This window comes from Chelonia mydas, chromosome 1 (assembly GCF_015237465.2).
Source record: "Chelonia mydas isolate rCheMyd1 chromosome 1, rCheMyd1.pri.v2, whole genome shotgun sequence".
Taxonomy (NCBI): Eukaryota; Metazoa; Chordata; order Testudines; family Cheloniidae; genus Chelonia; species Chelonia mydas.
The window spans coordinates 270269138-270413316 of NC_057849.1; the positions used below are offsets into that span (position 1 = coordinate 270269138).

The window sequence follows — 144179 nt, forward strand, 5'->3', positions numbered from 1 at the left end:
CCCCTTCTGTTTTCAGTTTGAGCCCCTCAGTTCTCAGCTGCAGCAATATGATACCAGGAGAGAGGCAGTCTTTCAAGTAGATAGATAAACCATCTAGAGATTGTATAGGTCAATACCAGCACTGTAAACTCAACCTGGAAATTCATAGGCAGGTAGTATAGATCCTGCAGCAGGGATGCTGGAACAATTTGTATAGTGGGGATGTTGAGGAGCCATTGAACCAAACTGTAAACCCTGTATTGATGAAAAGCACTCCTACTTCCAACACCTATGTCCTAGAGCAGGGGTGGGCACATACGGCCCGTGGGACCGTCCTGCCTAGCCCTTGTGCTCCCGACTGGGGAGGCTAGCCCCGGCCCCTCCCCTGCTATCCCCCCTCCCCCGCAGCCTCAGCTCGCCGTGCCGCCAGCGCTCTGGGCGGTGGGGCTGCAAGCTCCTGCCAGGCAGCACGGCTGCGAGAGCCGCCAGCCTGCCCAGTGCTCTAGACTGCGCGGCGGTGTGGCTAAGGACATTCCATACCCTGTCCCCGCAAGGGACAACCGGTTCTAAAAGGGCTTCTAAATTTAACAACTGGCCAAAAATGGCACCATAGCACTGACTCTTTGGGTGCTCTGGGGCTGGAGCACCCATGGGGAAAATTTGGTGGGTGCAGAGCACCCATCGGCAGCTCCCCGCCCCACGCCCGGCCCCAGCTCACCTCTGCTCCGCCTCTGCTTCCTCCCCTGAACATGCTGCCCCGCTCTGCTTCCCCCCCTCCCCCCTCCCAGGTTTCCTGCAAATCAGCTGTTCGTGCGGGAAGCCTGGGAGGGCTGAGAAGCAAGCTGCGGCTTCGCACTCAGGCCCAGGGAGGAGGAGGAGGAGCAGAGGTGAGCTCGGGCCGGGCGCGGGGTGGGGAGCTGCCGGTGGGTGCTCTGCACCCACCAAATTTTCCCTGTCAGTGCTCCGGGGCTTGAGTACTCACAGAGTCAGCACCTAAGGCGCCACTTTTGATGTGATCAGTGGAGGGAGCAGCCGCTCCCCCTGCTCCCCCGCTAGCTATGCTACCCCGCCCCTAGGAGCCAGAGGAACCTGCCGGATGCTTCCTGGGAGCTGCCCCAGGTAAGCACCACCGGGACTCCCCACCTCGCCCCCCGGCAGGTCCCTCTGGCTCTTAGGGTAAGGGTGGGCACCCACTACGGTGGCCCACGAGACCCTCCTGCCCAGTTCTGGGGGCAGTCAGGGGACAGGGGAGGGGGATGGATGGGGCAGGGGTCCCGGGGGGGGCGTCTAGGAACGCGGGGGGTTGGATGGGGCAGGAGTCCCGAGGGGCGGGGGTGGGCCACGACCCCCTCGTGGGGTGAGGAGGGAACCGGTTGTTAAGATTTTGGCAGCTCATCACTGTCCAAATGAGTAAGGCCCTGAAAGACCTGATGGCTCTCAAAGTGGGTGGTAGTTAGCAAAGGCACTGCCTGGGGCCTTACATACTCTGAGGTCCCCTCTCAGGCTCTACCATCTGTCTGGCTTCCCAGGAAAGATTCTTCTCTTCTGAAACTTGTCCACCACCCCTTTCCTGGGTGTCTGATCTCCTTTTAACTGGCTCCTCTAGTCGGAGCATGCACAACAGGACTGGGGCTGGGAGCAAGGGGAGTACCTGGACCTAGTATTGCCTTTTAAACCCTTCAGGCCCAGTATGAAGTTTGTGTATCCCATCACACTCCCCACCCTTGAGACCTCAGACCACCAGGGACTGCTGTTTTATCAACAATGCCTGATGGCCAATGATATCAAAGGCAATTGAAAGACTCATCATAATCAGTCACGGTAGTTTTTTATTATCCATTAGTATATGGAGATCAATCACTACATTAAGGCTGTTTCAGTATCATGAGACAGTCTAAAGACTGACTGAAATGTGTCAGAATAAACTGATAAGTCCAGAGCCATAGGATTGTTTTGTGACTATCAATCATAGATATTCAAAAGTATTCATAGATTCACAGGCCAGAAGAGATCATGGTTATCATCTGGTCTGACCTCCTTTATAACATAGTCCACAGAACTTCCTCAAAATAATTCCTGGAGCATATCTTTTTAGAAAACTATCCAATCTTGTATAATAATAGTCAGTGATGGAGAATCCACTGTGAAGCTTGGTAAGTAGTCTCAATGCTTAATTACTCTCACTGCTAAAAGTTTTCACCTTATTTACAGTCTGAATTTGTCTAGCTTCAACTTCCAGCCATTGGGTCATGTTATACCTTTTTCTGCTAGACTGAAGAATATAGGTTCCTATATAGGTACTTAGAGATTATAAGGTCACCCCTTAACCTTCTCTATCTTAAGCTAAATAGACTGGTTTCTTGAGTCTATCACTATAAGGCAGGTTTTCTAATACTTTAAGCATTATAGTGGCTCTTCTCTGAATCTTCTCCTATTTTTCAACATCCTTCTTGAATTGTGGTCACCAGAACTGGACACAGTATTCCAGGAGTGGTTGCACCAGTGCCAAATACAGAGGCAAAATAACCTCTCTACTCAAACTCAAGATTCTCCTGTTTTTGTAACGAAGGATTGCATTAGTTCTTTGGGGCACACCATCACACTGCAAGGTCATGGTCAGCTGATGATCCACCATGACCCCCAAATCCTTTTCAGAGTCACTGCTTCCCAGGATAATGTCCCCCGTAGTGCAAGGGCTTGTCTACATTTACAGTGCTGTAGCTCCATCGGTGTGGCTGCTCCACTGTAGCGCTTAGTGAAGACATTACCTACGCTAATGTGAAAGCTTCTCCCATTGGCATAGACACTCCACCTCCCGAAGAGGCAGCAGTTATGTTGATGGGAGAAACCTTCCTGTCGACATAGCTCTGCCTACACCAGGGTGATTGGGGGAGGAGGGGGTTAACCTGATATGATTATGTTGCTCAGGGGTGTGGATTTCAAAACCCCTCAGTGACATAGTTATACCAACATAAGATTATAGTGTAGCCTAAGGCTCAGTATGGCCTACACTCTTTGTTCCTAGATATAGAGATTAATCTACTCAACAGATATAGACATTAGATCTACTCAACAGAAGAAAGGCTTCAGATTTTGAAGAGTGGTTTTTTTTCAAGACTTTTCACACCATGGTATCATTCTGGAACATTCAACTTCTTCAGTGATTTCCAGTTTCTTAGTATAGCCCTTTGGCCACTTCAGTTTGTTTTTTTATCAGATAGCATGACATGAACTATTAGCAATGTGTTCACTGAAAAATTTTGCTTTATCTCTCCACTTTTGCCTTCACAAAACAAGAAGAAAAATGACATTACTTTACATTGTCTTTAGTACTGATTTTCCCCCAGGGAGATCTGAATAAAGCGTGAATAGACAATTATAGTGACTCTTACAATTATTATAATGGTTAAGTGAAAATTAAATATCAAAATGGAAAAGTGTAGACTGCTGCACTTCAGCTGCCAAGGTGCCTGGCTACCTAGCCAAACAAATATTAGCATATATGTTATTTTACAAACACTTAAGGATTACAATCCTAAATACCCACAGCTTGCCACAACCTTAAAACTACTGCACTGACAATCCCAGGATTTCAAGATGAAAAAAATCCTATATTCCTGGTCCCCAAATCTGCAATCCCACAATGAGAGTAATGAATTTCAGATAGTTGAACTGGGGATCCAGAAATTGTGAGGCTGAAGAATTGTTCAGGGGTTGCTTACCTTAACCCAGATGGTGTTCATGTATGCTATGTCCATTAAGAGTCTGTTCTGAAAAACGAGTTCCGCAGGGGACAAAAGAACAAGATTGAAATCTGATAACATGTTATAAGGTAATCATTATGGTTAACCTACCCAGCTTTAATGAGGAGTATCATGCTGTTCACTCACAAATAGATGACAGTTAGTATCACATTTCATTTTTCCTACACAGTGGAGGTCTGGGTCAAAGAAAACACAGCTGATTTTAGTTTTTTCTTATAGTTTCATAATGTAAATGCATTCATAGGTTCATAGAGTTTAAGGACAGAAGGGGCCATGACATCATCTAGTCTGCCCGGCAGTATGTCACAGTCCTTTAAATTTCACCCAGTTACAACTGTATTGAACCCAGTAACTTGTTTTTGACTAAATATATCTTTCTAAAAGGTAGAAGGGATGGAGTGGTGAGAAGTGACAAGGACAGGAGGGCAACAGTGCAAGGGGAGAGGCCCTAGGACCACCAGGTCCTCACTACCCCCTGTCTAAATCTAGAATCCCATTCCCCCCCGCCCCCAGTGCACAAAATCAATGTTGTTATAGAGCTGTATAGCTGGTGTGGAAGCAAAGTTTGGCCAGTTGTCTCCAAACGGCAAGGTCTGAATTTACACCCATAGAAAATTTGGCCCACAAAAATTCTAAGTGGGAAAGATCTGCCCTTCTCCCTGTGGGCGGGATTGGTCTTTACACATATTGTCAACTGCTTCTCTTGGGCTGCTTTTGAAATGACTTCCTGACAGAGCTGAGTAGCCCCAATTTTCATAGCTCTATCTGGGTACTTATATAGCTCCCGTCACCACAGTGCTCAGGGAAGCTGCACGAACATTAATGAATGTATCCTTGCAATACTTTTCAGATGGGAAACAAAAGTTACACAGGGAGTTTGTGGAATAGATAGAGTTCTCCTGAGTTCCAGACCAGTGCCTGAACCACAAGATGCGGAAGGCAGACAAAATAAATACAGTACAGCAGAACATGTTTTTCCTAACCTTGTCAGCTCCGAATCACCTGGGAGCATGTGGATGACTCCACTGCAACATGGTAGTTCATGGTTTCTCCTCCTTTAGTAGCTCTATCTAGGTACTGACAAGGTCCCCATCATCATAGACTCATACATTCCAAGGCTAGAAGAGACCATTGTGATAACACAGGCCATAGAACTTCCCCGAAATAATTCCTAGAGCATCTCTTTTTGAAAAACCTCTAATCTTGATCTAAAAATGGTCAGTGATGGAAAATCCACCATGATGTGTGGCAAACTGTTCTTACCGTTGAAATACTTTCTCTGTTAAAAAATGTACGCCTTACTTCCACTCCGAACTTGTCTAGCTTCAGCTTTCAGCCAGTGGATCATATTATACCTTCTCTGCTAGATTAATGAGCCCATTATTAAATATTTGTTCCCATGTAGATACTTATAGATTGTAATCGAGTCACCCCTTACCCTTCTCTTCATTATGTTTAATAGACTGGGCAACTTGAGTTTATCACTGTAAGGCAGGTAACACCATACTATCCCAGTGCCTCCCAGGTATTTTGAAACAACCCTGCCAGGTAAGAGAAACATCTTGATTAATTTAGAAGGGAGGAGGTGTTATATGTTTTGTGTGAGAGATCTATGTTGTTTACACTGAAATCTTGGAGAGTGGTGTCTTCACCACACTTTTGTTTTTTAATCCCAACCTCTTGTTCTAAAAACTAAATTATGCCCTCTGATATACTGATGGAGCTTTCATTGGTTTCAATGGGAGCAACATCTGAGTAAATCTCTCCTGAAACATTTCCTGCACAGTCACACACACATTCTCTCTCTCTCTCTCTTTCCTTGGGTATGTCTACATTTTGAGCTGAGGGTGTAACCATGACAGCATGAGTGGCGAGATGAGCTAGCTACCCCGCGTACATGTCTAGGGTCTCAGATGGGCTAGCCCATCCCTCTACTCATGGTGCCACAGCTACACACTATTTTTAGCGTACTAGGTTGATCAGAGCTAGTATGGGTATGTCTCCTCAAGCTGGGACTTACATCCCCAACTCAAAGTGTAGACATACCCTTAAAAACTGAAATCCTGCCCACATGGAAGTTAATGGCAAAACTCCTGTCAACTTCAATGGAGCCAGAATTTCTCCCTAAGTGTTTCAAAAAGAACAAAACTACTATAGCAAGAGCTAATCTAACACTCAAAGGTCATTCAGGTCATCTTAATTACTCCCTTTCTTCTGTCCTAAGTCTGTGAAATACAGTAATTTTCCTGCCTTCCACTCTTCCAACTTCCCGGCTTGCAACATGCACTTCTAGGTTGTTTGTTCCTCTCACCATGTCACTCTGGTCAATCTTAGCTCATTCACCTGTCTGCTGTGCATCTGGTACAATACCATAGCTGAAGCTCACAAACTCGCCATTTCCAGAAGTGACAGCTAAGGATCTTATAGCCTTTGTTTCTCTCCTTCTCTGGCTTCTGGAACTCCACATACAAGAATTGTTTTTTCCTGTGTAGAAATACAGGAACACCACAATCCAAAAGTTTGTCCTTTCTAATTATTTTTTCTTTGCAGTTCTCTACAAGGTCTTAGTGCTAGATTTAAATCTGTACCAAATCCACAGGGTTTTTAATTCTTTTTTTAATTTTTTACAAGTGTGTAGTTCATGGGTTTTAAGGTTACATGCTATGCTATGACCTTAAGGAAGAAGCACTGGCAACTATTTCTCAAGATGCAGGTATATTATTTTCCCCTTCTTTTGCCTGACCCCTTGGCTGAAATGGAACTCTTCTTAGCACCACTGAGGTAAGGGAGGAAAGAGGGCAACTATGACTATAAGCGATCTTTGCACTCCCTCACTCCTCAGAGCTGCCTGGGGCTGCTTCAGCCGACAGCATGATTTAAAGGAGCCTTAGGGTTGCTCTAATTTATACTAACTTGTAACAGCTTCTCAGCACCAATAAGCCACATGGCGACTGCCAGAGTGTAGTAAAGACCCTGTTTATCGTTGCCCCCAAACCCTGTGTGCAAAAGTGGACGTAAAAGGCTCCCACTCTGATCTGTCAGCACCCTGCACTGACTTTGGTCTGCACCAAGCACAGCACAACAGTACACACCCACTGCTGGAACATAGGGGCTGAAACAATTTGGATAGTGGGGGTGCTGAGAGCCACTGAACCAAACTATAAACCCTGAACAGGATGGAAAGCATGTTGGATCATATTAAAGAAGTTCTATACTAAAATCACAAATGAGTTTGATTCCCCATAGTTTAAATTCCAGGGTATTACTATTTAAGAGGTCTCTTGGTTTTTGGTACTGTTTCTCTCCCTCTCTGTGTGAAACCTGCAAGCTGCTAATTCTAAGACAGAGTCTGCTCTCAGACCAATTCTTTGTAACAACAACTACTCACACAGAGAGAGACTCAAAGCAATACTCTGTAACAATAGAAACAGCACCTAGAGACTCCCTGCCCTTTTGTTGTATTCATCTCGCTTTGTTAACAATTGTGATTAAAATAGAGATAGAAGATGTATGTGGATGGATGCTTGGTGTGGCTAACAACTGAATGATCAGGGAGGTGCCAGCCTAAGAATCCAGTGTCCATTGGCTGAAAAAGGCATCAAGTGGAAATAACCAGAGGACCCCTGGAGGGCAGACTGGAATCCACCCAACAGCCTCAAGAATGGGAGAATCAAAGAACAAGATAACATCTGGCAGCACAGAGCCATCAGAAATGTGCCATCTGCTGATTGATTCAGCAACAGCATGATGAAGCAATTCCCATAGACTGGCTTAGGAAGAAATTCCTATAAAAATGGACTCTAGAAAGTGAGAACTTTGGGGTCGGATTCTGCAAACCAACTTCCAGGAGAATCAGATGAGCATCTGACAAGGCCCTGCTCCCTCCTCATGTCCAGGCCACCGGGCCAGTGGCTTGGCATGAGCAACTCTAAGGCTGGTAACTATGATAACAACCTTGCAGAACCTGTGTGTGTGTTTGTATGAATGAATGTGTGAATAAATATGAGATTGAATGGAATGTTATAGCCATAACTAACTGCTTACTATGATTCTTTCTGTATTCGCCATAAATGTGGCATTTTGCCTTTTCCTCTTTAATAAGATCCTGCTGGTTTTTATTTTATTGGTATAACAAGCACATCAAGCCAGCACCTAGGTCTGGGAATTAAACCCAACCCCCACTCCCCTTGCCCCATATGCTTGAGTCTCTCTCTTACTTGGCCTGCGCCAGCACCGTGGTGGGGCTTCGGGCGGGCGACAGCTCAGGGGAGGGCAGGACGAGCCGCCGCCCCCAGCTTTGCTTCCCGAGGTGCTGCTTCCAGAGGCTTGGCACACGCTCCCCAGGGGGCAGCCTGCGAGCGGGCCCAGCTCTCCCCAGGGCACGGAGCAGCAGGGTCGGCTGCCCCCCAGGGGAGGTCGGATTTCCCGCCCGTGGTGGGAGCGGGCAAGCCCGGCTTGTTAACGTGTTAAACTTCGCTCCCTGTTGGCGCTGCCTCTGCTCCCCATTCCCGGAGGCTGTGGGAGGAGAGGGAGGGGAAAGGCGTGTCTCGCCCCGGCTCAGAGGCTGCCGCGGCTCTTACTGCGCCTGCTGCCGGAGACACGGCGGCGCTATAAAAGAGCTGGCCCCGCGCCGGCTCCGGCCTCAGTCAGCGGCTCTCCTCACGCCGTGGAGACAGCGAGCAGCGCGGCTTGCGAGCCAAGGGGACGGGGAGAGAGTGGGCGCTCGCTCTGGGCAACCCCAATGCGTGGACTATCCGCCGCTGCACTATGCTGGAGCCACAGTGCCGCTGAACGGAGACTGCACGCGGCCGGCTGGGCTGGATTGCAGCGCTGTCTTTCCTTATGAAGAAGACACAAGTGAGTACATAGACCCCGCGCACGTCAGGAGGCAGGGAGCGTCCGAGGTGCTGGGGGGATGCAGAGCTGAAGGAGGCGCACCGCTCAGTGGGAACTTTTCTAAAAATCATCATAATCATGTTGCATGCTGGGGACGAATCTGTTCACTGGCCAGATGCACGCAAAGAAAAGCGTTCAAGATGCAGGGGCTAGAGGTGGTTTGGGAGCCAGCTTGCCTTACCTGCCTGTGTAAATGGCTTTAGGTTAGACCAGCTGCTGTCCGATAAGATCCGCTTCAGGCTCTGGAGTATTAAAGGGCGTAGTTTATTAAAGTCTGGGTAATTGGAGAGACTAGCCAATTACCTAGCTTCTGACACATGGATTTGGGTGGAATAGAAATGTAAACCCCTTTTCCACCACCTAAGCCTCAGCAGGTTGGCTGCTTCAGTTTCAGCTGTCACTAACGCGAGACAGCGCTAGCATAGGAGGCGGGAGGTTCTGGACGCCTTGCAAGGGCAGATCGGTTCCAATGATTAATAATAACTTTGCTATTTTACTGGGGTCGGGGGCTTGAAGAATTCCTTCCTACTAGCATTGTCCCATATACCAAGCAATTTGTGGAAAAGTTCCAAGAAAGGTCTGAAGTAAAGATCTAATCATAACAGTTCTCAAAAGTCAGCTGGGAAAATGACGGCAATAAATAAGTTACATATGGTCACTAGCTTCATTCAAGTAGCTTGTACTATATAGCATGTCAGATACATTTTAGATGGCTATTTGGCATTCTTCCCCTTGCCCTTTCCCACCCCAGTAATAAAGAATTGCTCTGTACATTTGGTGGATTATGTGCCATTATTTCTCCAAATTCTATGTGAGATTACAATTACTGTACTGTTTACATTTTTAAAAGGGGATGAGGGAAGGCACGGTTGGTCAGAAGGCAGCAGGAAAATGATCTAATTTAAAAATCACCAGAAACTGTTTGTTAAAGGCAGGAGTTTAGGGCCGGATCCTGCAAGGTGCTGAGTACCCTCAACTCCCACTGACATCAGAGAGAGCCAAGGGTACCTCAGAAGATCCTGCTGTTGGAGAGGGGGAAGGAATAGTGGAACTCATGCCCTACTCTCACTGCTCTCTTTGGCAAGCAGCTGCTACCCTTCTGGTGACTGCTGGTTCCCCTTTCTCCTTTTCTGGAGTCTCCCCACCCACTTTGCTACTCTCTTCTCTCTCGGTGACTGCTGCATACATGTGGTCCCTTTCCCTGATAGATCATTTAGAGTCTTGGTGTACATCTAGGACTAATGGGCTACACTTAAAATAAAAATTAAAAAATTCTCGCTGAAAAAAATCAGGAAAAATTTCCTACCTGTGATCTACTAAGCGGCTAATAGTCTCCCAAGAGAAGTGGTGGAACAGGAAACCCCCATCACTTGGAATGTTTAAAACTGGCCCGGAGATGGCCGTAGAAAATATATTGTGTAGGGAACTTCCCTGCAGTAGCTCTAGGTGTCAGCACTAATTAATCTTTTCCATCTTTAATTTCAGTGAAATCTAACCACGTTTATACTAAAATGATCAACTTTGTAAATTGTCATGTCCAACATTCACTTGAGCTGAATGGCGGTGGCTGACACCTCCAAACTATTGTTTCAAAGCTTGTGAGCAAACAATGCAGCAGTGAACATATTATTCACTAGTGTTGCTTTGCTATAATCTTTGTTTATACTTTCGTTTAAAATGGGTTGGATGCCAGAAGAGAGCCAGCATGTTGTGCTAACCCATACCAGCTTACTTTTAAACTTGTTTATGCGGAAGAGAATGAAATTGTTCAGGAAGTAGTTAAGAATTATGGTAAAGTAACTTACAGTCCTAGTGAAAGGAAATGTTCAACTTTTTAAAATATCAAAACATTTTTCCAAATTCACAAATAGAGAGCAAAGCAGGCATAATGGATCCCACCCATTCAGCTAGGAAAAGAAGGAAGGCATAGCATATGGTTTAGCTGCGGGGTTTTCAAATTGTGGTTTAATTTTGTGGAACTGCTTCTGTCACTGCTGTGCAGCAACTTGTTAGCCTTCAAGCAGTTGTGCTCCCCCTCCCCCTAACAAGCCACCAAACCACACAATAATTTGCATCCTGCATAGCTTTTGTGTGTTCTTTTCTGAATTCAACCTGTTATCTAAGGTGATAGGTTAGCAAACAGACAGGAGGACAAAAGCAAACCAATAATCATCCTGAAGAGATCAAAGCAGAGGGAACTGTAAGCGGAAAGATTTGTTCACTACAAATATCCATTTCTACATGCAGAGAAAGAAAACTAATAACAGATACAAAAATGGGATGTTTAACCAAATAGTGGAATTGCATAGAAGTGAGTTAGTGTTGCCTTGTTACTCCTTTTTTACATAAACATCCCTTATGATTGCTGCAGAGAAAAGGAGGGGGATTGGAAGGCTGAGAAGGAAGTTGTTCGCTAGATCTGTGTTAAGAAAGGTCAAGCTGGGTAGGATCAAACTGCCTTGAAAAACTACTTTAATAGAAAAAAAAATCTCGGTTTCTTACGTTTACGATAATGTTATACAAGATAAGGTGTTTAACTATTTCAGATAAGGGGCTAGTTGAGGGATACGACTACAAGTAAAGTGCTGATGGACAGTGGAAAAAAATGTGCTGTTAAAAACTAAACTTGGTACAACAGAACATGATCAAGTTTATCATTTTATTTGCAGCAGTCTTATAGCCTGTGACCTGACAGAATTAGAGATATTGCAAAGAATTGGTTCATCAATAATTTAAATGCTGAAACTACTTCTTCAAAAACTCTGCATTTTGGTTAAAAAAAAAATCTTTTTTAAACGCACCAACAGCTCCTGGCTATGTCAAAAAATGATGATAGTAATTCTCTTTTTAACATATGATTTAACATTTAGGGTCCAATCCTGCAAATTTTTACTATGTGAATAGTCCTATTGAAGTAATCTAATTGAAGGATTACTCTCTTGAGAGGATTTGCAGGATTATGCCCTTAGTAATTAAACATTAATACTGGAAGTGAGTCTATATTCTATTGCATACTAATATTAAAACAAACAAAATATCACTTATAGCAAGACAACCTTTTAAATGTGAGGAAATATGGTGAGTAATGATGCTATAATACAGTTTACTAAAATATTTAGTAAATCTCTTGACTTTCTTATTCTTTGTTTAATTAAAGGATAATCTAAATTGGTTCAAATTCATTTGAGAAACAGTACAGAAAGGGATCATCACACAGAGCTAACTAGAAAAACTGGAGCTAGTGATAGTGGCACCACTACTGAAATGGCTAAATGTTTCAGAATTTTGACCTGCAGCATCAGGCTAGACACAACCTCTTGGAGACCTTAGTAGTGGAAAAGAGCTTAAGGCAAAATGAAGCTTTTCACTGTTGAATGGGTGCATTCATTGCCAGTGGTTACATGACCTTCTGGGCTCCGTTCAAGGGACAGTCCTAGCTTTACTACATTCTTTGCCACTGGAGAGGAAGCCTGTGTATTAGTATGAAGTACAATCAAACTGTATAAGAAGGAAGCTGGCAGAAAGCGGAGAAGCAAATTATATATTTCTATCCTGCATAATAGCATGCTAAAAAGCAAAAACGAAAAAAAGGAAAATATGGATCCAGTGCAAAACAGTGCATTGTGAGAGCATTCAGAGGCATTCCCAACAAACAAAGGCTGAACTTCTGCTCAGTCTCTCCTGCCCTGCACAGTTGTTCAAGAGGAGAAAGAGAGCTATACACTGCAGGCCATTTGAGGTCCACAGAAGTAAAGTATGGATCTCCACAAGTTCTTCTTGGGAGACAGAACAAGAATGTCTAGGAGCTAGGAGGATGCCATACCATAACCAGTCCTTAAAGAACTGAGCTGATAGTCCAGATAGGGTTCCCTCCCCATCCAGTTTTTATTCTGTCTCTAGAAGACCAGTTTACCTAGTTTGTTGTGAACAACGCACTATGAACACTCTGAAGGAAGGTTGATGAAGAAACATCTGTGGGATGGTCTAAAAGACTGCTGTCTTTTTGGGGGTGCTTTTGGATATTAATATGATGATTTGCTCTGCCTGCTTGCATTTCATGTCCATGGGTTTGTGTGCCTGTAATATGTGATCCAGCATAGGGGGCAATTTCTTGTATAATATGAAATATGTCCCAATAATCTACTTCTGACATGTTAAGTCTGACTTTATTACTGAAATTCATGTTGTCCTCTTGTTCAACAAATTAAAATTTAGATGCTAGCTAAAGTTACCGCTGTCCTATCAGTTTGATGTTATGTGGCTTAATGGTACACTGGCTCATGTAATCACTGTATGGTGCGAAAGTTCAGTGTTGGCAAAATGTTCACTTTGGCTTAGAGAGGGCAATGCTAAGTATGTAGCATGTAAACATAGCACCCATTTATTTAAAGCAAAGCATGAAAAATATCCCTCTACGCAATTCCATTTGAGTGGTGTGGGAGCTGACAGATGAAAATGGAAGAGTTTATTCTATATTTGGTCTTTGGTATGCCAAACACCAGATTAGTTAACCTTCCAAATACACTGCAAACCGATCTGTTTTTCCTGGGATTTGGGATGTGGGAGATGGAAGAATATAACATGAATGGAGAGAGGAAGGTTCACTTTTTTGACTTTTATTTGCTGGTAATTATCTGAGCTGCGGCAGTGTATTTAATTGTATTCATGAATTTTAATTTTGTGAGTTTTTAATATATGAACACACATTTAATGTAGTAAATAAATTCTTTTATACAGCATATATTGATTGTGGTGGGAGGTTTTAATTATTATTACCAGACATAAGTGTAAATATTATCAGATGTTTATCTGTTTAAGAATGCACATGGAAAACATAATACACTTAGGAGCTGCCAGGAAAAAATAAAATTCTGAGTCAAGTGTTTTAATCAAAAATATTTGACCCAGAATTTTATTTTTCCTGGCAGCTCCTAAGTGTTTCCTCACAGTTTCTGGACATGCAAGAACTATAAGATTTGGCCCCTTCTCTCTGACCCCATCTACTTTTCAGAAGCTACTTGAGTCTCCTGACATAATTAAAGCAAAGTTCATACTTGGAAATGCATACAGAGGGGAGAGGGGGAGGGATAGCTCAGTGGTTTGAGCATTGGCCTGTTAAACCAAGGGTTGTGAGTTCAATCCTTGAGGGGGCCATTTAGGGATCTGGGCCAAAAATTGGGGATTGGTCCTGCTTTGAGCAGGGGGTTGGACTAGGTGACCTCCTGAGGTCCCTTCCAACTCTGATATTCTATGATTCTATGACTAAACTGTGTTGCGAGATCATTCTACCTGCTGAAGTCAAGACTCTGTAGCATAGATCAGGCATGTGGTTTTTGTTCTATCAACAGTGCAAGACTGACCAGATTTTAACCCTGTTAATGAGCAATCATCACTGTAGTATCTGAGCACTTTATAATCTTTTACTGTATGGATCCTCACAAGGTCCTGTGAGGGATGGAAATACTATTATTATATTACACATGGGAAACTGAGTTACAGAGAGACTAAGGCCCAGAATTGTAAAGGCATTGCAAGACCTAAGTGACTTAGAGTGTAATCCCATTTTCAGTAGTGACTTAGGCACTTAGGCTCTTAAGTGTCATTGAAAGTCAATTACTTATCTCTAAAATGGGAGCCTAAGTGAATCACACAGGGTATGCAGTGGAGCAGGGAATTAAACCCTTATCTCCTGGATTACAGGCTAGCGCCCCAAACATTGAACCATCTTTCCCCACTATTGAGGAAACTCCTGTAGTTTCTTCAGTATGAAAAAGCCTCTTACTTATTAAGTTAATGTTGCATACACTGGAATGGTTAAAATGTTGTATTTTTTAACTTGATTCAAATTAAGGGCCTGATTTTGCCACCCTTACTCACATCTAGTAGTACTTCACTCCAAGAGTAGTCTCATTGATTTTTAGTAAGATATTGCACATTGTGAGTAAGGGTAGCAGAATCTGTCTCTAATAATTTAGATATGTTAGACCTATGACTTATTTTTTTAATTTGAGAGTTTTCTGTTACAATTTAATCGAACAGTAATTTAAATGTGTTGCCTAAAGAACATACTGTTTCTTCCAAATATAATTTTAATTGTTTTTAAATAATGTGACCTAACATAGTAACTTCCCCAGATATATATTTAATTGAAATGTATATAACTGGTGTTAATGATGGATATCTCTAAAGGTTTGGAAACTTGTAATAGATGCTTATCTAATTATCTGATTAGTTTGTGAATTTTTCTAGCTCCCTTTATTTTACAATCTCACCTCTTGCCTCCAACATTCCTTACTTGTTATATTGCTCTCTTATTAGGAGAATGGACCCAGATCAATACCCAGTGTCCTCTCCAGAAATTATTCTTCCAATTGTGGGCTTATAGATCTCGCTGTTTGTGAAAGTTTGAAGTTCTCTACAACTTATATCCTTATAAAAATTAGGGCTGTCAAGTGATTTAAAAAATTAACTGTGATTAATTGCGCAATTTAAAAAATTAATCTCGAAATTAAAAAAATTAATCACGATTAATCACGCCATTAAACGCACTGTTAAACAATAACAGAATACCATTTATTTAAATATTTTTGGATGTTTTCTACATTTTCAAATATATTGATTTCAATTATAACACGGAATACAAAGTGTACAATGCTCACTTTATGTTTATTTTTTATTACAAATATTTGCACTGTAAAAATCAAAAGAAATAGTATTTTTCAATTCACCTAATACAAGTACTATAGTGCAATCACTTTATCACGAAAGTTGAACTTATAAATGTAGAATTAAGTACAAAAAAATAACGACATTCAAAAATAAAACAATATAAAACTTTAGACAAGTGGTGGGCAACCTGTGGCCCATGGGTCTCATGAATTTCATCAGGGTAATCCACTGGCGGGCCACGGGACAGTTTCTTTACATTGACTGTCTGCGGTGACCGTGATTCGCCATTCTCGGCCAATTGAAGCTGCGGGCGGCCGTGTCTGCGGACGGTCAATGTAAACAAACTGCCTCATGGCCCTCCAGGAGATTACCCTGACAGGCCGTGTGTGGCCAGTGGGCCGCAGGTTGCCCACCACTGCTTTAGATGCTACAATTCCACTCAGTCCTATTTCTTGTTCAGCCAGTTGCTCAGACAAACAGGTTTGTTTACATTTGCAGGAGATAATGCTGCCCACTTCTTGTTTACAATGTCACCTGAAAGTGAGAATGGGTGTTCACATGGCACGGTTGTAGCCGGCGTCGCAAGATATTTACGTGCAAGTTGCGCTAAAGATTCATATGTCCCTTCATGCTTCAACCACCATTCCAGAGGACATGCGTCCATGCCAATTACAGGTTCTGCTCGATAACGATCCAAAGCAGAGCGGACGAACGCATGTTCATTTTCATCATCTGAGTCAGATGCCACCAGCAGAAGGTTGATTTTCTTTTTTGGTGGTTCAGGTTCTGTAGTTTCCATATCAGAGTGTTGCTCTTTTAAGACTTCTGAAAGCATGCTTCACACCTCATCCCTCTCAGATTTTGGAAGGCACTTCAGATTCTTAAATCTTGGGTCGAGTGCTGTAGCTATCTTTAGAAAATCTCACATTGGTGCCTTCTTTGTGTTTTGTCAAATCTGCAGTGAAAGTGCTCTTAAAATGAACATGTGCTGAGTCCTCATCTGAGACTACTATAACATGAAATATATGGCAGAATGCGGGTAAAATAGAGCCAGAGCCATACAATTCTCCCTCAAGGAGTTCAGTCACAAATTTAATTAACACTTTTTTTTTTAACAAGCATCATCAGCATGGAAGCATGTCCTCTGGAATGGTGTCCGAAACATGAAGGGACATATGAATGTTGAGCATATCTGGCACATACATACCTTGCAATGCCAGCTACAAAAGTCCCATTCGAATGCCTGTTCTCACTTTCTGGTGACGTTGTAAATAAAAAGTGGGCAGCATTATCTCCCGTAAATGTAAACAAACTTGTTTGTCTTAGCGTTTGGCTGAATGAGAAGCAGGACTGAGTGGACTTGTGGACTCTAAAGTTTTGCATTGTTTTGTTTTTGAGTGCAGTTATGTAACAAAAAATCTACATTTGTAAGTTGCACTTTCAGGATAAAGAGACTGCACTACAGTACTTGTATGAGGTGAACTGAAAAGTACTGTTTCTCTTGTTTATCATTTTTACAGTGCAAATGTTTGTAATAAAAATAATATAAAGTGAGCACTGTACACTTTATATTCTGTGTTGTAATTGAAATCAATATATTTGAAAATGTAGAAAAACATCCAAATATTTAATAAATTTCAATTGGTATTCTGTTGTTTAACAGTGTGATTAAAACTGAAAATAATTTTTTTGAGTTAATCATATGCGTTAACTGTGATTAATTGACAGCCCTAATAAAAATTTCAAAGGGTGTTAGATCACTGCCTTCACGTGAACCATTTTTTGAGGTATGAAGAAAGGATCTCCATACCCTTGAATTTTACAATCCTGTGGCTCAGTGAAGAGCCTTTTAAAGTATATGAGATAAGCCTGTCTGACAGAGATTTTCCTGCAATGGGTCATCCCTAAAGAGACTCTCACATGGAGAAACACAAGAAAGCAGGATGCTGGGCCATTATTTATTGCCTGCCTTTACATTACTGTTCAGTAGCAATATCTTTCACTTCTGAAGATGTCATTGTCAAAGAACTGATACCGATTTTATTTTTGGCATATACTTCAGGTAATCTTTCTTGCTTCTCCACTTATGATTTTTCCAACTATTCTGAATTAAGGAGTGCTTGCTGCATTGGAAAGAAGCGTCGCAACGCTTCTCAGCAGCATTTTGGCGGCGGGGTGTCCTGCGGGTGCACACAAATGCTCCTGCAGGCACCATGACACCCATGGGTACCGCATTGGGGACACCTGCATTACAAACTCTACACAAATTGTGTCACAAACCACTTTGTGACAGTAGTTCAAGTACAAATAGGAGGGAATTACACTAGTGTAAAACAGGAATAATGCACTGGTGCATCAGGCCCAATGTTTCAAACTGTAGGTGCCATGAGTATGGAGATTTCCGTGTGTGTGTGTGTGTATGTTTGTGACTTGTGCAGAGCTCATGTTTATGTTTAAAATAGGACTAAGATGTCATGATAACTAACACTGACTTTTATCGCCTAACTTTAATGGACTGTGGTAACATTGATGGGTCAGGTTTGGTCTATTTAAATTAATAATGTGCTGCATATCTTCAAGGTAATTCAACAGGTGAAGAGAGGTGCTTGGAAACTCACAGGAGCTAAAATTGAAACATGTGAATGGTTTATTTTTTCTATGCCTTAAATTCCATTCCCCAGTCACTAATTGTAAAGTAAAGGATGGTTTGTGTCATGCATTCAGTTATGCCATTATTTAATGCAAGTTTATTCACCAATCCTTTTTAAACAGTTACAGATCTGGATGTCCACTCCCATTTGAACTGAAGTGCAAGCGGACAGATTTTTTTTTTTTTAAATTCAAGTTTGAGTCATGTGGGATTATAAACAATAGGCAACCAATTTAATTTAGAAAACTTGTATAATGCTACTTGGCACTCTCCTCTGGGTAATATCTAAGCTTCCAATACGTAATACTGGACAGAATTCCTAGGTTTGGACAATTTTAGAGAGACAAATAGTATCCCTAACCTTCAGAATTGCTACCTATTTCAAATGATTAAATTTGAGTGATATATAGCAGTCCTTTCTCCAGCACAAAAACTGCCAGCACAAATTAGACCCAAATCTAATGGAGTCATAAAAATAGTGTTTTCTTGTATATGCATGCTTGGCTCTTTTATGGTCAAGGATATATGGGCCAAAGCCCGTCTATGCTTTTAAACAGAGCATATTTATATTTGGTTTGGTCCTGTCCTAATCACAATAAAATAACATGCCCCAGGTTTGACTTCTAGCCATTAAAGCTCAGAGGTTTTTAACCTGGCTATACCATGATTAGTCCCAAACATTGTTGACTGGCTGTTTCCAAATTGATATAATGCTGGACACTGAAGCTCCAATCTTGATTCAATTAGCCCATGAAACTCTTGCAGTTGTCTTCAATGAGAGCAGGACTGGGCCCTCCAATCATAGTTAATCTTGTATTTAGCAACTGCTAGCAATTCTCTTCTTTTCCCAGCATATCTTGTCTATTACTAGCTCCTTTTGCTTTTTTCTTTTATAATATCACTAAAATTCCTTCATTCTCGTCTATCCCCATGGTGTAAGCCTTTGTCTCAGATTGATCATCTCTCATTCAATTGCTAGAACATTCTTCTTCCTGCCATCTCCCTATCCATTTATACAAAAAAGCCATTACAAAAATTATTTTCCTCTCTTGCTGTTCCTACGCTATCACCCCCAGCTTTCTTGAATCCTTTCTCTGGCTTCTACCACATCCAGTACAAGTTTCTTATCTTCACTTGCATCTCTGCACCTCTTCTGGCAAATACTCTTTATTATTCTCTTCACTTCCTCTCACTCTTAGCTGTATGCCTGTATTTGTGCTGCCTACTATACTTGCAGTAGTCTGCCAATGACTTTCTCTCCTTCAAATTCCTCCTTTCAATCCCAATTCCATGAATTGCTCCTATGCTGATTTCCTTATCTATGAACTCTCAATATGTACATCAACAGAATTGTTGTCTTTCCTGTGTAAAATTAAGCTCTTCAGGGCAGGAATGATTCCTATGTTTTGTAGAACACTGCACATTACAGAACCATGTGCGTAATAAATAATGTATTATTTAGTGCACTTATATTGTGCTCATTACATAGTATCTGGATGCTATTTCAGTAGCTGACTTATTTCTTATCTTTATTTTTTACATAATACTGCATACTACATTCCAAAGAGTCAATCATTTGCTAATGAAACACAAAAGTCTTCTAAGAGTATTGTATCATCCTGCTGTATGTTATACAGTGAAGCTCAGAGATTCTACGAACGATGGATTCATTTTTTTTTTCACACTATGGTTGAATCTATTAGACTTAATTGCTTATTTTCCCAAGGCTAACTTTTCCTCACCATATTCTTTAAAATCTCTTCTCACAAACTAGCTCTAGTGATGTCTTGGAAACTTACCAGTAGTAACCAGACTGCAGCCTATACTTCTGAACATTTCTGACTATGCACAGGACACAGAGGTGAATAAAAGACAGACACTGGAATGGATTTTAAGTGACAGGCTGCAACTTTATTATCATTAGGTAGGGGCGATATACCCACCCCATCACACATATCAGGCATTTAACTGAGTCCAATTTGGGATTACAGGGCTCCGAATTTATAACTGATAACTCAGAGTAAAACCCTCAGCCTACCCCCAGGATTCAGCTCAATTCAAAGTCCTCTCCTCCTCTCCCCCCCCCCCCCCCTTCAAAGTAGGTAGAGAGAACCAGTGGGGGAGCTCAATCTGCAAAGACTTCAGGCCTTTCCTATAGGCTCCCAGACCGTCAGCAAAAATCTTGCGTTTTATTTACCTCTGGGAGCTGGCCTTTTTAGCCTTTATCCACATTGGACACTGGCTGCAAGTAATGACAAACTATACATTCCTATGTTATCTCTTAATATCAGACTTCTAAATCATATCCTTCCTTACCCCAGCTGCACCTCCACAATGCAGTGAGAAAGGTGAAAACCCACCGGATCACCAGTAACTTGGTCCAATGGGAAAAAATCCTCTCTGATCCCAAAAAACATGCTTGTCTATAGATCAGATCCGAAGCATCTTGGAAATGCAACTCTCTCCCTACACTACAGGGAGGGAAGGCAGGGCAGCTGAAGAGGCAAGAGGCTTAAGTGGCTTCCCCACCTCCACCACCAATTTAAACTAATCAGCTATCCCCTCTGGTTGGCCAGCCAATCAGTTGCGTAGAAGCTGAGGAGGGGGAGGGAGCATGGCCAGGCTCTGGCATGTGCTCTTCTCCCTTCCCTCTGGGAGCGACTTAACCCCTTTTTTGGTCCAACCAGCAACATGCCCCTGATCCAAAGAGGCTGGGAGGAGGCATTTTCTGGGCATGGGCTCTTCCTTCCACTTCCTTTCTGGAGACCGTGCTTTCTCCTCGCAGTCCAAATAAATGTCCTCCCCACTAAAACAGGGTTGGGGGACAGGATTTTTACAAATGGTCCTGACACGTATGTAAACTTAATCCAATTCATAGCTTACCGATTTATTTCTATTACTGCAGGGATCCAAACACTCCTAACTTGGTATGCCACCATCCAAGAACAATATCCCACCTAAAGCTGAATGCTCTATATGTTTAAAAAGAACAAGAGTACTTGTGGCACCTTAGAGACTAACATTTATTAGAGCATAAGCTTTCGTGGGCTACAGCCCACTTCATCGGATGCATAGAATAGAACATATAGTAAGAAGATAGATAGATATATACACACACATACAGAGAAGGTGGAAGTTGCCATACAAACTGTAAGAGGCTAATTAAGATGAGCTATTATCAGCAGGAGAAAAAAACTTTTGTAGTGATAATCAAGATGGCCCATGTAGACAGTTGACAAGAAGGTGTGAGGTTACTTAACATGGGGAAATAGATTCAATCCATTCTATGCATCCGATGAAGTGGGCTGTAGCCCACGAAAGCTTATGCTCTAATAAATTTGTTAGTCTCTAAGGTGCCACAAGTACTCCTGTTCTTTTTGTGTTCTAACACGGCTGCTACTCTGAAACCTGTCTATATACTTAAATTACTAAACTGTGCTAAGTAAATGTCACAGTGTGAAACTTCACATTAGCACTGAACAGGTTGACTCACTGTAACCTCTTCTTAACACAAAGGTTTCCAATGCAGCAAGCACTCCTTAATTCAGAATAGTTGGAAAAATCATAAGTTTAGAACCAGGAAAATTATTTTTTCTTATGGCATTTACCATCTTGCAGCTGAGTAAATGCAACTAGAAATTATTTCCTAATGAAAATATCTTAGTATCAGCTTTTGAAATCTTACAGCATGTACATTGAAAAGTGCATTACATTCATATATTCAATGCATCTCAGCAGGTTTGCACCAGCCTTTTATACTACAGCATAGGCTCTCTCTAAGGCTATTCATGGGAGCCAAGGAAACTGCATGTTTTTGCAAGGCACTTGTTCTAAAAAGGCAATTATAGTTGAATTGTGGGAACCAGGGCTCAATAGTCCCATGGTAGGCCACCTTACAACATGGAAAGGTACTGTTAAAACAAGATTTCTAGCCTGGGTTTTACACCAGTGGGTCTGTAACAAGGGTAGGTCAGAGAACTGACTTCAGTACATCTGGTAGCTGTTCTTTCAAGGTGTGATATGAATACATCCGATTAGATGGAAACCTTATAAGAAGTTAGATCAGTAAAAGTTAGATCAGTATCTCTGTTACCTTCTGTGTATACAGAACAAGTAAAAAACATTGGTAAAATTTGAAGAAAAATGCCAATTTTTGCAGGTTTTTTTTACTCTTGATAAAAATTGTGATGACCATGCACCTCCTTTCTTAGTTACTTACCAAACTCAAGTTGTTGTTGTGTTAATACTCTAGAATGGCATAAAGGTAGATGCACTAAAAACAAGGAACTGAGAAAAGAAGCAGCTACATGTTTCTGTAGCCACATCAAGCAACAAAGTGAGAGACTCGGACTTGGAGCTGAACTCCTATTTCAGTATGTCTGCTCTACAATTCTTATCCTTAGCTTTACTCAAAATTATTGTCTTTACTGCAGAGTTAACTCAAGCTATCTATACTCAGATTGCTTTTGTCAAGTTTGCCTAGCTCAAGGAAGAAAAACCAGACTGCGAAATAACACTTGAGCTGCAGTGTCTGCACTGGTGCTGTACTCACTTCTGTTTGGCACTAAAACATTTGGGGTCTTCCCCGGGGTTCTTTCCATGAATTCTTTCCAAATTAATTGTTGGAGAACTTGTCTGTCCTTTCTAGGCATGTGAAGGGAATTGTAGGAAGGCACTGGATAACTAACTACCTTTAGTGGAAGTAGCCTGTGGCCACACTACAGAGTGATCGTATTGGCAACTGAGGAGTTGTGCTAGCTCCAGGTTTAGCCTAAGCCTCCTGACGAGTCACCCAACTCCAAGTTAAATGTACCACCACGCTTGGATTAATGGATTTCATGTGTGGACAGTACTTGAGTAAGGAGCATCACTTGAGTTATAACTTGAGTTAACCTTGCAGTGAAGACAAGCCGTTAGTAAAAATGGGTTATCTTGGTTTGTGACCCCATTCATGGTTTGTTAAACAATTTAATAATCTTCATGATAATGATCCTTGTCTATAGATTCATGGAATATGGGCTATGCTTTTTTAAAAATGTTATACTTTTTTTGCTGTTGTTGTATTACCAATAAATCTTGCTCAATTTATATCACAGTTAATGGAAGGAACATGGGAGAGAGTACAATAAGAATCAATTATGGAAATAAACAAGCACAGCTTCTTGAAAAGAAAATAATGTGTCCCTAATGTACTAGAATTATTTAAGTATATCAAGAAAATAGTTAATAAGGAGAAACTGCTGAAAACTAATTTGGATTTTTCAAAAGACTTTGGTAAAGTCCTTCAGAAGAATCTAGTAAGGTAACTAAGTAGTGAAATTATAGAATAGAAGTAGACAAAAGCAATACATTGAGTGTAAATTGGCCATTCTGTTTATACAAGAACAATCTGTTTTAATCCAATAACAAAAGAACATTCAAAGAAAGTGAAAGATAGCAAATTTAAAATAGTTAATACTTTTCTTATTGTTTTGTGGTTTCTGGATAAATGCACCACAAAACCAAAGATATACCTGAGATACATCAATGATATTTTCATCATCTGGACAGACAACATAAACTCCCTCATAGATTTCCATCACAATTTCAACAACCATCACCTATCCATTAAACTCTCTCTGGAACACACTCACACTCGCATCAACTTTCTGGACACCACAATCAGCTTCAGCAATGGAACTCTACAGACAACTATATACAAGAAATCAATGGAGCACCACACCTATCTTTATAGATCCAGTAACTACCACAAACACACCAAGAAATCTGTTATCTACAGCCAGGCACTCAGATACCCCAGAACATGCTCCGAAGAGAGAGTCTCAGATATACACCGTAACACTTAAAACCGCTTTCACCGAACAAGGACACTCCAAAAGAGAAATAGATTGCATTGTGGAGTGGGACGCTCAAATACCTTGAGACAATCTGATTCAATAAAACCCCTTCCAACCGCACATCCCTAGGTGTTACCTACTAACCCACACTGAAACCCATGAGGGGTACCATTAAACAACTACAACCTATATTTGATGGGGACCCTATCCTGAAAAAAATCTTTCTTGAACCCCCTCTTCTGGCCTTCAAACAGTCCCACAACCTCTCCAAGCTCATCATCAGAAGCAGGCTCCCCACAGACCAGGACACACCAACTCAAAGAGCCATCAGACCCTGCCAGAACAACAGATGCAAAACCTGAAGACACATCTCCACTGCTGCAATGATTAACACACCCAACAACACATCTTTCGAGATCCGTGGGTCCAACACATGCCTATCACAACACTAAATGCTCCAATAACAACTTTGTGGGTGGAACCAGACAATCACTACACTCTTGAATGAACTCGCACAGGAAAATCAGTCAAAAACACCGTATCACTTGTGGGTGAATATTTTTCACAAAAGGTCAGAAATAGCGTGATCAATCTGTCCTCTTACTCAAAGGAAACCTGCACAACACTTTCAAAAGACAAGCCTGTATGCTCAAAGTCATAACTTTGCTAGACACTAAGGCCTTGTCTACAACTACACATTTTTTTTGTCTGCAAAAGGCAGCTTTTATGGATAAAACAGTGGAGGGGTACACACTCCAGTGCTCCTGCTGCCAACAAAACTCTTCTGCTTTGCCAACAAAATAAAACCATCTTGACGAGGGGTAGAGCAAAGTTAGATCGACAAAGCATCAGTGTAGACACTGCGTTCATTACGTCGCTGTAACTGGGCTACAAGAGTTATCCCACAATTCCCCCTGTGACCACTCGCTCCACTCACTGTTCTGAACTCCACTGGCCTGCATCCAGCTACACAGCTACGCATGCACACCTCCTCTTTCAAAGACCCAGGAAGTTTTTGAAATTGCTCAGCTGAGGATGGCAAGTCCCGACAACAAATGCACTCCTGGCTGGACTACGGAAGGAGGAGGAGGTGATCTCCTTGGTCTGTGGGGAGGGGAAGCTGTGGGAGAACTCGGAGGGAATCGCAAAATCAAAACATTAACAAGGAATCTTGCTCTCCCAGGCACTAGGAATACAACAGCAGGCAGGGCAGGCTGCTGCTGGGTGGGTTGGGGTAGGGGAAAGAGACTGGTGCTGTACTGTGCTATGCAGAACCAGGGAGGGAGGTGGGAGCTGATGTCGGGCTGTCCCCCTCTCCCTGCTTGTGTACTGGTCAGCTTCTGCCTCAGGATTGGTTGCTTCCAGCTGCATGCAACAGAGATTTAATTATAGCAGTGGCTTTTTGTCAGAGTAACTTGCATTGACAAAACTCTGTAGTGTAGACAAGGCCTACAAATCGGAGACTGAACAGACACTGGATTTACAGCTTATTACAACGAACTGATCTGTAACCCACTATTCCTCCTTTTTGCCCTATGACTACAGGGGTGTTAATAAGCCATTTCACCTGGAATGTTCCCTTAGAATATGTGCTAGCTACTTATACTAAACTATCTGTTCATTTTTGTATTTAGCTGTGACACTCTTAGTACCTTTCCCAGACCTGAGGAAGAGCTCTGTGTAGCTCAGAAGCTTGTCTCTCTCACCAACAGAAGTTGGTCCAATAAAAGATATTGTGTCACCCACCTTGTCTCTCTAATATCCTGGGACTGACATGGCTATAATACTGCATAGTTCTCCTATGACATTCAGCTTGGAAGAAATCTAAAAATAATTGGATGTTTATTAGATAATGAAAATATCGATAGTTACGTTAGATATCTCTCTTTCTTTCTTTCTTTTTTTTTTTTTTAATAGAAGGAATCTAATCCTTCATTTTTCAGGACATAAGGTAACCTCTAACTCATGGAGTCAGGATGAAATTTTCCCCTATGGGCAGGTTAGTCTATAACTGTCAGTTACTGGGTTTCTTGCACCTTTCTCTGAAGCAAAGGATACCAACCAGGAGCAGACTGGTAATGGGTATAGCAATTCTTATGTTCCTGATCCTACTTGCCTTAATTGCATAAATGAGATTTGTCCTATAATTCTAAGATCAGTTTCATATACTACCCTCTTCAAAAATTACCATCAGTAGCAATTCAGTGTTTGGTGTGAGGCAGGGAAAACCCTTACAATAACATTTCAGTCTGATCTATTAAACTTTAAAATAAATCTGAGGTTTGACAGTGAAAGTTCAATTTAAAGTGTGTGTAAAATAAATAAATAAAACCCCACAGTATAGCTCCCACACTTCTAACAGGACACTGACAGCTTGTTTAGGGTCAACCATTTAAAGAAAAGGAAATACTTCATGGTACATCCCTGGGAAATGTTCACACATACAACTCTTTAAAATAACATTTGGGGGAAATACAATTTTTAAAAAATCTTTTGAAAAAAGATATGTATTCTCCTTCTGGGATACTGAATGGGCAATTGAGCTAAATGGGCTGCCCTCTATCTAATGAAATAAAACAGTAAGTGGCTTCTCATGTAACAGGGACTTTTTCTGATTTGTCCCATCCCCACCCATTTCCTATTGTCCTTTTTAAATTTACCATTCTGTGCCAATTTGCACAATGTTTTAAATTCCCCCAAAGAGCTGTTCTACCAGTTTGCTTTCTTCAGGAGGAAAAGAATTGATACTTCTTTGAAAAGTAATCTTTTCTATAAAGGTCTTAAACAGTTTAGTCCAGTCTGCTGAAATACAGAATGGTATGGTACAAATTAGTAAATTTCCCCTGAACAAAAGTGTTTATTTCTTTCTTTGTGTGGTGTGGTAGTATAAATAGTTGGCATGGCTGGGGAGTAGGTTTTGTTCTGAAAGAAAATATAATTTTTAGACAGGAAACTTTTTTAAAAATTGCAGTTGAGCCATTCTTCCTAACATACAAGCTAAACTGCGGTAAAACATGGCATAATTTATTGGCAGCTCCAGGCACTGAGATAAGGGGCTTACTGCCAGTCCAGCACTTGTATTCTTGCTAGTAAGATTTGACGATTAGCCTTACCTTCAAGTGCCAATTACCTGGATTTCTGTGCTTGTCTGCATGCTCTAGCTTTATGGCATCTGAGATTACTCTCATCTATCACTTCAGCTAAATACTCGTTTCCCAGACTGTTAAAGGCAAGCACATTATAATATCAATAAAAATGGAAACTCATTTATACTTCTATCTTCATACTGTTACCCTAATAAACCATAAACAGACTAAATTGTCTCCTGTAGCTCTCCCTCTTCATAGGAACATTGACCTAAATTATACAACACATAAAAGGCTATTTGAGAACTAAAGTTACGTACAGCAAGTACAACTATTGCCTAATTTTCTTCTATCAAATATGTAATATTAATAATTAATTCAAAATCTGAAATAATTAAAAGGATCTGTCTGTTCAGCCAGAAAATTAAGTTACAAATCCTATTTTGCTTTCATTTGTTTCATCTGGAAGCAGCTGAGCTTAATTTTGCATGAAACACTATTACTTAGTGCACACCTGGCATGTAGTGTAAATGGTTGGATATTATGAAACGAAAAAAGGAAAGAATCAAAATACATTGAAGTCTTAAAGGTTAGTAGTCCATCTTCTCCATAGTGCGATGTAAAACTTGGCAGTATCACTTCTCAGAGGCTCATTCAAACATTTCCTTTGGTTTTGAAACATTGTGGGTTGGTACACTCCCAAGTCTTGGGTTTAAACAACCCCGAAAAATCTGAGTAAAACTCTGTCAAACCTGCTGAGTTTCACTTGACTAGCTATAGTTCTATAGAAAGTTGCAGAGTATAACTGAGAACGTAAGTTTTGCATTATTTTGACTAAATTGCAAATCAGTTCAACTTGATTGAAATTTTCATCGTCTTTCCCACATCTTTTAACTATATAGTATCTCTGGCTTTCAAGTGAGTACCAAAACTCGAAGCCAGAAGAGTTCCATGTGGCTTTAGATTTTTGTTGCAAACATCCATAACTTCAGTTATCCATAATGTGCTTGTTTTTTAAATTGGCTGGCTTCAGGGTACTTAGCCTCCTGTCCAACAGGTTTCACGAAGGGAATTGTGTAGCAAGTGGCTATAAATAATGACCTTGAATGGCTGAACACAAGACATTCTACTTTGCAAGCTCAATGCTGTCTAATCAGGGTTCTTTTACAAAGCTTTTTTGCCATCTTAGACTGGCTATGGAAGACTAGAATCATTGTCCTGTAAAACTTTTCCTCTTCACATTCACAGCTGGCAAAGGTTGGGCATTTTTTTGCTTACTAAGATTTGAATGTTTGAGCTATTAGGTAAACAAAGGCTTAAGCAGGAAAGCAATTCTAGTTACACAAGATGATGCAAATGCTCTTGCACTAGCTGTGTCTTCACTAGCAAATTTCATCGCAGTAATTTATCACCAGTGCAGCTCCACTGGTGGCAATAATGGGAAACAGGAGGTGGGCATTTTTCATTTTCAGGAGAAACGGCGATGAAAGTCTGTAGAGATGACACACTACAACTTCTGTGATTCTATGAGGTGAATCATGGTTACAGAGTTTTTTAGCATAGGCAATGTTTTGGGCCACAGTGGTAAAAACATAGGCACCAAGGGAACTTTTGCTGCAAAAATTTAGGGTCAAATGAGTTTAGGGGCCTACAGAGTGAGGCAGCAGCTGAGCGGAGGTTTTATGGATCGCAGTGGTGCCTAAAAATGGGACTTGGGTGCCTAAAACTGGAGGTTAGGTGCTTAGGTACCTTTGTGGATCCAAGCCTAGTGTTTACATCACTGGGTGATGCCTAGCATCTTATCCATTGCTTTTTGTAAAGTTACAACTACAGTTGATATAGCCAGAGGGCATCCATGTTCTATTATTACCTAACCAAAAAAGTCAGTGTGTTGTTAGATAATATAGTGCTTTGCAAATTAGGTACTGTAGTTGGCTCCAGTCAGTTGTCCGGATCCTTAGGGTCTCTATCTGGTACTGGTTCCAATGACCATAATAGTTTTGGTGCCAGATCAGAGGATTTGGCTACTGGAAGCTCAGTTGTCTTAGAACTGGAGCTTTGTGCCAAGGCCAGAGTTTTCATAACTGATACTTTCTTGACAGGTTTCAGAGTAGCAGCCGTGTTAGTCTGTATCCGCAAAAAGAAAAGGAGTACTTGTGGCACCTTAGAGACTAACAAATTTATTTGAGCATAAGCTTTCGTGAGCTACAGCTCACTTCATCGGGTGAAATGAGCTGTAGCTCATGAAAGCTTATGCTCAAATAAATTTGTTAGTCTCTAAGGTGCCACAAGTGATACATTCTTGGATCCACAAGTGCCCGGAGCCAATTCAGGTCTCCTGTCCTTCCTTTTGCATCTATTAAAATTATTGCATCACAGAGACTTGACTGACGAGGCCTCTTGTAACAGAAGGGTCTGAAGTCTGTTCTGTCTCTCCTTCCGGGCTGGAGGAGTACATGTGCTGCAGATAGAACAACATGCCAGAGAATGAGTCTCATTTAGGCCTTTCAAGCAGTGAACATGGACCTCAGATGCTGGGAACACACCTGGGCACAACATGCATCCCTTAAACCCATGCTGCTTTGTGCCATGTCGGTACCGGTAAGTATTCCTACTTAAAGCTAAAATGCTAATCTGAACTATCCTAAAAACGAACTATAAAACTTCCTAATGATAACTAGTCTAAAAGGTAAAATGGCACTCTAGCTATGGAGCTGGGAGATCCGGAGAGGTTCACATCCTTTCACTGCTGCATTTGGAAGGAACTGAGGGGACAACAGACACAAGCCCCCTTCTAATGCCTTGCCCTCAGAATGTGATCGTATACTGGGCATAGGGATGGGAAGGATGTGTGAGCACTCTAACAGGCCCTGCTACCAGAAGATTCCACAGTCATTGCTGCACTGGTTGGTGCATCCCAAGAGTAGGAATGTGCAGAGGAGACTCAAAGAACTCTTAGTTCCTAACAGAATCAGAATGCTATTTGATGGATTAAAATCAGTAAATATTTAAATGGATATAGTTAACATGACCTCAAGAGACCAGCATCCAGGCCGAAGCACCTGTTTCTTGGTAACTAAGTTTCCCAGTGTTTGAAAGCTAAGCTTACTGGCTGTCATCCAAAGCACATTAAGGGACACAAGGAAACTGCCTGCATCACAGATTGGCATGCAAGATTAAAGAGCGGACAGAGTGTTTTTGGCAACAGTGTTTTTGTAGAGGACAGTCTAATATTTTGTATTCGTATCCCTACAGAAAAATGACAAATTAAACTGAGCAAAAACATTGTATTGTAATAAATTTAATGAAAAATTACTAGACTATTGAAAATTCTCTCTATTTCAAGCTAAACTCAATCTTGTGCATGATGTATTATAATAGTAAATCTTATATGCCACTAGAGACACATACACTGTGCTGCAGTGCACAGGTACAATTCTGTATATTACTAAGTGCAGCAGTAACAGATTGGCTGGTGCTGTCCACTGCTGCTGCATCTGTCAAGGGGAGCAGAAAGTGTAGCATGCCGCAGCAGTTCTACTGAGGCAGCATGACGTGAACCTGGAAGTGCAGAAGAGCACAGTGATTATCCTGAGATCCTGAACTATGTGGAGAAGATGAAAGGTGCAATACAGTGTTGTTCCACTGACAGAGCGATGTGTCGCTATGATGCCCGTTATGGGGAAAGGTCAGGGTGGGAGGGGGGATGTCTCTATCTGTATAGACGTAGAGAAGCAAATTGGAGCAGTGAAGAGGGAAAGGTATTCCACAATGGAATATGTCATTTTCTATTTCCACTTAACTATTTTTAGACTATTGTAATGCATTGACTTGAAATTCGTTACTCCTGATTTACTACAAGTGTAATTGAGAGGAGACTAAGCCCCATAATCACCAAGTTCATTGGGGCAACAGTATTTTCCTCACTACGTTCAGCTAGTGGATTCTGGCAAGTTCCACTCCAACATTACATTGCCAAACAGATAAACCATTCAAAATACACTGCTTTTGTCCTCTCCCATTAACCCTCCTAAGCACCTCAGAAATCTTCCAAAGGAAAATGAGTGAGATTCGACAAGGATAGAGGAAACAGTTTATGTGGATGTGAAGTTTATGGGAAGTCCGAGGAAGAAAGCTACATAAGGCTAAAACAACTAGTATAGGCGAAAGAGCCTTCTGAACTAAAATTAGATACAGATTAGTTGCACCCCTCCCACTCTTAAATTTGTAACATTAGTTGACTAATTCCCACCACCACCACACACAAACATTAAATATAGTTGTGTGTTAACTATTTTAGATATCACCCAAAGATACTATGGATATAAAAGTAACTTGTGAAATATTTACGTGTGTTTGTTTACAGAATGCATGTGAGTACCATAACAAGATGACACAGCTTAATGAATACTTCTGTAGTCCTGCTATTTGTCAGAGTTCTAAATAAATCTTATTATTTCATGATGAATTATTTAAATCTGTTTTGTTATCCTTATCCGCACTCCCCACCCACGTTAAAATATACCAAAATAAAAGCAGTATCAGTTGCTATGGAAGTGTGTATTTGCTTTTGAAATCAGCAATAACAGAGGATTTAAGGATACATGTGCTTACTGAATACAGTGGAATTAGGAAAGGGTTCTATCAAATAAGCATCTTCATCTTCCCTTTTTTTTTTTTTTTTTTTAAGTCTTCAAGGCTGATTATAATTTCCTTAGTTAAAGAAATTACTTCAGTATAAGTAATTCACATTTTCTGCAGTAAGCATGGTCTACAGAAGGATTTATCAGATGACTGGGGATGTCCTAGAAGTAGGTCACAAGGGGTATTTATTAGGTTGCATCCCTTTCTTGAGAAAATAAAAAACTTGTAAAATCCCACAATTGTTAAGGCTCATCAGGAGCGGAGGCAAGGAGGAGCTTGCTCCTTCCTGCTGATTCTGTAGCTGTCCTGCTCCTGTCTTGCCACCTCCCTACTCTTACCCAGACTTACTGCAGCTTCTGCCTCTTCTTTCCTACATCTCACTAGACAAAGACATGGTTCTGCTCTGGTGTAAGGTAGCGGTGCTTCAGGAGACTGTGGACGCTTGAAGTAGTCCTGTGTTTGCTGGTGAATCTGGATGGGTGAGAAGATGGGAGAAGCCCCGATTAAGCACCTGGCACACACTCACTGTGCCAAACAACTTGCAACTTATTGCTATGATTCCAGTCTCTCAATCATTTGTGGCCTGTATTGACTGTGGAGAACTGTATGCTTTGCTTCAAGGAACTTTGATGGTTTTGGGATCCTGGGAAGGAGAAATGGTATAGGACCCCGCATCTACATAATATTGTCAATGCAGTTCAACCATTGGTGTGGAGCAGTGCTTGAAGGGCAGGAGTTAGGATATCAAATATGGCTCCTTCTCTACAGAATACACAGTCTCAGGAGCTTATTCTAAATTGGTTAAACCAGTGGTTCCCACTGCAGTGTTCCAAAGTCCCTCATTTTGTTTTTTGGACTGAGATTGGGTTTCTTACCCTTTTCTGCTTTGGGGTAAACAGATTACCTATCCACCACACTCATCCCATTTGGATGACTTAATAAAACCACCTCAACCAGCAGTGGTAGCTATGTTGGCAAGAGAAGCTGTTCACATGAACGCTAATGCCAAAGAAACTTATGTCGTTCAGGGCTGTGTGGCTTTTTTCCTCACACCCCTGAGTAATATAAGTTTTGCCAACATGAGTGCTAGTGTAGATGTGGCCTTTGTTTGAACACTATGAAATTTTGTAATGTAGAACAGCAGCTCTCTGTATTTTTATTTTGTTGCTATTTTTATCTGGCTTCTTTTGCCTTGCCAGGTGGTTGCTACCTCTTTTCCTTGTAAGTAATTTATTACTGAGCAGCAACAGCTTCTCCATAGTTACAGTTGGAACCACGCTATCACTACAAGCTAGACTTTTGGAAAATATCCAAGCTTTCTAGTGTGGTGTTGTTTTTTTTAAACTTTGGTGTTCCCCTAATTTTTTTCCCCTTATGAAATTGCTACATATTAACCAGCATAACTCATATGTTACACTGTGAGACGGAAGTCTGCTGCACTTTAGACCTTTAGCCAAGTCTCTCAAATACTGTAGACTTGTTGAAAATGCAGATGCTTTATAGCCTGAGAGCAATCAAATTATCCATTCTTGAAATTTGCTCTGAGCTAATCTCTCCTAGTCCAGTTTCAGCCTCTCCCCTTTTCCTGGCATTGTTTACATTTTCATAATTCAGCAGGCTTCAGAATAAGGGAATAGATGAGTACACCCCCTATTCATAAAATAAAAATAGGGCGAGGCTAGCTAACCATGTGTAAAAGAAAGCAAGGGAGGCAGCAATGTTGAAAGTGGTTTTCTTTGATGTATATGTTTGTCCTTTCAGAATATTTTTCTGGCAAAAAATTGTAGTTAAGAAAACATTTTTTCCAGACAGTTTGTGGTATTTATTCATGCTTCTCCTGACATACATACCTGTCATTTATTCCTGTGGCATTCTTTCCACTATGAAATTGTCAACAGGTGCCATGTAGCTTACTAAGCAGGCAAGTGGAGATTCTGCAAATAGTGCAGGTGATTTGTCACACATCTTCAGTTACTTTTGATTTTAGTTGAATATGTGTGGCTAAATCCCATGCCCTGCTTTGAAAGTATCACCCTCAGACTGTGTGTGGAAATCTGTAAGCTTTTCCAGTATACACTAAAATGTACTGTACCAGTACCTTTCTTTATACCTGTTTAAATGTAAAGCTGGAAACACTTTTTATAAATTTGTGAAGTTCACAATGGCTCATGTTATGCTATCCTTGATTGATGCTGGCAGGCCAGATGCCGCTCTTGTCAAGACTGCAAAAGTTAGCGAAGAACTAACAAACTCATAGCTGGAGACCAGACCAGTTCACCTGTATGTTAATTTTGCTAACAATAGGTATTTCTCATATAAGAATGTATGTAGCGTTTAGACTCTATGAAATGCTTGTAAGTTTCTGCATGCATTAATCTCACTTGCAATGTCTGTATTCCATGCTATAAGAAAATATGTAAATTTTACTTTATAACTTCGAAAACCCAGGTATGGGAATCGTCCTTCCCCCACCCCCACCCCCACCCCCACCCATCCAGAAGCACTGTCAAAATCAGATGGGCCATCAACAAATATCTCAATATAAAGGATGGGTTAATGGGTTAATTTTCATCTTGGAAATTCTATGTGCAAGGAAGCTCGTCCTATGGATTTGGAAGCTGAGTGAAGGAAATAAGTCATAGGAAAAATTTCCATCTTTTTTGGCTGTTTGAACTCTGACAGGACCAGACACTCTGAGGCAGAGATCCCCAGGGGTTATCCCTAGGTCTGCCCTCAATGACATTTTGAATTGATAGATACAGCTCTGTCACTCTTAGAATTTAGATGATAACTCATTTGTGTGTGTATGTTTGCTTGCTTTAACCTGTAAATAATGCTTATTCCTTTTTTCCTGGTTAATAAACCTTTAGATAGTTTATTACAGGATTGGCTACAGAATTGTCTTTGGTGTAAGAGCTAGGGTACCAGTTGATCTGGGGGCAAGTGACTCGTCTCTTAGGACTGGGAGCAACCTGACCATTCATCACTAAATCCATTTTGTCTGCGTGGTAATTTAGACTGGAGAGTCAAGGGGACTCTATAGTAAGACTGTTACAGTGATCCAGGAGTTCACATTTCTTACTGGCTTGGTGAAATCTAATTATAGAACACATCACCAGTTTGGGGTGTCTGCCCTGTTTTCTGATGGTTTGCCCTGAGGTAGGCACTCACAGTTGTGAGGCACTCCAGACAGCGTGACAGTTCACAGTGGCTCATGTTATGCCATCCTCGATTTAACAAAACTCGTATTGATGAAACTAGAAAGTTGGCTCCAGATGAAGAGCACATAACACAAATATCCTTTAGCTCTCTAGTCTATGCAGTCGTGTGTGTGTGTGTGTGTGTATGTGCACATGTGATATCAATATGTACATATAAATAATCAAAGTATTTTGATAACTTGTTCAGAGCAGCAATAGTTTTGCAGCTTCTCAGCTGCTGTGGGATGGGATTAGGTTTAAACTTCCCAGATCACTTACAATAGGAAATAAATGGACAAGAAAACTTTCATTTGATACTTCAAAATCCACAAAGCATATGTATTTTATAAAAGTTATAAATGAACCACAACTTTCTATCTGATTACTTACATTAGATATATAATTGTATATTTTAACTGTTGCATGAGTAAAGTTATTTTTGTTGTTCTCAAAATTTATGTATGGCCTACACCTTTAAGGTATTACCATATGAAGTACAGTAACTAACAAGAGGTCTCAAAGTCCAGTTTTTTGTCTAACATGTGGTACTACTTTTATTGGAGCTGCTAATTTGGTTCAGGTCTGCTTGGCACTTGGGATAGCAAAACACCCTTCTATATAAGGATTCAATTACTTCCCTGCTCATTAGACATGTGAGGTGAAATTCTTCCCTTAATACATTGGTATGACTCATTGTTATATGTAAAGCAGAACAGAATTTGGTGCAGTGAGCAGGTGAGTAAATAAAACAATACTTCATCAGTCTGCCTCTCCAAAGAACGTGTTTGGAAACAGCCCTGAATCTTAGTTTGTCTACATAGAGATTGTTTCTTATTAGCTATTCTTTGTCTTAAGTGTATTCAGCTAATTTAGTTTACACCACTCTTATTCCAGGATAGGGAGTATTCACGCATGGAGTTAATCAGGAATAATTAATTTTAAAGTCACACCCTACCTTATTCAGGATTAGTTTTCATGTGTAAAGCTCTTGGTAACTGCAATGGGCATTGTACTAGTGTAACTCTGAGAGTAGAATTGGCCCTTTTACTTTGAGAGTAGAAGAGGTGCATTTTGAAGCCAAATGCCACCTATTGCCTGTTTGCAGTGTTATCATATTTAATGCATTTTTTAAATTACAATCTGGTGCCATATCCTGCTGTCCCATGGGAAAAATCCACAGGAACAGCCCTGTTGAGAGAGAACCAGAGGCTCTCCTCGGTTTCCTCCAAGTTCTTCAGTTTTGGGGGCAAGATAATTCTCACTCATAGGAAACATAATGCCTAGCTCTTATATAGTATTTTTCATCAGTAGATCTCAATGTGCTTTACAAAGAAGATTAGTATCCTTATCCCCATATTACAGATGGGGAAACTGAAGCACAAAGAGGGAAAGGGCTACATCCTCAAAGAGACTTAGGTGTGGCAACAATGAGTGTTGCAATACCCAACTTTTAAGCACACGGTAGACTCCTCAACCTGCCCAGGTTTGGTGACTAGGCTCCCTATACAATGGACAGGGAGAGAGATGTGCCTAAAAAAGGGATTCACAGAAGCTAGCAAGCAGAGCAGGGAGCAGCTTGAGCTAGCCAGTAGGAAATGTTGGAGAAGGGTGCGGCCAAGTCCAGCACTTCAGAGGTAGTTAGGTGCCTAATTTAACACGGAGGGAGGGAGCCTTCCCAAAGCGGGGGTTCCCTCGCTGCCCATGAATGAATGGTCAGTTAATGTTCACTTGAAAGCTAGGATGATTGATTTTAACAGCTGTTTATAAAATAGTTGCCATTATGATCTGTTCTGTTTAGATTCTTATACTGCGCTCATCTTCACCATGGTATCTGAGTGCCTTCCAATAATGAAGTAAATTGGTGCTTAATATCTCTCATATTCACCTCCCTATTCAGCTCCCTAGAGAAAATTTTCATGTTTTGGATTTTTTTTAAGCTAATGTGCTCTATACTGTTTGAACAAAAGGCTGAAAGAAGAAATGAGCTTTTCATTTGGGCTAGAAAGTGGAAAGGTTTGAGGGAAATCTTAGTTCCTGGAGGAACAAGTTCCACAGTCCCAATGGAGGTTCAGTCTCCTGCACAAATAGGTTTTGCCCTTACAAACAGGTTTTGCCCTTGCCTTTGTCTGTGACTAGATAGACAATTGTGCCAGGAGTGAAGTTGTTAACAGCAAAGTCCCAGAGTTTGAGGCAGTCTTTTGAGTTCTGAGCTCAGATCATCTAGCACACTGAAAATAAAGATCTACAGCTTAAACTTGTCATCATGTTCTACAGGAAGCCAGCAGCATGAACAGAGTACTGGGATGATTTGCTTATCACAGGTGTTGCTGAAGATGCAATTTGCTGCATTCTGCACCAGTTGGAAGTTTCCTCAGGGCTCAGTCTCTCAAAGCTAGGTATATTGCATTGATGTATTACAGATGGGAGGGAACAAAGGCATGTACTACTGAAGCCAGGTCATCCTCTGCCTTGCTGTGACAGTCTTCTAGCCAGCTGGAGAGGATAAAGTATTGTATGGACACTGCCGCATGAGAGCTCAGCGTTGATGAAGGGTCCAGAAGTACTCCTAAGCTGTATGTTGACTTGATGTGGTATGATTGTGTCTCCAACTGGTGGAGTCTATACCATGGATGTAACCTTTTCAGAGTGTTTCCTTCTGCCAGTCTGTATCACCTTTTGTCTTGCTAGGGTCTAACATCAATCTGCTCCTCCTCATCCATCTGCACATTGCAGACAGTTATCTGAATGGTACTGGCGTTATCAGTGTTATTTGAGTCCATGAAGTCCAACCATTCCTTCCAGCAACTGCATTTAATGTTGAATAAGTTTGCATAGGGAATCAAGCTGTGCAAAAGAAAGATCTGATGGCTGAGAAACAATTTTCCCGTTACTACTTTCTAAGCACATCCTTCCTGGAAAAAGTCTAATCATTTAAGTGTATTTCATATGACCCCTGCCATGTGGATGGTGAATAAAGTAAACTCTGGCTGACTCTATAGCAGGCTTAGTATCCAGGTTGTTTACTGGCCTGTCGAAGATGTTGCATCTAATCTTCACATATGAAAGCCACTATTGCCAAAACACTTGATTCTGTCACACAAGAATCTGTTCAAGATACTATTGCACAAAAATCTGTTTGTCACTTAAAGCAATAATTTTTGTCTATTTTTTCCATGCTAAATGCTAACTTCTCAGTTAACATGTTCATAGTTTTTTCCTTTTTGAAACTGGTCAGTATTACGCATATTTTCTGCACTTTAGATGAACATATATGTAATTATTGAGTATATATGAAGGTGTATTATGTTTTGCTGCATTTTGACTTCCATAGGAGTGTTTTCTAGAGATTTCAGTTCTAGTATGGCTAGTTATTACTGGAATTTATCTGCTGGAATGGAATATACTGTACATACATTTTAATGATCAGGGATGACATTTAATGAAAAGATCTGACTAGTCAGCAATAACCTGATTATGCTGCTAATTTTGTTAAACTTTAACTATCACAATCAAAGTTTTTGTTCGTGTGAGTTCTTGAAGCACGAAAGCCACTGTACTACCATAAAGAGCTACTGTCATCCTTGTTTAAAAACAAAAGTTTAAACAATGAGGCCAGTAGTCTTTTCTTCCCATCTTTATAGCCAAGGCAATGTTTTGAAATCATCTTGGTTTTCACATGTTACTGTCTGTAATCAGTATGATTTTGAAGACGTTTATCAGATCAATATTCTCTTTTTATATAGACTTGGATTATCACTTGCTTTTATCTTCAACTGCTCCTACTTAATCCTCTTGTCAAAGCCCAAAGTCCCTGTGGGAATCCAGTGACAGATGATGTGAATGACATTACAAAACTGGTAAGTGACTTTTAAAAAAAATCCTCTTCTTAAAATATTAAACAATGGAAGGAAGTAAGGACACCTACGTTTTAAGGAGAGATTAAGGTAAATATTTTGATACCTTTTGGATAACTGAGACCAGAATGGTAAACCAGATTGGTGACCAAAAGTGTTTAGAACTGAAGGATATTTGGCCCACCTGAAATAATTTGTTGGTATTGGCCCAGTTTCTACAATATTCACATAATTAAAAAAACCACCTTTACATTAGATGCTTTTGTTAGCAGGCTTAGCAGATAGTTTCAATAAGGATTCCCTCTTTACCCTTAGATTTGATCCAGGTCACAACTGAAGCAGAATAGGGAAGAGTGATCATGTAGGATAACTTGTACTATCCTTTTATACCAGTATGTGTTTAATAGTATTTCATTCTTCAGGGTTGTCAGACTGGCACCTATTTATTAGAATTAAATTCAATTAAACATAAAAAAATATTTCTTAACTGTTAATCACATGAGTGCAATGTTCAGCTAAGTATAGATATAAGGCCTTATCCTTGACTGGTTTCATCTGGTGCAGCTCTATTGGTGTAGTTCATTGACTGGAACTATGCTGATTTCGAGCAGCTGAGGATCTGGTCCATAACTTTTAAGTGTTCAGCAGTAAATATCCCCTAACAAGCCCTATCATCTAGAACCTCCCTTCAGCCCAAATTGTTGCTCTGATGTGGTGAAATGGTTGCAAGATCATTAAGTTTGCATTAAAGACTTCAGTTTCTAGACTTCGGTGTTATGTTGCTTGCATTTAGTGCCGCACATCTCAGATGTCCTTATCCTGTTTAATTTGGGCAGTTCTCATGTCCATCAGGCACATAGTGTATTCTCCTAATTCCTCAGTTTGTTTTCTGTGTTCCTTCTCAAACACTTAGTGTTTCACCGCAGTCCCCTTCAGCTTAATTCCAAATTATTTAAATGTTCATTCAGGATAATAGTTTCTGTTTGAAGAACATTCTGTTTTGTTTCCTCAAATGTTGTAAGAGTAACTTTAAATAACAGAACTGATTATGAGGGTTAGCTAAATAAAGGACAAACTATTCTGAAAGAAGATCATCACCAATTTTTATGAATTGTCATATTTTCAGATGGAATAAATCTGTTAGCTCTTCCACTTTAACAATATATGGCTTAAAACTGAATATAACGTAAACATAGGGAGCAATACATTTGCATGCAATATGAGCATTCACACTGTTTTCCTGTGATAGCTCATCTTAGTAGGATGATTAGCTTAAAAAACTTCACTCCTATATGAATTTTGTTACCTACATCCATTACAAGAGCTAGCGCCTAAGGGCTAGACCCTGCAGGTGGATCCATGTGGCAGATGACTGTGCCCGTGTGGTGAGTAGAATTTAGGCCTGGGAGTAATACAGAAACTAGAAGGGAAATTTTTCCTATTTTTTCCAGTTCACTTACTTGTGTATTCTCTCTCCCCTGTATGGTCAGTTTATGTGAGTGTTTCACACACAAGTCATCACTATAAAACCACAAAAATTGGGAGCAGGACTTGGAGATAGGTGTTGTACCTTAAACTACTTTAACTCTTTTTAAAAATTAGACTATTACAAGTTGATGGTGCCCTTTTAAGTATACTACACTATTGAGAGCTTGTCACTGGGAATGGCATAGGGAGGCTATGTATTATGGGTCTTAAACTACAGTGGTTTTAGAGCCTAAGGTCTTGTCAACACTACCGGGGTAAGTTGACCTAAGTTACGCTATTCCAGCTATGTGAATAACATAACCGGAGTTGATGTAGCTTAGGTCAACTTACTGTGGTGTCTTCGCTGTGCTGTGTCTATGAGAGACTTACATTACTCTTCTCGGGGAGCTGGAGTATGGAGTCGACTGTAGAGCGCTCTGCTGTCGATTTAGTGGATCTTCACTAGACCTGCTAAATTGACCCCTGATGCGTCAAACACACCTGTATACAAGGGTGGAGAGTAATTCATATCGAGCACTGATTGTTCAGACTACAGCAATAGCAAAGTACGATACACAGAATACTTCAAAACTGAATTGATTCGGCAGGGTTTTCAGGTTTCTGTAACAATGGACTATGGATGAAATCATGGCTCCACTGAAGGCAATGAAAGTTGTGCTACTAATTTCAGGATGTCAGGATTAAATGCTCTTCATAAATGCTATTCCCTTCCCCTCCAAAGATACCTTTTAATACTTAAATTCAAAGGAGGTATTGCCTTTATTTTGGAAATGGCTGGGTAGTGAAATGATAGCAGTGTATTTGGAAACATGAGCTTTTATGTTGATTTGTTGCATTTCTTTTATATTCATTAACATTTTATGATCTAGAGATAGTGTATCAATGCATACAAATGTAGATACTCCAAAGAGTTAAGTGATCAAACATTCAGTTTGGGCATCATTTAAAATATATAAATCTTTTAACTTTAAGCATTTTGGCAACATTTATGCACTTCAAAGCAAAATATCTGAATTGAAATGAAAAATGCCTCTGGTTATCACTGGTTGCAAGAGATTGAGTTACAAGGATCAATCATGTGTAAATGGGGAGCATAATAAAGTCTGTTTATTATTTTTATTGCTGAAGCACCTAGAAGCCCCCAGATATGGAGCAGGGACCCATTGTGCTAGAAGTCTACATAGTGAGTTTCAGTTCTGGTGGTATAGATTTGCCTTATTTCTCCATTAACCCAAGGAACTTGTTTCAAAGTTCCACATTATATACCTTAACTGTTCCTTTCTCACTAAAACAGACTATAGTTCCAGGGATGCCACAGGAGCTAATGCTAAATGCACAATTATCTGTTTTGCCTTGAGTTACTTTACTGTTTGTGTACAAGGGCCAAATTCTACCTTTAGTTACACTTACTGATAGTTAAATTTGTTAGTCTCTAAGGTGCCAGAAGTACTCCTTTTTCTTTTTGCAAATACAGACTAACACGGCTGCTACTCTGAAACCTTACATTTAATGTAACTCAGTTTGTCTTTATGCTGATAGCGCCTCCGTACAGAGGTTGATTTGTAAGTCATCTTACATCATCCAGTCTAGTATCTTGACCTGTCGTTCTCACCTCTCATCATGAATGTCCAGACATCAAATTAAACTCAATATGGCCAAAACTGAGTTCTTGATTTCTCCCACCCGCCAAACCCTCTCCTCTCCCCTTTATTCTCACTCACTGTGGAGAACATTGCCTGGATGTCATCTTTGACTCTGTCCTCTCACTGAATCCTTATATTCAGGCCATAAATCTTGCCATTTTTTCCTAACATAGCACCTCTATAATCTGTATTTTTCCCCTCTCTGTTCACACAGCCCAAGCTCTCATCCAAGCCCTCATGTCACACCTTGACTACTGCAACCTCTTCTTTCCTGGCCTTAACTACTGCAATCTCTCTGCTCAAGTCTATTCAGAATTCTGCTGCTAAAATAATTTTGGCTTAATGTCCTGACCACATCAGCTCCCTCCTGGAGTCTGTCACCTGACTCACCTTCATCTCCAAATCAAATATACGCTTGTTGGCTTTGCCTAGAGCCCTTCATAACTTAACCCCACCCAGCCTATTTGTTCTAATAACCTATTGTGATGTCAACCCCTGCCTTTGCTCTGCCAGCATTCTCAAACTTTACTACCCACCAGTCAGTTTCTCCCATAATCATCTCCATGGTTTCTTTCATGCTGCCCCTTATGCGTGGTAAAAATGCCCTGTTAAAATCTCAACAAGCTGTCTTCTCTTCCTTCTACTCTCGCCCTAAGACTTATCTCTGCTATGATGACTACAAATGATCATCATGGCTAGGCAGGTGATGAACTATGACTATTCCTCTTCTCCTTTCTTTTTCCTACTCCCAACCTCTACCTCAATTAGATGGAATACAAATGTAACTAAGATGTGCCAGTTCTTCACCGGATTAATTTGCTTGTATGTTGCTTCCCCATCCTGTACTGTTCATAAACTCCTGTTAGATTCTAAACCCTTCTGGGCAGGGATTCAGTCTTTTCTGTGTTTGTAAAGAGACCAGCATAATGGGGACCGAGTCCCAAATGCGGTCTTTGGGCATTATCATTACATAAAGATTTAGTAGTAATAATTTGGAAGACAATGGAGTTGCTCAGGTGTAAAGGGAGTCAAAATGCATGTATAAAGTGCCTTGAGCTTGGCTGTTGTTCTATAAAACATTGTTCTAGACTATTAAACCATATTTTATTCTATTAACATAAAAATATAGCATGCAGTTTGGAAATCAGCATTTTAGTATATATGCTATACGCCAGCACTCTACTATCAAAGTAAGGAATGAGGAACTTCCTGTAATTTCTGACTATGCGGAATGTTGGACCGTAATCAAGTTTATATTGAGTAATAGACTGAGGATCACATTTTGCTGTAATAAAGTGATGCAAGTATTGGTTTCAGTGGTGTTAGTCTGGATTTACACTAGCATATCAGAGCAGAATTAAGCCCCCCACCCCTTTTTTTTTAGTCTATAAATATTTGCATGGGGAACATTTACCAGAATTTAGGATTTGAAAGAACTAGTTCCTGTAATATACTGAGGTCAGTGGGCATATATCACCATTGACTTCAGTGACAGCAGGCTCAAGTCAAAAGAGATTTAGAAATTATAAAGATTACAGAAATTATATATTTGTCTAAATAGATAGTGATTCTTCTGATTTATATATATTCTGAAGTCGCTATAATCTAGTATTGCAACATAAAGAAATACTCTATAAAATGCTCCTAAAAAGCACAGAATTTAAATGAGCAAAAAGTGGTTTCTTTTTAGAGAAATCTTATCTACAGAACTTTTAATCTTTTTATTTAAATAAAGTTTTCTCTGAGATTTGAGTGACAATTTTAATGTAATATTCAAAATTTAATCTGTGGGAGGAGAAGTGGGTATTAGAACCGGTTCAGTCAGCCCTTTTTTAAGGGCATTTGGAAGCCATAATTTCATGGCTATAGAAGTAATTTTTTTTTTAGAGCTCATTCTTTCTACACTGCCAATCATCTGGGCTTTTATTTTTTTGTATTAAGGCATCTTAAGGGAAATGCACTCTGTTCGTGGAGCAAATATTCCATGTTACAAAACTAATTGCAGCACCTGTCAATAGTAGTTGTGTCACTGTTGCTATGATGATTTTTTTTTTTTTTCAAAAGCAAGTCAACAGAGCTATCACACTGACCTTTTTAGAAAAAAGGTGCTAAATCTCCAGAATTGAGAACCTGCTAAGTGTACTTTCTATGATGGTCAAATGCCACCTCCAGGTCTCAATAAAATTTTCATCAAGGTCATTATACAGCACAAATAGAATAAAAGGCTCCTTCTGTTAGGAATATAAATCTTACATTTTCTTGTCTTATGTATTCTACCTATTTAAAAAGTTTTTCTTTAGACAGTTGGAGGCACAAGTAATATCTGGTATTTACAAGACTCCAACCATTTAAACAAGTGGCTTCAAACACCTCACCTACGGACTCTGTTTTTTCTATTTGATATATTTATGAGCTCTGCATGGAGTTTTCAGACTCTGCAGCATCTGAGCTTTCATATTTAAAAAAATGTTTCTGAGGCCTGGTTGATGTAAGGCAGCTTACAGCGTTGGGTCAGTGTAAGGCAGCTTACGTCAATCTAATTATGTCAGCGTACGCACTACAGCCTTGCTCCCACCAATGTAAGTGCCCTACTACACCGTCATAACTCCACCTTCACAAGAGGTGTAGGGCTTACCTTGGTGTAGTTAGAGCAACGCAGTGTCCTTATAGACACTGCCTTACTTACATCTATTGACTGCCTTTCATCAATTTCAGGGCTCTGCTGGAGTTGTGAAATTGACAAGAAAGCTGGCTCCCCAGCCCCGCTGCTGCTCTTTCTCTGCTCCAAGCTGGGCTCCATCCAGGATCCCAGCTCAGGCTGCCACCTGGGCTCTCTGTGCCCAGACTCCCGGCTCCCCGCCAGGAGCACAGCAGTTGACTAGACTCTGGTCACGGATCTCCCGCTGGGAGCTCAGCTGCCCCCTGCTCCTCTTAGCTCTTGGCTCCCCACTGGGAGCATGGCTGCACCCGGCAGGGAGCTCTGCACCCAGAGTCAAATGTGGCTGTCCCATTCCTGGCAGGGAGCCAAGAAGCCCATTGAGGGTGCCCTGTTCCTGGTGGGGAGCCAAGAAGCCTGGTGCAGCTGCCCCATTTCCGGCGGGGAGCCAGGCTCCTGGCAGGGAGCTGCATTCAGAGCTGAGCCCTGGCTTTCTGCCCCCCAAACTGTCCCACTTAAATCTGTGAAAGTGCTCCTGCTCAGGACACGAATCACCGACAGAAGGGCAGTGTGGATATGAATCAGTGCAGTAGTTACTGCGGTTACTGTAAGTCAACCTAAAATAGGCTGACTTAAGTTTATACTGTAGAGATGTCCTAAGTCCTCATGAGTGAGAATAGTATAACTAATCTAGTATTGTCTTCCTGAATCTTTAGACAGCCATAAACTCTGAAAAGTGTGAACTTCCCAGCTAACATTAATTTAATTGGGATGTTATTTTAAGTCTAATGATGAGGTTTTAAAAATGTCCACATTAGCGATTTCATTGCTGATCATTTTTGCAGCTAGAATGCAGAAGGTGGCAGGAATAAAGCCCCAGGGGGTGGAAAGTAAAAGCTGCTCTAGGGAAGGAAATGCAGAAGGAAGCAAGGAGCAGAGATCCAAAGGCAGGAAAGCAAGGAGGATGGGGTAGGAATAGAAACAAAGGGCAGAAATGGTGTCCTAAAGGGGAGCATATTTTCCCATTGTATGAGACAATAAGGTACTGATCAAATGATGACTAAGTTACTACTTCAATGACCTGTTTTACCTTTTATCTTTCTGAAAACCTTGCTTTGATGTCTGTGGGTTGTTCTTCAGTGACTTCTGAATATTAAAATCCTAAACGTATACCTTACCCCGTGGACTGAAAAAAATGGAATTTGACAATCTGAGACAAATGAATTTGATACCCTGGACTTAAACCATTCTCATTCATTAAACTAATTTTGTTAGGACTGCCCTATTATAAATCCTTAGTGTGGTACAGTATGTTGTTCTGTGATTACAAGTTAAATTAAGGTTACTGAAACTATTTCATTATTGCCTTTTTGATTAACAGGACTGCAGATGAAATCATTTATAATGCACTATGAGACTGTTCGCATATTATCTAAGGATTTCTCAAAGGTCAAGGAAATGTGTCTTGGAAATTCACAAAGAAACTAAAGTTCTTGGCTTTTTACAGAGATTAACATATATAAGGCTGGTCACTTGTCACAGAATTTTGCCCCTCCAAAAATAGTCAGATGAGTCATAACAAACTTTAATAAAATCAAGGGGTTAAATCCTGGGCCCACTGAAGTCCATGGCAAAACTCTCATGGACTTCAATGGGACCAAAATTTCACCAAGGATTCTTGACTCCTCTATGATCTTTACAAAAGTATATGTACTCCCGCCCCACATCCCCCTCACTGACTTGGGCTTCTGTGTCCCAGATAGTTAGGAAGCAGAGGCAGCTCTTGAGCTCTCTGCAGAGGGCTCAGGCAGCATTTCTGGTATTTGCAAGGGACCCAGACAGCAAGACAGGGTGCTCTAAAAACGGGAAATTCTGGAACTGGTGACTTCACTGACCTCTGACAAACAATCACCCCAATTCTAGAGCTTGAGCTGAATTCTTTTTTGCATCATTCTTATTCCAAGATGTTTCCAACGTGTACAAACAGTGGGTGATCTATAAATGCCTTGTATTGCAAAAGTTACTCCACGTGCATCAGGATTATCCATCAAAGGAGTTTCACCGTAAACCAGGGATCGGCAACCTTTGGCATGCGGCCCATCAGGGAAATCCGCTGGCGGGCCGGGATGGTTTGTTTACCTGCAGTGTCCATGGGTTCGGCTGATCGCAATTCCCACTGGCCACGGTTTGCCGTTCCAGGCCAATGGGGACTGCGGAAAGCGGTGGCCAGCACATCCCTCAGCCCACGCCAATTCCCACAGCCCCCATTGGCCTGGAATAGCGAACCACAGCCAGTGGAAGCTGCGATCAGCCGAACCTGTGGATGCTGCAGGTAAACAAACTGTACTGGCCCGCCAGCGGATTTCCCTGACAGGCGGCGTGCCAAGGTTTGCTGATCCCTCCCCTAAACCCTGAATTTCCTGTGTTATATTATTAACATTATTTCAACAAAGTTAGTGTGTTTCCTTTGAGTTTTTTGCACAAAGAATCATGGAAATGTATGAGCTATACTTCCCAATTTTATGGGCCAGTCATTTGCAAACAATTAATTTTTCTAAATTAAAGTAATTTTAAAACTGGATCTAAGCAGCTAATACATGTTTCTCATTTAGAATTTGTTATAAAATCACTTTAGCCTTCTAATGAGTCCCAAGATGATAAACTTTCAAGTTCTTTCCCAAAATGAACTTGAATCACAATGTTTATTATTCCATTTTCTTGCCTAAAGCAATACCACTGCAGAGCATAAATTCATTAGTCTGATAATTTAGTAACAGAGCTAGATCTCACTTTATTTTCCTGTAGATTTTGATAAATTTAATTATGGAAATAAATTAATATGAGAAGGTTGACCTTCTGGAAAGGAGGCTTCCAGCACAAGTGGACAGCATGGTTTCTGCCAACTTAAAGGGGTGGTACAGGAGTGTCTAAACTAGAGTAGGATTAAAAAGCAGAAAACAAAGCTCAGAATGCTAGCATATTGAACTTAGCTGTTTGCTTATCACAGCCATAACTTCTGTGGGGAAAAAATGATTTTTTTCAGGCCTTTGTAAGGAGTCATAGTTGTCAGTCCAGTCAACTTGCTGCTCAGCAGGACTACCATAAATATATACACATTTTGCTTTAAATCCAGTCCAAAGTAGTGGATTGTGGGGGAGTGACAAGTTTTAAAATGGTTTTAATTATTTTTGGAATGCATAATATACTTTATCAAACAAGATACATTAGCTAGAGTTTTATTAAAATGTTCATGTTTACATTTGGTGATTTGTGATCTCTTTCTGCTTTTAAACTATGGCTAATGGCTATTTAATACTTTTCTAATATAAAATCAACTTAAACTGTGGTGTGTTTTGACTTCTGTTTTATTTAAAAAGGAAATGTCACATTTTTAATTTTTGACATGAACAACAACCACCCTTAAGTATGAGCAGTAAGACTGCTGCTCTTGATAATCTATGTGGTCACTAGAAAACAACAGCTGGGTTTTCAGGTATAATTGCAGTATGAGGTGATAAAAATTCTTGGAAGATGGTTCTGCAGTATCAGCACTGTCAGTTGAAATCACTGAGGAGCGGTGTAGATATGTCTAAACTATAGAAGTGTGAATTTACAGAGAAATGCAATAGGTACTATGTAATTATCAGATGTGTAAAAAGTTGCCATTTAGTTCCGTTCACGGTTTTCTTTTTCTTTGACTTCAAAATTCTCAAAATAGCTCATGATAAAAGAACTTCTCAAAACCAAAGCTCTAATATTGGATCATTTCATTGCAGAGATGCACATAACATTCCATCGTTCTTGTACAGTACTCTGTTCTTCTGCTCTGTGTGGTAAGGGCAGGATACTGGAATTTGTATCACTTGTGAAGCATTTCTATGGGGATTCATTCCTTTTTCCTATATTTTTTTTTAACTATATTTTTAAAGTCAACTTTTTGCGTGTCATTCTTGACAGCATTCAACTGAATATTGAGACTCCCTATGTGACCTGATAGTGTCCATCACAATTGCCAACAGATGGTGTCTTTACTTGCTTCATTTTTATAAATAGGAAACTTGGGGCAGGTATTACAACCTGGTCCTGTATCCACTGTATGGGCACTAATCTATAGTGAGCTGACCCCCATTGCTGTGCTTAGAAGCCAACTGGGTTTGGCCTAGCTCTGGGTCCCTAGGACACACTCAGACCTCTTGCCTACTGTCCTCCTTTCGGATGTGCGGTGCTGCTGCCCAGTCACCTTATATCCCAAAATCTGCCTGAGTCTCCTGCATCCTCCAATAACTTTCACATGCACCCCTAGAGCTCCACCATTCTGGGCTTCTAGTTTAACTCCTTCGGGGACAACATGGCAGGAAAGCAAGGAACACAAGCTTAGTAAAGGAGTTTCTTAACCAGTGAGTACTTTTAAAAGCACTTGAGTGATACACAACACAAATCTTGAAATGCACCCCCCTCCCCCCGGCCCCCGGTCTGATCTCATCCCTTCTCTGATTCTGAGGTTTGTCACCATTTCAAGCTAGCCAAAGTCACTTCTGCAAGTCCTCCTTACATGTGATGATAGTTTCCTTCCCCCTACCACACACCTGCCAGAGCAACACCCTGCTCTTAATTAAGATCTATCTCAGGGTAGGTCTACACTACAAATTTACAGCAAGGTAGCTGCACCGATGCAGCTGCGTCACTGTAGCGCTTCTGGTGAAGATGCTGTAAGCCGACGGGAGAGGCAGTAGCTATTTCTACACTGGTGCTTAGTTATACTGACCTGTGTTGCTCAGGGGTGTGGATTATTCACATCCCTGAAAGACATAGTTGTACCGAAGTAATTTTGTAGTATAGACCAGGGCTCAGTTTCCTTGAGATGTGCTCCACTGGGATGCTCCAGCCCCTCCGCCAATCATGCTCACCCTGCCTTTGAATCCCTGTGTGTTTTTTAAAAAACGTCTCTTGGGAGTGGGTCAGCAGTGCAGGGGCAATCAAGTTGCTGGCTCCTCATTGACAGTCTTTCAGTGAGGTATCAAACACCTTTCCGAGACAGGGCAGCTGTCTGGAATGCAATTCCATAGGCTTGCCTTAGGCAAGTTTAGACAGATGTTCAATACATAATACAAAATGGAATTAATAATTTGATAGACATATCTTACTCTATTATAGCAGGGAGCTCATCTTCCCATATATCTGTAAAGTACCATGCCAGCCTGGGCCAGAACATAGCTCCATTGGCTTCAACTGTGCTATGCCATTTTAGACCTATGAAAGATCTGGCCTAGGATGTTTAATAAATACATCTTAGTAAAAGCTCTTTCTGGTCAGAGTGAGAATGTATGCTCTGATTTGGCCATCCCCAAATTCCCTTTTTTTAGTTACAAATTCTACAATCGATCATAGAGGAAAAATGTCTAATGATAATCTGGTATCTCTAGGGGGTTTAAGGATGTTAATTCTCAGTAAATCTGTAATCTTGGCCTCTATTTTTTTTAACTGTGCATGAAAAGTGCTTGACAGGCTTTGTGCCAGTAAAGTAGACTGTATACATAATGCATGTCCGTTCTTGTAGTGTTCATTGACGTGGAACAAATTTAATCTTGAACTGACCTTTCTTAAAATAATATACTATTGCTGACAGTGCTAAGTATCAAATCCCTGTAGATTATGTATGGGGAATTTTGCGCCAGCAGAAGTGTCTTCAGTGTCTTTGCTGTTTAAAATGCTGCATCCCTGAGCATAGCAAATAAACTGGAAAGGCAATCAGAATATCTGTTAATGTGGCATGATGTGTGGGTGTGCTATTGGAAAAGAAAGCATAAGATTACAAAAAAAATGAGTGGGAGAGGGTTCAGATTAAATAAACCAATTTAAAGAGGAAATAAAAGTACCAACATTTTCTTTAAAAATAAATCAAGGGCAAATATACTGCAACAGTATTTTTCTAAAGTTCTACTTTCTACTGAGTCAGCACCTCAGAATTAAGAAGCAAAGGGCAATAGATATAGAAATACGCATTGGTGAATTCAGTGACACCTTTTCAACCTCTACTTTTGGAAGGTGCATGTGCAAAAAAAGTAAAAATCAGTCATAAACTATACAGATTATATAAGGGTCAAATTATATAAATATATAAGAGCATGAAGGTGACTATTCATGCACATATTCTTATATAATATGACCTTTTTAACCCCCTTTAGGAGAATGATGGAGGTCATCAAAGTGAGAGTCTCATGGTTCACCCCATGATATGAATGCAATAACATTTTGAACTTATTTAGGCATAAGTATTGCGGCTGACCAGAACTATGTGTATACAGTGACTGCTTTGAAATTTTGTATATAGTTAGAGCGGTTGCTAGTGCAAATGATTCAATGAGTGAGAGTGTGGGAAATTAAATGGCATTGCTACAGCAGCATTCAGAAAAGGAAACTTTTCTAAGTAAAAGTGCCCATAACAGAATGTCCCTTGTTCACAAGAACTGGGGATGCTTTTCTGAACAACGTTTAGGCCACAGTTAAAGCACTTAAGCAGGTGTTTACATCCAGTAGACTTAATGGCTTGAAACACATGCTCAAAAATAAACCTGCTTTGCTGAACTTGAGCATTAGTGAGCAGGATGCAGGCAATTGCTTGTTTAGGGTTTTTTTAACTGGTTTCCCCCCCTCACCCAGGAAAATTTCTCATCCAGGGTCTACCTGTTTGGGGCATTACATGTTACTTAAAGAATGACTGTTTCACTTTCCACATATAGATTTCAGATATTTCCAGAAGTTCAGTTAAAATATGGAAATGTAAACATACTCCTCCATTAACTAATAACTCAGACTCTTCTGAAGGGTAGTGCTGATACCAGTCAGGTGATACTGACAGTAGAATTCCTGTACCAAATCGGATGAGGAATGTGGACAAAGACAAGTTAAGATGTTTGTACACCAATGCAAGGAGCCTGGGTAACAAAATGGAGGAGCTAGAACTACTTCTGCAGGAAGTGAAACCACATATTCTAGGGATAACAGAAATATGGTGGAATATTAGTCATGACTGGAGTACAGGTATTGAAGGATATGTGTTCAAGAAAGACAGATGGTGGAGTAGCAAAAGATGGTGGAGTAGCATTGTATATTGATGATGAGGTAGACGGCAAAGAAATTAGAAGTGATGGAATGGATTAGACAAAGTCTGTTTGGGCCAAAATCACTTAGGGGAAGAAAGCTATTAGAGGTTCCTCTGACATAGTGCTTGGGGTGCATTATCGACTACCAAGATCCAATTTGGATATGGATAGAGACCTCTTTTAATCAAATAAATACTACTTGGAATTGTGTGATTATGGGGCCTTCATTTCAAGAACAACATAAGAACGACCATACTGGATCAGACCAAAGGTCCATCTAGCCCAGTATCCTGTCTTCCAACAGTGACCAATGCCTCAGGTGCCCCAGAGGGAATGAACAGAACAGGTAATCAGCAAGTGATCCATTTCCTGTCACCCAGCTTCTGGAAAACAGAGGCTAGGGACACCATCCCTGCCCATCCCGGTTAATAGCCATTGATGGACCTATCCTCCATGAACTTATCTAGTTCTTTTTTGAACCGTGTTATAGTCTTGGCCTTCACAACATCCTCTGGCAAGCAGTTCCACAGGTTGACTGTGCGTTGTGTGAAAAAATACTTCCTTTTATTTGTTTTAAACCTGCTGCCTGTTAATGTCATTTGGGGACCCCTAGTTCTTGTGTTATGAGAAGCAGTAAATAACACTTCCTTATTTACTTTCTCCATACCAGTCATGATTTTGTAAACCTCTATCATATCCCCTCTTAGTAGTCTCTTTTCAAAGCTGAAAAGTCCCAGTCTTATTAATCTCTCCTCATACGGAAGCTGTTCCATATCCCTAATCATTTTTGTTGCCCTCTTCTGTACCTTTTCCAATTCCAATATAACTTTTTTGATGCACCACATCTGCATGCAGTATTCAAGATGTGGGCGTACCATGGATTTATATAGAGGCAATTTGATATTTTCTGTCTTATTATCTATCCCTTTCTTAATGATTCTCAACATTCTGTTAGCTTTTTTGACTGCCGCTGCACATTGAGTGGATGTTTTCAGAGAACTATCCACAATGACTCCAAGACCTCTTTCTTGAGTGGTAACAGCTAATTTAGATTCCATCATTTTATATGTATAGTTGGGATTATGTTTTCCAATGTGCATTACTTTGCATTTATCAACATTGAATTTCATCTGCCATTTTGTTGCCCAGTCACCCAGTTTTGTGAGGTCCTTTTGTAGCTCTTCGCAGTCTGCCTGGAACTTAACTATCTTGAGTAGTTTTGTATCATCCGCAAATTTTGGCACCTTACTATTTACCCTTTTTTTCAGATCATTTATGAATATGTTGAATAGGACTGGTCCCCGTACAGACCCCTGGGGGATACCACTATTTCTCTCTCCATTCTGAAAACTGACCATTTATTCCTACCCTTTGTTTCCTATCTTTTAATCAGTTACTGATCCATGAGATGACCTTCCCTGACATATCCCATGATAGCTTGCTTTGCTTAAGAGCCTTTGTTAGGGGAGCTTGTCAGTCTTTCTAAAAATCTAAGTACAGTATATCCACTAGATTTCCCTTGTCCACATGCTTGTTGACCCCCTTAGCAAATTCTAGTGAATTGGTGAGGCATGACTTCCCTTTACAAAACACGTTGACTCTTCCCGAACACATTGTTAATTTATGTGTCTGACAGTTTTGTTCTTTACTAGTTTCAACCAGTTTATCTGATACTGAAGTCAGGCTTACTGGCCTGTAGTTGCTAGGATCGCCTCTGGAGCCCTTTTTAAAAATTGGTGTCAAATTAGCTATCCTCCAGCCAGTTGGTACAGAATCTGATTTAAATGATAGGTTACAAACCACAGTTATTAGTTGTGCAATTTTGCATTTGAGTTCCTTCAGAACTTTTGGGTGAATACCATCTGGTCCTTTGATTTATTACGGTTTAGTTTATCAATTTGTTCCAAAACCTCCTCTAATGACACCTCAATCTGGGACAGTTCCTCAGATTTATCATTTAAAAAGAATGGCTCAGGTTTGGGAATCTCCCTCACATCCTCAGCCGTGAAGACCGATGCAAAACATTCATTTAGTTTTTCCCCAATGGCCTTATGATCCTTGTGTGCTTCTTGACCAGATATAGATTGGAGGACAAGTGCTAATAATAGTAGGGCCAGATATTCCTGGATGTGATAGCTGACGGATTTCTTCAACAAATAGTTGCTGAACGAACAAGAGGTGACACTATTTTAGATTTGGTATTGGTGAGCAATGAGGACCTCATAGAAGAACTGGTTCTAAAGGACAATCTTCGTTCGAGCGATCATGAGTGAATTTAATTTAAACTAAGTGGAAGGATAAACAAAAACAGATCTGCAACAAGCGTCCCTGTTTCAAAAGAGCTAACTTTAAAAAATGAGGGGAATTAGTTAAGGAAGTGGACTGGACCAAAGAACTCAAGGATATGAATGTGGAGGACGCTTGGAATTACTTTATGTGAAAGTTGCAGAAGCTATCTGAAACCTGCATCCCAAAGCAAGGGGAAAAAATTCATAGGCAAAGGTTGCACACCAAGCTGGATGAGCAAGCATCTCAAATAGGTGATTAACAGAAAGTACAAAGCCTACAAGGAATGGAAGATAGGAGGGATCAGCAAGGAAAGCTACCTCTTGGCAGTCAAAGTGTAGGTATAAAGAGAGAACTGCCAAAAGCCAAGCAGAGTTGAACCTTGCAAAGAGAATTAAGACCAATAGTAAAACATTCTACAGCCATATAAATAGAAAACAAGGAAAGAAGAAGTGGGACCCCTAAGCACTGAGGATAAAATGGAGATTAAAGATAATCTAAGCATGGCCCAACACCTAAACACATACTGTCCCTCAGTTTTTAATGAGGCTAATAAAGAGCTTAGGGGTAGTGGCAGGGTAACTAATGGCAACGAAGATATGGAGGTATAAATTACCTCATCCAAGGTGGAAAGCAAATTCAACAGTTTAATGGGACTAAATTAGGGAGCCTGGATAATTTTCATCCAAGAATATTAAAGGAATTGGCATATGAAATTGCAAGCCCAATAGCAAGGATTTTTAATCAATCTGTAATCTTGAGGGTGGTACCCTATCACTGGAGAATTGCAAATATAGTACCTATATTTAGAAAAGGGGAAAAAAGTAGTCCAGGAAACTACAGACCTGTTTGACCTCAATTGTATGCAAGGTCTTGGAACATATTTTGAAAGAGGAAGTAGTTAAGGACATAGATGTGGACAGTAAATGGGATAAAATGCAACATAGTCTTACAAAAGATATATTGTGCCATACCAACATGATCTTTTTCTTTGAGAAGATGACTTTTTTTTTTTTTTTTTTTAGAGAAAGGAAATGCAGCAGACCTAATCTTCTTGGATTTCAGTAAGGCCTTTGATACAGTTCCACATGGGAAATGATTAGTTAAACTAGAGAAGATGGGGATTGATATGAGAATTGACAGGTGGATACGGAATTGGTTAAAGGGATGACTACGACGGGTCATACTGAAAGGTGAACTGTCAGGCTAGAGGGAGGTTACTAGTGGAGTACCTCAGGGATCAGTCTTTGGACAAATCTTCTTTAACATTTTTATTAAATAACCTTGGCACAAAAAGTGAGAGGGTACTAATAAAGTTTGCAGATGTCAAAGTTGGGATGTATAGCCAATACAGAGGAGGGCCGGAATATCATACAAGAAGATCTGGATGACCTTGTAAACTGGAGTAATAGAAATGGGATAAAATTTAATAGTGCAAAGTGCATTCAGGGACTAACAAGAAGAATTTTTGCTATAAGATGGGGACTTATCAGTTGGCAGCAGCAGAGGAAGAGAAAGACCTGCATATATTGGTTGATCACACAATGACAATGAGTTGTCAATGTGATGTGGCCATGAAAAAAGCTAATGAAGTCCTAGGATGCATCAAGTGAGGTATTTCCAGTAGAGACAGGCAAGTGTTAGAACCATTATACAAGGCACTGGTGAGACCTTATCGGGAATACTGTGTGCAATTCTGGTCTCTGATGTTTAAGAAGGATTAATTCAAACTGGAACAGGTGCAGAGAAGGGCTACCAGGATGATTTGAGGAATGGAAAACCTACTTTATGAGAGGAGACTCAAAGAGCTTGGCTTGTTTAGCCTAACCAAAAGAAGGCTTAAGGGAGATAAGATTGCTTTCTATAAATACATCAGAGGGATAAATACAAGAGAGGGAGAGGTGTTATTTAAGGTAACCACCAAAGTGGACACAAGAACAAATGAATACAAACTGGCCATCAACAAGTTTAGGCTTGAAATTAGGCAAAGGTTTCTAACCATCAGAGAAATGAAGTTCTGCAACAGCCTTTCAAGGGGAGCAATGGGGGGAAAAAACCTAACTGGCTTCAAGACTGAGGTTGATAAGTTTATGGAGGGGATGAGATGATGAGATTGCCTATAATGGCATGTGGCCCATTGGAGACTGCCAGTAGCAAAAATCCCCAACTGCTGGAGACAGGACACCAGATGGGGAGGGCACTGAGTTACTACAGATAATTCTTTCCCAGTTATCTGCCTGGCGGATCTGGCCCACATGCTCAGGGTCTAACTGATCACCATATTTGGGGTCAGGAAAGAATTTTCCCTGGGTCAGATTGGCAGAGACCCTGTGGAGTTTTCACCTTGCCCTGCAACATGGGGCACGGATCACTTACATGTTTAAACTAGTGTAAATGGTGACAGGTTTCAGAGTAGCAGTCATGTTAGTCTGTATCCGTAAAAAGAAAAGGAGTACTTTTGGCACCTTAGAGACTAACAGATTTATTTGAGCATAAGCTTTCGTGAGCTACAGCTGACTTCATCGGATGCATACCTTATCTAGTTTTTGTAAAGTCCAGCCACAAGGAAGTTTGTGTGGAGGGTTGTTTTTTAATCCAGTTTTGAGAGCTCATTCTTAATCTTTCCCTGTTTGCTGTAGAGGATGTTGATCAGGTGGTTCCGCAGCTTCTTTGAGAGTGTGTGGCACAAGCTGTCAGCATAGTCTATGTGGTATGTCGATTGTAATGGATTTTTTACCTTCAATCCTTTTGGTATGATGTCCATCTGTTTGCATTTGGAAAGGAAGCTGATGTCTGTCTGTATCTGTACGAGTTTTTTCATGAAGTTGATAGATTTCCACTCCATACGGCTAAATTCAGTGCCTTGCATAATGACAGGTTTCAGAGTAGCAGCCGTGTTAGTCTGTATCCGCAAAAAGAAAAGGAGTACTTGTGGCACCTTAGAGATTAACAAATTTATTTGAGCATAAGCTTTCATGAGCTACAGCTCACTTCATCGGATGCATGGTGAAGTCTTTAAAACATGATTTGAGGACTTCAGAAACTCGGAGAGAGGTTAGGGGTCTATTTCAGGAGTGAATGAGGTTCTGTGGCCTGCAATATGCAGGAAGTCAGACTAGAATCATAGAATATCAGGGTTGGAAGGGACCTCAGAAGGTCATCTAGTCCAACCCCCTGCTCGAAGCAGGACCAAGTCCCAGTTAAATCATCCCAGCCAGGGCTTTGTCAAGCCTGACCTTAAAAACCTCTAAGGAAGGAGATTCTACCACCTCCCTAGGTAGTAGATCATAATGGTCCATTCTCACCTTGAAGCCTGAGTCTTAAACTGTCTGCTCTTTGACAGTATTACCATCTTAGATTCTGCCTTGAGATGACCACGGTGAATAAGGTCAACATGGGTCTGTGAAGAGTAGGGAGATAATGGAAAAGCAGACCAGGGGTCACCAAATGAAATTAACAGGCAGCAGGTTTAAAACAAACAAAAGGAAGTATTTTTTTTTTTACCTAATGCACAGTCAACCTGTGGAACTTTTCCAGAGGATTTTCTGAAAGCCAAGACACTAACAGGGTTCAAAAAAGAACTAGATAAATTCAAAAAGGATAGCTCCATCAATGGTTATTAACCGAGATGGGTAGAGATGGTGTCCCTAACCTCTGTTTTCCAGAAGCTGGGAATGGGCGACAGGAAACAGATCATTTGATGATTACCTCTTCTGTTGATTCCCTCTGAAGCACCTGGCATTGGCCACTGTCAGAAGACAGGATACTGGGCTAGATGGATCTTTGGTCTGACACAGTATAGCCACTCTGATGTACACAATCCCTAAACACGGACTTAAGTTATTTGCAACTGACCAGTAATTTCTAGAAATTGTGTTAATTACTTTATAAAATGTATATTAACTACAGTGACTAAAATAAACCCTTCATTTTCTTACCAAAACACTAATATATTCTTTATTACCTCTGTTTGTTCTAGGTTGGAAATCTTCCAAATGATTATAGGATAACCCTTAGGTATGTTCAGAAGATGGATACTCTGGTATGTACAATCACTTGAAATCAATCCCAATAAAATAGCCAGGCAATGATGGCTGCAGCTCTATATGTCTCGGACATCAGTGCTTCAGTCACATAAAATCTTGTTAATTACAGAAATCTTGCAAAAACTCAATTTTTTAGACCTTTTCTTTGGGAAATAGTCAGTTTTCAATCATTATCCACTTTATTGAGTGGGAATGGGGAACATATTGTTTATTTGGATAAATAACTTGTTTTTATTTATGTTGGAGAAGACACTGTACAATGTTTTGTGGCAAGAGCATGTGCTTTATTAGCATGTCCACAATATGTACGTAAGAGGCTGCTAAAAAAAAATAGAAACATACAGAGACTGATGGTTTCAGTAACTATTTCCTAATGAAGCTTCTGAGGGATTAGGACAATATTGTATTTCACTCACATAATGATTTGCATCACTCTTTCCTGCATAATACTGTAGTTTATAACCATCTTAAAATATGCTTTTTAAAAACTTTACAAATCATGTGATGATCTAAAGAATACATACTTGCAAATATTGCCTTTGGGTGATCTGATATTAGTTCTGGTTTTAAAATTTCCCTCAAATTCATTTTATGAAGGATTACATTTGAAAGATTGCTACACTGACATAAGCTCAAAATTTTAAAAAATAAATATAATGATTTGAGAAAGCCCTGGTGTAGACATCTTTAGAATGGAAGAAGTGCCAAAAGTGTAAATTACTTTGAGCAATATACCAAACTAATGCCTGGCTAATGATAGCCCAATGACCATATGATCTAAGCCATTACTTGCATTAAAAGAAGATCTAGCAATGCAGAAAGGAACAAGAGAGGATAGGAGAATGAACAACAAGAGGAACGATAGCATAAGTACCACTGACAGTAACGGCGGTCACGTAGGCAATACTGGCAGTAAAATGATTGTACCTAATTAGGCAAGAGATCTGGATGAAGCCAAGCAGAAACAACTAAGATGTCTGTGCACCAATGCAAGGAGCTTGGGTAACAAAAAAGAGGAAATAGAACTACTGTTGCAGGAAGTGAAACCGAATATTATAGGGATAACAGAAATATGTATGGTGGAATAATAGTCATGACTGGAATACAGAAATTGAAGGGTATGTGCTGTCCAGGAAAGACACAAATATAGGTACAGGGGGAGGAGTACATAGTATATTAATGACAAGGTAGATTATTAAGAAATTAGAAGTGATGTATAAAACAGAATCTGTTGGACAAAATCACTTTGGGGAACAAAGGTAACTGAGGCTCCAATAGAATAGTGCGTGGGGTCTGCTACAGACCCCCGGGATCTGATCTGGATATGGATAGAGACCTCTTTAATGTTTTTAATGAGATAAATACTACTGGGAATTGTGTGATTGAGGCTTTCATTTCCCAGCTATATATCAGAGAAGAAGGACTACTCACAAAGGTAGGGTCAGATATTCCTGGCTCTGATAGCTGACAGATTTCTTCACCAGATAGTCACTGAACCAACAAGAGGTGATGCCATTTTAAATTTAGTATTGGTAAGAAGCAAAGACCTCGTAGAAGAACTGGTTGTAAAGAACAACTTTGATTTGAGTGATGAGTTAATTCATTTTAAACTAAATGAAAAAATAAACAAATACCTCTGCAACTAGGATCCTTGATTTCAAAAGGGCAAACTTTAAAAAAAAAAAATACAGATTTAGGGAAGTGGACTGGACTGAAGAACTCCAGGATCTGAATGTGGAGAAGTCTTGGAATTACTTTAAGTGAAAGTTACAGAAGCTATTTGAAGCTTGACTCTCAAGCAAGGTGAAAAAAATGTAGGTAATGGTTGTAAACGAAACTGAATGAACAAACATTGCAGACTGCTTATTAAGAGAAAGCAGAAGACCTTCAAGGAGTGGAAGAAGAGAGAGATCAGCATGGAAAGCCACCTGTTGGAGATCAGAAAGCATCAGGAAAAAGTGAGAGCTACCAAGAGACCTGCAGAGCTGGACCTTGCAAAGGAAATTAAACCAATATTGACAGGTTCTTTAGCCATATAAATAAAAAGAAAACAAGGAAAGAAGGAGGACCACTAAGCACTGATGATGGGGCTGAAATTAAAGATAATTTAGATATGGACCAACACCTAAATGAGTATTTTGACTCAGTTTTTAGTAAGGGTAATGAGGAGCTTGGGTTCCATGACAGGGTGACTAATGGGAACAAGGATATGGAAGTAGAAATTACCACATCTGAGGTAGAAGTCAAACTCAAACAGAGTAATTGAACCCAATTGCAGGGCCTGGATAATCTCCATCCAAGAATATTAAAGGAACACACAAATGAATTTAAGCCCAATAGCAAGGATTTTTAATCATCTGTAAACTCGGGGGTCATATTCTGACTGGAGAATTGCAAATACAGTACCTCTATTTAGGAAAGGGAACAAAGGTGATCCAGGAAACTATAGACCCTGTTAGTTTGACCTGAATTGTATGCAAGGTCTTAGAACAAATTGTGAAAGAGAGAGTAGTTAGTGATATAGAAGTAAATGGTGATTGGGAGGGAATACAACATATTTTTACAAAAGGTAGATTGTCAGCCCAATCTGATCTCTTCCTTTGAGAAGATCATCAATTTTCTACCCAAAGAAAAACGCAGTAGGTCTAAACTTCTTGGATTTCAGTAAAGTATTTGATAGAGTTCCATATGGGAAATTATTAATTAAATTGGAGAAGAGGGGGATTAATATGAGAATCAAAAGGAGAGTAAGGAACTGATTAAAGGGGAGGCTATAATGGATCATGCTGAAAGGAGAACTGTCATGCTGGAGGGAGGTTACTACTGGAATTCCTCAAGGATCAGACTTGGGTCAAATCTTATTCAATGTTTTTGTTAATGACATTGGCATGAGAAGTGGGAGTGTGCTAATAAAATTTGTGGATGACACAACGTTGGGAAGTATTGCCAATATGCAGCAGGACTGGAATATCATACAAGACTATTTGGATTACCTTGAAAACCAGAGTAATAGAAATAGAAATGTAACAGTGCAAAGCGCAAGGTTTTTTGTTATAAACTGGGGATGTATCAGTTGGAAGTGACCAAGGAGGAGAAAGTTGTTCTGTGATCGACCAATACACCCAAATCTATGAGCCATCAATTTGATGTGGGTGTGTAGAAGACTAATGCAATCCTTGGATGCACCCGGTGAGGTATTTCAGTAGAGACAGGGAAGTGTTAAAACCATTATACAAGGCACTGGTGAGATTCATCTGAAATACTGTGTGCAATTAAGAAAGATGAATTCAAACTTGAACAAGTGGAGAGAAGGGCTAGTAGGATGATCTGAGGATTGGAGAACCTGCTTTACAGGAGGAGTCTTAATGTAATCAGCTTGTTTAGACTAACAAAATGAAGGCTGAGGGAAGATATAATTGTCTATAAATACATCAGAGATAAATAATTCCTCTTCCTCCCTGGTATTTAAGTTAAGGAACAAGTTGACACAAGAACAAATGTCTATAATCTGGCCATCAGTAAGTTTAGGCTTGAAATTGAGTAGAGATTTCTAATAATCAGAGGAGTGAAGTTCTGGGGAGAAAAAACCTAACTGTCTTCAAGATTGAGCTTGTTAAATTTGTAGAGGGTATGATATGAAACTGTTTACAATGTAACCGATCTGTGACTGCTAGTAGCAGGTATTCCCCGTGGCCGGTGATGGGACAGAAGGGGAAGAGCTCTGTGTTACTATAGAGAATTCTTTACCAGGTGTCTGGCTGATGGGTTTTGCCCACATGCCCAGTGTCTAACTGGTCCCCATATTTGGGGTCAGGAGAGAATTTCCGCCCAGGTCAGATTGGGAGAGACCCTGAGGAGGAGGGGATTTGCCCTCCTCTGCAGTGTGGGGCATGGGTCAGTTGCTGGTTTGAATGAGAGTAAATGGTGGATTTTCTGTAATTAGAATTCTTTAAATCAAGATTTGAGGACTTCAGTAACTCAGCCAGAGGTTAGGGGTCTATTACAGGAGTGGGTGTGTGAGGTTCTGTGGCCTGCAATGTGCACAAGGTCAGAGTAGATGATCATGATAGTCCCTTCTGGCCTTAAAGTCTCAAGTCTCTAAATAACTGTGCACATTATATAATATATAGATAGAACATCAGAACGGCCATACTGGGTCAGACCAAAGGTCCATCTAGTCCAGTAGCCTCTCCTCTGATAGTGGCCAGTGCCAGGTGCCCCAGAGGGAATGAACGGAACAGGCAATCATCAACTGATCCATCCCCTGTCGCTCATTCCCAGCCTCTGGCAAACAGAGGCTATGGACACCATCCCCGCCCATCCTGGCTAATAGTCATTGATTGACCTATCTTTCTTGAACTTATCTAGCTCTTTTTTGAGCCCTGGTATAGTCCTGTATTAGCTGTGTATTATTCAATAGATGTAAAAAGTAACGTTGTTGGCTATCATACTTGTAACTAGAGCTGTGTGAAATTTTCATTATGAAAACCAAAATCATGCACAGTGGGCATAGTTCAGTAAATTCTCATTATTGCCAATCTCAAGAGATCAAAAAAATCATGTGACTTGCTCAACAATCCATGAGGGCTTGGGGGCTTTTGTTTTGGTTCTTTTGTTTGTTTGGGGGGGGGGGTTAATACCCCCAAAATACAATAGTCTGTCTTTTGATTTTTGAACGCCCCGTGCCCATCCTCAATGTGTGTGGCATCAATGTTGGACTGGGGCAGAATAGATGGTTATGAGTTCTATTGAAGCTTGGAGATTTGCACGAACCAAAAATCCCAAGTTAACCTCAAGGAGTGCAAATTATACCTGATATTTTAGGCTAATTAAACTCAGCTGAACAAAATATTTTCTTTGCATCATTTGTTATTGCGAGTCCTTTCTGAATCCTATATGGTCTAATATATATTATAGATTAGAATTTTTGATGAGTCCCAAAGAGCAGTTATCCAAAAAAAAGGAAATAGTAACAGGCTGCTGTAGCTGCACATAACACTCTTTCAAATCACAGATATTTGATATCTATCTTCCATGTCTCAAAGATTTACATCGGGGTGGTCTTTAAAAGTGCAAAAGTTAGACTCAACTCTAGCCTCTTATCCTTCCAGATCAGTGAGGTAAACTGACAGAACTATGTGGGAAGTAAACATTATCACTATTTGCACTGTTTTCTCTATTAGTTTCCAGTTCATCCCATCTGGTACCTCTCATGAAATATGTATTTAAAAAAAATCAATACTCTAAGGTTTTTTAAACATTCAATTTAAGATCTTATTACTTTGTCTGTAACTGAAGAGTTTTAAGATTAATTCAGACCAGAAAGTTTTCTTTAATGCCCTGCAGGACGGATTGATTTATATGAAAGTGATTTAAATCACTGATTTTAATCATGTTTTACATTTGTACTTTTCAGTAACTTTGCTAAAGAGAGGATAAGATATTAATTGGTAACCATTAAAGCTTGTTCATTTACCCTAAATTAGGTGTTTTTTTGCTAACTAGGAGTATATCCTATATCTATATTTATTTATTTAACAATTATACAGCTTAATTTACATTTATTCAGATCGTTAATTTTTACAATTTTTATTTAAGTTACAAAATAGTGAACAATGCATTTATTTACTAGGATTTCTTTGTTTTTTACTTGTGATTTGTGTCAAGCTCTATTTGGAAATTCAAATTCCATTAAAAGGCACAAAATAGCATTTAAAAAAATTAACAAAAACTACCTTAAAGGTGCTGGATGCATTAAAAAAAAAATCAAAAACATTATCAAAACATGTTTGTCGTTTAAAACTGATTTATTAAATGAAGTAAAAAATAGAGTTCATGAATTGAACTCATTGTTTCTGGTCACTGGTTCCTTCATGATTTTAGAGCTAGTAGATCTCATCCTCTCATACCCAGTTTTATTCATAGATTGGAAGAAGAAAACAAGGTTTCCTGCTTTTCAACTCCCGTTGGTTTTTACTTTTAATTAACTGAATTGAAGAAAATATTCTCTCTGCATCTGCAGAAGAGGCTACTGCTGTTAAAAAACTGGTTTAGCACTTCAGCAAACTCTAGTTTCAGGTTCTTAACCAATGGCTTCCACAAATTTAGTGCTCTGAGTTTCTCTAAAACTTTGCAGAAAACATGTACTGCTTAATATTATTTTTCATTTAATGCAAAGTTTTAATAAATTAAATTTAGGTCTTAAATAATTTGTAAATTTCACATTTAATTTTAAATAGGTTTATTTAAAAGAACTGTGTATTTAATTTTTTTAATCTGATTTTTTTAATTGAAAAAAAATATTGATTTTTATCCATCCTGATTCCCTGGTTTATAAAGTGAACAAGAATGTGACTTTTGTAATCACCAAAACATCATATAATACTATGACAGCCTATAATAGGTAGTAATCTGATTGTTAGTCCAGTTTGCATCCTACATTGATTAGTTAAATATAGTTTAGATGTAATGATGTTTTGTTTTGGCCCAACAAGTTTCCTTTCAGCAGTATTGCCTTTAGGAATTGGTGGCTATAAAACATGCAAACTTTGGCTTTACAATGTATTTCATTAAGTACAGTGCTTTCATTGCCATGGCATCTGGCTGCATCACATCTAAAAACTAACATCCATATGTATTCACAATGAGCAGCAATACTAACTCACCAAGACACAAATAGGAAGAGACAATGCCTCAATTTAGAGACTTTTGGCAAAGGGTTGGCTGAATAAATGCCCTTTGATTTGGGTTCTGACAGATTCCTGCAAGCAAAGAAACCCATAGCTGGAGCCTCTCCAGCAAATGTTCTGCTTTCAGTCCTGAAAAGTGCACATCTAGGGACTGAGGAAAGTGCCTTACTTTATCAGACACTTCGTATGGTGCATGAAGTGGGAAATGGTATCTATTGTAGCAGCTCCAAAGCTTTATAGATTAAAAGTAGAAAGGTAAATTGCATAGAAAGCAGATGGGAAACCAGCACAGTGCATCTAACGTGTTCAAGCTGACCAACTCCATTAAGCAGAAGGGTTCTTGCATTATGCACTAGCTGAGTAGCTCTCAGAGTAGATCCAAATAGAGTGCATTGCAGAAGTCTAACCTGGAGGTAAAAGGCAAGGTCTGAACCAATGAAAAGAAACTACAATCTCTTAGCTAAATGCAGAAAGATAAAAGCTTCTACTGCTACTTCCTGGGAGCATAAAAGCAGTCAGGTAAAAAGTACCCAGAGATGTAAATGTCTTTGTCGGGGGCAGAAATAACTAGTACAGATGGAGCAATGGTAAATGTCTCAGTTCCATTAACTATTTCTCTCTGTCAACTATTATCACATCTGTGCTTTTGAACACACTTCAGCCAGCTTATTCTCATCCCTATCTTTGATCTTTCCCTACTGAGAAAGCAAGGAAAGTGCACAGTTTGACTCTGATGAGAAGGAAATTTAGAGCTGAATATCATCAGTCTGCTGACAGCATTATAAGTCAGAGCCCTTCATGACTCTCCTAGAGATCTAACTTACTGAGCAGAAAGGGCAACAAATTAGAATCACGCTGGAAGCACAGAATTTTGGTATTCTACATTACAAGATATTGCTTGTAGTGCTGCTCTAGTGGTAGCAGAGTCAGTGCAGGTGATGAGCTGTCTGGGCCATTAGGGCTGTGTGGAAGGGGACAGTATCAGACCTGTCCCTACTACAGAATAAAGGTCAACAAGGCTTCTACTCTTTGCTCTTTCTAATGCCCTCCGGTTAGTGCTCCTATACAAAAGGATCGGAGAGGCAAGGCCAGGCATTGTCAATTGCACAATGCCCAAAATGTCACTGTTCGTTATACACTTCCCATTCCCAGACCTGAAGGAAGAGCTCTGTGTAAGCTCACAACGCCTCTCACCAACAGAAGCTGGTCCAATAAAAGATATTTCCTCACCCACCTTGTCTAATACCCTGGGGCCAACACAACAACATTACATACTGCTTGTTACATCCTTGCATGGGGACTCATACCAGGAGGTAATACTGTAATGCTAAATACTGTAATACTGCTTTATGGTTTCTTTTACACAAAAATGACAAAGTTAGTGAAGACTGTAAGGTAAAGCTAAACTGTAAATGTGAACCTGTTCACTAAACATGAAGATTGCTCAATAGTTTATTTAGTCTTAGAAGGTATGCATGTCTCTCCCCCATAAAAATGCAGAAAGGTGAAGATGTCCATAAATGGTAATGAATAGGAGGTAAACTAGACTAGAAAAGCATTCAGCCCCAAGTGATGCTGATTGAACACAACATGAAATTTTGGCACATATAAGGAATACCAAATTTAACACTTAGTATTGTGATCAATCTCACAAGGTGAAGAAAACCTGGGCATGTCAGTATTTGGATGGAAGAACTCCACATATCAAGCAAGGTACTGCAAGAAGTGTTAGAGACAGGCACTGTGCTACTGAAGGCATATCTTCCATATGAGATGCAAAACAAAATCTTGACCACTTGTCACTAAAGATGCCATGGCAACTTTCTCAAGAGCTGGGATAATAGCTTAGTGTACTAGACAAATTCCAGTGTTTTACTTACGGTACTGATATCTACATTATTCTTCACTTTTTAAAAATCTTTCCTACAATGTGTAATAAAGCATTGTGTGGTGAAGGCACAGCTTGTTGTGAAGAGATTTCTATATATAAAGTTGTCAGTATATAAACCTGGCCCTTCTTATTGAACAGATCTACTGCCTGTGTATATTTAGGCATAATGACTTAGGTTTTCTCTCCTTTTTTACTCATGTTAGTCCTGCTGAGCCAACATAGCTAAGTAAAAGTGTGCTGTATTTTATTACTTCCTGTACATCAACAGAATGATTTACTAGGTTCCAATGCAGAAGCAATGAGCTAAATCTGTGCAAACCCACTGACTTGTGGTTGCACAGGTATCACTTGGGGCATGATTTGAAGACCATGTCACTGCACAGGTGTAATAGAGGCCAAGTTATGACCTCATGATTCTTTTTATTGGTAAGGGTACATGAGAAGGAAAAACCTCAGGTTGACTTTCATACCCAGGGTGAATTTGTAGGGCTGGCATTTAGTAAAAAAAGACTGGAGGGGGAAGCAGTTTCTTGTAAACTATGCAGAGTTGCTCAGAAATTAAGAAAACAATCATGGAATCCCATAATGCCAAGTTTAGAAACTTATTTTTCAGAACAGAACCTTAACTCAAAGATCCTCCTGGATTTAAGGTGCTATATAAGTGTAGGGTAGCAACAGTAGTGAAATGAAGATGAGTATTTTGAAGATTGTCTGGAAAACAATTGTCCAAGAAATAGTCATTAAACAAAAGTAGGTATGATATGAAAGAGTCGGAATAAATGGCCAGTTTCGGCATGGAAAGAGGTAATACTGGAGTAGCCCGCAGATCAGATGCTCAAACTGAAGTTTGACATTTATTCCCAAACTGGAAGAAGGGGTAACATTATGCCGACAACTTTGCAGAGAACATAATTAAGTCAGCCAAGATCAAGGAGGATTGTAAGATGCACCAAAAGGACTCAAGAGAACAGCAGGCAGCATAATGTTAGTTGAATTTCAATTTAGACAAGTGCAAGATGATGCAAATTGGAAGGAACAATTTAATCTACTTTTACACTCTGTGTTACTTATGCAAAAATTGGTTAAGTGTGGTGTTTAATCTGCCTCTCTTCTTTTTTATCTTCCCTGACAGCCTAATCACTGTTGGTTACATTTGATGGTGCCTGAGTTTTCAAAGAGTCTGCATCATCTTCTGCAAAAATTTTCAGATATGTCTGATGTTTTAAGCAACTATTCAATCATCAATAATCTCACGAGGATAATCAATGATATTATGTCATGTCTAGATTCTGAGAAAAATAAGGTAATCTTCTCAAAGAGAGCATTTTCCCCTTTATACTGCACAATTATATCTGAATTTTTGTAGCAGGGTACATGACATGTACAAAAAAAGAAAACAACCCTACAACCAAGGCTACTTTAGGTTCTATATTCTTTGTTTCAATTCCTGTTCAATGCAACTACTACTTCCCCTTTAAAGATGTACTGAGTACAATGGAGAGATGTTAGCTATTGGCTACATCAAGTGAGAGAAAAGGTATAAGATAAGGCTAGGATTTTGTCAAGGAGATCACAAAGTCATGGAATCTGTGACTTCCAGAAACCTCTGTGACATCAGCCCTGGGGCAGCAGAGCTGGAGCTGTCAGCCAGGACCTGCAGCTCCCAGCCGCCAGCGCAGTGGGATGCTCTGAGAGGAGTTCCAGGCCACTGCGGGTCATAGGGTCCCCTCCAGGCTCCAAGCTGGGGCCCCTGCAGCTGCTCTGCTGCTGCTGCAATGGGCAGCGTGGGGACCTTAGAGCCCCAGCAGCGTTGTGTGTTGGATCCTACCCTATCCTTCTCCCTACCCATTTTGTTATGGATATTTTTAGTAAAATCACGTACAGATCACAGGCTTCTGTGAATTTTTGTTTATTGTCCATGACCTGTCTGTGCCTTTTTTGCTAAAAATATCCCTGACAAAATCTTAGCTTTAGGTATAATCACTTAAAAAGCCTCAGAGGGATTACAACGTATAGGATGACCAAATAGACAGATATATTCAATATGTTGTCAGTGCATAGTCCAAACATTTAACTCTCATTCTCAAGGTAAATCAAACTGGTCTATATCAAACAAGCATGAATCATTTTGCATCTAACTTACACTGGAATCCTGAGCATAATTACTAATTTCAATCTAAAAATATCTGAAAAAGACTGTGATAAACTAGTAAGATTATATTAATCAGTCAATTTCAGAAACCTTCATATTGAATTAATGGACCTTTAACCAAGGACAGTTATACATGATAGTGGACCTCCCTGATTCCAGTAGTTGCTGGAAGTGCTCCAGGAATCTCACTCCAGGAGTCTGATTCTAGCCTTATTAGGAATAAGAGTAATAAAAGACTTATTTTTGTTAATAACTTTTATGTGTAAGCCCTGATATGTCTAATTGCATTCTGAGTAACATTGCCCAGCTTTGAGTACTCTATGTATGAGTAAATGGTTTTGTTAATAATTACTTAATTAAAAGTACTAAGTGTGAGATCCAGGCCCTGTTGAAGTCAAGGATTTCACCCTAGAGTTACCTTCCATCAGTAGATCTTAAACCACTTACAAAGGTGGGCAAGTGCAATTATTTCCATTTTACAGAGAGAAACAGATGCACAGAGAAGTGAATTGACTTGCCCAGTATCATACAGCAAGTCTATGGCAAACCTCAGAGTAGAACCTGATCTCCTGACCTGCAGTCAGGTGCATTATTTAGTTGCTGTGATGATGATTGCATGTTAGGGTTTTAGTTACCTTTCCATTACAATCCTAATTTTGTCTTTTAGCACACACCCAAATGTATCTATCTCAGCAAATTCAATCTATGAATTTGCCATGGTCTGCTGGTACAAGATACTTTTTTTTAAATTAAATGTGATTTTTACTTAAAATCTTTGTCTTAAAAGAGAGACTTTTAGCTAAATGGAAATGAGGATAGTAATCTCTGTAATTTGAAGGAATTACTAGGTAATTTTGTTTCCTGGAAGAAGAATGAACCTAGATCTATCCTTGTAACAAGAAAAAGAAAACAAACTGAAGAACTACCCACTAGGAAGTTTTCTTGGTGCATGATTTAAAGATGCTCTTGTCCCTGCCACACTTATTAGGACCAAAAACTAGCCCCTGGCCAAACTTGAATTGCTGGGATAAGTAACAGCTGTCATTAAAGATAAGGGTAGGTTTAAAAAAATAGCATTAACATGGATCTCAGAGTCTTTAGTTAGTTTGGCACAACATATTATCCATCAGGCTTCACAATTATGGAGTCCCTCTCTTATTTTTAGATGCACTCCAGAGAGGCAGGCTGACACCAATAGTGGAACTTGGACCACAGTTACTTGTTTCAATATCGAAAACACTTATGCTGGTAATGCTGAATGTATTGTGTTCCTGTTTCACATTATAATGGTCAAGCAAAGCCTTATAAAATTCCACACACCCAGGAACAAACAACTTTTTTTAAAATTAAGAATTAAAATCTCATGGGTGGTTGTTTTTTTCCCCCATCATTAGGGTAAGATGGGTGAGGAGATTTCAAGCCTAGGCTGTACATTTTTGTGACAATTTTTCAAGAGTGGATTAACAGGGCTAACTTTGCAAAGTGAAATAAATTAATTCAAAATCCTGGGATCAGAGCTTTTGGTATTTTTAAGTTTGAGATCTCCTGAAGTAAAGCAGAACTCTGCATCTTAAATGTTAACTTAATTTCTGTGTCACCTGTTGGTATTCCTTGGTAAAGTACCCATTGTCTATCTCTTAGGCCAGATTTACCAAAATGAGTATTTGTCTGGACTTTTAAAAAATAGAATTCTGTATTTTTTCCCTAGAATTTTAGAAAAGAAAGTCGTCATCTTTATGAAGAAGGCAGGTTCATTCCTGAAGAATTCTTTAGGTACTTTAACAGCACCATTGAAGTCTACAAGGATTTTGCAGAAACATCGGATCATAGTGACTGTGTTCTGCCGTCAACAACAGAAACACCAGAGAACAGTAAGATCATAAAATTGTTTCCATTTTTGTTGAGCCAGATCCTCAGCTGGTGTAAATTGGTGTATCTCCTTTGAAGTCAATAAAGTTTTATGTCAGTTCAGAGCGTCTGAGGATCTGATCAATTAGCTTCATGTTTTTTACTATCTGTGACAGCGACTAATAATGCCAAGGCTGAAGTCCCACTGCTAGTCCTATAGAACTAAGCCTGATAGCAAAACTGACATCATTACATACCATCGTTTATTAACACAGCCTACAGTTATTTCAGTGTATGTGCTCAGATTGTTTTCACATCAACAAAAATATCCTGGGTTGTTCTTTTACCATGTTCTTAGTGCTGCATTTTATCTTGCACTTGACTTTTTCTTAACTGTGACAGTTTGATCTTTTTGAAAATGTCTTTGTGGATACTGGGCCAATTCAGAGGCGATATGTAAGGTGGTATAGGTTAAGCATTGGTAAGCAGGTCTAAAGGAATTTAAGGTGGCATAGTTTATAGGCTGAGTGTCTGGAACGAAGTGTAAATAGCACCAGTTGAAAATCATCTCTGAATTTGGCCCATTCCCACTAAAGGGTATCATGGATTTATGATATAGAGTCTTTAAAAAGCTCAGGTTAGATTCCTGTGGTTTCATATGCTTGTGCCCATTGCAGTCCTTAATGAATGGATGTTTTGAATTTCTTAAATTTTGTTGCCACAGTGATGATTCTTAATTAATTGTTTTAATTAGGGCAACATATCCAGTTGCACAGTTACACCAATAAGAACTGGAAGTACTTTAGGCCTGGATACACACACAGGCTGAAGTGTTGCAACACCTAACATTTTTAAACACCTAGAAAATCACAGGAACAACAATGCAATCTACAAAGCCCGAGTTTGCTACTAGGCTCCCTATACAATGAATGGGGAGAGACAGGCGCCTAAGAATAGGACCCTCAAAAGTCAGTAGGAAGGAGCTGTATACAATAACCAATGGGAGATGCTGACAAGCGGGGTGTGTCCTAAACCCTGCCCCTTTCATGGACTTAGGCACATATCTCTGCTAGTGATCCATAACTGGGAACCCCTCACCTGGAGTAGGTGGCTTTGGCGCCTAGGTTGTTTCTTGTGAGAATGAATTAGGCACCTGCCTCACTCCATGCAAAGTAGCCCGAGGTGTTGGTGCCCACACTGTAACTTTTAGTCATTAGAGTATTCATCTGGGATGTGAGAGACATGCAGGTTCAATTCCACCCTCAGGCAGAGGCGGAGAAAGGATTTGAACAGGGGTCTTCCATGATTCTCAGTGATTACAGCACTTTCCTGAGAGGTGGAAGATATGGAAGTGGGTAGGGTTCCCATTGCCCCTGACCCCTGCTGCCTCCCCCAGCCCGCTACCCAGCCCCTCACTGCACCCTTGACCCACTGCCTTGCCCCTTCCCCCCATTGCCTCAAGCTCCCTTCCACGGCCTTGCACCCCAGGGCTGCCCCACTCCTTGCCTCTTGACCACAATGCTCTGGGCAGTCTTCCTCCATAAAGCCAGCCTTGGATAGGACATTGCTGTTCAAAACCTCTCTCTCCCCCTGTATGTGAGGAGGTGAAATGGAACCTCGGTTTCCCACATCCCAAGTGAGTGCTCTAACCACTGGACTAAATATTATAAGGTCACTACCGCCGCCTCCTCGTCCAGACAGATTTTGAATGGGACCCAATCCAGTAGTTGGCCGCTGAGCACACCTACTAGATCAGGCTCCTCAGGGGAGATAGGTTCACTCCGAGCATCAGGCAGGAGATAGCCATCCAGGTGCTTAATCAAGGCAGCAGTGTGCAAGCCCAGAAGCAGAAACTTAATTACCTAGGGAACTCTTACTTCAAAAACTTAGGTGCCAAGTGTGTTTAGGTGCTACAGGGTAAGGCAGCAGCCAGGCCAGGGTTTAGTGAATCACAGTGACACCTAAAATGGGATTTAAGCACCTAAATCTGGGATTTAGGTGCCTTAATACCTTTGTGGATCCAGCCCCTATAGCCATAATCTAATATAATATGTTAACCGATCAGAGTAGCCCTCTTGCCAAGTGCCTTACGTAAGGGGAACTGTATTTTAAGTTGCATAATACTGACACTCATTTTCTATTTAGATCCAAGAGTCAGTGTAACAAAACCATTTTTGTTACCTCCTGTTGCTGCCAGCTCCCTTAGGAATGATAGCAGTGACAATAACAGTAAGTACAAATTATATATGATATATGTATATGAACTGATATATTTATATTTCCATTTAACACTTTTTTTATGAGCACTTAGAGGAAAGTAGCCTTAATCATGCAAAGCAATTGGATCATTATAATGTCTGATGGTACATCGTATTATCTGTAATTACACCAAAATGAAATGACCTGATTCAGTCAGACTCCAGGGATGCCATACAATTACAACTATGTGGTGACTTTCAAAAATGACAGAATGCAAATCTCTGCACTCTGATTTTTTAGTGCCTTTAAGACTCACAAACCATGTGACCTCAACCAACATGCCTTCCCCAACATTTAATTTTAATGGACAGAAAATGAAACCGTTCCAAACTACTACTGAAGTTTTCTTAAATTGGCATCATGACACTAACACTGTTGCTTTACTATGTCAATTTTGATAATACTGAACTAGTGATTTGGATACAGCATATTCTAATAGGCCACGTTCAGATGGACTCATTTTCCTGTCTTCCCAATCTTTGTACAACTCCCAGTTTAATGGGTGTATTTTTAAGGGGTGAAGTTACACATATTTAAATGTAGATGTTCTGTAGTTTAACTTAGTTAAAATTACTGCAGACTTAGAGGGTGTTTTTTAGTCTTTACAGCAACTTAAACAAAATAAATTTTAGACCTGAGCTGAGGAGATTAACACAAAACCAACGAACTCTTAGTATGTTATTTAAATCAAGCGTTTGATTTCTTATCTCCGGAAGGTGAGGGGTCTGTCAGAGCCTGATGGAGACTAAGGTGTTGCTCTAATATTTGTAGCAGAAGTTAGAGCAGTACCTGGGTGGACATCCAGAGCCCTGATTTCAGTGTCCTGCCTGTAGGAGAGAAAGAGGTTTCCCATCTTCTTCCCTAATAAATTATCTGTGGAAGGCATTGGGAACATGACTGAATCTGCCGACTGCTGCATTGGAATGAAAAGAAAAGTCATCAGATATTTGCAGGAACTGCAGCGAGACTGGAAATGGGAAGGAGAGTTTACACTGGGGAACAAAAGTAACTCTCCATTAGTAACTTCTGGCTTGATACCAGGAACTACTACTTTCTTGCCAGCATCCCAGGTTGTAACAGTATTATTTCCCTAGCTCTTTCTGCACCAACAGCTGTGCCATGCTGTCTGTCTCTTTCCAGCTCTTTCCATATACTTCCCATGTAACTGGGGTGACTAAATATGTGGTATGCTGGGATGAATGGTGCTGCTCCTGCTGAGGAAGGCACAGGGAGAGAGAAGCCTGTGGCAACCTGCCTTGCTGATGGGCAAGAAAGCAACTCCTGGCCACGAGACAGGAGAAGTTACTAAAAGAAAGGCACTTCCCCCCCGCTCCCTAGGGGCCCTTACGCAACCTGACTCTTGGCTGCCTACGTTTCTGCTCCCTGCTTGGCTTGTGGCTCTGCACACCAGCCCCTAGTTCCAGAAAGAAAAGGAGTACTTGTGGCACCTTAGAGACTAACAAATTTATTTGAGCATAAGCTTTCGTGAGCTACAGCTCACTTCACCGGATGCATCCGATGAAGTGAGCTGTAGCTCACGAAAGCTTATGCTCAAATAAATTTGTTAGTCTCTAAGGTGCCACAAGTACTCCTTTTCTTTTTGTGAATACAGACTAACACGGCTGCTACTCTGAAACCTAGTTTCCAGAAGATTCTCACCCTCACCCACCATTGCCACTTTCAGATATTAGGCTCTCCCTGCACTGTTGCTGTCTCTTTAGGAGGTGTGTTTGGGGGAGATTTAGGGTAGGTCTGCACTTCAAGTGTAATTCCCAGCTCGAGGAGACATGTCTGCACTAGTTCTCATTGAGCTAACTGACTAAAAATAGAAGTGTAGCTGCTGCAGCACAAGTGATGGAAGAAACTCGCTGCCCTGAGTACAGTTCCATCCCAGACACACAATCAGATAGCTAGCTCCTCCTGCCACTCATGTCTATGCTCTATTTTTAGCTACTAGCGCATTCTGTGATAGCGTAGAATCGTAGAATATCAGGGTTGGAAGGGACGTCAGGAGGTCATCTAGTCCAACCCCCTGCTCAAAGCAGGACCAATCCCCATTTTTTTCCCCAGATCCCTAAATGGCCCCCCTTAAGGATTGAACTCACAACCCTGGATTTAGCATGCAAATGCTCAAACCACTGAGCTATTCCTCCCCCAGGTATGCATGTCTCCTCAGCCTGGGAATCAAAACCCTAGCTCCAACTGTAGACAAACCCATTGTGCAGAGCCTTCATTCCCTAGATCTGCAGTTAAGTAGGATTGGGACAAAATTCTACCCCTGACTTCCAGCAGCCAGACCACCTCTCTTTGGAAGAGAGGAATGTCACTCCAGGACAGTAGCTGAGCTCTGCCCAAGTGGGGACACAAGGTTAGCCCAAAGCCAATCAGCTGGGACAGGGGTAGGGCTAGAGAGAGCACACACATAGTTGGGGCCTGAACAGGTTCAGTTTTTTGCTGTGGCTGCTGGGGGGAGTAGGCCCAAATGCATCCTGTGCCCAGGGCTATGGGATCAGCCCAGAAGCAGGCCGGGGCACAGCTGGAGGAGCAGCCTACACCCAAAACAGGAGCCTGGACCAGCACAGTGACCATGGGATTGATGCCAGGCAAGGCAGCCAAGATCAGGACTCCTCACACCATACCTAAGTACCAGTGACTACCACAAGGGGCAGAAAATACACTATTTGTGACTGAGACTCTGGAGCTGCAGGTAGTTTAGACTCAGATTAAATCTATGTGTTTTAGTACGGTTTTCAAACCAGCACCTTCAAACCCAAGTTTCAAACAGGAAGTGAAGATCAAGAGTAGAAAGAAATGTAAAATAGGCATTTAGCTATCAATCTGACATACCATTCATTGCCCACAAGTTAAAATTGAGAATCATTTTGTGGGCATAATCAGGTATTTAGATTCATGAATGATATTACTTGAGCCTTTCGATATTTGGGCCCAGAAAACTGGACCCATAATTAATTTCCCCCACAAAACTCAATATGAGAGGCATCTCTGAAAATGAATTTAGCACCCCATTTGGGGAGGTTACTAAAACTAAAGTTTTACACCTTTTAAAGGACTGTGATCAAAATATTCACACCCACAACTTAATCTAAAGGTTCCTTGTATTCAAACTTTGTACAGTGAAACACCCATAAGGAGAGGTTGTCAAAAAACAGCAAACCGTTTCCATTAAAATTATTTAGTTGGGGGAAAAAATGGCCAAAATTTTGATCTCCATCTGTGGTAATTTTTTAAATTAAACATTGAAAATAATTATTTTTGGATTCATGTTTATAGAACCTCTGTTTACAATTATATCCTCCCAGATGAATGTCTGACAAATGATGAATACTGCATTGTTAATGAATCTGTTCACAGGAAAAGATGACTTTGTAACTGCTTTGAATTCCAAAGAGCATATAGTGAAAATCTGAAATGTATTATAAAAGCCCCGTTGAAAAAGGATGATTGTAATATAGAATTCTGCATATATTATAAGGAAATGATATTAAACTTTTTACAGTTTGAATGGATGTTTATTTCAACAGTCATGCCTGAGGATCTCTGGACATTTTAATAAAATGAAATAAAATTGCAAAAATAGAGCAGCATGTCCTGAGTAGTTCCCATAACAAGAAAACAGGGAAAAACAGCTTGTCAGTCTGTTTAATCTCACCTCCTTTCCCCTTTTCTGACAAAATCCTACCCAAACCAACTGAATAGTAAACTGGAAGCCACTGGAAGGACTGATTCCATTCTCATTTTGTCTTGATGGCAGTAGTGCAGTACCAATCATATGATATTGAATACGGAGCTGTCACATGTTCCAAACCAATTTTTTTCCCTCACTAACATGATTTCTCTACTGAAAATAACTGACAGCTTCTTCTGTCTGGTGTTTCACCTTTCCGTTTTTATACAGTAACTCCTCACTTAACGTTGTAGTTATGTTCCTGAAAAATGCAACTTTAAGTGAAACTATGTTAAACAAATCCAATTTTCCCATAAGATTTAATGTAAATGCGGGGAGTTAGGTTCCAAGGAACTTTTTGGGGGGCAGACAAAAAGCATTATGTACTGTACTGTGGTTGGGAAGTGCCCATGGCTTACCCCACACAGGCACAGCCAGCTGCAGGCAAGGACGCTAGGAAGCACCTTTGCAGGAGCAGTGGCAGCTTACCCGGAGAAGAACAGGCGCCAACTTTGCCAGGGGATGCTCCAGGCCCGCCTCTTCCTGTACCCACTCCACTCCAGGCCCACCTCTTCCCACTCCCACTCCACCTCCTCTCCGGAGCACACCGCATCCATGCTCCTTCCCCCTCCACCTCCAGAAAGTCCTAAGCGCCGCCAAACAAAAACTGTTTGGCGGTGCTTAGGACTTTCTGGGAGGGAGGGGGAGGAGCAGAGATGCGGTACTTCCCTGCTCTTTCCCCTCCCTCCCAGCGCTTCTCTGCCACCAAACAGCTGTTTGGCGGCGCTTAGGATTTTCTGGGAGGGTGGGGGAGGAGTGGAGATGCAGTGCTTCCTCGCTCCTCCCCTTCCCTCCCAGAAAGTCCTAAGCGCTACTGAACAGCTGTTTGGTGGTGGGGTAAGCACTGGGAGGGAGGGGGAGGAGGCGGAGAAGAGGAACTTGTGTAATGCTCCCTTGTAAAGTCTTGCCTGCTCTTCCACAAAATCTGACATGCAGTGGACAGAGCAGGCAGCCAAACGAGGTTATAAGGGAGCATTACACAACTTTGAACGAGCATGTTCACTAATTGAGCAGTGATGTAACTTTGAAACAACGTTAAGCAGGAGGATGTTAAGTGAGGAGTTACTGTACCCTATCCTATTTTTAAATTCTAAGTAATGATTTTGGTCGCATTCTTGCGGTTTGTTCTGCATAGGTGGACTGCTGTGCTATGCAGAGTCCCAGTGAAGTCCAATAAGGGTCTTCAACACAGAAAAAGTTGCAGGGTTGGTGCCTTGAGTCCTAATGATGCCTGTTCTTTCAACAGAATAAACCAAGATGAATAGTCAAAGTTAGTCTCATTATCCAGGTTGGGTAGCCTCCTGTTCCCCTGTTTAAAATTCAAAAAGTCTGACTTTTACTTATTTTTCACTTCTAGCTCAGTAGTGCTGTTTGTACTTTCATGGAAAGTTCAGTGCTGCATTCTGCCATTTTGCCTGCTGTTTCTTTGCAAGAGTTTGACTCATTTCTTCAGTACTGTGCAGCTCAAAGAATACCCAGGCATGCCCTGTGTATATCCGTAACAATCCCTAAGTTTTTCCAGGTAGAATTTGGATCTTTTTAATTAAGAAAATATTCTTTAACAAATATCTTCAAAAGGCATTAACCTGCTTTGTTTCCAGTTCATGAAATTCATATTGCATTCCATTTCTTTGACCCCTTCTTTTTAATTACAAAAGATTTACAGGTGGGAAATATTGAAGTTGAAGTGATAAAATAGTGTGATAATTACTTTGGAGATGAGTAGATATCTAGGGAAAATCCCTTTGAGACAGATATGGCAACAAAACGTAATGTCTGGCTTGAATTGTAATTTCTTGCTGAACCTACATACATGGCGTAAGATGTATTTACCAGTTCAGATAGCTTTGTCAACAGAGATTGTAAGCTACCGGAGGCCAATAACTACAGTGCCTGGATCTTGTGTGATCAGTGATGCATCTCTGACTTTTTTTTTTTAAGTTCAGTGGAACAAACAGCTTATTTCATGGAAATTAGCCAAGTATTTTGAAAAACCAATTATTGTTCATGATGCTACAGAGGCCCCCTGCAGAGGCTGCAAGCTGTCAGGTTCCAGAAATAGCTTGTAACTCTTCCTGAGTGTCCACGAAATTTACAACATATACTATTTTCAGTTTGCTGACCATTGCACTCTGCCATACAGCAGCTCCCAGATGTACTCACTAATAAAAGGTGAACCTGGCTCCTCAGAGGAGGAGCCTGCTCCCAGATTCTCTTTAATGAGTGAGGGAAAGCTCCCTTCCTCTCCAGCTTGGCGAGAATGATTAGCTGACTGCCCCTAGAAACACTAAAAACAGGGAGAAAGGCAGATCATTAGACATTTCCACACCACAAAATATCAGTAGACTGTGGGAGTCTGAGCCTGTTAGGAATTTTTAAATGGAGGGTGGGTGTTGCCCAAAACCTGCTGAAACTCAAGTGTTGTTTGGGTGACTCTTACCATGTTTTGGGTTTGAAATTTCTATTGTAAGGAAGTAAAATGAGGCAGAACATTTTTTCAAAGTGAAGTTGGACAAGATTTGAGCTTTGTCAGCTTCCCACACAAATGCTTCTGCTTTCCTCCATAGCATCCCCTATCAACTGAACACTCTTCCTGAGTACATCTGTAAGGCCACTAACTTCTTTGGCATAGATTCCCTCTTAAAAACCTATCTGTGCTGTGATTCCAACAGAAAACGAACCAACTGAGAAGCTTGAGGAGCCCTATGGGAACAGTGTAAATATAATCTATTTCGAATATAAACATCTGAACCTAATTGCATCTATTGTACCAATTCCCCACATCTTCTCTCCAGGAGGGGCAGGGATCATGTAGTAGGGTTTTACGTTTTGTTTTTGGAAGTACCTACCCCTCTGCAGACATTACCAGAAATAAATAGGACATGATCAAATCTGCCATGACTAGTTTCAGTCTCTCAAGCCACCACCTTCTATAAACTCAAAATGGTCTTAAAACAAATTTACAAAAGAGTTAAATTTTTTCATGACCTGACATGTATTTAGAAGACTGTGTCCCATATGCCCTGCCTCCCCAGGTACAAACCTAATTGAGTATTCCTTTCAAGTTTGTGTCAATGCTAAATGAAAGCAAAACTGAATGTTGAGGCCTTCTTATCAGAAATGAGACTTTCCAATCAGTAGTGTCTAATTTTAAGTCAAGCTAGTTTATGGTCCAAAGACTCGTTGAAATATGTACATTAACAAATGTGAAAATGTAGCAATTAACTAGATATCTGTGTATCTAGCTGAATACTTTGAATAACTTTTGTTAAAAGTGTTTTACGTAAAAGTCTACACTCTTGCCCTTGCGTGCTGAGACTGGCATTGTAGAGTAGGTGGAGAATTTGTGGTAGGTTATATATGGTAACTAAGGTAACAAAGGTAACATGTTATCAAATAACTTCTCTGCTCTCTGAGATCTGCAACAACATACATACCTTCCTTTGGAAGATTATTCATTTTTCCTGGAGTATACAGAGTGTGACAGACCCAGACCAGTGGGGTACAGGAGTTTGGTCCTATTGGGATCCAGGGTACAGGAGTTTGGTAGAAGGCAAATATACTGGCCACTGGATGAATAGTGTTCTGTTCCCTGAGTGACCAGAGCAGGGGCTGCACTAGAGCAATCAAGAACCTGCTAGAACCAATTAAGACAGGCAAGCAAATTAAGACACTTGGAGCCAATTAAGAACATACTAGAATCAATTATGGCAGGCAGACTAATCAGGACACCTGGTTAAAAAGGATCTCCCATCAGTTAGGGGAGGGGGTGCAAGGAGTGAGAAGGCATGCTGCTGGAGGACTGAGGAGTATAAGCATGATTAGGCTTCAGGAGGAAGATTCTGCAGTGAGGATAAAGAAGGTGTTGGGAGGAGGCTATGGGGAAGTAGCCAAGGGAGTTGAGCTGTCATGTAGCTGTTACAAGAGACACTGTAGACAGTTGCAATCCACAGGGCCCTGGGCTGGAACCTGGAGTAGAGGGCAGGCCTGGGTTCCCCATCCCCCCCTCAACTCCATATTTGAGACAAGAGGAGGTGACCTGAACTGTGGGTCCCACCAAAGGGGAAGGTCCCTGGCCTATCCCCTGACCCACTAGGTGGGTCAGCAGAGACTGCGGGGATTGTTCTCCTCCCTTTCCCCATGCTGGCCAGTGATGAGGTTAGCTGAGTGAATGGCAGGTTTGAGCCACTAGCAAAAGTGACCAAACTGAGGGCTGCTGTGAATCTCTGAGGCAAGCAAATCTGCCAATAAGCGCAGGACCCACCAAGGCAGTGGAGGAACTTTGTCAAAAGAGTAAGGTTTTTACAAATGGGAATGCCCATAGCTTTGGGTAGTTATATACTCTAGTTGTATAACTGTAAAGTGTCCAAGAAGGAAATATGGCTAATGAACAAAATATGGATTTCTTTCCCTGGGCAGAAGCAAGTCTGCATTCTTCCTGAGTAAACCACAAGAACGATGTTGGAATTACTTCTAAAAATAAGATCTGTGTATAATCAGCAATATGAATTATTTTCATGTGTATTCAAGAGGTCTAGTTCTGGTTCCAAACCGCCTCAGGTCTAGTACTAGATATGAGGTTAAGTTATTAGTTGAGTCATGGCCCTAAATCTCTGAAATGCACATCAGCAAACCCATCCCAAATCCAGATTCTTACATAAACTCTGTGAATTGTGGGAGGGCTTGATAAAAGATGTGCATAGGGAGTAAGTAGAGACTTACTGGAAGACTAAGCTAGCAGAAACTGCAAATTCTTTGGAGGGAAAACCGCCCCTGACCGCAGATTAACCAGTTGGTTCTGTGTTCAGTGTTCCCACTCTGTTCCACATAACTGTTTCTGCTGCATCTACCTGTCTTCCTTTCTCCAGAGAATATCTACTCTTTCAGTAATGTAATAATCGGGTATCTGTTCTGCTTGATTAAAATTTCCCTTTAGTATTTACACACCTGCAGGGTTCTAGTAGAGTTCAGTCTTGATCAGAATCATGATTAAACACAGGACTTAGTTTTTATAAACTGCATATTATTGTTATCTAACCACAGCATTTCTTTTCCAATACTCAGTCTAAGGTTTTCAGTGTATCCTGATAATGCACCATTTGAGCTGCAGTTCCTGATACTAAGTAAAGCTAGGTTAAAGCTGTTTAAATCAAGTGTCCTGTAGCTCAATTTGCAGTTTAGAAGGTGGAATCCTAGGCTACCCCCACAGGATTTTTCGTATCCTGCCTTAACTAACTAACCAAGGGTCCAAATTCTGGCCTCAGCCTATACATAACTCCTGCTGAGATCAGTGGAAATTGCTTGTGTGCATGAAGGATAGGACTTGTGCAATAGCAATAAAAAATTTCCTCAAAAAGAAAAGGAGTACTTGTAGCACCTTAGAGACTAACAAATTTATTTGAGCATAAGCTTTCGTGAGCTACAGCTCACTTCAAATTTCCTGTAAGTTTTTGGCATGAATATCACCGCCAACAAAAAAAACAACCAACCAAAAAAAACTTTGAAGGAAGTATTTATCTCAGTTACTTGGGATGCTGAGAGCTGTCATTTTATGTGCATAAATTAGCTATTGTTAACAATGCTGCTCTAAAGATAAATTTTTTCCATAAAATCTGTCTTCACTTACCCTGCTTTTAATTACAGAAGAGGCACTCGACTTCATTAGCAGCCCCAGCCTGAAAGGGATAAGCATAGCATTGCCGTCATTGTTTTCTCTTCTTATCGGCTTTACTTTGGGAGCCATCTGCTGGAAGGTGAGAAATTTCAAACTTACCTGGGTAGGCAGAGACCGGTTACATTTTATCCCTAAGCAAACAAGTATCCTGATTTTAAAAACTAGGGGCATATCATTTGAACTTCACTGAATTATGTAACTCTCAAACATATATAATCAGTGAATCTCTGTTTTTAATTCCTAACTCACTCCTGCCCTTCCTTCCTAATAATAATAATAATAATAATTAATAATACTAATAAAAAAAATGCCTGTTGGTGTGCTAACACAATAACTCTAGGCCTGAAATTTAGGAACTAGAATTCCCACAACTTTCCAGTTGTCCCAATTTATGTCTTGATGTGGCAGTGCTTTTCCATTTATTGAGGTCTTGTCTGCACTAGAAAGGGTTTACTCTTCTTCAACACTTAGCTGAATAGTCAGCAGTAGCAATTGTTAGCCCTTTTTGGTCTGTTCCTGTGCGGCCACAAGGGCTTGATGGCCCAAGAGTCCAACATCAGAACAGACCTGATGAACCCATGTAAGAAGGGGCTGCCTCTGGGCTGTCTCCACCCCTCATTGGTGGAATTTTATCCCAGATATTACAAGCCACGCTGAGAACTTCATTTGTTGTAACATCTTATGGCATTCTTGCGATATGTTTGAAAAGCATAAGACACTGTCTGTGGACAATGGTTCCAGTAGTCTGTAGACAAATGAAGTCATTCCACTTTATTCCCAATATACGACATTGGCATTTTTTTGTGGAAAGCCTCCAGCTTTGCCCAGTCTGAGTAGCATACTGTCCATGTTTCACAGCCATACAACAGTACAGAGAGGATACAGCTCCAATAGATCCTGAATTTGGTGGTCATCCTGAGATGATCTTGATTCCATATTTGTAGTAAACGACACATGGCAAGTGCTGCAATACCAATCCAATGGAGAACCTCTGTGTGAGAGTTGGAGGAACTAGTGAGTATAGAACCCAAATAGCAAAAGCTGGAGACAGCTTCGACAGTTTCATTATTCAAAGAGATTGGTGGACCTGGTCCTAGATTTTGCAGCTTTGTCTTTGACCATGAAACATGGAAGGCAACCTTAGCGAACTCTTTTCCATTTTCTGGAGTGCCTCGTAAAAGCTGTTGGGCCTCTGTTCTAGAAGAACAACGTCATCAGCATAGTCAGAGTCTGAGAGCAAGAGATCACCAAGCTTATTGCCTATTGACCTGATGGAATGTTGCATTATGAAATCCATTGCCTGACAAAAGAGTGCAGGGGTCAAGATGCAGCCCTGCCTGACACCAGATACTGATTTAAAAGGTGCCAACATCCAATTCCCCAGATGTACATTGGCAGTGGTTCCATTATGCAGCTCTCTGATCAAGTCCAGCAGAGTGGTAGGAACACGTACACCTTTTAAGGCCTTCCATAGTCTGACTTGGTCAGCTGAATCAAATGCAGCCTTAAGATCAATACGCGTGATGTGCGTGGGCTTCTTGAAGTTGTGGTGTAGCTCCGACAACAAGCAGAGGGCCAAAATGGTGTCTATTGTGGACCTGTTCCTCGTAAAGCCTGACTGTTGGGGGCAATGCTTCTGATGTAGCAGGGGCTCCAAATGCACCAGCAGAACATACACACATTCCCTGGCATGGACAACAAGATGATCAGCCTGTAGCTCTTACATTCACTGCACGGTGCCTTGCCCTTACAAAAGTGAGATCACAATACTGTCCTTCCAGGTAGCTGGCAAGGTTCCACATCTCCACACCAGAGAAAAGATGGCCAGAAGTGATTCTGCTACAGGGTCAATAGTACATTTTAGCATCTCTGGGGGGGATGCCATCAGCGCTGGCTGCGTGTCCGTTTTTCAATTTACAGATGGCATTCTTCACTTCATCCAACATTGGTGCAAGTGTCTCAGTCCGAAACCACAGTGGTTGCCAGATTGCCTAGCTCTAAACAAGCGGCAGCTGGAGGGTGGTTCAGGGTGCTGTGGAAATGTTCCATACAGCGTGAGAGGATGTCATCATCCGATTTACATGGGTGGCTTTGGCTGTCCCTCAGGATGCTGTTTGTAGCGATTACCTCTTGACCACTGAGGTTGCGGATTGCACAGAATGCCAGCTTTAAGTTGAATTCGGCTTAGTCAGGGGACACATCATCCGCCACTTGGTTATAATATGCCTCACAATTGCAGTGTGACAGGGTGTTAAACTTTCGCTTCAGCTGATTACAGGTGTGCTTGTTGCCATGCTGGCAGGCTGTGGCCTTCAATTTGATTGTCTGGAAGGCCTGCTCTGATAGCCAGAGTCAGCGTGCTGAGTGCCTATAGCTAGACGTCCCACTTTTAAAGGGACAGTCCCGTATTTAAGCCCTCCTGCAGGTGTCCTGACTTTTTAGAAAACAGGCAAATTGTCCCATATTTTCTGTCCCCCACCCATCAGTACTGGTGGGTTCTGCTGCTGGCTGGTTCCATGCTCGCTAGCTGCTCGCCCACCAGCGGTGAGTGGAGGGGTCCACTGGCCGACATTGGGGGGGTGAATGTGCAAGGCTGGGAGTGGGGCAAAGCCGCAATGTGCGGGGCTGCAATGTGCGGGCTCCCCCTGCTGGTCCATCAGCGCAGCCCCCAGGACACCACCCCACATGCTGTTTCCGGCCAGTACTGGCTCTGTGCTGTAAACTGTGGTGGCTGGTGAGTGTGGGCAGGTGCCAGGCAGTGGCTGGTTACATGTCGTCTCTGCTGCCCACTATTGACTCTTTACGTGCTTCCCCTCTTGCTGTCCTCTCACTGCTTTGCCCCTTCAACCACCAGCTCTGCTGCTGCTCCATATTCCCCTCCTCCCCCCAGGCAGGGTGTGTCTCACTCCCAGCACTGTGCAGAGAACCAGCCCCTGGTTGGAGCGCTCAGCTCACCAACAGCCTTGCTGGCAGGCTCCTTCCTTCCCCCACTGCCTCTGGTTGGGCAGGCACTCTGAGAAAGCCCAAGACCCTTCAGCCTGGGGCGCTGACCAGGAGGACCAAAGCCCTGCATGTGTCAAAGCCCCACACAGCGCTGGTATGGGGAAGCCTCTCCACCTCTCAGCTAAGCTCTGGAGGGGCGGGGGGAAGCAATTTCCAGACTGTTCGTGCCCCAAATCTGCAGGCTCCACAGCAGCCCCCCGAGGCAGGATTTTAGCACCCTCTTCACCTCCCCCCCGCCCGCCTAGGTCTTACACCCAGGAAGCGTGGGGCTGCTCTGTCCCCTAGGCACCCTCCCCTGATGAGCCACCTCTCTGGCCGTATTCGCTGAAGCCCCTGCAGTCAGGTTCCCTGGGCACTGGAGCGCTGTGCATCCTTGGGGCTTACCTTTTCCTTCCTGCACTGTAGCCCGTGGGACAGGAGGCAGCTGGGTTATGTCAGTGGCCAGCAGCAACCTGGAGGTGTTAGCTGCCTTTCGACATTCTGTGGGCAGGAAGAGACAAGCTGCTTCCAGCCACATGGGGGAGGGAGGGGAGGAGGAAAGAAGAGATGAGCTCTGCAAAGACACGGACCAGGTCATCCCTCCCCCAGCACAGTGCTGAAAGGCTGCTGCTGGCCACATTCTGGTGTGAACCCAGGCAGAAATCTGGGGTGGGGGAGCATGTGACCCTGTGTGCCCCGCACCCCCACCCCCGTGCCGCCTCAGGAAGATGCGGCTACAGGTACCAGGAGAGGCTGGTCCATTCTGGGAGGCCCAGCCAGGCATGGAGGGTGGGGAGCACCAGGAAGGGAGGCTCAGGTCAGTCACTCCCCCTGTGTGTGAAAGAGAGATGTGGGGAGGGGGTGTCACCTCTTCCTGTGTGAACCCTAAAGCCTTAGAGATAAGAAGGTAAATTAAAAGAATCCAGCTACGCAGCATTTCTTTTTAATGGGCACAAGCAACTTGATGTTAATTTGAACATTTGTACTGCATAGTTCTGATTGATTGCCGTTGAACTCGGTGGGCGAGTAATTTTACGAGGTGTCCCATATTCAGCATAGGGAAATACGGTCATCCTACCTATAGCTAATTGTCGGCTTAGCAGATTGGTGGAGGATGGAGGTGAGCAGAGACCAGGCAACCTTGATACTGTCTGGCAGGTCAGCTAAAGAAGAGAATCTATTGCTGATGTCGCTGCAAAACCTGTTGGCTAAACCGGCATACGGAGAAGTGCATCAATGTCAAATTTCTTCATCATCGCAGAGGGCTTACCTGCTTGTCGGAGAGTCAGTGCCATGCGGGCAACCACTAGGTGGTGGTCTGTGTTCATAGCATATTCTGCACCACCAAATACTCTACAGGAGGTGAAGAGACACCTGTCACACGTGGGATGATGTCATCCAACTACTTCTGAGAGATGCCATAGTGAGAGATCCATGACATCTGGTATATGCATCACCACTTGAACCATGACCCAAGAATGGAAGGGTTCTGAGAGGCGCAGAATGTGAGCAAGCGGCAAGAGTTCTCATTGGGTGTACATGAACCGTAATGACCAATAACCCATTCAAGCCCAATTCGCAGGGAGCCAATAACTGCATTTAGGTTTCCCAGGATCATGAGATTATTATGTGGAGGGACGGTGTGTACTAGAGATTCCAACTGATTGTAGAAATGACCTTTGACTGAATCAACAGATTCCTCTGTTGGTGCACAGACTACTATGACAGCGAGGTGACCATGCCGATGTTTAAGACGTGCAATAAGTAATCGAGATGACACAGGCATCCAGGTTATCAAGGAGGACATCGTCTCACCTCGCAGTAGTAGTGCTACCTCATGTAAGTGGTTGGGGCCGCCAGAATACAGAAATAAAGAATCTTCCACCTCATGGCTTCCATGATCTATCAGCCTTGCTTCCATTAGGCCTGTGATTGATATGCCAAGATGATTGATTTCACCTGAGACAGTGACCTGATGACCACACCTGTAAAGAGTTGCAACATTCCAGATTGCAATTTTGATGAATTACTGCAGATCCCCGCTACAATTGAATACACTGTCACGGTATATTGCAGATATGCCTGCTGACATTGGAGGATGCATGCCCACTGGGGGGCTTTGGCACAAGCCCATCATATTTGCACCAAAGGAGGATGGCACCGGCAAGGCCATCTACAGCTGGGAGTAGAGCAGGGGCTGTAACTGGTGCTGAGTGCCAGGTTATTCAAGTTGGTCAAAAAGTTATACCAGCAAACCCACCTAGCAGATGCACAAAATTATTTTACTGGTATAGATTATAACAGTTCCCAAATTATGTAAACTATACTGGCAAAAGAACATTTTTGCCAGCATCACTGTGTCTATACTGGGGATTTTGCCAGCATAGCCCCATCAGTTAGGGGTATGATTTTTATCACGCTCCTAATGACATAGCTGTCCCAGCAAAACATTTAACAGTAGATCAGATTTAAGTTTCTATAGGTTCCAATCCTGCACAGCTTTAGAGGAGTAATCTTGCTCACACAAGCAGTCCCAGTTGGTTTTGTAGGACTGGTTCTCACACTCTAACAATTAGGAGCTATTAACCTGGTATTGTACTTGGTTAAAAACATAACACTTCATTGAATATAAAATACATATAAATTCTGCTATCACACTTGCATGCATAACTCTGCTTGACTTCAGTGGGATGCATGTGAGCATCTGAAAGCAAGATTTGGCTTATCTGGTACAAGAACATATTGATACTGAAAATAGAAAGGGAGACTTAAATGAATAATTATCGTTTGTTTTGTTTTTTTTTTTAAAGTGTCACTATACAGTAATTATATCTGATGCACTTTCCTCGTAGAAAACACATCGCACACCCAGACCAGAAAGTGATGAAACAACACAGTGTAATAACTGTCAAGAGGATAATGAGATAAGGTATTTTGCTTCACTGAAGTCTTTACATACTTGATTTTTCAAAGATGAGATGTATCATTTTTCCGTTTCTTAATGGTTTCTCTTGCTGTCTGAAAGGTGCACTTGGAAACAAAAAAAAAAATGCATATTACCAAGATTCTTGTCATAAAAATGTATTGAATAGAATTTGTGCCCAGAGTATGTCCCTTAAAGTGTGCTCCTACTCTAAATGTACATATGATTTTTCTGGATACAAAAAAACTCCATTAGGAGAACATTATTGTTGTAAGGTTAATCACTCAGAAGCCAGGGAGAAGTTCCATACTTGTAATGTCAAGGGAGGCAGTTCAGCTACTGAATTCTCAGCAAATGGCAAAATCTGCTTCCTGTGGTAGCAACTTCCCTTCCAAGGAGATCTTTTGCGGAGTAAGATGGATTTAATATTCCTTCTGTAGCAGATTAAAAATGAAAGACTTGTAGGCCCAAGGGAGACCACCTGGGATCACATTACTTCATCATATACGATTATCCTTCATCTTCACCTGTAGTTTTCAGTACTGAGACAGAAAAGGCTCATCTCTTCAGACTAACTTCCCCTTCTTCCATCAATAATTTTCCTTCTATGTAGTAGAAGATGGTGGAGAAAAGATACTGTCTGCATGTCAGCTTTCCCCTGGGGGAGGAGAGATGCCCCTCTCCTTTCTGAGTAGCAGCCGTGTTAGTCTGTATCCGCAAACAGAAAAGGAGTACTTGTAGCATCTAAGAGACTATCAAATTTATTTGAGCATAAGCTTTCATGAGCTACAGCTCACTTCATTGGATGCATGCAATGGAAAATACAGTGGGGAGATTTTATATACACAGAGAACGTGAAACAATGGGTGTTACCATACACACTGTAATGAGTGATCAGGTAAGGTGAGCTATTACCAGCAGGAGAGGGGAAAAAAAACCTTCTATAGTGATAATCAAGGTGGGCCATTTCCAGCAGTTGACAAGAACGTGTGAGGAACAGTAGGGGGGAAAATAAACACGGGGAAATAGTTTCTCCGACTGGTTTTTGAATGTTATAATTCCTGACGTCTAATTTGTGTCCATTTATTCTTTTACGCGGAGACTGTCTGGTTTGGCCAAGGTACATGGCAGAGGGGCATTGCTGGCACATGATGCAATATATCACATTGGTAGATGTGCAGATGAACGAGTCTCTGATAGTGTGGCTGATGTGATTAGGCCCTATGATGGTGTCCCGTGAATAGATATGTGGACACAGTTGGCAACGGGCTTTGTCCTCACCCATAATCCAGTTGGAGAACACTTCTATCTCTCTGGTCACTCGATTACAGACCTAAAAGTTGCAATTCTTCAACAAAAAAAAACTTCAAAAACAGACTTCAATGAGAGACTGCTGAATTGGAATTAATTTGCAAACTCTGGACACCATTACATTAGCCTTGAATAAAGACTGGCAGTGGATGTGTCATTACACAATGGAAACGGCCCACCTTGATTATCACTACAAAAGGTTTTTTTTTTTTTCTCTCCTGCTGGTAATAGCTCACCTTAGCTGATCACTCTCATTACAGCGTGTATGGTAACACCCATTGTTTCATGTTCTCTGTGTATATAAAATCTCCCCACTGTATTTTCCACTGCATGCATCCCATGAAGTGAGCTGTAGCTCGCAAAAGCTTATGCTCAAATAAATTTGTTAGTCTCTAAGGTGCCACAAGTACTCCTATCCTTTCTGTTACAGACGGAGGCCCTGGTGCACTCCTCACAACTTCCTGCCCTCCTGCTGCTTGAATGAAGGACCCAGATGTTCCAGTGTTTCTTAGTATGGGGAAAGGGAAGGCAGGTCATGGTGGCCTCTCTTCCCCTGGGGAGTTTTGGTAGCAGCAACAGCTATAAGGGGAGGTTGGTAGATAGCAGCAGATGACTTTATTTCTTCCTTCTGTGCTTATTCCACAAGGGAGGTGGAATTTGCTAATGGAGGGGGAAATGATCAGTCCTATGAGATAAAACAGTGCTGAAAGACTGCCATACAGGAAGGGGAGCAGCTGGGTGGTATCTAGCCAATCCCAAAATATGATTGGATTTATGTAGAGACCAGCAATTGGAAATTGATTTTGCCATTCACTGTGCTATGAAGCATGGATTAATATTGCGAAAATTCACATGAACCAACTTCAAATTTAACATTCATGTGAATATTCAGGTAGGTGTGTTCATCTTGAAATCTTTACCCTCTTCCTTAACTTTTTTTTTTATTATTCAATCAGTGAGAAGAAACAATTCCACATACTTAGATGACCAATCACACTTTGTGAACCCAAAGACTGAAATTTTCGGAGTATTCAAACAATTTAGAATGGCTAACAAATTCATAAACATCAGCCTATGCATGGAGGATTAGTTAACATATTAAGGCTTACATTAATATAGATATCATTCGCTACAAAAAACTCATCCCACTTTAGTACAGTGACTAATAAAGCTGAACATCTTCCCCTTGACACCACAGGTAGAATGAAAAAAAATTTGAGACACAGTTCAATGCAAGAGACTACCTCTCCAAAAAATTCAAATTGGCTGTTTTCCCCATCAAGTCTTTTTAAACATATACAATATTTTCTCCTACCATCCCATCACAAGAAAGTTTTGATCTTCTATTGTAATTAAGTAGCACTTATTAGTGCTCAAACACTTTTTGACCGCAAACATTGTGGTGATGCTTGTTAATGTATTTATTTTAACTAGCAGATGCAGCCATTAATTGCCACCATTCCCTGGAAATTTTAGCACAATGGAAATAAATTTATTTTATGTCTTCCAGTATGTTGCAGCAAAAAGAAAAAGAGCTCTTACAAGTGTAACTGTTGCTTTTTTCCAACACTGTTACTGTTTTCATGTACTGGTAAGTCCTTAAACATGACAGTATGACACATTCCTACCACAAACTTCATAAACTTTGTCAGCTGAAATTTATGGTGTCTATTCTGTGAAGCCACATCTAAAGCTAACTTTGTATTAGTCAGCTTAGCCTACTTGTAAGACAGTCTTATTGCACATATAACTATCCTGTGTTCTGAATTTAGTTATTTAACTTGCAGCCAGCCCTCTCAATATCACAGTGGGAGACAAAGATCCCAAAATGAGGGACAGCTCTCACTTCCTCCTCTGGTGTGACAGCCAATTGAAGAGTCATAGGCCCTTCATTGAAAATTCCCAACCCTCACTCCCCAAGTCCCTCTTCAGCTGCAGTGCTATATCATGAAGTGACAGGCTGTCTCAGAATAGTTTATAATATAAATATATTATCCTGAATGCGATAAATGAGTGGGGGAAATAACAGAAAGTAGGGAAAACGTTCCACAGGGGAAGAATATTTACAGAATATACTGATGTGATTCCAGATATGAAACACTATACTGCTAAGCTATTGGACTGTTCTGCATCATTGTCAAACTCTATATTTATCCAGGACCTTCATTCATGAAGCATTAGTATCATATTGGTATTAACTTGGCCACCTAGTTGTGTGGGAGAAAAAAGCACATGGATTTTATTTTCAAACAATACCGTAAAAGAAAATGCCAAAATATTTTGCTTTGACTACATGTTTTCCATAACCAATTAATTTACTCTAGAAGACCAGCTTGCTTTTCATTTTAACTTTTTTTTAAAAGCTCTATTGTTAAGGCTTCCCTGTACTGCAATTGTACAACAATCCTGCAAATACACATATGAGCAGTCCCTTTAAATTCAACAGGACTACTCGTGTGTGTATGCAGGAACAGGGTCTAAATGCATTCTGTGCCCAGGATTGGGAAGCTAGAGGAATTGTACATTAACTCCAATTGGGGCCCCTTTAAAAATGTTTGGCAATGTGCTTTGAGATGAAAGAATGTACATGCAAGGTATTTCATTATTTATTTCTATAAAGAAAGTATTATATTTCTCTGCTAGGCTTCTACTACTTAGTAATGAGTATGAGAAACCAGCAAAAATACAATTTTCTTTCCCCCCCACCCCCAGGCAGCCAACAGTTCCATGTTTGCTTCATAAATGAAGCAACTTTAAGCATATTCATATTCCTTCTGGAGTGACAGACTGAGTCTGCATTGGTTGCTGCCTAGGATCCATATCGATTCAAAGAGATGAGGGCGAAGTGTGTGTGTGTGTGTTACTGTGAAACCAACACTGAATTGAATAGCATCAAGAAGAGTATGCTGTGAGCAGGACTGTATTTTATTCAAATACCTACCTTGTGTGGAATTGTAACTGTATAGTCCTTACAGCTGATTCTGGCAAAGGAAGTACATGGCCTGAACAAAAGACATCTTTCAAATGCCTCCAGATACATGTAATCTTTGAAAGTCATAAGGAAGTTTGTATTTTTAATTTACATCCTGTGTCCTCTTACTTATCCTGATGCCTACAAATGGAGTACTCTGAATTGAAAAAGAAAATGCAGAAATGGATACAAAAACATACTCTGCAGTACTGTTGTAAAAAACTTGCCAGTCAGGTGGTGCAATGGACCAGTGTGCTAGCCTTTCACTTCTAAGAAACTGGTTTCATATCTAGCAAAGGTCATATGTAAAATGAGAGATGGTCTCTGTCTTGTGCCAGGTGGATGTATGTCCATCTCAAAAATCCTCCACAGAACTTGTTTGGGCTGGTAGTCTCCATTTAGGAGAAGCAAAGAATGGATCAAAAAGAAGTAAAGCGGAAGCGACGGTAGCAGGATGGAGCTTTGACAGCATTAGAAGAAACTGTTGGATGTGTGAAGACTCCAATTAAAATTCCAGCCATAGAATGGGGAGGGGAAACAAAGAATTTGAATTGCATTCAACATCTGAAATAACACTAAACTCAAGAAACCTTTTCTAAATATTGATGATACATGCCACTGATTCCTTGGCTTATATAAGATGTAGGAAATGTGGAAGATACTGAGAATGAATTTATTAATTACTGCTGACATACAGTAAAAGCTATTTGTATTGTGTTTTAAATTACTAATAATGTTTTATTTTTTAATCTGGCATTCTCCTTTTCTTTTTTTTTCTTTTTTTTTTTTTTTTTAAAGATGAAATCTAGTCAAGGTATGAATGCTTTATTTCCGGTTGTCCTCCGTGTCTACTGCTATTATTAAATACATGGACTACAGAAACAAGACTGATAAAAAATTAAGACTTTGTCAGGCATGCATTTTTAAGGAGGCACTAAAAATACTATACTGAAACTTGCAATATGCGTTTTATGCATCCCATTTGTACAGGCTCTTTCCAGAAAATGGACACTACTTATTTATCTATTTTAAAGTTGTCTGCTGCAGAAAGTAGGAATGTCTCACCCCAAATGACAAACTGCCTAACAGCTGACTATTAACCCAATAACAGTTTTAATTCAAATATGTCTAAAATATTTTGTTTTAATGTCTTCATAAAGCTCACTATATCTTAGATATACCTTTATTTAAACTTTTAAAAGAACTCATGAATGCTTCAGTTATTTCCTTAATCTGCTATGAACTATATGTCAAAGGAATTTGCTATATATAGGGTCAAGTAATTATTAAGATATCTGAGTGCCACAATGTACAAAAAGTATTATGGTCAATGATGGAGATTACAGACATGTAGAGACACTTTGGGTGGAAACTTGGCAAGTCAATGGCAAACTCCTATTGATTTCAGTGGGGTCAAAATTTGCCCGTTAGGGTCTAGTTTTCATTTACTCTAAGTCCAGTTTTCAGTGTTTTAGCAGTGATCCTCAGCTGGTGTAAACTGTCATAGCTCTATTAAAGTCAATGGAGCTATGATAATTTACACCAGCTGAGGATCTGTCCTTACAGCAGGTCAAAGAGGCTTTTGTGTAAGTCAGAATTGGGCCCTAATATCCTGACTCTCATTAGGTGCTGGAGCATCTATCACTTCAATTGAAATAAATGGGAGAAGTTCAGCACCTCTAAAAATCAAACCCTTAGCAACTTTTAGCACTACGGAAAACCAAGCAGTAGAATTCTCCATCTGTAGCAGCTTAGTGTGACACAATAATGTATGTGCCTGTATTTTCTGGTCCCTTAGACTAGTATTTGAAGCCTACTTTAAAAGTTCCACTTTTTGAATCTCAGCATGACCGAATGTTTGTTTGGGAACTTGCACCTAGAGCCCTGCAGCGGGACTAGGATCCTGCAGAACCCGCTGCCATAATAGCAGGAGTGGGTAAAATGTCCTTTGTTGCTGGAAGGATTGGGTGGGCAAAAAAAAAAACTGTCATAATTTGTGGGAAAACACTAAATATCTCGTCAGTTTGGCATAAATAGAATTTCAGCAATGTAAAGCAAGTTTCTTTTTATTTTAAATAAAGGTTTTAATGCTTAAATTTAAGCAAGGGATAGAAAGATTTGATGTCTGTTATAACAGCAGTTAAAAGTATTTTCACATGGTTTAAGCAAGCTTTGTTTTATTCTTTTAGTGGTTAAAAATTGTCTGAATTTTGTGTGTGTGTGTGTGTGTTAACCGACTGTTGTTTGTTTTTGTTTGTTTTAATAGCATGGAGGGAATCTCTCTCACACAAGATTTGCAGAATCTAAGGTTTTTGAGGGTGGGAGTGGAATAAAAAATGCAAGAAACAATGCGGGAGCAGGTGAGAGTGGGTCCTGCAGAAGCAGGATTAAAAAAAATAACCGCATTCAGGGCTCTGCTTGCCCTTACTGGTAGTGTTGAGATAGAGGAAATGTGCCCATAATAAATGGCAACATATATCACTGAACACTTGACAAAAATGTTAGACAATAAACATTTCCCAGTTGCTGCAATCTACAGTATTTTCTCAAGAAAACTGAATGCATTTGGAATCTTATAGCGGTTTTCTTAGCTTCTGTAATGGAACAAAACCCGATTTATTCAACTACCTTAATTGTTCATAAAGATGCTATTTTTCCAAACTGAATATCTGAGGAAAATTAACAGTAATAAAACATGAAGCATTTGGAGTAATACATCTTGATGTGTCTCAAATTAGGCTTTGAAGTTCAAATTACAGTTTTTTGTTGAGTGCATTTTACCCTTGATAACAATGAATAGTGCATTTATAAATTGATATAAAATTTGCCTCCAAATGCAATGCTACTAAACAGTAACAGTCTTAAAGCTTAGTTATAAGACAGGGTTTATAACAATGCCACACACATTCATCTTTGCCACAGAACAAGGTAAATTTGAGGCTGAATGACATTCATGTATCTCCCTGAAACAGCTCCCATGTACAATCCTTCTGACAACACAAAGTTTACACAATCATAATTGTTCTCATTTGGAATGGAAACATCCATTAGCACAAAGTGCAATAGCATCAGGTGAAGCATTTGAGCTGGATAATCAATTTGACAGCTCATGGCTTTTCCTTCATTTTTATCCGACTTACCAGGTGTTTGGGCCTTCTGAGAGGAGTATCACAAACCTGAATATATTTAAATATTTCTACATAGGGTAGATTGTTTGGCATTTGGAAATCTAATAAGATATATATGTAAATTTTTATAAAGGGCCTGATTCTGCTACCTGTTGTGTAGAATTTACTCCATGCATGGTGTCAGTCATCTGCCAATTTACAAAAAGCAGTTGACATCATTGGGACCACTGCTGGAGTAAATTGCTACTCAGTGGGAGTAATGGTGGCAGAAGAAGGCCCTTAATTACTTTTGGCTATCTTGTAAGTAGTTGTGCAATTCCTGAGTACAAATAAATGTTAAAATCCTTCATTTTTAGGAAGGGTCAGACCTTGCCTTGTTGTGATAAGAAAATGAGTGTCCATTTATTAAAATGGAGTGCTTTGTTGTATTAAGGTCAACCTAAATTATTCTCAGATCTCAGTGGATTTTGTAAGGAAGAAACATTTGGAAGTTTCCTTGGGAGAAGCTGAACTTTGCATGCTATTAATAGCAGCTTTGTGAGAATAAAAAGCAACTAATGGTATACTGCAAAATTCAATGTGCTCTTTTAGAAATGTGTTTACTTGAATAAATTAATGGTACTTATTTAGTCATGAAGTCATTTTATAAGAGCTTTTAAAAACTAATGTGCTCTTCCATGGGACATGTATAAAAACATCTTAAACTTGCACATTTTCTAGACTCTGATCTTCACCACCTGTGTATTTTCTGTTGCTATCCATTTGTAATAGTGAAACTGCTCAGCACACACAACACAACTGTTAATTTGAAAAGTTAACAGTGTACTACTCTAGCTATTTTCAATGAGATTTGCATTTAAGAATTATCCAGAAATTTTCTCCAGATCAAAGTTGATTCAACTATGTATTTAAAATAGATGTACAGTAATAGTGGCATGTTGCTATTATATTAGCAAATAGTTGGGATGTGGAGATTTCAGACTCTTTAGAGACAGAGGCACAGACATTGGTGGTTGCGTCACGTGAGAGAGTTTGTATATTTTGGTGTAAATGACAACACAATCTTGCATAGTTACATTCTGACTGAAAGGTTAAGCAACAAGGTTTATAAAATGTGATATGTGTGTGTATATATATGTCCTCTTAAAAATAGATGTATGCCCTGATCCTTTTTTATACTGGTTTGAAAATGGAATTACATTATATACATATACTTTATTGTTCTAAATAAAGATTTTATGCACTGCCATGATATGAGTACATTGTCTTCACTCAGTCATATTCATGATCTCTCATAAATCCTGGCATATTCTTAAATGAATTTAATGGTATTCTAGACCCCTTTGCATGGAGACTCTATTAAGTAATGTGCAGATGTTTCAGAAATAAAATTCTATGAAGTCTTAAGACACGTTATACCCATTATCAAGCTTCTAATGCCAACACACATTTTTATTTGTGATTCAGGACACTACACGCAGACCTCAGATTAAAAATTATTGTAGCTCCTTAAAGGTATGTCTACACAGCAGTTAAACACCTGCAGCTGGCCTGGGTCAGTTGGCTCAGACTCATGGGTTTTGGCTGTGGTAAATTGTGTAAAATTGTGGTGTAAACATTCAGGCTTAGGCTGGAGCCTGGACTCTGGGGTCCTCCCCTCTCACTGGGTCCCAGAGCTTGGGCTCCATCTTCAGCCTGAACGTCTACACCACAATTTTACAGCCACACAGCCCAAGCCCTGTGAGCCTTAGTCAGCTGACCCAGGCCAGCTGTGGGTGTTCAATTGCTGTGTAGACATGCCCAGAAGAGGACAAATACAAATCTCAGCCACTTAGGGTAACTTTCCAAGTCGCATATAGATATTCATCATTTGGGTCAAATGCTGTTACTTTGGTTTCAATTGCCATGGAAAAAAAATTTGAACGCAAGGTGTTTTACAATGTCTATTTTTGGAAAGAGGTAATTTATAGTCTAAAACCTGAAATGTTCTATAGAGTTGAGAGAATCCCTTATTTGCTGTATTTTGTACTTTATTTTACATAATTGTGGGTCTCCAAAAAGATGTAAGTCATATTATATTCAAAGATGAATAAGAAATAAATTTTGTTCCTTTCCCTCAGAGGAAGGATTTCTCCCCAGAATCAAAGGCCACTTAGTGTAGTGTCCCCAGCCTATAGCTAGCAGAAAAGTAACACTTAGCACTATAACAATATGAATTGCATTACAGCAATGTAGTTTAACAATTTAGCGCCAAATGCAGCTACACTGATTTACACCAGCTGAGAGTGTGACCCACTGGCTCCAAGATCATTTTAGTCTATGTTAGCATAGAATTGTTTTCTGCAGGAACTACTTACTTTATATTTTTGCAGAAAGTTCCTGAATGATAACAATTGACAATTTTTATTTTTAATGAAGATGGGTTGGTTCAGGATTTCACATTTTACTGCAGCTTATAAAGTTCCAGCTTCTTACCCCTTTCATGTAACTATTGGTGGTAGAAATTCTTCCAAAATTCAAAACTATTCTAAAAGAGCTGAAGTTTCCCCACTAGCTGCACTGGCCATGTGCTAACACAATCAAAATTTTAGATTGTAAAATGCATAAAAGAAATTCACATGCGCTGCTGAATCCCAGAGGTATGAAGAGTAAGGGCCTCCACCATACTCCCAAAAAGATTATTTCAACACAATACAGAAGCATTTACCATGAGCAATTACTGCTCTCCTGATTTGTGGCCTTTTCTGCACAATCCCATGACAAGAAAACAGGAATTAAAAATACAGACATGATTTTCTCTGGGCTTGGGCTTCCAGCCAAATTCAGGGCAATTATCTTTCTTTTTTTGTCACAATGTGACATATTTCTTGAGCTCATGGAATAATATTCCATTGAGATCACAGAAGCTTCTTTGTTTATTTGTTGCGTATTGTGCTTTTCAGAATAGTAAAATATGCCAAATTGAAGTTAAGAAGCTGGAAGGCAACCTGTAGCTTTTATCAGCTTAACTATTACAAGTGTCAAAATGTCATGTTACAAATTTCTTCTTATCATCACTTATATTATTAGGACTCATTGGCTATTTAATCTGTCATGTTCCTGAAGTTAAATATTATAGACTACCCTTCTATTAGACAATGCCATCAGCATGAACAAGACAGGAAACAACCTTCACCTTTGTAGACAACAAAGCCAATTAACAGCATCAACTAAGGCAGAGAGGAAGTGTCTAAATTCTTGAATGACTCCCTGAGAACAATACTGCAAACTTTCTTGGGCAGTTGCCCCTTTGCCAAAGCTTGGGTGAAAAGCATCCCAGTGAAGTAGTTAAATTGCTCTGTAGCACGTGGACATAGATTACTACCTGTTTCATACCGTTCCACAATTTTCTGGCACTGTAAAACTTGCAAATGTTTTCTAGACTTATTTATAATGCTGTACCATAAGTATCAGACAGGTGATTGATCAACTTCACTCCAGTACAGCCGGGGGTTATTTAATTCTATAAGTAGCTGGATGGGGGGAAATATTTAATAACACACTCTTCAATCTAGCAGAGAAAGGTATAATACAATCCAATGGCTGGAAGTTGAAGCTAGACATATTCAGAGTGAAAATAAGGTGTAATTTTTTAACAGTGAGAGTAATTAATCATCGGAACAATTCACCAAGGATCATGTCAATATTTAAATGGAGATTGCATGTTTTTCTAGCAGAGAAGCTCTAGGGATTATTTGGGGGAAATTCTATGGCCTGTGTTATACAGGAGGTCAGACTACATGATCAGAATGGTCCCTACTGGCCTTGGAATCCATGAAACCTATGAGAAAAGGTATTAAAAAAACAGGGCATGCTGAGAAAAGAAGACTGAGGGGAGACCAGATGACAGTCTTTAAATATGTTAAGGGCTGTTATAAAGAGGACAGTGATCAATTGTTCTCCATGTCCACAAGAAGTAACGGGCTAAATCTGCAGCAAGAGCGATTCAGGTTATATATTAGGATAAACTTTCGAACTATAGGAATAGTTAAATAGTGGAATAGGCTTCCAAAAGAGGTTGTGGAATCCCCATCAATGGAGATTTTTTAAGAACAAGGTTAGGCAAATGCAAATGGGATGGTTTAGGTTAACTTGGTCCTGCCTCAGCACAGGGGTCTGGACTTGACTTCTTGAGGTCCCTTGCAAACCTATATTTCAATGATTCTACAACTTATTAAGCTTTCAGATAAAATCACTGATACCCACAAAAACATAAAACCAAGAAATATGGATACAGGAAGGTGTGCTTTGGTTTAGCCAGGTTAAAAGAAAACTACCTTTGATTTTGAATGCATGGCCCAGAGAAAAGTGAAAAAAATCACCAAACCTCTTTAGGCAAGTACTAAACTACGGGTTCATAAACTTCCATTACATGGACAACATCTTAATAGCAAGATTGTTCTGTCAACTGACTTTCCATTAACCATTGCTAAGGCTCCGTGTTGGTCACAGATTCTGTGACTTCCCATGACTTCTGCAGCAGCCGGTGTGCCTGAGCAGGTCGGGCAGCCCCTGGGCCAGGCACACCGGCCACTGCTGGGGCAGTCTCGGGCCCCCTGCACCCCAACAGCAGGAGTTTGGGTGCGTGGGGGCCCAGGGCTGGTGGTTGGGGTGTGGGGTGGTGCTTACCTGTGGGGGGACTCCGGGGCAGGGAGACAGCAATGCCCCTCCCTCCGTTCCTAGTTCCATGTGCTGCCTCTGCCTGCAGGCACTGCCTCTGGAGCTCCCATTGGCCGCAGTTCCCAGCCAATGGGAACTGCAGAACCAGGGCTTGGGGTGGAGTGAAGCCAGCACAGTGAAGAATCTGCACTATGTGGCCAACCACTTCTCTGCAAGCTGCCAGCAGTGCTTTCAGACCACAATTTTATAACATAATCAGTGCTCTAAAGAGGGTGTTGAACTTAGAGGAAGCAAAATATGTAGGAATGTATTTAAATAAAGAATACTAAAGGACTGCACACTTTGTTGCTTATGTAAGCTGAACTGTACACCGAGCTAGAACCCACAACCCCAGTATAAACTGGGGGAGGTTGAAAACCGGACCCTTGGCAATCCTACCCCCTGCCCCTGCTGCTCACACCTCTTTGCCCCCTCCGCCAAGCTGACAAGATCCCCAGGGGGTGAAGGTGCTGGCCAGAGTGGGAGCGGTGAGAAGTTTCCAGCAGCCTCATTTCCACAAAAAAAAACAGGCCGACAGAATGCCCACTGGGTGCTCCAGGCAGAGGAGGTTCTCTGACCCCCCTAAGCCTCACTCCTCTCTTCAGAATGACTCTGCTCCCAGGCTTCCACGGGCCTCTGTGAGGTCACTGCCTCACTCTTGTATCCAGAGCCTGGATAATCCTAACACCATGGGCGGCACGTGACTCCTCCGTTTGAAGAGGCTGGGCGTGCCTGGACTGTGGCCCTGTCCTGAGGCCCATCCATGCTCAGCTCCCTCCCCCGAGGCCCCCCGCCCGCTTCTCGTGCCTCTTCCCCCAAGACCCCCCCAAGGGTTGCCAACTTTCTAATTGCTGAAAACCAAAGGCCCTTTCCCCGTCCCCTGCCCCGCCTCTTCCCCCAAAGCCCTGCCCCCGATCACTCTCTCCCCCATCTCCATCACTCACGCCCCCCCCCATCTCCGCCAGCCCCACCTCCTCTGCCAGCCTCCCCCCTCGCCCCGCTGCCCCTCCAACCCCTCTCCCCAGCCCCGGCCCCTCGGGGCACCTGGGGCATGGTGGGGCAGAAGGGGGATGGATGGGATCTCCCCCCAGCAGCGGCAGCACCTACCTCTTGGAGCCTGGTCCAGAAGCCAGCCACTGGCATCAGCAGCTGAGCAGAGAGCAGCTCCTCCATGTGGCTTCAGCCTCAGCTGCTGCTCTTTCTGCCCCCAGGGACAGAGGCCAATTACTGAAGCTAACTGGACTTTTAGCGTCAGGTCAGCTGTGCTGATTGGACACTGCCAGGTTCCCTTTTTGACCACATGTTCTGGTTGAAAACCAGACCCCTGGCAATCCTACCCCCTGCTCCTGCTGCTCACGCCTGCTTGCCCCCTCCACCAAGGCCTTCCCCCCCCCCGCCCTGCCCCCACCTGCCCCTTCCCCCAAGGCCTTCCGTCCACTGCTCACGCTTCTTCGCCCCCTCCCCCAAGACACCCATCCACTCACTGCTTCCTCCTCTTCGCCCCCCTTCCCCCAAGACCCTCATACGAGCGGAGCAGGGACGGGAAGATGCAGAGCAAGGGTGGGGACTTTGGGGGAAGAGGACGAGTGGGGCCCTGGGATGAACCGTGGGCAGGGCCATGGTCAGGGCCCCTTTCAGCAGCAGTGTGTTCCAAATGTGGCGGGCCAGTTGTTTGGGCAGATTTAGCCTCCCCAGGCCTTTTATACCCACCATCCATGCATAACACTCAGATTAGTGGAAATCAAAAACAGTGGGAAAACAATAGGATTCTGCCCATTGAACATTCCCCCAAAATTGTGTAATTGGTCAGATGTGGTTTTCAAAAGTTATTGCATTATTGACAGAAAAATGCCATTGAGTTGAGTGTTAGGCCTCATAAGCCAAAGTGTGACTGAACTGCAGGGAGTGTGAAGACTGAGAAGAAAAGAACACCGTAAAGGTTAGCTATATAGAACTAAGGGATCAGAAGGAGGAAAAGTAAAGCACTGACAAACAGGCCCAGCAGCAGTGTTTACTGAAGTGACAAAGGGCTAGATCCACAAAGAGATTTAGCCATTACAATGCTCAATGTAGCAATGCCTAACTTATAGGTACCTTACCACACACTGGAATCCACAGACCCAAGATAGGTGCCTAGGTTCCTACACAAAGCCTGGGGAGAGAGAGATGTCTAAGAATAGAATCCACAAAAGCCAGTAGGCTGAGCAGTGAGTCTCTAAGATAGTCAATAGGAAAGAGACGGACTCCACCTAACGAAGAGAGGGAAGAGCATCTTCGCGAGCAGGCTGGCTAACCTAGTGAGGAGGGCTTTAAACTAGGTTCACCGGGGGAAGGAGATCAAAGCCCTGAGGTAGGTGGGGAAGCGGGATACCGGGAGGAAGCACGAGCAGGAGCGTGTGAGAGGGGAGGGTTCCTGCCTCATACTGAGAATGAGGGGCAATCAGCGGGTTATCTCAAGTGCCTATATACAAATGCACAAAGCCTGGGAAACAAGCAGGGAGAACTGGAGGTCCTGGCAAAGTCAGGGAATTATGATGTGATTGGAATAACAGAGACTTGGTGGGATAACTCGCATGACTGGAGTACTGTCATGGATGGATATAAACTGTTCAGGAAGGACAGGCGGGGCAGAAAAGGTGGGGGAGTTGCATTGTATGTAAGAGCAGTATGACTACTCAGATGGGTATAAACTCTTCAGGAAGGACAAGGAGGCCAGAAAAGGTGGGGGAGTTGCACTGTATGTAAGGGAGCAGTATGACTGCTCAGAGCTCAAGTATGAAACTGCAGAAAAACCTGAGAGTCTCCCTACCTGCATGCCTCCAGCTTTCACCCTGACCACACCACACAATCCATTGTCTACAGCCAAGCTCTGCGATACAACCGCATTTGCTCCAACCCCTCAGACAGAGACAAACACCTACAAGATCTCTATCAAGCATTCTTACAACTACAATACCCACCTGCAGAAGTGAAGAAACAGATTGATAGAGCCAGAAGAGTTCCCAGAAGTCACCTACTACAGGACAGGCCTAACAAAGAAAATAACAGAACGCCACTAGCCATCACCTTCAGCCCCAACTAAAACCGCTCCAACGCATTATCAAGGATCTACAACCTATCCTGAAGGATGACCCAACACTCTCACAAATCTTGGGAGACAGGCCAGTCCTTGCTTACAGACAGCCCCCCAACCTGAAGCGAATACCCACCAGCAACCACATACCACACAACAGAACCACTAACCCAGGAACCTGTCCTTGCAACAAAGCCCGTTGCCAACTGTGCCCACATATCTATTCAGGGGACACCATCACAGGGCCTAATAACATCAGCCACACTATCAGAGGCTCGTTCACCTGCACATCCACCAATGTGATATATGCCATCATGTGCCAGCAATGCTCCTCTGCCATGTACATTGGTCAAACTGGACAGTCTCTACGTAAAAGAATAAATGGACACAAATCAGATGTCAAGAATTATAACATTCATAAACCAGTCGGAGAACACTTCAATCTCTCTGGTCACGAGATTACAGACATGAAAGTTGCGATATTACAACAGAAAAATTTCAAATCCAGACTCCAGCGAGAGACTGCTGAATTGGAATTCATTTGCAAATTGGATACAATTAATTTAGGCTTGAATAGAGACTGGAAGTGGCTAAGTCATTATGCAAGGTAGCCTATTTCCCCTTGTTTTTTCCTACCCCCCCCGCCCCCCCCACCTCCTCAGACGTTCTTGTTAAACCCTGGATTTGTGCTAGAAATGGCCCACCTTGATTATCATACACATTGTAAGGAGAGTCATCACTTTAGATAAGCTATTACCAACAGGAGAGTGGGTTTGTGTGTGTGTTGGGGGGGGGGGAAGAAAACCTGGATTTGTGCTGGAAATGGCCACCTTGATTATCATACACATTGTAAGGAGAGTGATCACTTTAGATAAGCTATTACCAGCAAGAGAGTGGGTTTGTGTGTGTGTTGGGGGGGGGGGGGAGAAAACCTGGATTTGTGCTGGAAATGGCCACCTTGATTATCATGCACATTGTAAGGAGAGTCATCACTTTAGATAAGCTATTACCAGCAGGAGAGTGGAGTGGGGGGAGAGAAAACCTTTTGTAGTGAAAATCACCCATTTTTTCATGGTTTGTGTGTATAAAAACGTCTTCTGTACTTTCCACAGTATGCATCCGATGAAGTGAGCTGTAGCTCACGAAAGCTTATGCTCAAATAAATTGGTTAGTCTCTAAGGTGCCACAAGTACTCCTTTTCTTTTTGGATTAAGTTTAGAAGCGTGAGCAACAAGAGTGATGTCATGGTGGGAGTCTGCTATAGACCACCGGACCAGGGGGATGAGGTGGACGAGGCTTTCTTCCACCAACTCACAGAAGCTACTAGATCGCACGTCCTGGTTCTCATGGGCGACTTCAATCATCCTGGTATCTGCTGGGAGAGCAATACAGCGGTGCACAGACAATCCAGGAAGTTTTTGGAAATTGTAGGGGACAATTTCCTGGTGCAAGTGCTGGAGGAACCAACTAGGGGCGGAGCTCTTCTTGACCTGCTGCTCACAAACCGTGAAGAATTAGTAGATGAAGCAAAAGTGGATGGGAACCTGGGAGGCAGTGACCATGAGATGGTCAAGTTCAGGATCCTGACACAAAGAAGAAAGGAAAGCAGCAGAATACGGACCCTGGACTTCAGAAAAGCAGACGTTGACTCCCTCCGGGAACTGATGGGCAGGATCTCCTGGGAGAATAACATGAGGGGGAAAGGAGTCCAGGAGAGCTGGCTGTATTTTAAAGAATCCTTATTGTGGTTACAGGGACAAACCATCCCGATGTGTAGAAAGAATAGTAAATATGGCAGGCGACCAGCTTGGCTTAACAGTGAAATCCTTGCTGATCTTAAACACAAAAAAGAGGCTTACAAGAAGTGGAAGATTGGACAAATGACCAGGGATGAGTATAAAAATATTGCTCGGGCATGCAGGAGTGAAATCAGGAAGGCCAAATCACACCTGGAGTTGCAGCTAGCAAGAGATGTTAAGAGTAACAAGAAGGGTTTCTTCAGGTATGTTGGCAACAAGAAGAAAGCCATGGAAAGTGTGGGCCCCTTACTGAATGAGGGAGGCAACCTAGTGACAGAGGATGTGGAAAAAGCTAATGTACTCAATGCTTTTTTTGCTTCTGTCTTCATGAACAAGGGCAGCTCCCAGACTACTGCACTGGGCAGCACAGCATGGGGAGAAGGTGGCCAGCCCTCTGTGAAGAAAGAAGTGGTTTGGGACTACTTAGAAAAGCTGGACGTGCACAAGTCCATGGGGCCAGATGCGTTGCATCCGAGAGTGCTAAAGGAATTGGCAGATGTGATTGCAGAGCCATTGGCCATTATCTTTGAAACTCATGGTGATCAGGGGAAGTCCCGGAAGACTGGAAAAAGGCTAATATAGTGCCAATCTTTAAAAAAGTGAAGAAGGAGGATCCTGGGAACTACAGGCCAGTCAGCCTCACCTCAGTCCCTGGAAAAATCATGGAGCATGTCCTCAAGGAATCAATTCTGAAGCACTTAGAGGAGAGGAAAGTGATCAGGAACAGTCAGCATGGATTCACCAAGGGAAAGTCATGCCTGACTAATCTAATTGCCTTCTATGATGAGATAACTGGTTCTGTGGATGAAGGGAAAACAGTGGACGTGTTATTCCTTGACTTTAGCAAAGCTTTTGACATAGTCTCCCACAGTATTCTTGTCAGCAAGTTAAAGAAGTATGGGCTGGATGGATACACTACAAGGCGGGCAGAAAGTTGGCTAGATTGTCGGGCTCAACGGGTAGTGATCAATAGCTCCATGTCTAGTTGGCAGCCGGTATCTAGCAGAGTGCCCCAAGGGTCGGTCCTGGGGCCGGTTTTGTTCAATATCTTCATTAAGGATCTGGAGGATGGTGTGGATTGCACCCTCAGCAAGTTTGCAGATGACACTAAACTGGGAGGAGTGGTAGATACGCTGGAGGGTAGGGATAGGATACAGAGGGACCTAGACAAATTGGAGGATTGGGCCAAAAGAAATATGATGAGGTTCAACAAGGACAAGTGCAGAATCCTGCACTTAGGACGGAAGCATCCAATGCACCGCTACAGACTAGGGACCGAATGGCTAGGCAGCAGTTCTGCAGAGAAGGACCTAGGGGTGACAGTGGACGAGAAGCTGGATATGAGTCAACAGTGTGCCCTTATTGCCAAGAAGGCCATGGCATTTTGGGGTGTATAAGTAGGGGCATTGCCAGCAGATCGATGGACGTGATCGTTCACCTCTATTCGACATTGGTGAGGCCTCATCTGGAGTACTGTGTCCAGTTTTGGGCCCCACACTACAAGAAGGATGTGGAAAAATTGGACAGAGTCCAGCGAAGGGCAACAAAAATGATTAGGGGTCTGGAACACATGACTTATGAGGAGAGGCTGAGGGAACTGGGATTGTTTAGTCTACGGAAGAGAAGAATGAGGGGGGATTTGATAACTGCTTTTAACTACCTGAAAGGTGGATCCAAAGAGGGTGGATCTAGACTATTCTCAGTGATAGCAGATGACAGGACAAGGAGTAATGGTCTCAAGTTGCAGTGGAGGAGATTTAGGTTGGATATTAGGAAAAACTTTTTCATTAGGAGGGTGGTGAAACACTGGAATGCGTTACCTAGGGAGGTGGTGGAATCCCTTTCCTTAGAAGTTTTTAAGGTCAGGCTTGACAAAGCCCTGGCTGGAATGATTTAGTTGGGGATTGGTCCTGCTCTGGGCAGGGGGTTGGACTAGATGACCTCCAGAGGTCCCTTCCAACTCTGATATGCTATGATTCTATGATTCTATAAAATGCTGAGGAGATGGACGGGTCCTAAATCCTGCCACTCAAAGGGACTTGGGCGCCCAAATCCAGACCAGAGGCTGGTACCTGTCTCTGCCTAGGATTCATAGCCATGAACCCTCTCTTTGAGTTAGGCCTAAACTGGGTTTTTTGTTTTGTTTTTTCTGGGTTGTTGTTTTTGTTGTTGGGTTGATTGGGTTGTTTTTTTTTTTTTTTTTTGCAAGAAATGCAAGAAGAGTAGAAGTAGGCAGAGACCACTGGACTGTAAGATATTCTCATGTGGATCTCTTTCAGTCTCTCCTGAAGCTGTTCCATTGGGCAAAAAATACTTAAATATGTATTGGGCCAAACAGAACATAAGAATGATCCTATAGCCAAGTAATTAAGGCCCCCACCTAAGCAGTGGGAGATCCAATTTCAAATCCCTTCTTCATTTCATGCATAAAAGGGACTTGAACTGCTGTCTTCTATAGCTTGAGTGAGTAACCTGACTACTGGGCTAAAAGTTATAAGATAGTCTTCTTCTCCTCACCTCCCTCTCTGCTTTGAGTGAATTTAGGCATGAGCCACCACCTTTCTTGGAAGAAACACCTTAGGCACCTAACTCCAGGGGAGGGACAAGGCTTAGGCCGCATCTAGCCCATCACTTAAGGTTGAACTCAGTATATCTTGTTAACACTTTTTAAATATCCAAGCCTGATTTTTTTAAAATGTGTTCGAGAATTTGCCATGTAATGTGGAAATTTTTTCCAGTGGTTTATTAGCCTCACTATTAAAAATTTGCATTTCATTTCCCACTTTGAACGTTCGGCCTTCAACTTCCAGCTGCTGATAAATGATCTGGATGTGAAAAAAGTGGTCAAATAAGGGAAGAGTTCAACAGTAGAGCAAACAGAGGCAGCCACCTTGACAAGTCGGTAAAATATTTGAGCTAACACGGTACTCTGCCTACTTGGTGTGATTTTTACTCATGCCAAGAAACAGAGGACTCTGCTTGAGGAAGGAGTAATAAAATAAAAACACAGATTTCCCCCAGGAGAGTACATGATAATAGCTTTTTCTTTGTTCAACTGCCAGCATTTCTCTGACTACAAATAAGATTCCTTCAATAACAGCAATATTTTTTCATTATGGAACAACTTGCTTTCAAAACCACCATAATATGTTGCTAAACTGAGCTGTGTACTTGATTGATTCTCCCTGCGCTATTTCCCATAGTACATGTAACATTCCCAGTTACTTAAGACGTGTTTTGGAATTGTGGATGTTCAGCACCTCTGAAAATCAGGGCCCTTGATACCATAGGTTACCATGAACAAGGAGTATAAAATGAAGACAGACCAAGCAAACAGGCCAGCATGTATAGCTGGGATACTTACCTCCCATCTACACAACATGTATGTGTCTCCAGTACTCCAGCACAAAAATGACGCTTGGTAGGCTATACCATGGCATCTCCAGGACACTCGGGAGGTATAAGCAGTAGTTCAGAGGCTGCTGACTGAAAACCAGATTTACCACGATAAACAACAGTTCCCCCAGGTCTTCTCTTCCTGCTTACATCCCATCACTTCAGGAGCAAATTTGATTCTTCAGTCACTCCAGGTAGCATTTTACAATGGTATTATAATTGGGAAACATTTTTCTAAGTAAAAAGAAAAGGAGTACTTGTGGCACCTTAGAGACTAACCAATTTATTTGAGCTTAAGCTTTCGTGCTCAAATAAGCTTATGCTCAAATAAATTGGTTAGTCTCTAAGGTGCCACAAGTACTCCTTTTCTTTTTGCGAATACAGACTAACACGGCTGTTACTCTGAAACCTGTCATTTTTCTAAGTAGTTACTTCTGTCGACTGAGCCAGTTATCATGGTTGGTTTGGTGCAAACACTGATTCCCTGAATTCTCCTCTAATCCCTTTCTTTCATCCTTGAGGATATTGAATCAATTCTCCAACTTTGAAAAGTCACACCAGTTGCACTTCATCCTGCAATGCAAGCATTTGCTCACACATGTGCCACGGTGATCAGTCTCTGTGAGAATTCTTCTGTGAGAGCACTGCCAAAGACAGAGTCAGCTTGGCCTGCTCTTGGGAGGGCTGTGCTTTCCTTATTTCTTAGGAATTTTGAAGTCTCTCAAATGTTTTCACTAGCTGTTAGACATCTGCTTGCTTACCTCAGAGCTCGAGCTTTTGTTGGAACCTTTCTTCATGGCTGTGTGTGCTGATGAATATGGCAATCTGAAACACTTCACCTTCTCCACACAATTTCAAAAATGTTTTACAAAGATGTTCACCATTTTGGGCCAGCTTTAGTAATAACCCTTACCCGATTGTAATGCAGGTTTAAGCTGGTATAAAACCAATCCTGCTAAAACAATTATACTAGGGATCTACTATACTGAGGATCAGGCAAACGCCTACCCCTAATTATTACAGAAGGGAGATTCCAGCATCCTGAACTTTCAGCCTGTGTGGGATTATTTATTTGTTCTTCTCCACTTTCAGCCAGCTGGAAGCTCTCTTCTTCTACTGAACCTCTAGAAGTACCACCCAAAGTGTTTTATCAGAAGCCCATCCTGGGCTGCAGGCCTTTGAAACTTCTGGTAAAGAAAGGACAATCTATGAGTTAGCAGTTCTTTCTTGAATCTGTTGGTGTTTGCAATAGGATTAAAGAGTCTCTATACTTAACACTAGATCAATAGGTTTTCAAAGACATAAAATAAATAAAGTTACTTGTTTCAACATCTCAAACATTTCACTTGTCCTCTGATACAATATGGTTAAGTTGACATTGCTTTTGTGTTTTCTGTGTCAAGGTTCTTTCTTTGAACCATATCACCTTTTAAAAATGTATAGCAATATTAAATCCTGTTTACCTGTACTATTCAATGGTTTGAAGCTTTTATGCTTACAAGTAGCTGACAGCCCAGCACAAAACAATCCAGGTCTTTAACAGAAGCTGATGGGAACAGAAGAGGTGTTGAGAAATGATAGCCTTTGGGGAGAGGCAAAGCCAGGGAAAAGCTATGGTGAAGGAGGATTGAGTGGGGACAACAGGTGCTTGAGGAAGTGGGTGACAATAAGAGTTTTAGTGGGGCGGGGAGATACAAAAATTGGCTTTTTGAGATGGACTGAAATTTGGTCATTCCCAAACTCAAAGTTACATAAAAATGAACAAAATCCTCAGCCCTCCCTTGGAAAGTGATAGAACTCCTATCGCGTTGTGGAAAGCTGGAAGCATGAAGTGACCCACAAAGAAGGGAGTAGTCTGCATCCAGTTAGAAAAGATCCACACAATAAAGAGCCCATAGAAAAAGAAAGTGTACTTTGTATTCATTCTCTTTAATCACTGCAAATCCATGAGGTAGGAGCATTTTACTATTTTAAAATATTCTCTCTTCTTTAAAGGTAGGAAATAATAAGGTAGGAGACAATTTGATTTATTTTAGTCTGAAGAGGGGAGAGAAGCAGCAGGGAGAAGACATGGATTTTTGATGAATCCTCTGTGTATCTGCACATGTGCAGAGGGCAGTACAGGGCACTTTTTAGGCTAACTCCACAAAGAGACTTAGGCACTGCAATGCTGAGCATTGCAGTGCTTAGCTTTTTAATGCCTACCCACCTCATGGAATCCATGGCCCTGAATTAGGCATATAGGCTCCATATACAATGCATGGGGAGAAATAAGCACCTACAAGTGGGATCCACAAAAATCTGCAGGTTTAAGCCTGACTTCAGTACCGGGCAAACTGGTTGAAACTATACTAAAGAACAAAACTGTCAGACACATAGACAAACATAATGTGTTGGGGAAGAGTCAACATGTTTTTTGTAAAGGGAAATCATGCCTCACAATGTACTAGAATTCTTTGAGGGGGTCAACAAGCATGTGGACAAGAGGGATCCAGTGGATATATTGTACTTAGATTTCCAGAAAGCCTTTGACAAGGTCCCTCACCAAAGGCTCTTAAGCAAAGTAAGCTGTCATGGGACAAGAGGGAAGGTCCTCTCATGGATTCGTAACTGGTTAAAAGATAGGGAATAAAGGGTAGGAATAAATGATCAGTGTTCAGAATGGAGAGAGGTAAATAGTGGTGTCCCCTGGGACCAGTACTGTTCAACATATTCATAAATGATCTGGAAAAAGGGGTAAACAGTGAGGTGGCAAAATTTGCAGATGATACAAAACTACTCAAGATAGCTAAGTCCCAGGCAGACTGCAAAGATCTACAAAAGGATCTAACAAAACTGAGTGACTGGCAACAGAATGGCAGATGAAATTCAGAGTTGCTAAATGCAAAGTAATGCACATTGGAAAACATAATCCCAACTATACATATAAAATGATGGGGTCTAAATTAACTGTTACCACTCATGAAAGAGATCATGGAGTCATTGTGGATAGCTCTCTAAAAACATCCACTCAATGTGCACCGGCAGTCAAAAAAGCGAACAGAATGTTGAGAATCATTAAGAAAGGGATAGATAATAAGACAGAAGATATCATATTGCGACTATATAAATCCATGGTACTCCCACATCTTGAATACTGTGTACAGATAGGGTTGCCCCATCTCAATAAAGATATATTTGAATTGGAAAAGGTTCAGAAATGGGCAACAAAAATTATTAGAATTATGGAACAGCTTCTGTATGAGGAGAGATTAATAAGATTGGGACTTTTCAGCTTGGAAAAGAAACAACTAAGGGGGGATTTGATTGAGGTCTATAAAATCATGACTGGTGTAGAGAAAGTAAATAAGGAAGTGCTATTTACTCCTTCTCATAACACAAGAACTAGGGGTCACCAAATGAAATTAATAGGCAGCAGGTTTAAAACAAATGAAAGGAAATATTTCTTCACACAACGCAGAGTCAACCTGTAGAACCCTTCACCAAAGGATGTTGTGAAGGCCAAGACTATAACAGGGTTCAAAAAAGAACTAGATAAATTCATGGAGGATAGGTCCATCAATGGCTATTAGCCAGGATGAGCAGGGATGGTGTCGCTAGCCTCTGTTTTCCAGAAGCTGGGAATGAGTGTCAGGGAATGGATCACTTGATGGTTACCTGTTCTGTTCATTCCCTCTGGGGCATGTGGCAATTGGCCACTGTTGGAAGACAGGATACTGGCTAGATGGACCTTTGGTCTGACCCAGTATGGCCGTTCTTATGTTCTAAACTAGTTGACAGCAGAAGCTGTGGAGAGGGTTGTGGCCTAAGCCCTATCCTTCTCCTGGAGTTAGGCCCCTAAACCATTTCTTCCGAGAAAGACCCACACAAAACAGCCAAGAAAAAGGTGAACTCCCTTATAATATTTATTCCACTCATTAGGATACTTGTTCATGTCAATTCATCACCACTCCCAGTGTGGAGATGGGATTTTAATTTGGATCTCCCACCTCTCAGGTGAGTGCCTTAACCACTAGACTACAGAATTATTTTTCACTCCTTATCTGGCCCAATGGATATTTAATTATTTATACACAGTGGAACAGCTTCAACAGGAGAGACTGAAAAAGATCCACAACAGAATATCCTGCACGGCAGTGGTTGGAGCCAGTCCTGTGGGCTCAGCTGCTGAACAATGCAAGCCTAGGGTTTGTTTGCTGGGGGGTGTTGTGTCTCAGAGCCTGTGCCACTTTGTATCTAGACTACAGACTCTCTGGATGCTGAGGATGTGGGCAACTATTGATGCTAAGACTGGAACTGCTGCTGTCCAAGGGGATTTCTGGACTGCTTCTGCTGAGGAGTTTGGAAGAGAAATGTGGGACTGTCATTTCCCTCTGCTCTGATGACACACATGCACAGGCTGAGGGCTTGGCTACACTTGCGAGTTACAGCGCAAGAAAGGAGCCCCGGGCACCCTAGCTCACTCCCTGTCCACACTGATAAGGCATGTAGGGCGCTCTGTCTCCACGGCTACAACGCTGCTGGTACTCCACCTTGGCAAGTGGAATAAGGTTTGCTGCACCACCGCTGGAGCGCCATGGCACCAGTGTGGACACCCTGGTCTGTTATTGCACTGTGATTGGCCTCCAGAAGTGTCCCACAATGCCTGTTCTAGCCACTCTGGTCATCACTTTGAACTCTACTGCCCTGCCCTCAGGTGACCAACCGTCAGACCTGCCCTTTAAATTCTCTGGGAATTTTGAAAATCCCCTTCCTGTTTGCTCAGCCAGGCATGGAGTGCTCTCAGCGCATCTTTCCAGGTGACCATGCCTCCATGCACCAGGAGATCCCCAGTATGGAACAGTGGCGAGGTGCTGGACCTCATCAGTGTTTGGGGGGAGGAAGCTGTCCAGTCCCAGTTGTGCTCCAGCCACAGTAATTTCGATATCTTCGGGCAGATATCAAGAGCCATGCTGGAAAGGGGCCATGACCGAGACGCACTGCAGTGCAAGGTTAAAGTGAAGGAGCTGCGGAATGCCTACATTCTCACAAATCCCGTGAGGCAAACAGCCGCTCCGGTGCTGCCCCCTCAACCTGCCATTTCTACAAAGAGCTGGACGCGATACTTGGGGGCGACCCCACCTCCATGCCGAGTACCACCATGGACACCTCAGAGCCCAGTTCAACAAGGCTGGAGGAGGAGGAGGAGCAAAGCGGGAGCGAGGGTGCTGAGGAAGACACCCCGGAATCCCTACATGCACGCAGCCAGGAGCTGTTCTCAAGCAAGGAGGAAGGTAGCCAGTCGCGGCGGCCGGTGCTTGGGGAAGGACAAAAACCAGACGAGGTTCCCAGTAAGCGGCTTTTATTTTGGGAAGGAAGTTATTTGGTGCAGGCTCCTGGGGCAAGGAGGGTTAGGGCTGCATGCATGCCTAGATACGGAATAGGGCGTTGATGTGCTCTCTCACTTCGTGGTAATCGGCCTCAGTGATCTCTTCAAAGGTCTCATCCAGAACTTGAGCAATGCGCTTGTGCATGTTTTTCGGGAGAGCCACTGTTGTCCTTATCCCAATCAGCTAACTTATTCATGCCACTGTGCCGTGAGGGGCAGGGGGACCATTGCTGCACACAGGCAAGCTGCATAGGGGCCAGGGCAGAAGCCACATTGCAGTAGAAGACACTCCCTTGCTTCTCTGGTCACCCTGAGCAGCAAGATATCTTTCAGGATGAACTCCTGTGGAAAATGTGGGGACACTGTTCAGTATAGGGGCCCCCTGCCGCTGTTGGCTCTCCCCAAGGCACAGAAACTCAGAGGACATTACAGCTGTGAAACAATCAGTCACGCTTGACCCTGTGCTTACTCACCATTTTGGGGCTCCCATGGGTTATGTGCGCTCGCTTTGGGACAGGCAAATTATGCTACTGTGTAGACTGTGCTTGTCCTGGAGTATGGGGGAATCATTGCTCTGTCTGGTGTGAACAATGCTGCCTCTGTTAAGTGTTGCATTTTGCCTTTACAGATACAACCTTGAGATCTCAGCCGTCTGTGTTATCAATGGCCAAGAGGCTGCAAAGGATCAGGAAGAGGCCACGTAGAAGCAAAGAGGACATGCTGCATGAAGTCATGCAGCATTCAACTCATGAAAATAAAAAAGTGCAGGAGTGGCGGGAGAGTGAAAGGAGGGTCCGCCAGCAGAATGCGGCTCGCTGGCACCAAAGCACAGAGCAGCTGATAAGCATCCAGGAGCACCAAGCGGACTCGATCCAGGTGCTCGTAGCCATGCAGGTGGAGCACTACTGCGCCCACCCCCGCCCTGCAGCCCTCGTCCCAAAACTCTTTCCCTTGTGCCACCATGTCACCTCCAAACCACCTTCCCCAACATCCGTGTTCTTACCGCCACCCGCTGCCTCCAACACCTGTAGGTTCACCACCCAGCCCTGAAAACTACAACCCTTACCCACTGCAGGTTAGGGCTTGGGGGGGATATTTTGGGGGAAGACGTCTCCAAGTGGGCTCTTTCCCTGTTCTTTGTTTAACACGCTTGGTGGTGGCAGCACAGGGTTCAAGGATAAGGCAAAGTTTGTACCTTGAGGAAGTTTTTAACCTAAGCTGGTAAGAATAAGCCTAGCGGGTCTTTCATGCAGGTCCCCACATCTGTACCCTAGAGTTCAGAGTGGGGAAGGAACCTTGACAGGGAGTTTATTAATTATACATATAACTTAGCCCCACAACCCATTACAACAACACTCCTGTTTTCCTTTCCTCAGTCAATATTCAAACAATTAAACAGAAGAACCCAGCAATTTCCATCAAGTAGTAATTGCGGTATTAAGATGTTCTCTTTTTATAGTACAATATAAAGAAACTATATATAGCTATTTAGGATTCTTCACAGCCATAAAGTCATTGCAGGCCTCATCGGTCACATGGCTGACCTTGTATTTGACTTCTATCATAAACAGTCTTCAGATAGGACAGCATTTCCCTAATATAAGGGGACAAGGGCTGTGCCTCTGAAGGCAGCTAAGTAACCATCACACCAGGTAGCTGTACATTTCTACTGAAAGCATCATGCCATACTGAATAGTCAGAGAACTAGATCAGTATGTAAAATTTCTACCTTGAGGAAACAAATATATAAAGGATGACTCAGCCTCTGCTACTTGCAGAGACTATCTTTACACCATTACCTTAAACTTGGATCCCTAGTATTCTCCATGAAACAGTGTAATATAGTCTCCCATATTGCCACAGTGCTCTCTAGCTGGGCCAGCTGCAAGAGTTAAATAGTTTGTTCTTTAAAGGACAGAGGAATGTGTGAAATGTAATTAGGCTTCAGGGTGAGGGTTTTTAATAAAACAGAATATTCCTGTTTAAATGTTACATTTCTAGTGCAAGAGTAAATTCTAGTAATGCCCAAATAATGGGGAAAATGGATTATGTTATACAAACTTTGTGAAGCTGACATAACAAGTTATTTGATAAATATATTTGCAATTTATTTACCCATCACTGCAAGGTGGTTGTATAATGAAAAGGCTATAAAAAAAAACCCTGTCCCAAATTATTCAGTGGATATTATTCCATCATCTTCAGTAAATTCATATATAGATTTTATTTTACATTTTTCAGTTTTATGAATAAGTGTCTTTAAATAAAACTGAACATTAATATTTGAGTTCTAGACTCTAAAATGATGTTAAGTCTTCTGGCTTTAGATTTGAGAACAAAGCTCTATGAATCATCCCTGAATGTGTTGAATAAGTACTGGGAGTAGAACAGCTGAGATCTGGGGAGGGACCTGAATTTTTTAAGGCTCATCTTCAAACTCTTTATAACTGAGTTTTCCTCATGCTTAAGCCCAGTTTAAATTTAACTGTGACAAGATCAGGTTCTAACATAGCTTGGATGAGCAACTTAGAATGGTCAAATTATGTTAGAACTATATTTAGAAATCATGTTCTACCCTTCTGATGGATTTACAATCTACTTAGGATGGGACCTGCTTTTTGAATACATTTCTAACCACTTCCATACTGGCCAGTCAAACCATCTTAGAATCTGCTTTTGACCACAACAGAATTTAAGCCATGCCTAGATATGGTTGTATATCTGAAAAATCTGCCATTTCATAGGACAAGATGCAAATGAAACAGGTTTAAGAAGGAGGGGATTTTTCACACTTACTTACACATCTCTTTCTAAACTATATTGTATTTATTTGTTCATCCTCTGCCAGCCACCTACCATGGACCCCAGACAGATATAGGAGTAACTTGAAGGCAGGCAGCCAAGTGGAGGAAGCGTTCAACAGCTATGTGTACTTCTCAGCTCAGGAGGTCTTGAACAAAGGCCAATCACAGGCCTCATTAAAGCCAATCACTTCTCAGCTGCTGGCCACCTGGAAAGTGTAACGAGTGTGGCCAAACCTAGGCAGTGGGAGAGTTCACACCTCCCTCCCTCCTATCCCACTTGTCACCTCTAGTCTGGGATGATCTGTTTCCCATAGGCCCTGTTCTTGTATGGGAAGGCTGTCAGATAAGAGAAAGGGACGGATTAAGAAAGAGAAAGATTAAATGGAGCAAGCAATGGAGCTATAGAAGTAGACAATGGAAGATTTGGGAATAAGGATGGAAGGAGTTAAGACTGGGGGAGAAACAGAGGGACAATGAAGAGACAATATCTACATTTTGTTACTCCTTTTGGAATCCGTGTCCCCCTTTGTCCACCTTTTGTGGGCCTAAGTCCCTCACTGCAGTGTTGGGATATTGAAATAACCTCAGTAATTGATTTCAGTTTTCAGGCCTGTTTAAATGGTGCTTTACATAAAAACTCTGCATTGGATAACTACCACTGCTCCACCATCTGGTGGAAGGGCAAGAAAGCTTAGCTCAGGTGCATCATTTAGTCTTTATGGTTCTTTCTTTCTTTCTTTTTAAACCAGGATTTCCATCTTGGCTGACTGAGTCACTAGAAGGTACTTGTTATGATCCCATTGTCAGATTGAGCAATTTAAGAGTGCTAAATCCTTTCAAAAGCTAATTGATTTGGCCATGGGTGGCAGGTCAACCGCCCATTTGGGGAGGCTAGGTCCCGCCCCACCCTGCCTTCCTGTCGCCCGCCAGAGCCAGAGTATCCCTGAAACGCCCACCATGCCCCCTGCCAGGCCATCCCTGGCCACCGGCCGACCTGAGCCAAGCCCCTGCTGACTTTGGGAGAGAGGCGGAGTGAGGGCATGGCCTCTGGGTGGAGTGTGGACAGGGCCACTGCCTGGGCTTGAGGAGGCTTAACTCCCGTGGCCTATTATACCTGCCTCCCCATTATACCTGCCCCCAAATAGTACAAAGTGTTCTGCTATCTGTGACCAATATGTGACAGACTGTGAATCAGAAGCTGAAATAGGAGAGACTAGCATTTTTCCAGCTGTCATATTTCCTTGTGGTACACTGCAGTATAGAAAGCATGAACAACGCTCAACCCTTCATTCTTCAAATAGGGAATGGGTGAATTTGTTTCATCTAATTCTGAATCTACTCAGATATTGTGGATTGAATATCTTGAGTCAAATTTGGATAGTTTTGAGTTTCCATTCCATAACTGAATAAAGTGCATGCAGACTGTAAAACAAATAGAAAGACTGAAAAAGGAGAGGGGAGAGAGAAAAAAAGGAGTCACAATGTACAGAAATCTACTGGCTTCCAAGAAGCAAGAAGGGTTGAACTTCTTGAGCTGGCTAATTCCTTGTTGGAAGGAAAATGAGAGAATTTAAGGCTTGTCTAAATGAGGAATTTGATCAGAATAATTTTTGAGGAATAAACTATTTCACAATAAGTATTCTGGAATAGCTCCCTGTGTGGACACTTTATTCTGGAATAAGTCACTTTATTTCAGAACAACTAGGAAGATCACAAAGCACACTAATTATTCCATAATAAAGTGACTTTTATTCTGGAATAGAATGTCCACACAGGAAGCTATTCTTGAATAGCTATACTGGTCAGTTTCCCTGTGTAGACAATCCCTGATACACAGTGGCAGATTAACGCATGGGCCCATGGGATCTATGTAGAAGTGGAGGGGCCACCAGCGCTGGAACTCTGGCCCTGCCCCCTGCTCCTCCTCTTCCTCTGTGGCTCCACCCCCTGATCCTCCTCTTCCCCCTGAGGCCCTGCCCTCAGCCAGGCCAGAAGCTGGAGTCGGGTTATGGTAAGAGCTGCCCTTGGAGCTTGGGCCGCTGTGGAAAGATGTGGGGCAGGGACACAGACTGGGGGATGCTTTTGGAAACCCTGTCACTCTGTACAGGGCAAGTGGAGGGTCTGGGACTCCCCACAGTGGCCTGGGCTCTCTGGTAGGCTCTTACCATGGTCTGGCTCCAGCTTCCAGCCTGACCAGGGGGTGGGGCCTCAGGGAGGAAGAGGAGGAGCAGGGGGCAGGTCCCTGTGGTAAGAGGAGGAGGGAGACAGGATTCGCAGGGTGCAAGCTGGGACTGTGGGACTGCTATGCCCCCTTTATTCACTCTTCTGGATCATATCTCACAATGCCTTACTGGTGGAAAGCAGCAAACTCCTCCAGGTGTGTTCCACTCAGTACAACCGCATGTGGAGCCCCACACCCACCTAGATTGCATGAATGCTCCCAGAGCCATTCATGAATCACACGGAGAAAGGCACCAGCCAAATCCCGCGAGCTCCCAGCCTTGTACCTTAGGAATATATTGTCTTGCACTGCTCAAGACCCTTTTTTGAGCAATGCAAGTTTATTAATTGGTTCATCACTTCATCAGTGGAAAGTGGACATGCACCATCCTTTGTGAGCTGAGTAGATTTACTGAACCTTTAGGCAAACTTGCTGGTAAAGGTAAACAGTAAAACAAGTGTATTGATGACAAAAGATAGATTTTAAGTGATTATAAGTGATTGGTAACTATCTCTAACTTTTTCCCTAAGAAAACAAAATAAGCACACAATCTAAATCCTAAACCTGTAAAACACTAGGCAGTATTTAGATCAAGCAGTTTTCTCAACCCACTGGATGTTACAGTTCATAATACACAGGTTTCACCCTTGAAACCTGGGCCAGTCTCTTTTGCTGGAGTCTTCTGAGCATCCTTGTTTCTTGAAGCATAAGTGGGGAGAAGAGAAAAGGCAAAGCATGGGACCACTGTGTTGTGTTTTATACCCTTAGTCCGTGTCCTTGGAGTACACAAGTCCAGGCATGTCTGGTGGGCATTTCTGATTGCCCAGGCAACGTTAAGCAATTCCCCTGGTGTCACTTTATGCAAGTGAGTCATTGCATTGTCGTTCCCTTGCTGGACAATGGTTGGTGATGTTTGTTTGGCACCCACCTGGCCGTTGGTTATCCTCCTTAGCAGTATAAGGGGCCTACCATCAATCAAACTTAGGCCCCTCCCCGACTCATCAGGGCCCACCTACCTGTCACCCTAAGACCCACCCCCTGGGGGTATTACTTCCGGGGTCAAGATGGACACATACTGGAAGCCAAGGGTTCCCACCACCCTCTACCAAACAGGATGGGTTTCACCCCCCACCCATAGGACTGCCCGGGAGGAGATTTGACCAATCGGGGGAGTTCTGGGGAGGGGGTGACCAGGACAGAAAAGGGTCGTGTGACCCCCCTAAGAACTCCTCCCACTGCCCTCTACCAATTAGGATGGGTTTCAGACATAGAGGACCTCATAAGTGATATCCTACCAGATCAACACCTCACCGAGTTTATGTCAGCTGTCCCAAAAACATATGGGTATAAGCTCTCAGGAGGAAAGGCCTATATGAAAGTCAAAGGGATTACCCTGAACATAGCAAACTGTGAAAAGATCACCTTTGACAGTTTGAAAGATCTAGTCCTGGACTACAATGCGGCCCTGGGAGAGAACACCCCAAAAAAGATAGAGGTGCAGCAGCTCTCTATCAGAAGGAACAAAAATCAGGGGCAAATAGAGACCCTTAAAAAAATGCAAAAAAAAATGCAACAAGAGGGTCCTTGGAGAACAGTTTAAAACCCTGCCATATGGCTTTTGAAAATGGATACAAGGTGGAGACAGCCCTTTTGTGTAATTCTTGCAGGGCCTAGAAACTGTGGGAAAAGTTATTTTATTAAAAACATGTTGGATAATGCCAACCAAATGTTGTCTGTTATGCCTGAGAACATTGTTTGGTGTAACAGTTGCTGGCAACCTCTGTATAAAGAATTGCTCAGTAAATATCTCTTTATCAATTTTCTGGAGGGGCTGCCCGATGCTTTTGACACTGACCATTTGTTTCCTATTAATAAAGTAAATATGATTATTGTAGACGATCTCATGAACTCTTCTTGTGAAAGCATGAAATCAAGAAAGCCTTTACCAAGTACGTGCATCACAGGAACCTGAGCATTATGTAATAGTTCAGAACATATTTTGTCAGGGAAAAAAGAGTCGCACAGTTAATCTAAACACAAAGTACATGGTTTTGTTCAAAACCCGCAGGGATAAATTACAAATTGCTATGCTTGCTCGGCAAATGTACCCTGGCAAAGCACAATTCTTTCTAGAAGTTTTTGAGGATGCTCCCAAAAGAACGTATGCTACCTGGTGGTGGATTTAAATGCTTCCACACCAGAAGCTTATAGACTAAGAACTGGTCTTTTCCCTCCAGACTGGCCGGCGGTTTATACTTTGAAAAGAACAACAGCCGGGTATAAAAAGAGATGAATTATCGGCAGGCCCTTTTTAACTGCCAGGGTTGCTGACCGAAAACATGTCTAGCTGCGTGAAGAGAAATCCCCGCAGCAAAGGAGGGCTATACTGTGTTCGGCCTCTGATGATTTAGTAGCAGCCATCTCAGAAATAGCACTCAATACCTTAAAAGGAAACCTACTTTTGGCATGAATCAAGTGCACATGCTGAAAAAGAGATGCACACTTATAAAAACTTTGTGTAATAAAAGGGTTTCATTTAAAAGAAAGAAGCATCTGGTGAAGCAGTCTGGGGGGGTTTGTCGGACCTCTGTTAAGTTTTGCTACCCCTCTGATAACGGGGCTTTTGACTAATCGATAATGGAGTATGCCAAAAAAATGCACCTGATGCCCAGCCACCAGCTGGAGCAATTAAGGGCTCCCCCTCCAGCAGAGGAAAATATCAGAATGACCACAACTCGCTTACAGGATGCTGAAATGAAGTCTGTTCTTCAAAGGACTGACTTAGCCGAATATGAAAAGGCTAAATTTTACAGCTCTGTGCTTCAAAGGTACCTAACGTACATGAAGCAGAGCGATGCGGATAAAGGGTCTTTCTACCGGAACTGGAACAGAGTGTGACTGCCAAACTCCCAGAAACACCAAAGACCTCAGACTCTGTTGCTCAGGAGGTGCTGGGTAACGTGAATAAGCATTATAAGAAAAATGCATTAGTATTGCTAAATAAGCAGGGCCAGGATAAAAATATCTCTTCATGGAACAATAAAGGGGCTTTTGTGTACAAAGGCTCTGTGTTTAACGGTTCTAACATGCTTGACTTAGTCAGGGCCATCACCCAGACTCGCTCTGTTCCTAGCAGACACGTACCTAATGGGTGGGATGTGTTTATGAATGCCATGGTGGAACTGAACGTACCATCTTCCGTCATGGGCAACTCGGCCAATAGAGATCTTCTGGAATGCCTGAAGGCCTCAACCGCTGACACCGGGGCTGATTGAGAAACACTGGCCCGATTTTTGCCGTCTAAATAACAAAAATTGGCTAAAAGATCAGTATGTAATTTTTTCATGTTCTAAAAAGAAAATTAAAACTGGCAATGTTTAGCTTTAAATAAAACATTTTTATACTTCTCAAAAAAATATTAATATCTACATGTTCTTTTTCTGAATTGGTTATTGGGTTGTTTTTTTTAAAAGAACAAAAACCCACCAAACATCAATTGTCTTTAAACCCCTCACCTGGGGTGCTTTATTGGGTAACATGGCTATGAAAATCTTGTAAGATACTCACATCTGGGTTTATTGAACCATGTTTTGAGTGAGGCTAGATATGCCCGAGTATCTACATTTTATATTTTTTACAAAATTCATCACCATTTGGTAATTTTGCACTAAGTCATTAGAATTCAATTTTAAAATCTGGTCAAAAGATAAACCCTTGCTACGATGATGTAAGAAAAACATGCACTGATAACTGCAGGTGATGGAGCGGGGGTCTTGTAATCATGTAGTGTGAAACATGATGTCAGTGGCATTTTTGTTTAAAAATTTCATAATGCTTCTAGGAAACAACGCTGTTCTGGGGATGCCCATATGAGTCAAAAAACTCTCCACGGTTACACTGTGCCAGATACAAGACGAGCCAGTGTTCACACAGTTGTTTGTGCGGATGCGTGTTGACCACAAAACCTAGGGGTCTCTGAGACAGCTTGCTGCCAGGGAGCCAATTGCGAGGGAACACATCTAAGAAATTCTTTTTTGTGTAAGGGTTGGCTGATAAGAAACGTGAGAGCTGCACGGTGTCCATATTCACATGTTGTCAAACGAACGTTTCTCCTCCGATTTATCTCTATGACGTTGTCAAAAACCCCATACACAATAATCAAAACCTTCCCAAAATGTATTTCTGCTCTCAGGTTCCCAGTTTTAATCAGGGAATAGTGATTAGTGCATTCCTGGTCAGGAGACAGGTCAAGGGCAAACAAGGTGTAACCCTGTGCAAACTGCTCATGGTTGATTAACAGAGAACGAGCTTTCATGTGTTTGCCAGCCGTCTGTACCAGATTCATGTATTCTCTTACACAGCGTCCAGCCTCGAAGTCTGGTTTCAGAGGCTTAGTTGGTATGTCTTCACCATTCACATACTAGACCACAAAATTAATATTGCAATGTTTAAAATGAAAGGGGTTTTTACCGTAACTTCCGTTAAAGGCATCATTATTCACAAACCCTAGGACAAGCATTTTGGGTAACTGTCCCAAGAACAGGTTCTCCTGGTTACTGGCCCTGCTGCCCATGGGGACGCTAAACACTTTCATTCCCACATGGCCCACGGGGTATTTAGCATTAGTGGTAAACAGGGCCTCTGCATGCCCCATATGGACATTCAGGGCCACCCATACTTTCTTCACAAAAAGGGATGCTGATACAATGTGCAGTTTAAAGCCTTTGGCTGCACTGCCCATTAAACAGAAGGTGTCTTTACTGTGCATCAGTTTAATTTTCACATCCACTCTGTTCAACAAAAGTTTTTCTAGAAAAAACAGGTTGCTGTGTAGATGACCCAACAGCTCTATGGTCCTGCTCAGGGCCGTCAGCTTTGCCCGCCTCACAAACCCTAGATTTCTGCCATCCAGTTCTGTTTCTTTGTGTTGTCCGGGAGTGTTTTTGTAAAACAGGCCAGCAGAAAATTGCATGGCGAGGGTGTCATCACTGTAATTGAGCACCAATTCTATAAAGGCCCTGTAAGGGTAACGGTTGTTGCTTTGGCTTATGAGGCAGTCTCCCTGAGAGACATCCAACTGACTGAAAATAGAGGCAATTCACCAGGCCCACTTCGGCGTCCCTGGTGAGTTCAGTTCTGTCTCTTTTTACAGTCTTGCCACATAGGTACAGCAGCGTGTTGTTCAAATCCATATAATCTGTGCCATTCCCTGCTATAAAAACATTGATGGGGGCAGCCTCTGTAACGGCCAATAGAGGCAGTACCTCAATGTAGATGCTTTTCTCAGTGCTGGTCTGCATAGCGGCTACTTGGAACAAGTCTAGTTCAGACTTGGTGCACGCTTCAGACTCGCTGTGAACAAAAGTCATGTTGATTAAAATATATCTCTTTTACCAGATAGAGAGTGTCTCCTCTTTCACCCATGCTTCCTCTTGGACTTTTGCTTATGGCCAGCACTGAGCATCAAAGCCCTTCTTTTAAAGGGTTTTGGGGGACCCATTTCTCTTCCTCCTTTTAATGTACATCAGCCCCAATCCCTCCTGTGCAGCTGGATTCCCCACCTTCTCCAGAACAGCATGGGAGATGTGGTAGCTATGTTTTGAGTGGCGGTTTTTACGGGGGGTTTAATAATCTCTAGCCCCCTCCTCAAAAGCGGTATGGCTTTTTGAAAGAGGCTATGGAATAATTCGCCCATGTCAGCCCCGGACATCACTGCGGCTCCATGATATCCAGGAAGGGGTATCCAGCCTGGGCTTTGTAATAGTTCCTGTAGACGGTGGGGTTGCCGTAATTTTTTAGGGTCACCATACCGCTTTGCTTTTTAGAAACCTCACTCTCTTCGGGGACGCAGATGCAGCTTGATGATCACCTTGCCGAAACGAAGTGAGCCGTTTCTGTTCTGATCTGTCTTTATTTCAGTGATGATAGTGTCAATGTGGTGTTTACTGACAGGGACGTAATGAGGTTTATCGTAGGTGATGGTGACAAACTCATTGTTACTTCCTTGGATGGGGATGCAGCGTAACAGGGGAATGAAAAGTCCCCCGCAAACTGGTGTTTTATGATATACATGTATAAATACAAAGAGTTGAAACCCTCTGTGATGTCTGCCGAGAAGGGGATGTTTTGGATGCTGCACTTGGGGCCCAAACCCAGAATGTTAGCTAGCTCCCCGCTGGTAGAAAACATATAAGTAAAATAGGTGGATTTAAGTCTAACTTTTCTACCCACAGGGTCATAGTTCATGAGCACCTCAGGCAGTCCGGGATGACGAGCCATGGTACTGTTCATATGATCCAGTAATTCAGGTATGGATGAGTAATAACCTCATCGTAGGTCAAAACTCCACTCCATATCTCCAAAGGTGATTCTGAAACGGGTGTTTTTGTTGATAGTGTTCCAGCTGTGTGGGTATTGTATTTCAACTAATCACACCTCCCAGGCAGCCAGGACATCCAAGGGCTTAATTAGACATATTGTAAAGTTCGAGATGGTGTTTTGGGGAAAAACACGGGGCAAAGTAATGTAAAACCCACCGTCGCTCATTTCTCTCTCTCTCTCTTCGCAGGAGAAATTGTTTTTGTTTGTGTCTAAATGTCACATAGTTGAGAAGCTGTTAAACTTATCTGGCCACCCCAATCATTTCACCAGTAGCTGCTTTTTTCTCCCTTTTCCTTTCTCCGCTAGAACTTTTTCAATCCTGTAAATCCTGTCTCGTTTGGGGTTTACTTTTTGTAATTCTTAAGAATAAAAAGATCGAGTAACTATCTCACCCTTGTAATCTTTTAATTGGTATACAGGTTTCTGACTCCTGGTTAAGGCTTCATCCACTGTGAATATCTCATTGGTAAACATTTGTTCATAACCTTTTTCAAAAGCTCCTTTGGTTTTAGATAGTTTCATGTGGTCGCCTTTTCTAAAAGGGGCAACAACCGGTTTTATTTTAAAACCATCTCCGTAAACTGGTTTCCATACCTTTAGAGAATTTGAAGGGTTAACATCAGCGGGTCTGGTAGGTATAGTTCTGTGAAAGCTCCAGTTGTCACTCTTTATAAAGTCAGTAACACCTTGATGTAGCGAAAGGTGTTATGGGCTCTAAAATATCTCCACATCCTAGTTTTTAAAGTTCTGTTAAATTGCTCCATAACCCCTGCTTTGACTTCATTATTAGTAACAAAATGGTAAATACCATGCTGCTTTAACACTCTGCTTAAAGGTTTGTTTAAAAATTCTTTCCCCTTATCGGTTTGTAATTTTTGAGGCACGTGACCTTCACTGAAAATAGCTTTAAAGGCTTTGGATACCTCACCACTCATCTTATCTTTTAGGCCTAAGGCCCAGGCATATTTGGATACGGTGTCTATCACTGGTAAGATGTACTTAAAACTGCTATTGTGTTTGGAGAACCAATGCATATCCACCAAATCTGCCTGCCATTGCGTATGTGCATCTGAAACAATGGTCTTGTTTCTTTTAAAATGTATTCAAACTGGTTTGTGTAAAGCGTAAGTGTACTGGTCTGAAAGGTAAGCTGTTACCTGTCTTCTATTTAAAGATTTACTATGCTTTTTGGCCACTTGAAAAAGAGGGTTCACCCCATCGAAGCTCCCAACTTCCCTGGAGGTGTAATATATTTTCTTTAACAGAGCCATCTGCATAGACATGACTGTTACTTGTACCGTCTTTTACTAACATGAGTATGAAGGGGACACATTCATATTGACAAATTTAAGCAAGTTTTATTAATCACCTGGTTTAACATGAACTTTTACAGCTGCCTGTGAAAATGAATGCCATGACCCCTACCATGAGCTGGTTCATTCTTCCATTTTGTCCTTTGTGGGTGGTCGAAGGCCCTCAGAAAGAAAACAAAGTCCGAAGTTCTCACGGGGGTGATGAAGTCCATGTTTCCTCTCAGCGTTTCCACGATTTCTAAAACATGCATTCTTGGAACAAAATAGACTCTTCTGCACAGTGCTGGGACTTCCAGGGGCGGTGCTGCACTCTGATTGGTAGAGGGCAGTAGGGGGAGCTATTAGAGGGGTCACATGACTCTCTTCTGGGCGGATTACCCCGCCCCAGAACTCCTTTCGATTAGTCAAATCTGCTCTCAGGGAGGTCCTCTGTGGCCGAAACCCATCCTGATTGGTAGAGGGAGCTGGAAGGAATTCTTGGAGGGGTCACACGGCCCTCTTCCAGCCCGGTCACCCCACCCCAGAACACCCCAATTGGTCAAATCTCCTCTCAGGGCAGTCCTATGGGGATGAAACCCATCCTGACTGGTAGAGGGCAGTGGGAGGAGTTATTAGAGGGGTCACATGACACCCTTTGCTTCTGGTCATGTGTCATTCATGACTCTGGAAGTAATACCCCCGGGGGCGGGTCTTAAGGATACAGATGGGCGTGGCCTGATGGATACAGGACAGAGCCTACGTTTGATTGATGGTAGGCCCCTTATACTACTGTAGTCTCTTCAAATGCAAGTCAGATGATTAATTCTTCCTGTCTATTCAGTGTTGAAAATGTGCACTCCAGCACAATAACCTGTTCTTATTATTTTTAGAGCTGGTTGAAACTTTTTAAATGTTCACAATTCTGACTAAATTTGTAATAAAAATGTCAACATTTTTGATCACCTCTAGCTCATTATAATTTTTTAGATCTCCATTAATAACAATGTATTTATAAACTGATAAAATAGCCCTATAGAGAACAGAAGGGAAAGTATATAAATATCCAACATATCATCCAAATTGTCCTCTAAACTACTAAGGAATTGTTAAGAAGATATCCAAAGAAAACAGAGTACCTCTATACAATATATATCTTGTATTCTGGAATGTGGATTTCAGTTGACCAAAAAAATACCCAAGAAACATCTGCCACTGCCCCAAATAAATATGTTCTTACTGAAGACATATTTATTCAGCTACCATATCTTCTTCTGACCCATTCAAGTTTTCAGAAACTTGATCTTCTTGTTCACAAACTGGATCATTCAATTATAATCAGAAAGGATACAGAGGTTGTACTGGAGTTACTAATTTGCACAAGCTTTTGTCTGACATTATAAAAATTCCTTAGCATCATCATAATCAAAGATGTTTCTTATCAGTCCTAATTAAATGAAACTTGGCATGGAAATGCCCCGAAGCAACATATTCCAAAAATTCACTTAGCATATAAAATTAACAATTTGTCCTAACTTGTCTAGTTCGAGATATGAAAGGAAAAAATGTACACCCTGTTATAAAGGTCATATCAACTTTAGAAAGTTTTACCAGTAACATGTTTGCCAGAATACAGCTACCAACACTGTAATATCTCTAGAGCATGTGCACACTTGTCTGCCTTTGCTGCTGCTGCGCATCCTCAACACAAGAGATTTTATTGGAAAAATATGTGCTGTACTGTGGGTAGGCATCCCAGTGTCCACTAGACTCAGTATGCTGCCCTGTAGGACATTTTTGCAGTGCATTGTGGGATATGAACACTCCTCTTGGGGAAGTATGGGAGCTTGGAGTCAAGTTCCCACAATTGCCTTTGCTCCATCCCATAACTGGCACCAGCTCGTGTAGTAAAGAATTGGGATGGCAGTATCAGCCAGTCTGGAAGAACAGTTGTGTTGATGAGAAGATCATTTCAAGATGCTTCTCTTATCCCTATTTAAAACGCCCAGAGAAATAAATAGTGATGAAACCAATAGAGTTCTACAAAGATTACACTAAAAAATTGAAAAAATCATAAAAAGAAAAGAAGTACGTGTGGCACCTTAGAGACTAACGAATTTATTTGAGCATAAGCTTTCGTGAGCTACAGCTCACTTCATTGGATGCATGCTGTGGAAAGTGTAGAAGATCTTTTTCCACAGTATGCATCCGATGAAGTGAGCTGTAGCTCACGAAAGCTTATGCTCAAATAAATTCATTAGTCTCTAAGGTGCCACAAGTACTCCTTTTCTTTTTGCGAATACAGACTAACACGGCTGTTACTCTGAAACCTGAAAAAATCATGTCTCTAGAATAAGGAAATATATCCCTTTTAGAGAATTTTATTTACAAACTATTTAAAATTCTATCGAAAGAGTCTAATAATCTGTTATATTTTATTCTACAGTAACTCATCTCTTAACATTGTAGTTATGTTCCTGAAAAATGTGACTTTAAGCGAAACGATGTTAAGCAAGATGTTACTCTGAAACCTGAAAAAATCATGTCTCTAGAATAAGGAAATATATCCCTTTTAGAGAATTTTATTTACAAACTATTTAAAATTCTATCGAAAGAGTCTAATAATCTGTTATATTTTATTCTACAGTAACTCATCTCTTAACATTGTAGTTATGTTCCTGAAAAATGTGACTTTAAGCGAAACGATGTTAAGCAAATGCAATTTCCCCATAAGAATTAATGTAAATGGTGGGGGGGCGGGGTTAGGTTCTAGGGAAATTTTTTTCACCAGACAAAAAACTATATTATATATATACACACACACAGTATAGTTTTAAACAAACAATTTAATACTGTACACCAATGGTTCTCAAAGCCGGTCCACCACTTATTCAGGGAAAACCCCTGGTGGGCCGGACCGGTTTGTTTACCTGCTGCATCCACAGGTTCAGCCAATTGCAGCTCCCAATGGCTGTGGTTTGCCAATGGGGGCTGCAGCACGGTACAAGGGACATGCTGGCCGCCCTTCCCACAGCCCGCATTGGCCTGAAGCAGTGAACCGTGGCCAGTGGGAGCCTCGATCGGCCGAACTTGCGGATGCGACTGGTAAACAAACCGATCTGGCCCACCGGGGCTTTCCCCGAACAAACAGCAGACCGGCTTTGAGAACCACTGATGTACACAGCAATTATGATTGTGAAGCTTGGTTGAGGTGGTGAAATTAGAGAGTGGAAGAGGGTAGGATATTTCCCAGGGAATGCCTTACTGCTAAATGATGAACTAGCATTCGGCTGAGCCCACAAAGGTTAACACATTGTTGTTAATGTAGCCTCACACTCTACCAGGCAGCACGAATGGAGGGAGGGGAGACAGCATGGCAGAAAGAGAAAGAGACACACATCCCGGGTGAGAGAGAGAAATGCGCATTGACCCTTTAACTATGCTGACACCACTCTAAGTACACTGCCTTTTTAAGTAGATCAGGAAGTTGAGACAGCAGCTGTGGCCTGCAAGCTCCCTCCATCCTGAGCCTTGTTGTGTCCCCACCCTGTTCTATATGGAGAAGGGGTAAGCGGGAGGCAGGAGCAGGGGGGAGGGGGACACCCTGACATTAGCCCCTCTTTCCTCCCCCCGCACAGCAAGCAGGAGGCTCCTGGGAGCAGCTCCAGAGCAGCAGGAGCAGGAGGGGGGAGGGACAGCTGAACTGCCAGCAATTGGTAGCCTGCTGGGTGGCTGTCGCACAGGGAACTTAGGGGAACAGGGAGCTGATGGGGGGCTGCGGGTCCACCCTGGTTCCAAGCCCCCACCAGCTAGCTGCAAAGGTCTGCTCTTCCTGCAAGCAGTGGACAAAGCAGGCAGCTGCCAAACGACGTTATGCGGGAGCATTGCACAACTTTAAACGTGCATGTTCTCTAATAGATCAGCAGCATAACAACGAAACAAGGTTAACAGGGAGGACTTTAAGTGCGGAGTTACTGTATAAGGTAGCTCTTTTCCAAGGCAACTAGCTGTTGGGGATTGTCTAAACATAATACAAACTGAAGAAAAGCTCTGTATCGCTCAAAAGCTTGTGCCTTCCACCAGCTGAAGTTGGTCCAATAAAAGATATTACCTCACTCACCTTGTCTCTCTGCTGGAAAATCTAATTGTCAGTTGCCAAGCTGCAACAGAGCCAGTCTCCTGGCAACCAAAGGAGTGCAGCTGGCCCTAACAGAAGCCATCCAATTGACTGAGACACCTGATTGGCTGCAGGAGTCAGCAGGCTTATACTTAAGCTCAGTAGCAGTGTTGTATTGACTGCTCTTTGTCTGTGGTTGTGCTTGTCCCAGCCCTGCCTTCTGACTGTGATTTTGGCTTTTGACTCTGACATGTAGCCTTGTTGTAGGACCCGGCCCTGGCTGGATTCAGCTCTAACTGATAGGCTGGACTACTGCTCCATGCTCTAGGCAAGACTCCCCTTGACTTGGTTCCTGATAGTAACTTTTAATTGAATCACCATTGTGGGAAAAAGATTTAAATTACAAAACCAAGACTGAATTTCTAATCTCAGAGTATAGTTTGCTTGTGGAGGCTTGCCAGAATCTGACAGTGAAAAACAGCCAATGGGGGCAAGAGGATGGGAAAGAGATGTGGAGTGCACCAAACCCACACTGGACTCAGTCAGTTCTGCCTTGCTTCACTGGTGAGAACTAGGTCAGTTGAGGAGAGCAGATTTCTCACGCTAGCTCCCTGAAGAAGGATCTGAGTGGGGTCAGAACCTACTGACAGATGCCAGAGCTTCCCTGAGGGAAGGTAGGCCTGGAGCAGGACTACTGCGTTTACTTTATTACCTCAGACTATTGTGGTTGCTTTTCAGGCTAGGTTATTGTGCTTACTGTTACTACCCAGGACCTTCTTTGGTCTGAATGGGACTACTGAAGTTGACATGCCCCACCACCATCCTCAAAGCATATGACTGTCTGCAATAAGCCTCTGCTGGTTTGCCCCCCGATGGAGTCCATTCAGCGGACAAACTTCCTTGTGGCTGGACGTTACAAAAACTAGACAAGCCATTTACAACGCACACTTTGCTTCTCTACAGAGGAAAAAGGACACTAAACTATCTAAACTCCTACATACCACAAGAGAGCCACAACAGTGGTACCCTTAACTCACCTAACAATATTGTTAATCTATCCAGCTATACCCTTAGCCCTGCAGAAGAGTCTGTCCTATCTCGGGCCTCTCCTTCTGCCCCACCACCCCACAAACATGATATAGTTCTGCGGTGACCTGGAATCCTACTTTCGCCGTCTCCAACTCAAGGAATATTTCCACCACACTACCGAACAGCACACTAACCCACAGCAACCTTCCTACCAACGCTACAAGAAGGATTCTGCATGGAATCCTCCTGACAGTCGAAACAACGGACTACATAGAGTGTTTCCACCGACGTGCACGGGCTGAAATTGTGAAAAAGCAGCATCACTTGCCCCGTAACCTCAGATGTGCAGAACACAATGCCATCCACACCCTCAGAAACAACTCTGACATTATAATAAAAAAGGCTGACAAAGGAGGTGCTGTAGTCATCATGAATAGGTTAGAGTATGAACAAGAGGCTGCTAGGCAACTCTCTGACTCCACATTCTACAGGCCATTACCCTCTGATCCCACTGAGGGGTACCAAAAGAAACTACACCATCTGCTCAAGAAACTCCCTGAAGAAGCACAGGAACAAATCTACACAGACACACCCCTAAAGCCCCGACCAGGAGTATTCTATCTGCTACCCAAGATCCATAAACCTGGAAATCCTGGGATTGGCATCCTGACAGCAGGATTGTCTGGCTATGTGGACTCTCTCCTCAGGTCCTATGCTACCAGCATTCCCAGCTATCTTTGAATCACCACTGACTTCCTGAGGAAACTATAGTCCATTGGTGATCTTCCTGAAAACACCATCCTGGCCACTATGGATGTAGAAGCCCTCTACACCAACATTCCGCACAAAGATGGACTACAAGCTGTCAGGAACAGTATCCCCAATAATGTCACAGCAGAGCTGTTTCAGAGTAGCAGCCATGTTAGTCTGTATTCGCAAAAAGAAAAGGAGTACTTGTGGCACCTTAGAGACTAACAACTTTATCTGAGCATAAGCTTTCGTGAGCTACAGCTCACTTCATCAGATGCAGACCTGGTGGCTGAGCTTTGTGACTTTGTCCTCACCCACAACTATTTCAGATTTGGGGACGATTTACAGCTTCAAGTCAGCAACACTGCTATGGCCGCACAGTATGCCAACATTTTTATGGCTGACTTAGAACAATGCTTCCTCAGCTCTCATCCCCTAGCATCGCTACTCTACTTGCACTATATTGATGACATCTTCATCATCTGAACCCATGGGAAGGAGGCTCTTAAGGAATTCCACCAGGAACAATTTTCCACTCTGGATGCTCCAGGCTTCTAGTTTAACCCCTTTGGGGATAAGGTGGTGGGAAAGCAAAGAACATAGGCTTAACAAAGGAATTTCTTAAGCACAGAAATTTCTCTTAACGTACTTAAGAATTAAGTTTTTTGAAAACAAAAGTACTGACACGCACCCTCCTCTGGCTTTCAACCGTTCTTGTGATCTAAGGTTTATCAGTGCTTCAGGCTAGGCAGAGTATCCCCAGCTCAACCTTTCCTGTAAATCCTTTGTGTGTTTGTGGTGATCGTCAGCCCCCTGCACAGAGCAAAATTCTGATCTTGAGGAGGGTCTCGTCTCCGTAACATGTGAGCAATCTGAGACGCTCCAGGCTCCCCCACTCACGCTTGCTTCACCCCCAGGTGGGCTCTGTGTAGAAAGTGTTACATGGGGATGCATTGGTATTTGAAAGCCCATCAAAGTTGAGGGCCCGTGATTGCATCTAGATGATAGTCCTTAAGTGAGATGTCATGCATGCTTCCCAAGTAGGGCAGCTGTCTGTTAATGTATTACAATAGATTGTCTTTGTGCATGCCAAGGCTTGTGTAGTCACAGTGTTCAACATTTCCACATAGAACAAGACAGAGTTAAAAAACAATGCAGACATATCTCACTGTCACTTTTTTCTATATAGCATTTTTCAGAAAACAAGGTAATTCATATTTGGTGGGAGGGGTCTGTTAATAAAAAGACTTTTCAGTTTCCAGTCCCATTCCAGTCCCAGCAGAGATTATGGGATGTGAGGTCCGTATGTGCCATTTTCACCACTGTTTCCATCTATTAGTACTTCCATACAATACCTCAAATTAGTGGTGTGAGAATTAATGGAAAATGCTTTCAAATCCTCAAATGGAAATGACTATAGAAGTGCAAAGTATTTATTTTTAAATGTCACTTTTCTTAAAGCAAAGGATTAGTGTTGGTTTTAGTTTTTTGCAGGGTCATTTGTGGAGAAGGGATTTTACTCATACCACAATTTTGTTTTTGCAAGGTTGAAGCCAAAAAGAACTACCTAAATTCACATTTTAAAGGGATGGGGATTAAAAATAAGGGTTGTCAAATTAACTTGAAAGTACCTCCTTTGAAATGAACTGGCACTATTCATAAGTATTATGTCACTTGAGAGTTCCACTATGTAGAAAACAAACTCTAAAGAGACAGTTTTCATAGTTCTGTCATGTGTGTCTGAACACAGCATCATTGTTTATGGTCAGATCTTTCCAAATGCCTTATGCACTGACAGCACCAATAATGTATAGTGATTCAGCAACAATATTATAAACAACTGTCAGTTTTACAAAAATAAAGGAAAGCCCTGTTTGTTTGCTTTTTATGCTCTGCTGTATAGTACAACGGTGAGAACCCATTTATTACAATTTTTCCCACACATCTTCCCTAGGAAATAACACTATTAAATCCTGTACTTGTGGCTCTACAGAAATAGAATCTAGTGCCTTATTTTAATTTTAAAATTTAGACCAACGCATTTATTGTAAAATAAATAAAACTGTCATGTAGCATAACAGTAGTTCTAGTTATATCAGTCCATAATAGAAGATTTGGGGAAAGTTACCCACCCCAAAACATAAATCCCCATTATTCACACAGAGAATAATGAGATAAATCATTCTCTTCACTGATGTTCTTTAAAAGTCACTAGATGGGGTGAACAGTTAAAAAACATAATTTATTTGATGTGGGCTCACTGATAAGGACTTTCACAAAGCACTGCTGTTCAGACACAGAAAGATCATTCTCCACCTGTAATGTTTAACATAATGCGCAAAAAGTAAGAAAATATTTATAGAGCTTCACAAAAGATCCATCAACATACTGACACTAAGTGTATACAATCCACAGAGCAGATTGCAAAGAACACAAGGCCTAGCCAAATCCTAGAGGCACTAATGTAGATTCCTTAGGATTCTGTAGATTGTCTCCTGAAACTACAGAAGTGCTAGCTGCGGTTGCTGTTGGATGACATAAGCAGTTTTTCAGATTTTGTTAGATAACGTATTCACTGTGATTTATCAGTGTAAGGTTTCTGTAGCCTCCTAAGACATTCAGAGTAATCCCCACAAATCCCAGCTTTTCTAATCATTTAACTAAGAAAGATAACCAAATTGTACTCCTCTGGCTAAAATGGCACTATATTTGCATGAAAACAAGGAGGGGTTTTGTTGGGTTTTTACCCATGAAAGCTTATGCCCAAATAAATCTGTTAGTCTTTAAGGTGCCACCAGACTCCTTGTTGTTTTTGTGGATACAGACTAAAATGGCTACCCCTCTGATACTTTGTATATATGCATGAACTCATTTGCAAATTTCTTCCTCCTTAAGAGAGACAAGGTATGTTAGGCAACATCTTTCATTGGAGCAACTTCTGTTGGTGAGAGAGACAAGGTTTTGAGCTACACAGAGCCTTCCTCGGGTCTTTATCAGCATAAATAGTTAGCACATATTGTAAAGGACCATTCAAGATGAAGTGGCCCATTAACCCCCCTGCAGTCATAGGACAAAAATGGGCGTTAGTGGGTTACAGATTGTTGTAACATGCCATAAAACCTGTGTGTGAACACTTTTCACAAAGCCATCACTCTATAGCTGACCTATCTGTCCTCATCCTCAAAGGAAACCTGCACAATGCTTTCAAAAGACAAGCCTGGGAGCTTAAATTCATAACTTTGCTAGACACTAAAAATCATGGTTTCAATAAAGACACTGGATTTATGGCTTGTTACAACAATCTGTAACCCACTAGCCCCTGCCCCCTTTTTGTCCTGTGACTGCAGGAGTGTTAACAGGCCACTTCATCTTGAATGGTCCCTTAAAGTCTGTTAGTCTATAAGGTGCCACAGAACTCTTTGCCACTTATGCTAAACTATCTGTTTGATCTTGTATTTATCTGTGACACTCTAAGGCCTGGTCTACACTACAGAGTTCGACCTAACTCTGTAAGCATCTACACAACAGTGATGCTCCCACTAATTATTTGCCCACTACACTGTCATAATAACTCCACCTCCACGAGAGGTGTAGCGCTTGGCTTGATGTAGTTAGGTCAACGCACAGACACTGCGTTGCTTACATCGACTGCAGCTGCCTTTTACAGCTCTGGCAGTCAGCCTGGGGTGGCACAGCTCCAGGAGTCAGCCCAGGACAGCAGGGCTCCAGCGGTCAGCCCCAGGGTGGTGGGGCTCCAGTGGTCAACCCTGTGCAGAGCTGACACCTCTGGCTGTCAGCCCAGATCAGCAGAGGTCTAGCAGTCAGCATGGGGTAGCAGGGCTCCAGCGGTCAGTCCCACGCATGCTGTCAGCCCCTCTCCATGTTCCACTTAAGTCGGTGCAAGCGCTCCCGGGGAGGATGAGCACCACCGGCAGAAGGAGGGTAGTGTGGACATGAACAGCCGATTTAATTACTGCAGTGGCTGTAGGTCAACCTAACTTAAGTCGACTTAATTTTGTAGTGTAGACAAGCCTTACGTAACTTTTCCAGACCTGAGGAAGAGATTGGTGTGTGTAGTTCAAAAGCTTGTTTCTCTCACCAACAGACATTTGTCCAGTGAAAGATATTACCTCACCCACCTTGTCTCTCTAATAGCCTGGGATTGACACGGCTATAACAACATTTCTTCTTTAAGGTCTGTTAGGACCTAATGACCTTGATAAAAGAAGTTGGGAGGAACAAAACTACAGGTGTAATTTTTAGAGAGGAAGTTACTCCTTCCCTGCTCTCCACAGCATAGTTTATAAGTCTATGCATATGGCACACGGGCCCAGTGATGCTCTCAAATACACAGGTGCAATCCTTAGCGGTGTAGAGATGGTGTATTTGTATAGCCAGAAGCAGACTGTAAAAAATGGAATCTGAAATTTTTCAGTTCAGCGATGCTTCTGATGTTTTTGCATCATTGAGTTACTGCCAGACCCTGCCTGCCACACCACCACGCTCATTCCATACGCAGAGGGGCAGCTGCTCAGCTGCTGTAAACTCCTGTCCTGACAGTTCCACTGCAAGAAGGCCCTTTGTTTGTGTAGGAATATGTGGGATATGGCCATGTCTCCACTATGGGCTGTATAGTGGCACAGCTACAGTGCTGCACCTCTGCTGCTGTAGCACTGTAGTGTAGATGCTTCCTACAGCAAAAGAAGGGGTTCTTCTGTTGATGTAGATAATGCACCTCCTCAAGCAGGTGTAGCCATGTCTACAAACTGGATTAGGTCACCTCCGAGTGATGTGACTTTTTCCCAATTCTGTGCAACATAGCTATGTCAATCTAACTATTGAATATAGACCAGGCCTAAGACCCTATACGGGCCATTTCAATACAACTGGGATTGCACTTTGGGCATAATAATGCATTGAACCTATGCAAGGAGTTAAACTATGTCTTAGCTTGTTAAAACCAAGTGGGTTGACTTTACATACAAAGTGACATTGACAAATTATTATTTTAAACTTCAAAGTAAAATGTGGCACAGTCCGCATATTTTATGGAGTATATTGATTTCAACAGGACTAGGCATAAAGTATTTGACTGACAGTATGTATCGCACAGATCCTGTATGATGGTGTTAATATCATAATGAGAATTGTGTTTTATTTTTCAAAAAGCCTATGATTAAGTTCACTCTGTAGTATTGTGGGTCATTTGATATATAGTTAACCAGACTCAAATGTGGGTTTGCACACAAACACCACATAGGTGGAGATGATAACCATATAATAAAATGCAAGACCTTATGATAAATTCATTCATCATATCCTATTAATCACTTCACCCACCCTCTGCCCATTAATCTATCACTCCTAGCATTTACTTCATATCATCTGAAACCTCTAAGCAAGTTCAAGTAGCTGCCATGAGGGGGAAAAAAATGCCAAAGAATTTCTTTTCCTTCTCTTCTCCCAGCAAATCTGCATTTCCCCCCAAAATTACCCCTGCCTGAGAATTCAGATGGGCAAAATTAATGCTGCTTCAGTAATAGCCTCTCTATACACATCTCATGGCCCTGCAGGGCTAGAAATGGGAGCTTTTTAACCATCAAAAGGGGATATCCTCAGCACTTTCCCCTTGTTCTGGAGGGTCCTGAAAAATGTCACCCTAAAAGCATATGCAGTGTTGTTGTAGCCATGTTGGGCTCAGGATATTAGAGAGACAAGGTGAACGAGATAATATCTTTTATTGGACTAATTTCTCTTGGTGAGGGAGATAAGCTTTTGAGCTTACATAGAGTTCTTCTTCAGGTCCTAAGGACATGACCTTAGCATGAATATAAAAACTGGTTTACGGCATTTTTGGAAGTGTTCTAATTATTTTCATTTACATTTTTGTCTCCCAGTGAGTTACCCATAGTTGGGGTTTGGTTTTAAATTCTCTACAACATTTGTAAGGTAGTTTTTCTGTAACAAGCTTAAAAGTGCAAGAATCATTGTTGATGCATGTTTTGCTCTATTATTTGATTATATGGCAAACAAAATTAAATTGTATGATACTTTGATTGCAATCAAACTGCATTTCCATTTATAGCCAAAATATTTTCCATGAGTTAATGTTTGAATTTGAAATGTATACAAGATTTCTTCAGATTGGGAGAGTGAGGGAATAAAGAGCTGGTCTGAAATTTTTCAATTTTTTTTGGTCAGAAAATGCTAATTCGTTGAAACCAAAATTGTTCGTGGGGATATATGTTTCTATGAAACTTTTATGGGGAAGTAATTTCTGGTCAAAACCAGAGAGAGAATCCTATCCAAAAATATTCAATACCCTTGTGATTAGAGTACTCACAAGGCTCAAGCCCCTTCATCTCCCATGTCCTACTGAAATGCCCTAATCAGCAGGCTATATAATTAATCATTCGTGTACTCTATCCCAATGAATATTTAATTATATATACAAAGTGAAGCAGCTCCAATAGAAGAGATTGAGGGAGCCCCATTCTTGAATAGCAATAGCCTGCTAGTTAGGGCATTGTTAGGACTTGCAAGGGTGTAATCAGGAAGGCCAAAACTCAAGAGTTGCAGCTAGCAAGGGATGTGAAGGGTAACAAGAAGGGTTTCTACAGGTATGTTAGCAACAAGAAGAAGGTCAGGGAAAGCGTGGGACCCTTACTGAATGGGGGAGGCAATCTAGTGACAGGTGATGTGAAAAAAGCTGAAGTACTCAATGCTTTTTTTGCCTCGATCTTCACAGACAAGGTCAGCTCCCAGACTGCTGTCCTGGGCAACACAGTATGGGGAGGACATGAGCAGCCCTCAGTGGTGAAAGAACAGGTTAAGGGCTATTTAGAAAAGCTGGACATGCAAAAGTCCATGGGGCCAGATCTAATGCATCTGAGGGTGCTGAGGGAATTGGCTGATGTGATTTCAGAGCCATTGGCCATTATCTTTGAAAACTCGTGGGGATCGGGGGAAGTCCCGGACGACTGGAAAAACGCAAATATAGTGCCCATCTTTAAAAAGAGGAAGAAGGAAAACCTGGGGAACTACAGGCCAGTCAGCCTGGAAAAATCATGGAGCAGGTCCTCAAGGAAACCATTTTGAAGCACTTGGAGGAGAGGAAGGTGATCACGAAGAGTCAACATGGATTCACCAAGGTCAAGTCATGCCTGACCAACCTGATTGCCTTCTATGATGGGATAACTGGCTCTGTGGATATGGGGAAAGCAGTGGACATGATATATCTTAACTTTAGCAAAGCTTTTGATACCATCTCCCACAGTATTCTTGCCAGCAAGTTTAAAAAGTATGGATTGGATGAATGGACTATAAGGGGGATAGAAAGCTGGCCAGATTGTTGGGCTCAACGGGTAGTGATCAACGGCTTGATGTGTAGTTGCAGCCGGTATCAAGCAGAGTGCCCCAGGGGTCAGTCCTGGGGACAGTTTTGTTCAACATCTTTATTAATGATCTGGATGATGGATGGATTGAACCTCAGAAAGTTTGCAGATGACACTAAGATGGGGGGAGAGGTAGATAAGCTGGAGGGTAGGGATAGGGTCCAGAGTGACCTAGACAAATTGGAGGATTGGGCCAAAAGAAATCTGATGAGGTTCAACAAGGAGAAGTGCAAAGTCCTGCACTTAGTAAGGAAGAATCCCATGCATGGCTACAGACTGGGGACCAACTGGCTAAGCAGCAGTTCTGCAGAAAAGGACCTGAGGATTACAGTGGATGAGAAGCTGGATATGAGTCAACAGTGTGCCCTTGTAGCCAAGAAGGTTAACGGCATATTGGGCTGTATTAGTAGGAGCATTGCCAGCAGATTGAGGGAAGTGATTATTCCCCTCTATTCGGCAGTGGTGAGGCCACATCTGGAGTATTGTGTCCAGTTTTGGGCCCCGCACTACTGAAAGGATGTGTACAAATTGGAGAGAGTCCAGCTGAAGGCAATGAAAACAATTAGGGGATTGGGGCACATGACTTACGAGGAGAGGCTGAGGGAATTGGGCTTGTTTAGTCTGCAGAAGAGAAGAGTGAGGGGGGATTTGATAGCAGCCTTCAACTACCTGAAGGGGGGTTCCAAAGAGGATGGAGCTAGGGTGTTCTCAGTGGTGGCAGATGACAGAACAAGGAGTAATGGTCTCAAGTTGCAGTGAGGGAGGTCTAGGTTGGATATTAGGAAACACTATTTCACTAGGAGGGTGGTGAAGCACTGGAATGGGTTACCTAGGGAGGTGATGGAATCTCCATCCTTAGAGATTTTTAAGGCCCAGCTTGACAAAGCCCTGGCTGGGATGATTCAGTTAGTGTTGGTCCTGCTTTGAGCAGGGGATTGGACTAGATGACCTCCTGAGGTCTCTTCCAACCCTAATCTTCTATGATTCTATGATTGTTACACTCTAGCTGGCCCTTTCAGGCAAGCTGGGCTCAGCCTTGCCCATGACTTTGCTGTGGTGGTGAAGCAGGACATGTACTTCTTAAACAGAGCTTGGAACTCAGTAGAGGGAGGAACAATGGGAGTTCTCCTCTGGGAAGAGCCACTGGATGTGAGGTAGATTCCTGTTAGGGCGGGAAGCCCTCAGTTAGGACCTGCAACAGGAGAAAGAGACTCTCAGGGAGTAAAGTAGGTTGCTGTGGTGGAGGCCTGACATAGGGCTTACAAGGAACAGGGAGATTCTTAGAGGCAAGCTGCTGACATCCCTGGTGAACGGAAGCAGTGGGAGAATCTTGCTGAGGAAGAAGCAGTTCAAGGGAATCTCTGCAGAGGCCTGGAAGCAGAAGATTTTGGTTGAGACTGAGAGAGGCAGAAAAAGTATAAGTATAGACACTGTGAACTTTAAGATGGGCCTTTATTAACCCTGAAGGAGAATTGACTGTTATGTGACTTGGCCAGAGAGCTGAGCCGCAGAAGACCCAGAGAAGGAGTTGGGAGAAGATGCTAATTGGAACTGGCCATTGTGAGGCTGAGGAAGTGGCCACCAAAAGGGGCGTAAGAGATTAAATAATCTACAATGCCATGTTTGGGCTTGAGGCTGTGCCCTAGAGGTGAGAAACCACACTTACAGGCACTCATGACAGCTGTGAGAGATGCAGGTTCAAACCCCTACTTTGCTTGAGTCTGAAGTGAGTGCCCTGACCACTAAACTATAGAGTCAGTCTCTCTAGCCCAGTTTCTGAAATCTTGAAAATTTGCAAATGACAGGAAAACTGTTTCCAGCCCAACTCTTGAGGTAATTTATATGCTCATTTCCACTCTATTCCAAGGACACAAGCCAATCATTGTTTTTTCTTCTGCTGTGGCTGTAACTAACAAATAAATTAAAGCAAGACTGATCCAGATGGGGGTCTTATGTATCTCATATTTATAGTGTGTCAAACACTTTTTTTATATTAAATTGCTTTCCTCTAGGTAATAAAGAAAATTATTTTCATTGTCAAGGAGGAATGCTAAACAGCACCCACTCCTCAAAGACCAATATCTGTGAACGGGAGCTCCACAATGGTTTAGCATTAGAGGATGTTCATAGTTAGCAGCTTTCCTCCTGTATCATAAAATGTAATTGGCTATATCATCTTTATAACATTCTGTGGAGTGAAAACCTGTAGGTTATGCCTGAAGCTGTGGCCAGTAATGCTATTCTGCCTTTTCCAAGCCATATGTCATGGAAATGAAGTGTGAAATACAGTTCATCTTTTTATATTCTGCTTCTGGTAATAACACACTATAAAAAGGGATCAAGCCATACTGTGCTTAGTCAGAATTCCCACTGGGGAACATGGGAATGTTGACTGAATGAGGATTGTAGCATTAGGCCCAAGATATTATCATGTACTTCACTGTCAGCCTGAAGTAGAAATTGAGGATGAGATGATCTACTGTAATTTCCAAGCAGAACTAGGAGATAATATAAAATATTAGTTTGCAGAGGTTCATGGGAATATTTTCTTCAGTTTTGACCCTATGTAGTGCCCACCATCCCCTTTGTGTTTGAATGAATTCAAAGTGTCAGCCTGAAACTCAGTTGAAAGCACTAAAGTTTACCAGGCTTTGGCAGAACCACACAAAGTACAGAAGTGATCGGATTTCAGTGCATACATTTGTGAATTTTTGCAAAACTTTCAATGGCCCAAGTTTGAATCTGTAGTGAAATTAGAGGAGTTTCCTGCAGCTTTGAGCTCTGTTGTCACACAACTCAGCTGCTAAAGTAAGTACTAATTTTAACACTAAGTACATGGTGGCGCCCAGCTGCAAGAGGTATCTCCAACATGGATTAGCATAAACTTATAGAGATAACACATGTATAATTGTAGTCATATAATTTCATTTGATGGGAGTCAAGTCAGATCAGGAAATCCATTTTCCCCTATCGTATTTACCAGTATAGACAACCCACGTTGGAAAGATGCATAGATATATAGAATAGGTTTCTACTGAGTCGAACCCTGTGCTCAGCTGTATGCTGTGCCCAGTTATTTAGCTCCTACAGCTTACTCAGGATTTTTCAAGTTTACTGCCTATGGGCCAAGTATCCACTGATTCTATGTAACGTTCCTGATATACTACTTGTGCTGTACTTTGGAAAGAAGCAACAATAAAAGATGCAGAATATTTGGATGCAGCAGGACCTTTATTAGCACAAAAATGATGGAACTGTTACCAGAGAGACAGCAGCCAGGGTTTAAGAGATTGATTTAGTGATAAACTAATCTCCAAACTACCAAAAACACACCCCTGGCCGACATAAGCTTCCCCGACAAAAGCACCAGTACAGACAGCGCTATGTTGGCAGGAGATGCTCTCCCACCGACATAGCAACTTCCCCTCATTGGGGTGGTTTAATTATGCTGATGGACGAGCTCTTTCTTGCCAGCATAGAGCGACTACACAGGAGACCTTATAGGGGTGCAGCTGCAGCGGTACAGCTATGCTGCTGTAAGGTCCATAGTATAGACATAGCATTAGGTAGAAGTCCCATTAACTTCAATGAGATTACATAGGATAGAAGTGAGGGCAACTTAGTGTTTCAGACTAGTAGGGGATAGTACAGTAATTGAAGGTAATGCTATTAATTATTCATTTTGATTAATAGACTTCTTACAGCAAAGGAGATAACTGCAGGTTCCTTAATCTGATTAGAATAAGTATTTTGTCTGGTCATCGAGTAGTTAGATAGAAATGAAAGCATTATACCTTTGTCTAGAAGTGTTCATGAAGTTATCTCTTGTACTACATATAACCCATCTGAATAGAGAGTCACTTCAGAAATAGTCATCAGAATTCTCCATCAGATGGTTGTTTTTCTAAAGTACAGATGCGTGGCTTGCAATATTTTACATAGTCCTGAGATGTTAAAGCGACATGTCAGGTCATCCTAAAACGTAATAGTAAAATTACATATTTTACAGCATGGGGAATCAACTTAAGTGAGACAGGGTTGACTGTCTCCTCCACTTGAAAAGAAACAGGAGGCAAAAAATGTCAGTAGCTGTGAGAGAAAAGCCAAACACTACCTTTATGTTTGGGATTTCCTTTGGCACATTTCTTTGACTGGGCTGTGGATCAGATTAATACCAGACATGTTATGTTGTTACACTTCTGTCGGATCAACTGGAGAATTCTCAGAATCTCGAGGTGCCTTGTTGTTAACAAATGAGTTTTGTAAATGTATGTATGAAATGAAGAGCCAGATCCTCAGCTGGTGTAAAACGGTGTAGCTCCATTGAAGGCAAAAGAGCTTTGCTGACTCACACCAGCTGAGGATCAGGATCAACGTGTGCAAAAGTTATAAGCACAGGACTCTCTGAAGAAACACAGGCTTGAGGCCACCATCAGGAAAGCCTTTATCCTTGTTATTTGTTTGACATTCCAGAACACAAGCCCTC

The 144179-nt window shown here is 41.7% G+C and overlaps 1 protein-coding gene across 2 annotated transcripts; it reads left to right on the forward strand.

Moving 5' to 3' along the window:
* Positions 1-8076: 8076 nt before the first annotated feature.
* Positions 8077-96626, forward strand: KITLG (KIT ligand). Of its 2 annotated transcripts, none has more exons than XM_043546423.1 (10): positions 8077-8600; positions 38469-38582; positions 57735-57797; positions 67514-67684; positions 70242-70404; positions 72527-72610; positions 82029-82138; positions 87894-87970; positions 90786-90866; positions 93045-96626. In XM_043546423.1, exons 1-9 carry the CDS (start codon positions 8586-8588, stop codon positions 90823-90825), a joined length of 837 nt encoding a protein of 278 aa, XP_043402358.1. In that variant the 5' UTR covers positions 8077-8585; the 3' UTR covers positions 90826-90866; positions 93045-96626. The 2 variants fall into 2 exon arrangements, with proteins under 2 accessions (XP_043402358.1, XP_027677481.1); XM_027821680.3 differs by having other exon boundaries at positions 8078-8600; positions 91988-96626.
* The last annotated feature ends 47553 nt before the right edge of the window (positions 96627-144179 follow it).

Bases quoted from the DNA above. Each gene is read 5' to 3' on its own strand.
- KITLG (XM_043546423.1), top strand. The intron at 38,583-57,734 runs GTAAGTGACTTT...TGTTTGTTCTAG, and splicing joins TGAATGACATTACAAAACTG to GTTGGAAATCTTCCAAATGA. The intron at 70,405-72,526 runs GTAAGATCATAA...TTTTCTATTTAG, and splicing joins AACAGAAACACCAGAGAACA to ATCCAAGAGTCAGTGTAACA.